General features: G+C 57.4%; 5 protein-coding genes across 17 annotated transcripts; 4 read left to right on the top strand and 1 right to left on the bottom strand.

Moving 5' to 3' along the window:
- The first annotated feature begins 44,391 nt into the window (after nucleotides 1-44,391).
- SYT8 (synaptotagmin 8) lies at nucleotides 44,392-49,363 on the top strand. Its single transcript, XM_004278143.2, is given in 10 exon segments — nucleotides 44,392-44,485; nucleotides 44,604-44,769; nucleotides 45,143-45,242; nucleotides 45,367-45,534; nucleotides 45,603-45,770; nucleotides 45,855-45,960; nucleotides 46,055-46,188; nucleotides 46,290-46,428; nucleotides 46,431-48,082; nucleotides 48,660-49,363. Coding segments are annotated over 9 exon segments (1,158 nt in total). The 3' UTR covers nucleotides 46,514-48,082; nucleotides 48,660-49,363.
- On the top strand, nucleotides 49,361-50,454 carry TNNI2 (troponin I2, fast skeletal type; the record flags this gene model as incomplete). The annotated part of the gene is made up of 5 exons (XM_033402241.2): nucleotides 49,361-49,420; nucleotides 49,518-49,646; nucleotides 49,785-49,874; nucleotides 49,973-50,149; nucleotides 50,282-50,454. Coding segments are annotated over 5 exons (552 nt in total), but the record flags the coding sequence as incomplete, so codon positions are not given.
- Nucleotides 50,455-58,514: 8,060 nt separating this feature from the next.
- Nucleotides 58,515-94,535, top strand: LSP1 (lymphocyte specific protein 1). Of its 7 annotated transcripts, none has more exons than XM_012536126.3 (11): nucleotides 58,515-58,665; nucleotides 84,331-84,468; nucleotides 85,492-85,659; nucleotides 87,360-87,558; nucleotides 87,888-87,977; nucleotides 88,223-88,266; nucleotides 88,436-88,517; nucleotides 89,288-89,422; nucleotides 89,761-89,838; nucleotides 89,989-90,091; nucleotides 94,101-94,535. In XM_012536126.3, exons 1-10 carry the CDS (start codon nucleotides 58,601-58,603, stop codon nucleotides 90,076-90,078), a joined length of 1,089 nt encoding a protein of 362 aa, XP_012391580.1. In that variant the 5' UTR covers nucleotides 58,515-58,600; the 3' UTR covers nucleotides 90,079-90,091; nucleotides 94,101-94,535. The 7 variants fall into 7 exon arrangements, with proteins under 7 accessions (XP_012391580.1, XP_049569983.1, XP_033258449.1 ...); XM_033402558.2 differs by lacking the exon at nucleotides 58,515-58,665 and adding an exon at nucleotides 71,337-71,481; XM_049714020.1 differs by lacking the exon at nucleotides 58,515-58,665 and adding an exon at nucleotides 74,285-74,793.
- PRR33 (proline rich 33) lies at nucleotides 91,611-92,966 on the bottom strand. Its single transcript, XM_012536046.1, has one exon. It carries the CDS (start codon nucleotides 92,964-92,966, stop codon nucleotides 91,611-91,613), a length of 1,356 nt encoding a protein of 451 aa, XP_012391500.1.
- Nucleotides 94,536-98,807: 4,272 nt separating the features above from the next.
- Nucleotides 98,808-115,857, top strand: TNNT3 (troponin T3, fast skeletal type). 7 transcript variants are annotated; one of them, XM_049714055.1, is made up of 16 exons: nucleotides 98,808-98,945; nucleotides 102,069-102,101; nucleotides 102,216-102,229; nucleotides 103,919-103,936; nucleotides 104,091-104,132; nucleotides 105,074-105,094; nucleotides 105,313-105,327; nucleotides 107,996-108,014; nucleotides 110,662-110,707; nucleotides 111,589-111,705; nucleotides 111,783-111,860; nucleotides 112,092-112,205; nucleotides 112,289-112,398; nucleotides 112,489-112,579; nucleotides 113,584-113,624; nucleotides 115,656-115,857. In XM_049714055.1, the coding sequence occupies exons 2-16, from the start codon at nucleotides 102,085-102,087 to the stop codon at nucleotides 115,708-115,710; spliced, it is 798 nt and encodes a 265-aa protein (XP_049570012.1). In that variant the 5' UTR covers nucleotides 98,808-98,945; nucleotides 102,069-102,084; the 3' UTR covers nucleotides 115,711-115,857. The 7 variants fall into 7 exon arrangements, with proteins under 7 accessions (XP_049570012.1, XP_049570011.1, XP_033258447.2 ...); XM_049714054.1 differs by lacking the exon at nucleotides 113,584-113,624 and adding an exon at nucleotides 114,236-114,276; XM_033402556.2 differs by lacking the exons at nucleotides 105,313-105,327; nucleotides 113,584-113,624 and adding an exon at nucleotides 114,236-114,276.
- The last annotated feature ends 22,765 nt before the right edge of the window (nucleotides 115,858-138,622 follow it).

Here is a 138,622-nt window from a genome sequence, read left to right on the forward strand (position 1 = left end):
CCACCAACCGTGTAGGAGGGTTCCTAGTTTTTATTGACGTGTACTGTCCCATAATGCACGTGTGCCACTACTTGTCTATTCATTTGCATGTTGATGGACATTTGGGTGGGCTCCAGCTTTGAGCCATTCCGCCTACAGCCGGCTGGAATGTTCGTGTGCAAGTCTTTGTGGGGATGTGCACTTTTGATCCTCCTGTGTAAATATCTAGGAGTGGGATTGCTGGGTCATATGGTAGAGGGGTGGGTATGTTTTAAGGATGTATCCAAACGGTGTTTGCAAAGTGCTTGTTTCATTTTCCACTCCCACTGGCAGTGCCTGAGGAGTCCCATGGCTCCATGCCCTCACCAGCACTTACTATGGTTGGCAGTCTTCATTTTAGCCATTCAAATAGGTGTTTGTGTTTTCTCACGTGGTTCTAATTTGCATTTCCCTGATGACTTAGGAACTAGGGCATCTTTTCATGTGCTCATTGACCATTTCTTCTCTGTGAGGTATTCATTCAAATCTTTTCCCTACGGGCTTCCCTGGTGGCGCAGTGGTTGAGAGTCCGCCTGCCGATGCAGGGGACACGGGTTCGTGCCCCGGTCCGGGAAGATCCCACATGCCGCGGAGCGGCTAGGCCCATAAGCCATGGCCGCTGAGCCAGCGCGTCCGGAGCCTGTGCTCCGCAACGGGAGAGGCCACGACAGTGAGAGGCCCACGTACCGCAAAAAAAAAAAAAAAAAAAAAAAAAAAAAAAAAAAACTTTTCCCCTTTTCTCTATTAGTTTGTCTTATTACTGAGTGGAAAGACTTCTTTATATATTCTAGATACAAGTCCTTTGTGTTTTTGCAAAAAACACATGCTTTGCAAATATTTTTTTCCCTGCCTGTGGCTTGTCTTTTCATTTTTGGACAATGTCTTTCAAAGAGAAGTTTAAAAAACATTGATGAAGTCAAATTTATTGATTTTCTGTTTTTTAAAAGCTCTATTTAGGGCTTCCCTGGTGGCGCAGTGGTTGAGAGCCCGCCTGCCGATGCAGGCGACGCGGGTTCGTGACCTGGTCCCGGAAGATCCCACATGCCGTGGAGCGGCTGGGCCCGTGAGCCATGGCCGCTGAGCCTGTGCGTCCGGAGCCTGTGCTCTGCAACAGGAGAGACCACAGCAGTGAGAGGCCCGCGTACCGCAAAAAAAAAAAAAAAAAAAAAAAAAAAGCTCTATTTACTAAATCTTTGCTAACCTCAAGGTCAGTAAGGTTTTCACCTATGCTTTTTTCCTACAAGTTTTACCATTTTCTCTCTTATTTTAGGTCTGTGACCCCTTTTGGATTAATTTTTGTTTACGATGTGAGGTAAGGTCGATGTCCATCTTTAGGGTTATTCAGTTGTTCCAATACCTTTTGTTTACAAGAGAATCCATTCTCCATAGAATTGCCTTGTTGGCCATGTGTGTTTGGGTTTGGTTCTGGACATTATTCTGACCCATCTATCTGTCTATTTTTACACCAATACCACACAAGCTTGGTCTTTACTGCAGCTTTATAGTAAGTCAGGTGGGGTAAGCTGTTCATCAACATTCTTCTTTTTCAGAGTTATTTTAGTTATCTTTGGTCCTTTGCATTTTCATCTAAATTTTGGAATCGGCTTGTCATTTTCTACAAAAAAATTCTCCTGGAGTTTTGACTCAGATTGTGTTGAATCTATAGGCCACTTGGGGAACAACATAGATTTTTTTTTTTTCTATCCATGAACACTGTATATCTCTCCATTTGTTCATTTTGTACTTTCTCTTAGTAATATTTTACAGTTTCAGAGTTCAAGTCTTAGGCATCTTTTGTCAAATTATATCTAAATAATTCCCATTTTTATTCCCTTGTAAATGGTGTTTTAAAAACTTTGGTTTCCAAGTGTTCACTACTAGAGAATGGAAATACAGTTGACTTTTGTCTAGTGACTTTCTGTCCTATGACCCTGCTAAATTCTCACATTAGTTCCAGTAACTCTTCTATAAGTTTTGTAGGATTTCCACAAGGATGGTCATGTCTTCCCCAGATAAAGCCAGTTTTATTTCCTTTCCAATCTGGATGCATTTTTCTCCTCTCCCTAACTGCACTGGCTGAAACCAGTGGTGATCAGCAGTGGTGAGAGCAGGCATCCTCACCTTCCTCCTGACCTCAGGAGAAAAGCATCCTCACCTTCCTCCTGACCTCAGGAGAAAAGCATTCAGTTTACATTTTTGGGCCACGCAGCTTGCGGGATCTTAGTCCCTGACCAGGGATTGAACCCAGCCACCGCAGTGAAAGAGCTAAGTCCTAGCCACTGGACCGCTAGGGGATTCCCTGTAAGTTTTTCATAGATGCCTTGGATGGAAATTCCATAACTCTGTGGTGGAAATTCCCTTTTATTCTGTTTTCTGGAAGCGTTTTATCAGGAATGGAAGTTGGATTTTGTGAAATGCCTCTTCTGCACTTTTGGAGACGGTTGTGTGATTTTTCCTGTTAGTCTGTTAATATGGTGAGTTAAACCCATTGATTTTCAAATGTTTAAAGAACCTGGCATTCCTGGGATATACCTGACTTGGTCATAATATATTATCCTTTTTATATATTTTGGGATTTGATTTGCTAAACTTCTGTTAAGAATTTTTGCTGTCATGTTCACGATCTGTTGTTTTCTTTTCTTCTAAAATCTTTGCCGGGTTTATGGTGTCAGGGCAACGCTGGCCTCAGAGGATGAGCCAGGAAGTGCTTTCTTCTCTTCAGTTCTCGTGTATAGTTGGTGTAGTATTATTTCTTCTTTTAAGGTTTGGTAGAACCCACCAGTGAAGACATCTGGTTCCAGAACTTTCTTTGAGGGAAGGTTTTAAACTACAGTTTCAATTTCTTTGACAGATAAGGGGCCATGAGGCATATCTGTCTCCTTCAGCGAGCTTTGGTGGTTGGTTCATTTCATCTTAGTGGCTGAACATATTGGCATAAAGTTGTTTGTTGTGTCCCCTTGTAAACAGATAGGGTAGGGGGTCCCTCAAGGAAAAGAACCAGATAGAGCTTTTTGACATAAGAGAAGCCATTTTTGGCCTTAGCCTGGCCACAGTGCTTGCCCCTGAACAGGTCTCAGTAATACTTAATGGTCTTAAGGGAACAAAAGAACAAACTGTAATCAGAGAATAGAAGTAGCAACAGCAAAGATAGTGTACCAGTTGCAAAGACTGCCGGTTCTGTTTCAATGGTGACAATTAGCCTGCAACCACCAGACCTACCGGAATCTAAGGGGTGAAGATGAATGACCTTTTCTGACCCTCCTGACTTCAATCAAATGAACCCTGGACTCTGTGGGGAGACACTGCTTTGGAGAAGGTCACCAGTGTTCCCCTTACTTGCAGCAAGAAATAAACCCTTCCTTTCCGGATCTGTGGCTTGGCTGTGTCTTTTGGCTCAACCCTCACCAACAGGCAAACACAGTTTTTCAGGTACTTATTATTCTTTTCATTTGTGGAGGATCCCTTGTAATCACTGCTCATTCCTGATATTCCTGATAATTTGTATCTTCTCTCCTTTTCTGGATCAATATGTCTAGATAGAATTTTATCCATTTTTTTAAAAATCTTCTAAAAATATCAGCTTGGGTCTCATTGATTTTCTGTTTCGTATTTCATAGATTTCTGCTCTTTTTTTTTGTTCTTCTTTTCTTCTGCTTACTTTAAATTTAACATGTTTTTCTTTTTCTATTTTTTTTTTTTTTTTTTTTTTTGCAGTACACGGGCCTCTCACTGTTGTGGCCTCTCCCATTGCAGAGCACAGGCTCCGGACGCGCAGGCTCAGTGGCCATGGCTCACGGGCCTAGCCGCTCCACGGCATGTGGGATCTTCCCAGACCGGGGCATGAACCCACGTCCCCTGCATCAGCAGGCGGACTCTCAACCACTGCGCCACCAGGGAAGCCTTCTTTTCTTTCTTTCTTTTTTTTTAAAATTAAATTAAATTTATTTTTTTAAACAGCAGGGTCTTATTAGTTATCTACTTTATACATATTAGTGTATATATGTCAACCCCAATCTCCCAATTCATCATGCCATCCCCCCAACCACCACCACTTGTTTTCTTCTGATAACTGTTAACATGGTGTATACTTTCCCAGTCATTTACTTTTAACCTACTAGTGTCTTTATGTTTTAAACAAGTTTCTTATATGTAGTATATAGTTGAGTCTTGCTTTTCTTTTTTTAACCAGTCTGACAATGTCTACCTTTTAATTAAGATTTTTAGGTCATTTACATTTAATGTGATTATTGATATGGTTGAATTTAAGTCTATCATCTTGCTATTGGTTTCCTATTTGTCCCGTATGTTCTTTGTTCTTTCTCTCTCTCTCTCTTTTTTTTTTTCAGTTGATTCCATTTTATTTCCTTCAATGGTTTCTTAGTTATAACTCTTTGTTTTGTTATTTTGCTGGTGAATTCAGGACTTATAGTGCATATCTTTAACTTTTCTCTGTCTACCTGCAAGTAACATTATGCTACTTCATGTAGAGTGTAAGAGCTTCACAATAGTATACTTCTCCTTGCCCCTCCCAGCTTTAGTGCTACTGTTACACATTTTACTTAGATCACATTATAGACCTTACAATACATTGTTCCAGCTTTTGCTTTGAACAACCAATTCCCTTTTAAAGACAGTTTTCAATAGAATTTTTTCTTTTTTGTTTATCTCCATGTATATCATCTCTGGTACACGTCATTGCTTTGTGTAGATCCAGATTTCCATCTGGTGTTACATTCTTCCTGCCTGAAGGATGTCCTTTAAGAATTTCTTAATGTGCAGGTCTCTGCTTAGTAATCCTTTCAGCTCTTTGATGTCTGAAAATGTTTTTCCTTTGCCTTCATTTTAAAATATATTCTTGCTGAATATAGAAATTCAGGTTTACAGCTTCTTTCAGAACTCGCTCTCTTGTATTCTAAACTGAATTGTCTCTGATAATGTCTACTGTCATTCTTATTTTATTCCTCTATAGGCAACATGCCTTTTTTTTTTTTTAACAGATGCTTTAAAAAATTTCCCTCTATTGCTGATTGCTGGCTTTAAGCAATTTAAGCATGATGTATCTTGGTGCAGTTTGTTTGTGTTTATTTGCTTGGGGGTCATTAAAATGTTTGAATCTGTGGATTTATGAAATTTGGAAACATTCCAGTCAGTGTTTCTTCAGATAATCTTTGTGTCTTCCCTCCTTGGTGGATTCTGGTTCTGTGCTCGTTGTCCTGCTCGGAGTTTTCTCGCAGCTCAGGGACGCTGTGCCTTTTTTTATTTTTCAGTCTTTTCTCTCTCTGACTTTCATTTGGATACTTAGTTCACTAATCTGCCGTTGATCCTATTCAGTGTGATTTTTGTCTCGGACATTGTCATTTCATCTCTAGACATCTTTGGACCTTTTCCACGTCTCCCCGTCTCTCTTTAATGTGCTTGTGCTTCGCTTTATACCTTCTCGAACGTATGGAATACGATTATAATAGCTGTTTTACTCTCCTACCTACAAATTCTTCCATTTTGTCATTGACGAGTCTGTATCTCTGGACTGATTTTTCTCCTCACTATGGACAACAGTTTCCTGCTTATTTGCACTCTGGTCATTTCTGATTGGATGCCGGGCATTGTGACTCTTACCTCGTTGAGCGACGGATACTTTGTATTCCTACAAGGATTTTTGAGCTTCCTTCTGGGAACCGGTTGTGTTTGATTCTCTTGGGTCTTGGTGGAAAGCCTTGTTAGGCAGAGCCAAAGCAGCATTTAGTCTAGAGCTAATTTTGCCCACTATTGAAGTAAGACCTCTCTGGGCACTACTGGATTCCCTTAATTCTTAATTCCTTAATTCTTCATTCTGGGCAGTACTGTGAATTATGGGGTGTCTCCACTCTGGCTGGGGTGAACAACACCTCTGCCTGGCATTGTGTGAGCTCTGAGGTTTGTTCCATTTCCTTTGGGGTGGTTCTTCCCCCATTTGGGGGTGGTTTCCCCAAATGCATGCACCGATCATAGCTAAAAACTTGAGAGAGATCCTTGCCGGCCTCTGGGGCTCTCCCCACGCTGCTGTCTCCTCTCTGGTACTTTGCTGTATGAACTTCAGCTGTTCTGACTCCCCTGACTCCACACGCATCTCCTCAGTGAGGTTGCCAGGCTCCACCCGGGTCCCATCACCACTGCAGCCTGGAAACTCTCTGCAGACGTTTGGCTGTTGCAACTCTTAGATCATCTGTCCGCCCCCATCAAGGACCCCAGCCCTGCACTGACAGATGCCCAACATCTGAAAAGATTTTGTTTCATATATTGTTTTCTATTTTTGTGTGTTTCAGATTGGAGGGTAATCTGGTGCCTGCTACTCCATCGTGACAGGAAGCAGTAGTCTCCCAGATGGGGGGCTGTTCTGTTTCTCTTTCCATTCTTTCTATTTCCTTAGAAAGTTTTGAAGTTCAGGCCAGAACTCTTTCCAGAGCAGGGAAGCCAGTTTTTGCTTCCTTTTGTCTTGGGATCTAATTGAGATGAGAAATGGAATATTGCCAGCCATATCGGTAAACAACGGGTGTCACAGTCATCAGCGATTGCAGCCCTCCAACGTGGGCTGCTGAGCCCTGAGGAAACTCAGGATGTGAAAACATAGGATACTGGCCCCAGGTAGCTGAGGTACATATCGAAGGAGTGATTTCAGTGGGCCCAGACTCTTGCGCCTTCCCTTACATAGAAAAGCACTAAAGTCCTTAACTTGGGATATCTGGTTTTCTTTAATTAACAATAACCTTCTGATGTTCAGACTACCTGCCCTTTGTTGCAAAACTTCTATATAACCTACCCTCACCCCCACCCCATCACCTCCTTGGACAAGTTCTTTCAGGGTTACCTTTTTTTTCTTTTGGCCGCACCTGCACTGCAGGATCTTAGTTCCCTGACCAGGGATCAAACCTGTGCCCCCCGCAGTGGAAGTGCAGAGTCTTAACCCCTGGACCGCTAAGTTAGTCCCTTTTCAGCGTTCCTTGAGATGCTGCCTCCTGGGCTTGAAGTCCTAAAAATTCCCGCTGAATAAAACGTAACTCTCAACTTTTAGGCTGTGAGTTATTTTTTAGTTGACAGAGATTTATAGCAAAACAACACAGAGAGATGAGTTTTTATAGATTAAAGAGAAGGAAAATGGTTCCAACAGATGGACATCGTGTTTCTGAGCAACAGGAGGAAGTTTGCCCGTGGCTTTCCTTGTGTTTGGAGAGGATTTCAACCTGCCAGTGGGCAGCCCCAGTTGTACATGCTGCCTCCTCAGGACCTCAGCTCACCTGACTTGTCCTGCATGGGGTCATCCCCCCAACACACACGCCAGGACACGCCTGAGCCTCGGGGAAGATGACAGTCGGGGAGTCACACCCTGCCCTTGAGCACTAGATCTGAACTAGTTTGAAAGCCCCAGAACCAGAGCAGGATTTCCAGGGCCCCTGGTACCTGCAGCAGCTTGGCTGGGCTGGGCATCTGCTTCCAATACAGGTGGCCTGGAGATGTAGGCAACCTCACCTGGGTCAAAGCCCCCCCCCCCCCCCCCCCGCCCCAGCTGTGTCTGGAAAATCGTTAAGTATGGACATAGGCTGAATGGAAAAATAGAGCAAGGGCATCAACTCACCTGGCCTGCAGGTGCTGAGGGTCCGCATTCCTCCCAGATCTCACTTAGGGATCTGGGGGAAGTGATGGAACAAACAGCCCCTGCTGGGAGCGGTCATACTCTGGATCTATTTTGTGTGTTTTGAGTGAGACCTGCTGAGGGACTAGGAGTGGGTCTGAGGGGAGGAAGGGTCAAGGTATGCTGGCCTGTACACCTGAAATAGTGGGACTTCCATCTGCTGAGCCGGGAGATCTGGGGGTCGAGGGAGGAAAGGTTTGGTGGTTGCGCGCACTTCGGGCTTGGAGGGGGGCATCCGAGGGGAGGTGTTGAGCAGAGAACTGGATTCGTGGGTCCAGTTCAGGAAAGAGATCTGAGCTGGACTTCCCAGTTTGGGAGCTGGTGTATTCGTGAAATTTGAATTAGCTCCCTGCGGACTGAGGCTTGTTGACTTTAAAAATAGGCACAACCTAAAAGTTGAGAGTTATATTTTATTAGGCAGGAATTTTTAGGACTTCAAGCCCAGGAGGCAGCATCCCAAGTAACCCTGAGAGAACTGCTCCCAGGAAGTGAGGCGGGGAGCTAGGTTATACAGAAGGTTTGCAACTAAGGGCAGGTAATTGGAATGTCAAAAGATTACTGTTCATTAAAGAAAACCAGATATCCCAAGTTAAGGAATGTAGCGCTTTTCTATGTATGGGAAGATACAAGAGTCTGGGCTCACTGAAATCATTCCTTTGATGTGCACGTCAGCTCCCTGGGGCCAGTGTCCTGGGCTTTCTCATCCTGAGTCCCCTCAGGGTGCCCCGTGGGGAGTGGCTGCAGTCTGATAGCTGCTAGATGACAGGTATTCTTTCTTTCCTGAGTTCCCTCAGGGCTCACTGGCTCAGACATCCCTTGTTTACTGATATGGCAGGAAATATTCCATGTCTCAGGGTGCCCAGAGCAGAGGTGGAGGCCGAGTTAAGGTGGAACTTCAAAGCAGGGGAGACGGAGTGTTGGAGAAAATGGCGAGGGTACCATTAGTTCACAGCTTGCGGGGGCCGGGGGCAGGAATGAGGGTGTATCTCACCCCCCCAATTAAATTCCAGACGGATCCATGATTTAACAATAAAAAGTGGAACTGTTACCAAGTCCAAGCTCGCTCTGCTCGCCACACGACAGGCCCATCAATCAGGAGACGAGGTGTTGAGCGAGGAGTACATTATTCAGAAAGCTGGCAGACCGAGACCATGGCAGAATAATGTCCTAGAGACCATCTTACTGGGGTCTGGCTGCTAGTTTCTCTTATAGAACAGAAAGGAGGTGGAGGTGAGGAAGTAAAGTAAAAAGGTCATCCGTCTTGCAAAGCATCTGGTTTGGCCAGCGTCGGAGAGGGGATGCGTTACTTTCTTCCTTCTTGCAGCCATCCACAAGTGGGCGGGGTCAGGGTGTTTCCCTGTGAGCTGAACAGAGGCACTTTCGTTTAACATCCAGGCAGAGGGGCAGGGTTCCCCGAGGCAGGCCATTATGGGTGAGTACAGCTGTAGACAGATACTAACAAAGGCAAAGGAGAAAGAAGGCTAAAGCCAAAGAAACAGTTCCAGCACGGGGTCCGACTGCGTTCTTCCCTGTCACGGAACTACAGAAGCACACAGCCGATGAGGCGTGACAGCGGAACAGAGTGGATGAGAGGCTCTGAAGCCACGTAGTCCAGATGCCCATCCTGGCTCACACAGGTGTGACCTCTGTGACCTCCGTCCCTCCTTTCCTCATCTATAAGGTGCAGTAAGGCAGAGCCACCTTGTAGAATAATGAGCTAATAGGTGTTAAGCCCTTACAATGGCCCAGCACTTATGACTCACTAGGTGGGAGTGAGCTGTCATTATTAACATTCTTGTCTTTGGTTATTGTTGTTTTAGCATCTTAGAGTGGGGAAGGCCTTTCTAAGCATGACACTAAACCCAGAAGCCAAAACCCTGAAGGACGGATGAATTTGGTTACCTACATTAAAAAATATATATTTTTTTAATTAGTTAAAAATTTTTTTTGATTAGTTAAAAATGTTTTTGAATGTTTAATGAGGTAAAACGCCAATAGGCAAAGTCAAAAGTCCCCTGACGAACTGAATAAGTAACAATCACAGAGAAAGACTCATTTCTCTAACATATGAGGAGCTCCTGTAAATAATAATTTTAAAAAAGAACACAATAGAGGCACAGGCAACTGAGAGCAGGAGAAATTCAGAGGAGAGGAAGTACAGTTGACCCTTGAACAATGAGGGAGTTGGGGTGCTGACCCCCGTGCAGTGGAAAATCCATGCATCGTATTTTATTCCCCTAATGAGTAGAATTAACTACTAATAACCTAATGTTGACCGGAAGCCTTACCGATAACATGGTCAGTCCCATACGGTAGGGATGGGGCGAAGAGTTTTCATTGTGTGCCCTTTTTAATTTACACCCATGTGAACATATTACTTAGTCAAAAACAATAAATTAAAATCTAAGTAAGTTTCAAGAAACTCCATTAACAGCTACTATGGAAAACAGTATGGAGATGTCTCTAAAAATAGAGCTACTGTGTAATCCAGCAATTCCACTCCTGGGTATTTATCTGAAGAAAATGAAAACATTAATTTGAAAAGGTATATGCACCCCTAAGTTCACTGCAGCATTATTTAGTGTCCATTGATAGATGAATGGATGAAGATGTGGCATGCATACACACACACACACACACACACACACGATAGAATACTATTCAGCCATAAAAAGAATGAAATCTTGCCATTTTCAACCACATGGATGGACTTGGAGGGCATTATGCTAAGTTAAATAAGTCAGACAGAAAAAGACAAATACTGTAGGATTGCACTTATATGTGTGTTACCAAGTCCAAGCTCGCTCTGCTTGCCCCACGACAGGACCATGAATCGGGAGATGAGGTGTTGAGACAAGGAATACGACTTTATTCGGAAAGCCGGCAGACGGAGGAGATAGTGGACTAAAGTCTCCAAATAACCATTTTATCCGGGGTCTGGATGCCAGTTTCTTTCACAGAACAGAGAGGGGGAGGAGGTGAGGAAGTAAAGTAAAAAGGCCACTTATCTTGCAAAACATCTCCTGTGGCCAGCATCAGGGAGGGGATGTGTTCATTTCTTCCTCTTTGCAGCCATTCACAGGTGGGCGGGGTCAGATTGTCTCCCTGTGAGCTGAACAGAGGCACTTTAGCTTAACATTTGGGCAGAGGGGCAGAGTTCCCCGAGGCAGGCCATTATGGACGATTGTAATAATAAAAGCAACGAAAAGCAAGGGTTAAAGTAAAAGAAAGAGATCCAAAGAGAAGTCAGATTTTGCCCTTCCCTGTTACAAGTGGGCTCTAAAAAACAAGACAAACGAACAAACCAGAGACAGAGCCATAGATACAGAGAACAAACAGGTGGTAGCCAGAGGGGGTGGGGCGGGGGCAGGAGAGAAATAGGTGGGAGATTAAAAGGCACGAACTTTCAGTTACAAAATAAGTGAGTCGAGGGTAGGGCTTTGTCCCACCAGACAGCAAGTTTACCCTGAAACTGCAAAGGTAGATACCATGTAACAGGTATCTTTTATTTTTATTCAAAGCAGACACCACACACAGCTGGTATCTTAATACCTGCTGGTTCTATTTGCTGTCTCCCCGACTAGAATGGAGTCGGCATTTTGTTTGGGTTTATTCACTGCTGAATCCCAGAGCCTCAGAGAGCTCACCTAGAAGATGCTACCAAGTATCACCTTGAATGAGGCATCGTCCCAAACTCCGTTGCACATATGACCTTACTTTTTAATAGAGCTTCTAATACGTCATCCTTACACTGTTGCTTTAAACGTGAGTTGGTCAGGAAAATTTGTCACATGTTTTAGGATGTGATTTGCTAACATGTTTATTTAGAATTTTTGCATTCAAATACGATTGGCCTGTAATTTCTTTTTCTCGACTGTCATCTGATTTAGGTATTGAAGTTACACTAGTCTCATAAAATAAACTTTAAAACCAACTTACTTTCATAGTCACATGTGTGTAAGGTTGGAACAGTTTGGTCTTTTATTCCCCACCTCTCACCTTCTTAGGGTTAAGTTATAACTTATTCTTTTTTTTTTTTTTTGCGGTACGCGGGCCTCTCACTGTTGTGGCCTCTCCCGTTGCGGAGCACAGGCTCCGGACGCGCAGGCTCAGCGGCCATGGCTCACGGGCCCAGCCGCTCCGCGGCATGTGGGATCCTCCCGGACCGGGGCACGAACCCGTGTCCCCTGCATCGGCAGGCGGACTTTCAACCATTGCGCCACCAGGGAAGCCCATACGTTATAACTTCTGATTTAACTGCTTCAGTGCTGTCAAGACAGATTTTCTTCTTCTTCTTGAGTCAGATTTGAGGCAGGAGATAGATGGGCCCCAGGCTGGGCAGCTGGAGTTTGTCCCCTGTGGACAGATAATGCAAGATGAAGAGGAGGCGGAGCTGAGTCCTGCCCGGATAAGAGATAAAAGACCACATGTTCCTCATTCTCAAGGTCAAGGAGACCTTCCCGACTACACATGCGCAGAGAGGCTCCTCGGAGGTCAAAAAGAGAGTGATGTCAACCTACCCACAGGCCTCTGCGCTAGAATCGTCTTGGCCAGGAGATGTGCACGGACACGTGGGAGGACCCTGAGATAAACCAAATACGGGCTCAGAACCAGACAAAGCAAGATGATTGGCCAGAGGAAACCCGGAAGAAATGGCCCATAAGCGTGATTCAAACCACCACAAGGGTGCGACGCTCTCTCTGAGCCTGCCCTCGTGTCTAGCCTCGTGTCTAGCCACATGCACTCTTTCTAATCCTAATAAACACTTTACTTATTTCACGACTTTCCGCCTCTCTGTAGAGATTCATTTTCTGCAAAGCTGACGGGCCAGGGCCTTGTCACTGGCCGCTGGTCCCTGGCGGTCTAGTGGCCCGGATTCAGCGATCCCACTGCCGTGGCCTGACTTCAGTCTCTGGCCGGGAAACCGAAACCCTGCTTCAAGCCGCTGCAGGCCGAGGCCACCCGAGATGAGTTTGACGTGATCTTTTCCTATGAATTTGATCATTTCAAATACAATTTCAAATGACTTGGCCTGCAGTTGTTTGTAGCATTCTCATATTATTTCTGAAACTTTGGGTGCATTTGTATTTGGTATCGTAGATTTCATGACCGGTATTGTAGATTTATTCTCTCTTTCTGTCTTCCTCTCTCTGATCTTGTGAGCACTTCTAACACATCTTTGTTTTCAATTTCATTAATTTCTACGGTATTTTTAGAATTTCTTTTCCTTCAAATTTAGGGGAGGGTCACCGTGCTCTTCCTCCTGACTTCATAAATTACATGATTACCTCCTGGATTTCAGTCTCGGTTCCTTTCCAATTGAGAGCTTTTGGTTTTCTTATAAGCACTGCTTTAGCAGCAATGCCGTCCTCAAACTCTGGCCTGTGGTGTTTTCTGTTTTCATCATTGCTCAGTTCCAAATTCTATCTAATTTCTATTATGACTTATTCTCAGGCCTCCAGCTAGTTTAGAATGTCTTTTATCTTTTAGGCTTAAAAACGCATGTTAGGTTATCTTGGTGGTGTTGTGGTTTTTAACCTACTTGCAGTACGGTCAGAGAGTGGGGTCAGTATGACACAAATTCATCCTTTACGGACTTAAACGCAGTCAGGTGTCACAGGCGTGAGCCTGAGGAAAAGGATGATTCTCTGACTATCAGATACAGGGAACTACGTCATTCTGTTGCATCAGACTTCTAACCTGTCTTTAAATCATCTGTAGTTTGGGTTTCAGAAATTGCATGTAGCTCTCTGCCGAAAGCAATGGTAATTCTGGACAAAATATTTTTAAAAACTCTGTGGAGGGACTTGGGAACAGTCACAAGCAAGCAGAAGCGTGGTGGGGTTCGAGGTATGGGGCAGACACAGCGGCGGGGGGCTTGGTCCCGCGGGTCCGCCAGTCAGTGCCAAGCAGGGAAGCTGGGGTGCAAGGAGAAAGTTCAAATCTTGGTGGATTCAGGTGTCAGAGGCTGGTTTGGGGGTGAAGGGGGAGACCGCAGATAGGAGGGAGCCCCAGAGAGGGGACCCCAAAATTCACACAAAACTCACCCCGACCCCTAAACCAGGCAGGAGAAAATCCAGGTGACTGGTTGAAGCTGGAAGGTGAGAGTTGAGCAGAGCTTTCAAAGGTTGATCCCAAAGAGATGGCGGAGCTTAGACTTCGAATCTCACTGCAGGAGAGAAGCTTGGATACCCCGTGGGGCTTCCATCAAAACCCCAGAAGGACCATGGCTTCAGAGCAGACTGTGCCCCCAGAATAGGGATTTGCCCTAAGATGGAGGCCCGGGATGAAATGAACAGTTCTAACGAAGTGTGAGGTGAGTCTCTGCAAGTTCAAGGTGACCACCTAGCGATTAACGGCCCTGCTAGCGGGAAAGTCAATGCCGGGTACGAAGGACATCTTTACACTCACAAATCTGACAAATTGAAAGAAGTGGACCAGGGCTTCCCTGGTGGCACAGTGGTTAAGAATCCACCTGCCAATGCAGGGGACGTGGGTTCGAGCCCTGGTCTGGGAAGATCCCACATGCCGCGGAGCAACTAAGCCCGTGCGCCACAACTGCTGAGCCTGCGCTCTGGAGCTTGCGTGCCACAACTACTGAGCCCACATGCTGCAACTACTGAAGCCCTCGCGCCTAGACCCCGTGCTCCGCAACAAGAGAAGACACCGCCATGAGAAGCCCGCGCACCACAACGAAGAGTAGCCCCTGCTCGCCACAACCAGAGAAAGCCCGCGTGCAGCAATGAAGACACAGCCAAAAATATAAATAAATAAATTTATTAAAAAAACCCCAAAAACGTTAAGAAGTGGACCAGTGCCTAAAAGCTAACTCAGACTCAACTGAGCTGACACAGGTCATCCGAAAACCCCCATAACTATTAAAGAAAATGAATTTGCAATTTAAGAGCTCCCAACAAAGAAACCTCCGTGCCAGAAGGATTAGCCTCAATGTTACATAAGCTCTTCCACAATATTGAAGAGGGCGGGACACTTCCCACTCATTTTGTGAAGCCAGCCCATCCCAATACAAAAACCAAGGACAGTGCATGTAAGTCCCCAAACTCTCCAAAGATTTGTCTCACAGAGTATATCATCTGAACCCAGGGGAAATTAGAAATCAACTTTTAAAAGATATTCAGAGAAGCCCCCAAAATATTTGGCAAAAAAAAAAAAAAAAAAGAAAGAAAGAAAAGAAACCACAAGAGAAATTTGAAAGCATTTGATCTGAATAAAGATGAAAACTCAGCACACCAAAAATCTGTGGAAGGCAGTAAATGCTGTGCTTAGAAGGAGATGTGCAGCTTCAAAGGATTATATTAATAAAGAAGAGCGACTTCCCTGGCGGTCCAGTGGTTAGGACTCCGTGCTTTCACTGCCGAGGGCCCAGGTTCGATCCCTAGTCGGGGAACTAAGATCCCACAAGCTGCACGGCCAAGTCGAAAAAAAAGGAAAAAAAAAAAAAAAGAGAGAAAGAAAGGTTTAATATTAGGTATTTAGGGTTCCACCTAACGAAGTTGAAAAAAAGAACCAATGAAGCTAAGTTTAGTAGAAGAACTAAAACTAAGGGCGGAAATCGATAAAACAAAAGGCAGAAAAATAAGAGGGAGTAATTGAGAAATGGATAAAACTGCAGCTAAATTAATCAAGAAAAGAACGAGAGAGTACACGATACCAGGAGCTGGGATCTGGGAGGGGGCGTTGAGAGACCACCCTACATGGGTCTTCCCTCCTTTTTTTTTTTCCTTTTTCTTCTTCTTATCTTTTGGCTGCACAGCGAGAACGTGGAGTCCTGACCACTGGACCACCAGGGAATTCCCACAGGCCCTCCCTCCTCGGCACACTTGGTTCCAGACCATCTTTCTAAGAGCATCTGTAAAGCAAACAGCCTTGGAAGACAGTGCCTCCCTGTGGGGCAGGTGGCAGATCGTCCAGAATGACACAGATAACGTCTCCTGGCCACAGAGGGCTGGGCTTGCTAGCAGCCCCGTACAAAACACTGGGGTTTCCTAAGCTTAGGGGCCTCAGCTGGGACACACACCCTCTGGGTGTATGAAACAGTGGCAGGCAGGAAGGTGAAATCTGCCGGAGGAAATTAAAAACCTAAATGAGTGGAGAGAGAGACCATCTATCATGTTCAGTAGCTAAAAGTGTCGGTGTTGTTCAGATGTTCTCTTCAAACTCATCTACAGATTTAAGACAATTCCAATAAAAATAGCAGCAGGATTCCAAAACACGTGGAGAAAAACAGGAGTTAGAAGAGCCAAAATCACTTTGGAAAAGATCAGGGTCGGAGGGGTCTTACCACCCGGTGCCCAGACCCGCTCTGCAGCCCCAGCGATTGAGGCCACATGGAGTTAGTTGGTGGACACGCCGGCTCCAGGGTCAGTGGGTTGGGAGGGTACGTCCAGAACAGACCTGCTCGGAGATGGTCGACTGAGTTCTGACAAAGACACAGAGTAAAGTCAGTGGAGAAAGGATCGTCTTTTCAACTAATGGTACTGGAAACACCAGACATCACCTTCTTTTTTTTGGCCACACGGCTTTCGGGATCTTAGATTCCTGACCAGGGATCGAACCCCAGGGCCCCTGAAGTGGAAGCACTGAGTCCTAACCACTGGACCACCAGGGACGTCCCCAGACATCACCTTCAATCGAAGCAAATCAACAGCCTGGAGCCGTACCTCAACGTACACAACAATTAACTCAAAGTGATCATGGACCGAAATGTAAAATGTGGCAAATGAAACTTTTCAAAGACAGCACAGGAGGGAGACCCTCATGAACTGGAGTTAGGCAGAGCTCTTAGATCTGAGAGTCAAAGCGTACTTTGTAAATGAAAGAATGGTTGTGCTGGACGTCAGTACGATGAAAACTTTGCTCTTCAAAAGACAGGGTTAAGAAAAAGAACCAACCAGCTGTGGACTTGGAGAAACTTTGCAGATCACGTATCCGACAGCGGATTTGTATCTAGAGTCCCTGAAAGCGCTCACGACTAAATAAGAAAAAAACCCTGCTTCACCAAAGATACACGGGCCCGAGGACGCTCAACACCATTCCTGTCCTGAAGACCCAAGTTAAACCCCAGTGAGTTACCCCTGCACACCTGTGAGAGCAGGTGGAATAAAGCAATTATAAAACAGACAATGCCAAGTGCACTGGGAGCTCTCCCACGTTGCCAACAAGCCTGGACGCTCCGAGGCATCTGGAGTGAGATGAAAGCTCAGGTTCCCACAACAACCTGGACGGGAATGTTTACAGCAGCGTTTGTCATGTCATGGCCGTGAAATACTGTAAACCACCCAAATGTCCTTCAACATGTGAACGGATACTGAGATAAGCCCACAATGGGACCATCCACGGCACACAAGGAACCAGCTAGCGATCCGTAGATGAACCTCGGATGCATCGGGCTGAGTGAGCAAACAGACGCAAAAGCCTACATGTGCTGCACGATTCCATGAAAAGAACATTCTGGAAGCGACAAACTCTGGGCCCGAAACCAGATCAGTGGTTGCCAGGGGTTAGGGGTGGAGGGTTGATGACACACAGGACGCTGGTGAGAGAATTGTTCTGTCTCTTGATTTTGGTGGTGGTTACATAACTCTTGGCAAAACTCATAGAACTGTACACAAAAAAGTGCAATTGGCTGTCTGTAAAATGTTAAATGCATTAAAATATAATATGTGTTCTTTACAATGTTTCCTGTTAGTCGATCTCTCAACGGCCTTAAACCCCAATCTCTCTCTCCTACATGATGTGTTATCAGCAAATATTCTACTTCTACTTTGTTCATTTATCCCTACAGATTAGTTATTTATTATTTTGAGATTTGCTTAGTTGTACCCCAATGTTCACCAGTTAAGTCACTCACCGTTTCTTCTTGCATTTCCTCATTCCCGTGCGTCTCCACTGCGTTGCCCTCGTCACCGCGTCCATCTCGCGTGGACATCTGTCTCATTCCTGATCTGGGACCGTTATGAACACTGCCTCAATGGCCATTCACGAACTCAGGTGGTGTGATGCATGTTTACGTGAACCACCCAGGCCCTTGTACTCAGGAGTGGAATTGCTAGATGGCCACGAGAAACATGGAAGTTCACTTTTCCCAGATAACGTCGAACTGGTTCTCAGGTGTCATGCCAGTTTCCATGGGAACGGCAGAGCAGGAGGGCTCTGATCTGCAGCCCCGGCAAAGCTGGGTTCAGTCAGGCATCTAAATGCTAATAGCCTCTCCGGGACGTTGAAAGGGCAAGTCGGTGGGATTTTCTAACACAACTTGATCGAGGTACGATCCACATACCATACAATGCGCACTTCAGTGGCGCTTAATGTATTGACAGCGTTGGGTGGCTGTCACACGGCTCCAGGTGCGTCCGGAATGCTGTCCTCCCCAGATCCCTTAGCTGTGGCCCCCGCGCCCCATCCCGCAGCCCCCGCCAAGCACTAATTTTGGACTCTACACATTGGCCTACTCTGGACATTTCACATAAATGGACTCACACGAGACAAAGTCCTTGGTGACTGGTTCCTTTCACTGAGCGTGATGTTTCCAAGGTACATCCGCGTTGTTGTGTGTGGCAGTACTTAGTTATTTTGGTTACCATTGTCGGGATATGACACGTCTTGTTTATACATTCATCAGTTGGTGGACACTTAGGTTGTTTTCACCCTGCGGTTATTACGAGTTACACCTGCTATGAACACTTGTGTGCGCTTTTTGTGTGTGGACGTACGTTTTCATGTCTTGGGAATAGACCTAGGAGTAGAATTACTGGGTCATAAGGTCATTCTATGCTTAATCTTTTGAGGAATATTCCCACCAGCAGTCCAAGAACATCCCAGTTCCTTCCCAGCCTCGCTAACGCTTGTTATTGTCTGACTTTGATTCTAGGCACCCTCGTAGGTGTGATGTCATATCTGTCTGTGGTTTTGGTTTGTGTTTGCCCGATGGCTGATGGGGTTGACCATCTTTTCATGTGCTTGTTGGCCATGTGTACGTCTTCTTTGGAGAACTGTCTACCCATCCCTGCAGTTTTAATTTGCATTCCTTGGTTATATATGAGGTAGAATATCTTTTTCACACGTCTACTGGCCATTTGCATGTCCACGCTGGTGAAATGGCTGTTTAAATATTTCGCCAATTTTTCTGTTGCATCGTCTGTTTTATTTTCTCAGTGATTTGCAGGCATGGATCATTTATTCTATATACAACACCTTGGTATTTCATATGTCTTCCAAACGTATTCTCCCAATTTGTGACTTTTCCTTGAACTTTTTATGGTGTCTTTTGATGAACAGAACTTCGAGAGTTAACTATTGAACACATTTAAATGTAGTCAAATATGTTGATTCTATTTTCCTTTCAGATATGGTTTAAGATGCCTTTTCCTACCTTAGGTCATGAGAATATTCTCCTAGTGTTTCTTCTAAATGTCTTAGGATCGGTCCACATAACTAACGTTGTGTGTTTCTTTTCATCCACACGGGTGCCCTGTTGCTCCAGCATCGAATTCTAAGGGACTGACCTTTGGTGCCAGCATTGCCACGTGCCAGTGGTCCAGACCCATCCGGATTGCTCCCTGGGGTTTGCATTCCATTCTATTCTTACTAGTTATCACTTAGCACACGCAGTGAATACCATCCTCTCTCAATTGTTACAGTTCTGTGCTGCCCTGATGGCTGGTTGGGGAACTCTCCCGACTTCTTATTCTTCCAGAGTGTCTTACTCTTCTTGGCCCTTTGCATTTTTGTCACAAATGTTAGTGTCAGTTTATCCATTTCCACAAAACACCAGTGAAAATTTTGATCAAGATTGCATTTAATCTATAGACCATCTGGGGGTGATGGACATCTTTAGAACGTTAAGGATGTAAAACAAATAGATGTACCTTCATTCAGTCATTCATTTATTATTGTGAAATATGCAGAAGAACGCATAAACACATATGTACAGTTTAATAAATTACTGGAAAGCAAACATCCATGTAACCCCTGTGCAGGTCAAGAGACAGAATATTATTCCCTCTCCAGAGAGCTCTCACGTGTCCCTCCTCAATCCTAATCTCTCCTGCTCACCTAGGAACCACTAGCTATGGATGTGTTATCAGTTTTGATGTCATTCCAACACTGTATTTGCCGAAATCTTGGTAAATACCCAAGTATCCCTCAATAGCGAAATGGATAAATAAATGTGGACATTCGTACAATGGATACAACATGGCAATGAAAATGGATGGATTACAGACGCAAACGGCATTACGGAAGATGCAAACAGGCATACGTGGGTGCAGGACGTGTGATCTGTGTAGACGATGTATGCACACGCACACACATGTATGCATATGTGCGCATATGACGCGTGCACGTGCACGCACATGGTTATCTATTCAGTGTATACATGGACCCAGATGTGCACGTGCACATATAGGCATTCATGTATTTTGTACACATGCATGTGCATTTACACACGGGTGTATGTGTGTATATCTGTGCGCAGAGAGGTACATGTGTCTCGTGTGCCTGCATGCACATGTATGAATGCGTGCGCGCACACACGCACATGTGTGCATTCATGTGTGTACACGTGTGTATGTGCACTGCATTGTGTATGTGTCTCTATTGATGGACATGTAGCTTGTGTGAATGTACATGCGTGTACACATGCATGCATGCGTTTGTGTGCCTAATGCATGCCTGTGCGTGCATAGTGTATGCATGCGTGTGTGTGTAGTATACATGTATGTACACACCCATAAATGCACGCATATATGAAATAATCAATACTTGACAAAGTCTGATGTACACAGATGGTAATTTTTTTAAAAAATTATTTGGCCCCAGCCTCCACCTTCTGCGATTCCAATGACACATATTTTTTAAAAATTAATTTATTTATTTTGGCTGCGCCGGCTCTTAGTTTTGGCATGTGGGATGTCGTTCCCCGACCAGGGATTGAACTTGGGCCCCTGCATTGGGAGCATGGAGTCTTACCCAATGGACCACCAGGGAAGTCCCCCCACAGATGGTAATTTAACAACGCCCCCCCGGCTTTCCCAAGTGGATGCATGAACTAACACACTCGCAGCCACGTGTGAGCATTTCTGAGTTTCCACACCCTTCCCAACACGTGGCGTTTTCAGACTTAAATGATCGCCAGTCTGATGAGTGTGTAATAATTTATTACTGTAGTTGACATTTGCATTTCCCCCACTGTCGATTAGCACCTTTTCACGTGTTTTTTGGGAATGTGGATGTGCTATTTTGTGAAGTCAACAGTCTTTTTCAGAGTTACACGTGTGGAAAATACCTTCTCCAGCTGCATGCATTCTTTTTTCAGTGTCTATGGGAAATTATTGTATCAACTTCATTGAGATAGAATTAAAGACAATAAAATGAACATATTTTAAGTGTACAGTACAGTTAGTTTTAGAAATGTATACACTCGTTGAACCCTGACTGCATTAGGACATAAAACATTCCCATTTCTCTGTAAAATTCTTTATCTATTCATCTGTTGATGGACACCAAGGTTGCTTCTACGTCTTGGCTATCGTGGTTAAAGCTGCTGTCAACATGGGGTGCAGACGGCCTTTTGATGTCCTGTTTTCATTTCCTTTGGATATATACTCAGAAGTGGACTTGCTGGGCCATATGGCTCTTTTATTCTTAATTTTTGGAGGGACATCTGTACTGTTTTTCCTAGTGGCTGCATCCATCTACATTCCCATATACATTGGGAATGTATAAAGCTCTTATGTTCCTTTCTTTTAAATATTTTATCTTCCATTTTACTAACTCTCTTTTAAGCTGTGCCTAATGTATAGCGCATCCATCTAACTACCACTGAGGTCTTTGTATTTCTAATTCTAGAATTTCCGTTCCATGCTTTTTTGCAATTTTTCTGCCAAATTCCTCTATCTGGTTGTTTGATTTCTTAAAAATCATAATCAAGTTTCTATTAAAGAGATGCCTGACAATTCCAGCATCTGAATCTTCTGCTGGTCTGTTCTTCTTGTCTATTTTTCGCCCCGTTTTGGTTCTCATGCTTCTCTAGGCTTGCTTGCTCCTGATTTAGGACCAGACCTGTTATATAAAAATCCCAGGAGATGATCAGAAGCTCTGAAGGATGTTATCACCCTCCAGAGAGGGTTTCCTTCGTCATCTATCAGGTGGTGGGGCTAAGAGGATGGTCGTAATTCACTCTAGAACCGAGTTGACCTAAAGTGGGTCTCAGTCGTTACGAGGTAGGTGGCTTTCGGCTCCCCTTTCCCCATGCGTGTGGCGCTCCGGGGTCCCAGCTCTGACCCGCGTGGTGCACTCAGTCCCTCCAGCCGTGGGAGACACAAAACTCCCCTCCCTTCCTCCAACTCTCAGCTGCCGAGATTGCTTTAGGAACTGTAATCTCCCGAAGATTCTGGCCCCAGCACTCTTATCTTCTCTCTGAATCTTACACAAATAAATCCCAGCAGCCCTGTTAAACCTCCATTGTCTTCAAAAACTCTGTTTTGCTCTTTTGATGTTTTCTCTGGTTGTTGTCATCAGGAGAGGTCAAGCGGTGTAGTCCGTCATTCCCAGAAGCTGGATTCCTCCTCCCTTTTTTATGATCTGGGAACTACTGTTATTTTCTAGAAAGCTCAGCACACTGTTTTAAAGGCTCATTGTTGAGCACGTCTGGCTGCTTTTACGGGGCAGATAGCGAGGTTTTCTATTCTCCGTGCTGCTGTAAATTACGTCTCCGCTTACTTTCTTAACCGCTTCCTGGAAGAATGTAGAAAAGATGTTTACACAGTGCCACATCCTTCAGGAAAAGAGCAGTCACGGAGACGTGCCGTCGCGAGGGGTGTGGGTCTGTCTCGGTGAAGGATGGCATGTGTGCCAGGTGCCCCTGGGGCCATTAAAAGTAAAATTCTCCCTTTTCACGTTGGCCGGACTGAGTCTGAACACAGCCCCGCCCTCTGCATGGGGTCTCCGAGGACACGTGTCCCCCACCTGGGGATCTTCTCCAGCCTGGAAACTGGGGGACACGAGCCTGCCGGCTGTGAGTGGCACCCGAGTGGGAGGGGCAGGGGTCCCGGGTGCGGAGTGAGGAACCCTGACAGCTGAGCACGGGGCCTGCAGACCCTGTGATGCTGACGTGTCAGCTAAGGGCAAACACACGACGTGGAGCTCGTGGGAAGCGTCAGTGGGGACTCACGAGGCAAGCTCCCGGGACCGTGGAGCGAGGCCGTGCTGCCTGCCGCCCAGAGCTACATGCCTTTGGGTCAACAGCTCCCGCACACACCTGGGCCCTGCCCGCCATCCGTGCCCACGATGAGCTCAGTTCTGTGCATAACAACTTGGAGGTGGTTCTCCGAGACCAAGCCCAAGCGGGACCAAGGTGCGCACATACGGTAAGTGACCAGCTAGTCCAGAGCCCTGAGTCCCTGTCCACAGGGCCCTGCCCCGCCGCGCCTATGGCCACAGGAGTGTCCCTCGGGACCAGGTGCGGAAGGAAGAAGGCTCTGCGCTTAGTGTCCCGACAGGCTGTTCCACACGCAGGTGCGAGTCAAGAAGGATGGTGGCTGCGTTGCACCCGGTCTCAGGCGGCCTTGAAAGATGTTGGAGAAGGAAAGTCACCCCGATGGGTGGGGCTGAGCGCCATGCACCTGACTGCCCACCTGTGTGGAAGGGGAAGTGGCCCAAGCTGAGAAAATACAGACTTCTGGGCAGGGACCAGTGGCTGGGCTCTCTGGTTGGGGGCCTGTAGGAAACGCACTGAAGGTGGGAGATGGGGAGAGTCTCACGTAGCAGAGCCTCCAGCCGGGGAGCCCCAAGGGGAGGATGCGGGGCAGGGCCCGTGAGCACGGGGTCCACCGGCCATGTCCACACCATGCCACACGGAGCACGGGGATGGTCCTCTGAAGGCATCACGGAAGCACCACATGGAGACGACGTGACGGAGGAAAGGGGTGTCATCCTTCGGCATTAGTGACGCACACCCAGTCCACCTCTACACTGCTCCCCGCAAAGAAGGACGCTTGGGTCCAGGAGAAAGGGTGGGAGCGTGGCTTAGTCAGGGGCCTCTAGAGAAGCAGACCCAGTAGCTATAGAGAGCCCCGAGGAGATTTATGATAGGCATTGACTCAGGCCATCGTGGAGCCCCATGTGCAGGAAGGGGAGCTAGGGCAGCTGGTGGTGGCACTTGGTCCACGTCCGAAGGCCTGAGAATGAGAAGGGCCAGTGTCCTAGGGCAGAAGACGACGGAGGCTGCCACTCTAGCAAGGAGCACATCCCCTTGTCCTATTCAGGCTCTCCTGGGCTGGATGATGACCTCCTGCATCGAGAAGGGCATGTACGCGGCCACCCGTCAAACGCCAATCTGGGAACGCCCTCACAGACCCCCGAACACCGTGTGGTACCAGCAATCTGGGCCTCCCTCGGCCAGTCGAGCTGACGTGTGAAGCTGACTGTCACAGAGCAGAGGCAGCCACTGGCCGTCACCCCCCAGGACACCCTGGGGGCCGTGTGCTTCCTGGCCCCACTGCCATGAGCCCAGCACAGATGGAGGTTCCGGTCCCCGAAGGAGGCAGGCTCTCCCGGGCACGTCATTTGACCTCGCTGTGTGACCTTCCCGTGCCGCCCGCCATGCCCAGCCCCACCTCCCACCCTCTGCAGCTGATGTGGTAAGGTGACTCAGTTCTGGCCAGCGGTTGCAAGCCCGTGTCCAGCAGCTTCTGGAACCTTCCCTGAGAGACAGAAGTTGTTTGGCCTTTGTCCTCTTCTTCCTTCCTCCATTCATCTGATGCTCCCTTCATCCGGAGCACGGCAACGGGCATCCTTGCCCACGATGTGAGGGCCACGGGCTGGGGACGATGGAGCGGTGAGCTGGGCGGATGCTGCCGTGTCTTAAGGAGAAACTCACTCCTAGTGCCAGCCGGAGACCCACCCACCCACACCTGACCCTAACCGGTACCTGTGCCCTGGACTCAGGATGGGTGCCACAGCCTGCCAGAGGCCCAGTGACATCGGCCAATGGAGCCCATATCCCGCCTGAATGCTTTCACGCTTGCGTTAGTGAACTCAGGTGGCCAGAACAAAGTCCCACAGCCTGAAGCTTTAACCGCATTCACTGTCACCCAGTCCTGGAGCAAAACCTCCTCTCCTTACAAGGACCCCAGTCACACTAGGTTAGGCCCCACCCTGGTGGCCTCACTTTTACCTTAATAACCTCTTTAAGGGCCCGGCTCCAAAGGGTCACGATCTGGGAAGCTGGGGGTCGGGACTGCAGTGTGTGACTGTGGGGGACATGGACCAGCCCATCACATGGTGCACAGCACACAGGCAGGTCCTCTACAACCCGGGGCACGTGCAGAAGGATGCAGTGGGAAGGCTCGGCCAGGCCGGCCTACTGGAGGGCTGCAGCCGGCAGGAGGACGTCAGGGAGGGGTCCGGGTCTAAGCCTCGGGCGGCCCCCGCCCCTGTCCGCCCCCCAGCACTGGCCCGGCTGCAGGAAGAGGAGACCACAGAGCAGAAAAGGTGCTGAGTGGAACCGGGGAGGCGTGGAGGTGGCCCGCGGGTGGCAACCATGCGAGGTGGCCAGGGGAGCCTCTGGGCACCTGCACTAGCACCCCGCCCCAGCTTCTGGGAACAGAGACCTCCTTTCCCTGCAAGAAACAACCCCTCCTCCTCCGCTGCAGCCATCTCGGTGGGCCTGCGGAGCTCCCCCTACACGGGCCTTGAAGGAAGGATGGCAGGAAGGCCCCGGCGGGAGTGTCCACTTGTCCCCTAGCCAGGAATCCGCGTCCCCCGTCCAGCCTGGGCCTGGTCCTTCGGCTCCTTCTTGGCTTCTGCCCGCTACCCCTGCTCCTCCCCTGAAAACTCCTTTCCTTGTTTTCGGCTCCGGGTGGCCAGGGACCGCCTGTTATTTGTCACTGGAGAGCCTCACCCGATGCCCGGGTCCTGCGATGATTACGCTGGAATTTCCTGAGGGCAGTGGGGCAGGGAAGGCGCTGACGCCTGTGGCTGCGGGCCAGTGGCCAGGCTGGGAGGTGTGGGCACAGGTGGCCTGGGCCTCAGCGAGCCCTGTCACCTCCTGGACGGCCAGCGCTTGGGGCAGCCCAGGACAGCCTTCCTCGTCGTGCGCGGTGCGGTGTCCCAGGAGAGAGGCCCAAACCCCACCGCGTGCGCTGCCTTCGGCGGGAAGGGCCCCGCAGTCCGCAGCAGTGTCTCCATCCGTGAGCGGATCCGGAGTGTGTACCGTCCGGGCGCACTGAGGACCCGGGGCCTTCCAGAGGATAAGCCATCATCTGAAACGGCTGAGCTGCCCAAGCCACGAGCGCGTTACTCCGTTATCAGTGACCTTTGTGCCACGCGGCCCTTGTTCCCCTGGGTGGGGACCAGCCGCTGATCTCCGGGTCCGGGCACCGAAAGGGAGCAGCTGCAGAGCCACGTGGGTGCTTCCAGGACAGAGCTGCCTGGACAGGAGTTTCAGGAGGCAGCGGAGGACAACCCCAAACTGCCTGGACATGTACAAGGTGGCGCGTGTCAGCCCACGCTCGACGCCCTCCCTGTGGGAGCAGGAAACTGGAGGTGCCCCACGGGTCCCCAAGTGGGGTCTGGTGGGACAAACCCTGGGTGGCCGCTGGATGGTACGGGGTCCTGCGCAGGGGAGGAGGGGGCCCACAGGGCGAGGCTGGTCTGCAGGGCCGGAGTCGGGGGAAATGCAGGGGCAGACGGGGTGAGGACCTGGGTCGATTTTTTCAGAAAGGGTCTGGACGTGAATAAAGACATTTTAAACAGGTGGGAGAGTAAATCTAAGCTAACAAAAAAGGTAACCCAAGGGCACAGAGGAGACCACCCTGCGGAGCCTCCCGTGCCCTACAGCTGGGACTTCAAAATCACAGAAATGAGCCATGGAGTGTGAAACCCAGTGGGGTCAAAATGAAGAAACCAGCCCGAAAGGGGAGAAGATGAAACAGAGAACTGACCGCATATGCGGAGGCGGTGACTTAAGGACTCGGAAGGACTTTATTTCAATCCACTTTAAAGGACAGTAATCTGAAGACAACTGTCAAATGTGGTGGACTGTGTGTGTGTGTTTACATTTATATGCTGTGTGTGTGTGTGTATGTGTGTAATTGTGTAAAATGCCCTTAGGAAACAGATTTTCAAGTTGGCAGATATAAATATACAATTGAAGGAGTCAAGAAAAAGGCTTGAAATTCTGCACTGGAATTGGAAATATCGGTCAGGGTATTCTTTATTTTTAAAAATTCCTATTTCCTAAGTCAGACACAGAAGGACAAATCCTGCACCATTTCACCTGAATAAGGTTCCTAGTGTAGTTCAATCCATAGAGACAGACAGTAACAGACAGTAGGATGGTGGGGCCTGGAGCTGGGGAGGGGGATGGGGGGTGAGTGTTTAATGGGGACAGAGTGTCAGTTTGGGAAACGGAAAGTTCTGGAAGTGGATGGTGTGATGGTTGCACAACAGTGGGAAGACACTTAAGGCCGCTGAACTGCATACTTAAGCATGGCCAAGGCTCTGAATTTTCTATGTATTTTATTACAATAAAAATAATTGAAAAAATATGAATGTCCTAATTCTGTCCTCTGAAAAGCCTGGAAGCAATGACCACACCAGCAGCAATGAGCACCCCAGAACCCAAAGTGGGATCCCTGAATACCCACTAACGTCCCTCCAGGAAGGAGCCCAGGATTGCTGGAGAAAAGGCTGGCACGGGGGCTTATATAAGGTGAATGGAGAACTTGGGTCCTGCCTGAATGCATGGAAACGATCAAATCCTGCCGCATCGTTGCAAAATGACGCACTGGCGAACTTGGTCCAAGATTTGACCCCTTGGGCACTGGTCAGGATGATAGGTACGATGAGCTGCAATGCATCTCAGCCCGCACACCTGGCGTGACCCCCATGAGTCCTGCTGTGACACAACCGACTCCCTCCCCTCAGTGTGGGTGGGGGTCTGTGACTAGCTTCTGACCTGCAGGCGAGGGCAAAGGTGCAGGGTTTTCGGAAGTGACGGGTCCTTTGAGTTAGTCAAGGGCAGCTTCTCCGGGTGGGTCTGACCTGATCAGGAAGGCCCTTTCTAAGAAGGTGGGGGCCTTCCCTGGAGTTAGAGGCTCAAGGGCGCAGACATGGGAATGAACCCTGCTACGACCTGAGTGGGGCCTTCTCCAGCCTAGCCTCTGGATAAGCGCACCGCCCAGCACACGCCTCGGCCCGGTGAGGCCCCAGGCAGAGGACCTGGCCCAGTCACGAGTTACGCCAGGACTGCTGACCACAGAAATGCGAGGTCATAATGGCGTGCGATTTAAAACCTTTAAGCTTCTGGTGATGTCACTCAGCAATAAAAACTACTACATGCATGAAATGTATTTAAATATGTTCAAATTCATGAGTTCATAGGATATATATGCATGTATGTATCTATATGTGTATGTATATATATAATAATCAGTATCTCTGGACCTTTTCTGCCTTCCCTGTTTCAAATATGTGATGTGGGGAAATGTATCTTTATAGAAGAATTCTTACAAATAGTTGCTGAAGAAACGCTGGGCTTAGAAAACGGCCACTTTGCAGCCCCTGATGAAATAATGGATCCAGGCTTTCGATACTCAGGCTGGGGAGATTTTATCCCCCAGAGCACAGTTGGCAGCGCCTGGAGACAGTTTTGATCGAGATGGACGGGGTACCACTGGCATTTGGCGGGGCGGGGGTACTGATGGACGTCAAGGGAACAGCAAAGATGTGTCTGTGGTGGGCTGACCCTTCCTGCCCCTGCCCCCTGTTGTTCATGCCTTCATGCAACCCCACGACCTCACCTGAAGGGGACCCACGCCTTCTTCTTACAGAGAGTGGCTAAGGGGCGGGGTGTTACTCCTGGGACCGGGGCTCGCCACTGAAGATGCTGGGGTTACTCCCTCCTGCTGGCCTTGCAGAAGCACCATGTGGGAACAGCCTGTGGCGGGGCCCATGTGACGGGGACCCTGGGTGCCCAGAGGAGGTGAGGACCTCCTTCTATAACCACGGAGAAGTGAATTCTGCTCACCTGAGCGAGCTTGGAGGCGCACCCTCCCCAGTCGGATCTTCAGATGAGAGTGCAGAACCCACACCCAGGTCGAGCTGAACCACAGCACCTGTGAGAGAATAACAACTGTGTGTTCTTTTCAGTCTGTGGTGATTTGTTTCAGCACAGAAAATGCACACACTGGCCCCAAAGGCCAACACTGCCAAGACTGAGCAGCTGATCTCAATTATTTTTTTCTGTAAAGGGCCAGGTAGTAAATATTTTTGGCTTTTCTATCATCACACAACAAATGACTATGGACTTAGCAGCCGAAACAATACCCATCGACCAGCTTGTGGTTCTGAAGGACTGAGGTTCGGTTGGGTTCTGCCAGTTCTCTGCTTAGGGCCTCATAGGCTGAGCTCAAGGAGGGCTCCCTCCTGCGGGCTGTGGGGGTGAATCCACCTCAGGGCGCATCCCAGTGGTTGGCAGAGTTGCTCCTTGTGGCTGCAGGACTGAGGTCCCGTTTTCTGACCGAGTGTCAGCCAGGGGTCCTTTCAGCTTCTTCCACGGAGCCCCCTCTGTCTCAGCCGCGGAGAAACCTCCTTCCTGTCAACCTCTTGCTTTGACTTTCTCCGAATTCCCCTCTGATACCAGCTGACACACATGGGATTAAATTAGGTCCACTTGGGTCATCTCTCTATTTTAAAGTCAAATGATAAGACCCTTAATTACATCCTCAAAAGTCCTTTTTGCCAGTAACATTACACAAGCGCAGGAGGGGTCTCTTATGTTATTCACAGTTCCTGGAATTAGGGCAGAAAATCTGGCCAGGAGTGGGATTCCTTAGACTCTAGCCCACCATGGCCAACATGAAAGAAGCCATGGACAGTCTGTGAACAAAGGGTCGTGGCTGTGTTTCTGTAAAACTTTATTTACAAAAACAGATGGCAGACTGGATTCCACCTGTGGCTACCGTTGTTTGCCAGCCCCAGTCTAGCAAAGGTCACCAGTGGCTGCTAAGACCATGGGAACAGCTGACGGGGAGATGGACGGAGCTCTGGCTCACCACACGCCGCCCCCCGATCAGTTTCACAGAGGAGACACGCCGGCCACCGCACGCCTCCAGCGCTGGTGTAGCAGGATGTACCATTGCTACCTTCGAAGTGGCCTTGCCCGAAGATTTGACCTCAAACGGATCAGGGCTAACAAGAAATACAGAGCGTGGAAAAACACTACGGTGTGATCCATGAAATCCGGAATATTGGAAATTCCCTAAAACAGACGGCCTTGCTCCTTCACAAGTAACTGCAAGAATGAAGGAAGGGATACTTCTGGATGAAAGGGGGGCTTTGGAGACACGGCAATAATGCCTGTGTGAGTTCTGTGTGGATTTTGACTTGAAGAAATCACCTGTAAAATCCGTTTATGAGACTATTGGGAAAATTTGGACTTGTCCGCAGATTTGATGATATGAAAGAGTTACCGATGTGTTTTTAAGTGTGATGACGGCATGGGGCCTTTTTTAGAAAAGAGTTCTTACCTTTCAGAGATGTGAGAAGGGATAGGGGCCCACAGACATCGAAGGATGAAGTGTTTATGGGTGAAATAATATGGTGTCTGAGGTTTGCTTAAAAGTATCCGGAGAGTGAGGTAGGTGGGCGTCAAAGACATAAGACTGGCCGTTGGTGGTCACTGTCAGGTCCGGGCAAGCGTTATAATGTTCTCTATGCTTTCGTACATGTGTGGAATTCTCCCAACAAAGGCTTCTGATTGCAGCACAAGGTTTCCTAATGGACAGGCTGGTGGGTGGTGGGGAGCTCCTCGGAGCCGTGGGGGAGCCGGGACCCCTCTTGTCAAGGGACCCCAGGGGAAGGGGCCTTGATGCGGGAGTCAAGGGACCCCAAGGATTTGCTGCGGGGGCCAGGCGCCAGGCGGCGGCCAGAGCTCCCCAGACACTTGCGGTGTAGCTGAGTGTTTACGAGTGTTTATGAGCATGTGTCTCGGGACCTTCGGCAGCCGTGAGATCCTTCCCCTCCGTGTGACCCCGAGGGGCACTGTCCATGTTCCCAGAGGCCCAGTGGGCCCTGAAGCTTGCCAGTAACCCGGGACACGGGGGCTCAGAGCAGGGCTGAGAGCGAGACCATGCCTACACCAGGGGCAGCTTGAGGGAATGAGAGCAGACCGGGCAAGCCAGGACAAGAATTGGTGAGCAGTGCTTACCGTGGGGGCCTGCGGTCAGTGTCTACCTCCCTCACTGGCCTCCACCCGAGTACCATGTAGCAGGACCTGCCTCTGCTTCCTGGTGGGGTCAGAGGCGGGGTCGCCCACCGACCACATCCCGGCTTGCAGGTGGCTCCGGCATCCTCTGCTCTCCCAGGGGCTTGCCTGCACACTCAAGAGATCTTGTCAGCTCCCAGCTGGGTCCCCTTTGGTGCAGAGCCCTCACCCAGCTCAGGCTGAGAGCCTGGACTGTGGGCAGAGCTGCCGTGGCCCGTAGATGCCAAGTCCCACATCTCCTGTCTCGTGCTGTCCCCTCCAGGGACGGGGACTTGGTATTTCCTCTACCTTGTCCCTTGCTGAGCAGGCCAGGGTCCCAGGCTGGTCAGTAGTGCTCCCAAACCTCCTGGCTGGACCTCAGAGCCCCACATCCTGCATTCCCAGCCCTGCACACTCTCTGGAGGCTCTTCCTCCTCCAGCCTCAGTCCTCTAGAGGGTCTTGGCGAGTCCTGCAGCTGTGGCTAGGCTGACCTCCGTGTTCCCCAGTGTTGGACACCTTCAGCTGATGAGGCCCAGATATCTTTACCCAACAAACTTGTGGGGGATCTGGGGCTTGAGGGGCCCCATTCCAGGTGTTGGAAGGCTCCTGGGAGAATTGCTTGTCAATGGCTACTTACATATGGACACCCCTGCCCCAGACCATCAGAATCCTTGTGCACAAGCTCCCATGCCCCACCCTCAAGATGGACTCAGTGAGAAGGAAGGAGGGAGGGAAGGAGGAAAGGAGGAAAGGGAAGAATGGCAAAATGGATGGATGGATGGAGGATGGATAGATGGAGGATGGATGGAGGATGGATGGAGGATGGATGAAGGATGGATGGATGGAGGATGGATGGATGGATGAAGGATGGATGGAGGATGGATGGATGGAGGATGGATAGATGGAGGATGGATGGAGGATGGATGGAGGATGGATGAAGGATGGATGGATGGATGAAGGATGGATGGAGGATGGATGGATGGAGGATGGATGGAGGATGGATGGATGGATGGAGGATGGATGGATGGATGGGTGGATGGATGGAGGATGGATGGATGGATGGAGGGATGGATGGATGGAGGATGGATGGAGGATGGATGGATGGATGGATGGATGAAGGATGGATGGAGGATGGATGGATGGAGGATGGATGGATGGATGAAGGATGGATGGAGGATGGATGGATGGAGGATGGATGGAGGATGGATGGATGGAGGATGGATGGAGGATGGATGGAGGATGGATGGATGTGTGGATGATGGATGGATGGAGGAATGGGTGAATGCATGGATGGATGGGTGAATGGCGGGATGGGTCGGTGGATGGATGAATAGATAGATGGGAAGGTGGGTAGGTGGGTGGGCGGATGGATAGATGGAAGATGGTTGGAGGGATAGATACACACATGCATACAGAGAGTGTGGGGTGGGTGACTGATTGTTAAGGACCCACAGAGGATGGAGGAGATAACAGACATGAATACATAGGCAGACACAGCCCAGGGGTGTGGTGAATATGCACCGGTAGGAAGAGGCACTAAAGCTCCCACGACCATTCTCAGTTCTTCCCATGTGGTAACTCGTTTAATTCCCAGCAGCCCTCAGAGGGGGCTTCTGCTATTCTTCCCAGTTACAGAGGAGGAAAGCGGGATGTGGAATGGCTACCCAGCTAGCTCAGGGTCACAGGCTACAGGGTGAGGAACCCGTACCAAGTGCTTCCAGGTGCCGAGCTGAGACCCACAGAAGCACAGGGGTCACGCAGGCCCCCCGAGGTCAGACGGAGCCACAGACACGGGGATGGGGTCAGCCTGGGACAGACCCACAGCGCACAGAAGTAACCCAACACACGTGGGAGCAGTCGGGGAGCCCAGGAGCCGGGCAGACCCACAGAGGGGCCCTCAAAATCAGGGCCCCCAGTGGGGGGCCCACACATGCAGACCATAGACCCCAGGTAGGTCAGTTCCCAGGATCCCAGGGCAGTGACTGAGCGGGTCTGTGGAGGTGCTCATTGGGGAACCTTTCCGGCCCCACGGCCCCTTGTCGTCTAGCTCTGCCCACACCTAGGCCAGTGGGAGGTGGCCGAGAATGACCAGGGCTTCTGGTCCCCAAGAGCCGACTGAGCTGACCAGCAGCAGGTAACAAGTCTCACCTGAAAACCTCTGAAGCTAGCAGCCCCCAGCCCCCACTCCCACCCTCCCAGGTCTAGGAGCCACGGCCCTGGGCCCCTGCAGGGCGGGCGGGGTCTGAGGTCGGGCCCAGCCCCTCTCGGAGGGTCGGGCCTGAGCCGCGGGGCGGGGCGGGGCGGGGCGGGGGGGGGGGGGGTGGGGGTGGGGGTGCGCCTGTGTTCCTGTACTTAGGTACCCTGTTTCCCAAACCTGCAGCCTCACCAGGAACCATCCCTGCTTCAGCTAATGCCACACCACTCCGTCCCGGGGCCACAGCCCTGCTGGATTTGCACTTCCTGCCTCTGTGCTGAGCATGTGAGGGTCCTTCTGCCAGGAATGCCTACCCCCCTCCCTAGGATGCCCACCAACTCCACCCCCAACTCCTTTCCCCCGGCACAGGGTAGGCCTCTCCTCCCTCCCGTGGGCAATCGGCACCCCTAGCCCAGCGCCCCTGACCCCACCTCTATCTGTGCCCCCAGGAGAGGACAAGCTGCCCTGTGGGGTGGGTCTGCTTAGATCCTGGGAGGCCCTTTCCCCAAGGTCAGGGTCAGCGTGGAGGCCCTTTTCCCTGTCTAGGAGAGGGCAGCGAGGAGGGAGAGGCCCAAGGGGCGGGCATGGAAGGCTGCCCTGGAGGGGGCAGCACCCCTCCCCAGGCCAGGGACGCTCCAGGCCCTCAGCCTTCAGTGCAGTGGGCACAGGCCCTGTGGTCAGAGGCAGTGAGCTAGGCCGCTGGGCCGGGTGGGGCTGGGCAGAGGGTGCCCAGCGGAGAAGCGTGCCCAGCCTCTGCCCCGTGCTGCTGGGCAAGGCTGGCTCTGGACCAGGTGCTGGCCGCATCGGGCCCCACGTGCCCTGCTTGGGGCCCAGGGCCGTGGCCCAGTGGTTGGTTAAGAGCAGAGAGGGAGGCAGCCAGCCCCCAGCCCCCAGCCTGAGCCCTGCAGGGAAATGCTGGGCAGCCCGGCCAGTGTCCACTCGTGCCCAGGGCTGGGGCAGCACCTGCGGAGGACCCTGTGTGTGACTGCCCAGCAGGGCAGTGAGGGGGCTTGGGAGCCGGTGGCCACTGTGGAACAAGACTCCCTCCCCCCATGGCAGGTGTGGCTGATACAGTGCGGGGGCAGAGGGACACGCTGCCCCAGGCTTGCGGGGTCCCCACGGGTGCTGACGTGGCCTCCTGAGAGCTCCCGGAGAGAGGGAGCGTGCATGTGTGTGCATGCGTGTGTTACGTGCATGCACGTGTGTACATGCATGTGCATGTGTGCCGGCGTGTGCACTCGCCCGCGCCCGCAGGTGCGGGGAGTCACCCTCACAGCCCGCCGGGAACCTGCAGGCTCCGAGGGCCCCGCCTGGGTGTGTGACGGCAGCTTCATGACCAGGGGAAGGGGGACCGTTCCGCCCCCCCAGGCCTGGTCCACAGGCAGCCCAAGGCCCACGCTCCCCTCCCACCCGGCGCCCACCTCTCTGCCTTCGCCCCCACCCGCACCTTTGTCCTCACAGCTCCTCCAGCCCCACACATTGCTCTACCTCAGCCCTGACCCCGCGTCCCCAGGGCTGTGGGCTGATGGCCTTTGTACCCTGTTGGAAGGTCCTGGCTGCTCCCCAGCCTGTCCTGGGGCCCAGGTGCCGGGTGATGTCCTTGTGCATCCCCGGTTCCCTTCTCCTCTGTCCCGGCCACACAGCGACTCCACTGGTGGCCTTTGAGGCCTTGGTGTGACCCTCTGAGTGAGCGTCTGGGGTACGATCTGAGGTCAGGGAGCTAAAGCTCTTTCCCAGGTGATTGTGGGTCTCCCGGGGCCCCAGCAAGCCCTGGCCAGAGCTTGTCTGGGGAGGCGGGGGCCCCAGGGTGGAGAGCTGCTCGCAACGGGCCTCAGTTCGGGGGCTTCTGCGCAGACCAGGCCCTCAGGGTGGGGGGCCTTTTAGCCAGTAAGAGGGTCGCATCCTGGCGATTCTGTGGGGAGGGGCCCAGGATGGAGGGCCTTGAGCAGTTGGGGTCCCAGGACTGGCCTCTGGGAGAAGGGGGGTCAGACCTTGGACCGCGCGTGGAGGGGGCCCAACACGAGGCCTGTGTACGGAAGGGGGCGCCCAAACGCCTGTCAGGGCGGCTGGCAAGGGGCTGGGCAGGAGGCAGGCGGGTGGAGCCAGGCGGCGGGAGGGAGCCCGGGGTCCCCGGAGCAGGAGGTCAGGCCTCCTCCAGGAGCGGCCAGCGGACAGCAGGGGGAGCTTGGGACCGGCTGATCTTGGCTCTGCCGGACCACCCGGCCACCTCGGCCCGGGCCTGCCACTCTGGCCTCCCAGGCGAAGTCGCTGATGGGCCGTTCAGTCCTCTCAGGCCACTCGTGGCCCTGGGGGTGACCGCCTAGAAGGCCGAGAAAGGCCCACGAGAGGGCACCTGCAGGGAACGGATCCTAGGTGGTCCAGGGCGTAACTCAGTCACCTGTAGAAGGACAGGGGGCCTGGTCAGGGCCCTGCAGAGACCAGCTGCACTCGGGAAGAGAGGGCAGGGACCTCACAGCAGCCTCACGGGCCCCTCAAACCCAAGTGGGGACGGGAGGGGCGTGCAGCAGGCTTCCGGGTGGCCGCGAGCCCCCAGACCTGGATCGGATGGCCTCTCTGGAGCTGCGGGGGGACTGGGGTGGGAGCAGGGGACCGCTGGGCGGCCCAGCTGTGCCCTAATTCTCTGTTGTGAGTCATCATGACATGGTGGGGTCCCCACAGAGAGATGTCCAGTCACCTCAGGCTCGGGGTCCCCTAGCCGCCGTGCCCATGTGGCAGGTGCCTCCCAGCGGCCCAGGGACCCGAGACGTGACCAAGAAGAGGGCCACTGGCTACAGAGCTGTCCCTGGCAGTGACGCATCCGCACACCCTCCTGGGCCCCATCTGCACTCACAGACCACGGCCCAGGCCCTGGTGTCCGGGCCTGTGGTGCCCACCAGGCCGGGTTCAGTGTGGCCCTCCCGCCAGCCAACATGCAGGGAAGCCTCGGATGCCCCCACCAACCCCCCAGGCCTGCTTGAAAGGGGCTCCCGTGCATCTTGCCCGAAAGCCCGGTGGGCCCAGGGCAGCCCTGGGGAGCCTGCGGAGGGGCGGGGTTGGAGGGCTGGCAGCCGGTCCCTGAGCTCCAAGTGAGCGGCCCCACGGAGAGCAGAACTGGCCTGGACGGCAGGGATCGGGGGAGCCAGGGGCCCTTCAACCCGGGGGGACGCCCGGACCTCTGGATCCTGAGAGAGGGGACCCTGCCCGGAAGGCCCTCCCAGAGAATACACCAGCCCCCCACCTGGAGAGCCTGGACAGCCCCCCTCACAGGCGGAGAGCCTGCATAGCCTTCCATCCCACCCTCGAGAGCCTGGACTGGGCCCCTCGCACAGGGCCCTAGAGGGCAGGGCTCAGGTCCTGGCACCCACAGGGACTTCTGGGAAGCTGCGGTGCTCCCTGACCCCCAGGAACCCCCTGGGCAGGAAGTGGTCACATTCGCACAACCTCACATCCTGATACGAGGTGGGGGACAATGGAGCCAGCCCCAGCCACAGTCTGACGGGGAAGGGGCGCTGGAGCCAGGGGCCCTTCCCCCGGGGCTTTCATAGAACCGAGGTGGCGAGGTAGTCAGCCAGCCCCCGGCGGGGGTCATGGCAGGGGGACAGGGGTCTGCAGCCACCAGAGGTGGCATTGCCCTCTGCCCGCCTCTGCTCCCCACTCTGGCCTGGGACCCTGGGACCCTGCCCCAAGCTGATGTGGACTGTCTCTCAGCCAGGATGCCCCCACCCTTCCTGGCCGGGCAGCCGGCGGGTGGGCTGCAGGGCCGCCTGGGCAGGAGCCGCCAGGCGCGGTGGAGGGGTCTGGAATGTGCACTCAGCCGTTGGCAGCCTGTCCGGGACACGCACCGTGTAGGGAAGGCTTTGATCGCCGGCTCCCAAACCGAGGGTCCCCAGTCTCCCCTCTACATGTGCGACCCCGCCCCGGGTCGCTCCCCAGCCCTGCCCCCACTTGCCGCTAGTGCCAGCAATCCCGGGGTTTGCGTTGGCTTTCAGCCAAACCCCGGAATGTGCCTCCTGGCTGCACGGCAGCTGTTCCTGGAACTGGGGTGACAAAGCGCAGACTGTCTTGGAGACGTGGGCAGACAGGGTTCAGCCTGCCCAGAGCCACGCATGAATAGGGCACAGAGACGCCGGGGCGAGGATGGATGGGGTCGCAGAGGCCCAGACACCCGTGAATGGGCACCGGGAGTCCAAAGACGCAGTGGAACTTGGAACTGGCCACGGGGGGCCTGAGACCTGGGACGCGGGCCTACGTGAGGTGTGGGATGTAAACCACCAAGGGTCTCTACTGCTAAGATCCCCAATGAATGGAGAACAGAGCCCCAAAACTCAGACTCGAGGGCACACATGACTCAGGCACTCAGGAGTGGGGTGCAGGCTGCAAGGCCCAGAAAACCAGGTGAGCGCTGACATTCACAGCCAAAGGGCATCCCGGGGACTTGGAAGCGGGGGCACGAGGCATCGGCTATCCATCGTCACAGGTGTGCGAGGACCCAGAGCCTTCCACGAACGGGGTTCACATCCTTCAGAGGCTCCAGGGATCGGGGAGACTTCAGACGCCCAAGGAAGGGGTCTAGGACCCTTGGACGCTTGCCTGCCTGGAGCCCCACGTGAGCCCAGTGGAGACGCCGGGGCGAGGACGGAGAGACTCACAGAGGCCCAGACACCCATGAACGGGCACCGCGCATCCAAAGATGCGGTGGAACTGGGAACCGGCCACCAGGGGCCCGAGACCTGCGATGTGGGCCTACGTGAGAGGCAGGCGGTGGGGTTCAGGCAGCTCAAGACCGTGATGAATGGGATTCAGGCAACTAGAGAAGAGAACGTGGGAACCGGAGGGTGCCCGTAGCCCGACACTCTGAAGGGTGGGGTACGCCGATGCCTGGAGGATGGGGGGTGGACCGCACAGAGGCCCTGGAAACTGGGGGGCAGGGTACCCGTCAGGTTGACAGCTGGAGTCCTTGTTACCGTGGTGACCAGAGGAGCGGGGTACAGGCTGCCCAGATACTCAGAAAACCGTGGACCAGGACCTTACAACGGAGCCACGGGTTCCTGGGGCCTGAGGCTTTACGGGGAAAGGGTACAGACTGCAGCTAGACCCAGAGGGTGGGGGGCGAGCGGTCTGGACTCAAAACAGACGAAAGCGGGGACTCCAGAGCTGAGGGTGGTGGGTGCCTGGCCCCGTCTATTCAGATGAATGAGGTTAGATTCGTCGGCCTCAGGGGAGCTGGGTGCAGAGACAGGGAGTTACCAGCCCCCCTGAGGATCTGCATACACAGAATTTGGGGGGTGGGGTACCAGCGGCACCAGCTGAGATTCCGAGACTGGGCCCCCAGACCCTCACGTGGAGGAGTGGGACTCAGCTCGTCTCATGGGGCTGGGCTGTCTCGGCCAGGGTTCCAGTGCCTGGGACCCCTGGCCCCCAGAAACTCAGATGCTGTGTCCACGTTGCCCTGATGCCCAGACAAGTGGGGGGCCAGGCCCCCAGTTTCTCAGTCAGATGGGCATAGATCATCAGGGTGACAGAAGGCAAAGACTGGATGACGAGGAAGCCACCCTCATTCTCCAGGGAATGGGGTACACGCCCCAGGGCCCCACGAGCAGAGCCTGCAAGGACTCGGTCACTGAGGTGCCCCTAGGCATCTTAAGGGGTTGTGGACTGGGCAATTCAACCCCCGAGCAGAGTGGGGTATGGGGCCTCAGACACTCCACTAGTGGGTTAGAGGACCCTGACACTCCAAATATTGGGGTCCAGGATCCAGACATTCACACTAATGGGTATAGAACCCAGACACTCCAACTATTGGGGTACTGGACCCAGGCACTTAGACTAATGTGGGTACAGGACACAGTCGAATTATTGGGGTATAGGACCCAGACACTTAGACTAATGGGAGGTATAGGACCTAGACACACTAATGGGTATAGGACCCAGACACTCCAATTAATGGGGTACAGGACTCAGACACTCCAACTATTGGGGTACAGGACCCAGATACTCCACTAGTGGGGTACAGGACCCACACACCCAGACTCATCGGGTAGGACCCATACATGTGTTGGGTGGGGGTCCAGCTCTTGGGAAGCATAGGTACAGCCCCAGACACCTGGCCGTAGGGCTGTAGGCTCCCAGCTTGGGAATGAATAGCACATAGAGCCAGAGACACACACGGGGCACACACGGGGGTGGGGGGGGCGGGGAGGGGTGGATGGGGCACAGGACCTCCAAAACCACAGCAGCGAGGCCGCGGGCCCTGACCTGGCACTCAGGCCTATGTGAGACGTGTCGGGGGCATTCAGCACCCAGGAGCCCCACAAATGGGTACAGACTTTCCAGGAACCAGGCGACCACAGAACAGAGTCCTGGTGTCCAGACTAGCGGGGAGCATGCCCCCGGCACCTGGGGTACGAGGCGAGAGGCTGCCGGAAGTTCAGATGGTCAGGTGTGTCTCCAGGTATCCGCAGGAGTGGGGAAGAGATGCTCTGACAGCAGGGGTGCCCCGATGAATAGATACCCCAAGAGAAGGTGAATGGGGCCCCAAAGGTGCAGAGGAACCAGGTCCCGGCCAGCAGGGTCCCAGAGGCCCTTGGGAGAGGCAGTCAAAGCGGGAAGGGTGCAAGCGGCCCCAGGAGGGACCCTGAGGCCTGGGTCACGGAGAACCCCAGGTCTCTGACGTGAGTGCTGGTGAATGGATTACACACTACACGTGCAGCCAGACGATGGGGAATGTGTTCCCCCAGTCTCCAGGCGAATGGGGTATAATTCACACAGATACTCCGAGAAGAGGGAATTGCATCCCATGGAGATCCAGACTCACAGCCGCCAGGCAGACCTTCGGAAGATGGAGAGAAGCTCAGGGAACCAGCACTGCGATGCCGACACGCAGAGGAGGGTGCTCACGTGGGTGACAGGGCGCAGGCTCCTCAGAGGTTCACATGATGCGTACAGGTCCCCCAGCACGCCAACAATGGGGCACAGGTGCTCGGATGAAGAGGGTGCGGTGAGCCTGAACCAAGGATGACTGGGGCACGCACAGGCTGGGACCCGGTGAGCGGGCATGGGGTGCCCCAGTCCTCGGAGACTGGCAAGCCGAGCGCCCGCTCCCGTCCTTGGCCCGGGCCCCGCTGCACGGGGCGCCCCAGCTGAGCGGGATGCGGCAGCCGGGTCAGCGTGGGCAGGGTGCACGCGTGCCGTCCCAGCACGTCTCACGGTTCCTTGCCAGCAGCTCCCGGCTCCCCCAAGTCGGCGACTGCCATGAGTTCCAACCTCAAACATTCCCCAAGCAACCTCAAAGGAAGCCTCCCTGTCCAGGAGCCCCGCCAGGGTCTCCATGTGGCTCTTGGCTGCCAAGCCGCCGTCTCGGGGGCCGCAGGGCTGGCCTGGGGCTGCCAGCTCTGTTTGGTTTTCCCCTTCCTGCCCTGGAACCTCAGACGCCCGTCTCGCCACGGAGGCGCCCGGATCTGGGGAAAGGCACAAAGGCCCTACACAGTCAGGCTGGGGAGAGTCGCATGCAGGGCAAACGCGCTGCGGGCTGGATCCCGCCGCCCGTGCGCCCCCATCACGCCCACCCACGCACCTCGCTCCCGCAGCACGGGAGCCTGCATGCCCGCTGCCCTGCCACAGGCCTCCTCTGCGCCCCAGAACTGTTTAGCTGCCTCTTCTAAACCCCCACCTCTGGGTGGGATGAGCAGAGGGACCCAGGCCCTTTTTAGGGGAACACGTGTCCCCAGAGCCACGCGTGACCAGCATGCACGCACGTCCCACCTGTCACGTCCCCAAAGCAGCCTCAACCTGGGCTGAGTCTCCCGGAGTCCTGCCCGACGAGCCCTGCGGGCTGGGTAAGCGTTAACCCTCTCCTCGGCGGGCCGTCCGTTGATAGTGGGTTTGGAGAGACACCCTGACCTGGGTGGGCCACTCAGAGCTGGGCCCCTCCAAACCCAGATGTCCCTGTGGCTCGGAACACCCCGCCTTGGGGTGTAGAACCTTCACGAACCGAGTCCAGCCCCACCTCCCTCCCTCTGCTTCACCCAAAGGTCAGCTCAGATGGGCCGGTACCTCCTCTGCTAAGGCCTCTAGGAGGGCTCCAGACGCCCCAGTCCCAGGGGACCCCTACAGGGGGCCCCGGGCCGAGACGCCGGGGGCTTCGGTCTCGGGAGGGGCCCTCCTCCCAAGGGAGTTCCCCGACTCCTGATGGCCCGAAGCCCTGCCCCCCCTCCCCCCACCAAGGAGAGTTTCTCGGGTCACTAGAGGCCAAGCAAAGCCACAGGCTCCGAGCATGGGATCCAGTGCCCAGTGTCCAAGAGGAAGGCCTGGAGGCCAGGGTGGGGGCACAGGAAGTGCAGGCATCAGGTGAGAGTGTGTGACACCTGCGGGGGGCTGCCACCCCCAACACTTGGGGGCATCTTGCTCTTTCAGAGGGAGGCCCCAAGAAACTTGGTCCTATCAAAGCATAAAAAATTCCAGTTAGACCAAAGGCGGAAGGGGTCAGTCAGCACAGCTTTGATAGGTGCCCAGCTGACAGGGAAGGCCCTCCCCCTGGGAGAGCTGGCATTCCTGACTGGGGAGGGTGCAGGGTGGAATCCAGCATAACCCCGGCAGGTCGGTCGGAGGGCCAGGGCCCGGAGTGAGCAGGGAGGGCTTCCTGGAGAGGTGGAGCTCACTCAGGTCTCCAAGGCCAAGTAGGATGGGCAGGGGGTGGGAGGGGGTGAGAAGGAGGCCGTCCTGCCCAAAGCAGAGAGTGGAGCAGCTGGGAGGGAGCCCCGGAGGAGGTGGCTGGGGACTGGGGCTCCATTTAGGAAGGATGCCTGTCCCCCTTTCCTGGGAAAAGCAGCCTTAGCACCTGGAGGTTTTTCCCCAGCTGGCCCACAGAAAGTAGACCCCAGGAGGGACCTCCTGCCTTCTGAGGGGTGGCCCAGGCCAGGAGAGCTTCCAGAGGCATGGCACGGGGACAGGGAGAACCGGTCAGCCCTCACAGGACCTGGAGGGCTGCCCCTGGGGCACCTGCCTGCCGGGGGCGGGGGCAGGGTGGGGGGCTCCTGCAAGTTTCCCCCAGGAGCCGGGGCCTGGAGGCTGGACGGTGGCGTAGCTGGGGCCAGTGGAGCAGACGGCGCCACCTGGTGGCTGTGTGCCTGCCGGAACCCTCACCACCACGGGGACAGGGCAGTCCTGAGGGACCCCGCACCTCCCCAGGCTTCAGGGCCCCCCACTGCTTGTGGCTGGTGTGCCTAGGGATCCAGGGTCCTCTCGGGTCAGCTCCCAGGCACCCCGTGTTTCTGGGGCTCAACCTTCACCAGGCTGGCCTGGGAATCCCGCCAAGCCAGCAGCACCAAATTCCTGTGACCCGATGCCCACCGCACCCCGGCCAAGGCCAAGAACAGGACACTAACCGAGCAGGGGTGCGGGGAGAGGCACACACATGCCCACAGAGGCGTGCGCACGCAGCCGCACGCAGGTGCAGGTGTGCACACGTGCGTGCACACACAGATGGAAGTTCTGTGAAGACAAATGACAACTGACCCCACATTCTCAACCGTAAGAACCTCGACTGAAGCTGTTTTCATTCCAGAGCACACCTAGACTGACATTTCAACAAATGAAGATGGGCTTCCAATCCCACAAGGGCAGCCGGGCCTCTCTGCCCTGACCACTGGGCTGCTCCAGGGACCCCTGCGCACCGTCGGTTCTCAGGCCAGCCCATGCCACCAGCCACCACCAGGGGCGCTCTACCCGCTGACCTGGGAGTGTCCTTGGGAGGAGGGTGGGCAGTGGCCAGAGGGGCGGCTGAGACGCCTGTGAGTCCCCTGAGTGCACCCCACCGCACCACAGGGGCCTCGCCTCTGGCCCCCCAGCCAGAACCCGCTCCATAACTTGTGGGGCCCCGGCAGGAAACGTACAGCCTCTAGCTCCAAATGGTTAGAACTGTAAGTCGGCTGCAGCAGGCAGTAGAGCAAGCCGGGCCCTCCTTCCGAGCCAGGGCCGGTGCACAGGCCGCCTGCCGTCCCTTCACTGCGTGTGTGGACGCCCCCGGCCTGGCCTCTGCCCTGCTGCGAGCCTCAGATGGCTTTTCCTCCAAAGACCTCACGGGGACAAGACACGCGCGTTTGCGAGGGAAGGGGAGGCCAAGCTGGGGCCTGGGCCCCCCGCTTTGAGCTGTGGTCCCTCCTGCAGACAGGTTGGCTTGGTGCTGGCAGTGGGGCATTGATGCTGTGCGCATGGGGGCTGGGGTGGGGTCTCTGAGATCACGGTCCCTCCCCACGCTGGCATGCGGGTGGGCAGGGAGCGCAGAGGGGCAGGAATCGGGCTCCGGTGCCTGGTTATTCCTGGACTGGGGCCCGGGCTTGGTCCTTGTGACCTGGCTGCCCGCGCTCCTGGGAGGAAGGGCGGCTGGGGGAGGCTGAGTCACGGAGACTAGCCGTGGGCCCGGGGTCCCAGCATGCAGGCCGAGCGGGTCCTTGCCAGGCGCGCTCCTCCGGGGGCCCCGGGGTGCAGCGGAGCCGGCCCACCCTCCTTCCCACCCCGAGCAGGCAGGCGGAGCTCTGAAGGGCAGCAGGGCAGGTAGTAGGCAGGAATGTTCTGGCCGCTCCCAGCTACACCCGGCCCTGCCTGCCCCCACCTCACCGTCCTCCCCTGGCGCCAGGAATGCACCTTCAGCCCGGACTGGCTTGCACGGAGTTCCCGCAGGCAGCCGACCCCCACTCCTCAACCCTCCCGTCCCCCATGACCCTAGCAGAGCCCCTACCCCTCAGGGCCTCCATCCCCAGGCTCCCAGTTGCTCCAGGGCCGGGACCCCACATGTAAACACTCTCCACCTATGTCAGTGGCAAACCATGGGGGGCCCGAGGTCGGGGTGGGGGTGCCGGGATGGGACCCCAGCGGCGACCCCCAGGAGGGCCCGGGGCCCAGGGAGAGAGGTCAGGAGGGAGGGGGCTTCCTGGAGGGAGAGGCCCTGCGGGAAGGAGTCGGAGGTCTCCTCCGCGAGGCCTGGCCCGCCTGGCTGGGCTCTAGGGGACGTGGTAGGAGGCCAGGCCTGCAGCAGCTCAGCCCGCACCTTGGCCAAGGCCCAGCGCCCCCCTACCGTCGGTGCCGTTCGGAGCCCTCGCCCTGGCCGCCCCGGGCTGCCTCCTTGCCCAGGCAGACTGAGCTGGCCTCTGCTGGGCAGATGGGACGGTAGGCAGGGGCCCAAGGGGCCACCCTCACAAGTGACCTGGCTGCCCCGGCCGTTTGCTCCAGGCCAGCAGTGAGAGGAGATGAGTCGCCCCCCAGGCCCCCACAGCGCCCGGGCCCCGGCGGGTTCCACGGCTCTCCCCGGGCGCATTCCGGACCTGGTCGCCCAGATCCCCTGTGAGTTTTGGGACCTCTGGAAGGGGAGTGGGGATGGCCTGGCTGGGCGGGGGGCAGCCGCTGTCCATGGATGCCCCTCAGGCCCATCTCTGTGCTCCCCCCCCCCCCCCGCCCCCAGGGCTCCGCTGGGCCCTCATAGCCGCTGCGGTCGTGGCTGGCGTCCTCGTTGTTTCCTGCCTGCTCTGTGCCATCTGCTGCTGCTGCCGCGGCCGCCACAGGAAGGAGCCCAGAGACGAGGAGGCCGTGGGCCTGGGCAGTGCCCGCAGCACCATCAACACGCACCTGGTGAGAAGCGGGCACCCAGCTGGACCAGTGCCGGCAGGCAGCCCAAGGTCCAGGCTCGGGGGCGAGCTCAGCCCCCAGCATGGTCTGGTCTGCCCAGAGCGGAGGCGGGGGGGCGCCTGGCTGGCGAGGCGATGAACAAGGTGAGGGAGGGCATGGGCTGCGAGAGCCACAGCAGTTCTGGAGGAGGGCAGTGGCAGAGAGGTGGACTCGGGGCAGTTTCGGCCGGTCCCGCGGAGCTGAGCTGGGATGTGAGCCCTTCTGGTGCCCTGGCCTGGAAGTTTGACCCATCATGGACCCGCTGCCTGGGACGCCGGGGCTCTGATGGGGGCACGGTCCCAGAGCACCTGTCGCCAGCCCCTGTGATACCACCCGGGTGCAGCCAGATGTGGATAAGGAGGAGCCTGGCCCTGGGGGGCCCCAGCAGTGGGAGTGCCTGCAGCTGTCCGTGGAGTACGACTTTGGAAGCCAGGAGGTGAGGGGCCCCGAGGACGTGCGGGATTTTGGAGGGGCGATGGGGGAAGGGTTGGCACTGGGTGCTGGGTGGTGCGGAGCTGACCAGGAAGGGGGCCCTGGCTGAAACACCCCCTGGCTCCTAGATCAAGGTGGGCCTCAGGCAGGCAGCGGACCTGAGGCCCCGGGGCCCAGGCGGCACGGCGGACCCCTACGCCCGCGTCAGCCTGTCCCCTGAGGCCGGGTGCAGGCACGAGACGAAGGTGCACCGTGGTACCCTCTGCCCCACGTTCGAAGAGACCTGCTCCTTCCACGTGAGTCGGGGCTGGGTGGCCAGGGGCCTGGGCCGGGCAGTGGGGGCCGCTCACACCCCTCCCCGCAGGTCGCCCCCGTGGAGCTGCCCCGGACCGCCCTGCGGGTGCAGGTTCTAGACTACAAGCTCTTCTCCCAGCACGGGCTGCTGGGCGCGCTCAGCCTGCCGCTGGGCACCTTGGATCCGCAGCCCGTCCTGGAGCTCTGGCACCCTCTGGGCCCGCCCAGCACTGCCGAGGTGAGCCTGCTGACCCCCGGGCTCCAGTCCCGCCCTGCCCGGTGTGCCCGGCAGGGAAGCTGAGGCCCTTCTTGCTGCCCGCAGCCCGAGCAGTTGGGGGAGGTGTGCTTCTCGCTCCAGTACGTGCCCGGCTCAGGCCGGCTGACCGTGGTCGTGCTGGAGGCCCGAGGCCTGAGCCCGGTTCTGGCAGGCAAGTGCCGGACCTGCCCCTCCACATGGATGGAGGGAACCCTGTGCTCAGCCCTCAGACCTGGGACGCCCTATGACTCCTTTCACTTGCCCAGAGCCCTACGTGAAGGTCCAGCTTGTGCTGAGCCAGAGGAAGTGGAAGAAGAGAAAGACATCTGCCAGGAAGGGCATGGCCACCCCTTACTTCAACAAGACCTTCACCTTCCTTGTGCCTTTCAGCCAGATCCAGGTGGGCTGCCTGGAGGAGGGGGCGGGTGGAACCTCGCTCAGGGCCAAACTGACGTCTATCTTTCTCCCCCTCCCACTGCACCTCTGCCTGCCTCTACCCAGAGCGTGGCTCTGGTGCTGGCCGTCTGGACCTGGGGCCCTCAGTTCCAGGCCAAGCCCGTGAGCAAGGTTCTGCTGGGCGCCCGGGCCTCTGGTCAACCCCCACAGCACTGGGCAGACATGCTGGCCCATGCCCGTCGGCCCAGCACCGCCTGCAGCCGGCCAGGGAGGTGGACCAGGCCCTGGCCTTGCAGCCCCACCTGCGCCTGCCCTTGCCTGGCTCCTGAAAGCAGCCCCGGCCCTTGGTCTCCCTGGGCTGGGCCACGGGCCCCGTGCAGGCTGCCCTGGGGACCCACCATAATAAACGCCTTCTCCCCCATGGCTGTGCGTCCTTCCCGAGCCCCGTGGACACAGCAGGGTCAGGGGCTCCACCGACATCACCAAGGACAAGGAGAGGGTCTCCTCTCCAGGCTCAGCCAGGCCCTGAGGGCTCTGACCCATGCCTGACCCCTGAGTGAGGGTGAAGGGGCCCTTCCTGGCCCAAGGGGGACGATACTGGGAGATGCGAAGCCCTCCCCATTGGTAGCAGCTGAAGAGTGAGGGATGGGCCCCTGGGGACACAGTGGGCAAGTGGGAGATATCTGGGGGACGGTGACAGTGGACAGAGGGGAACCCAATCCCAGGGACCGCCCCAGCACCCGAGGGGCCCCAAACCCTCCAGATGGTGACTGCAGGGCGTCCCGTTTGCGAGCAGCAGGGGGCAGTAGATGCCTTCAGAAGCCGCCCCAGGCCTTTGGGGGCTCAGCCTGGCCCGGAAAGCAGCTCTAATCCCCGCACATCTGGACGGCTTTAGCTCTCCCTGACCCTCCCCATGGCCCGAGAAGCCGGCAGGGCTGAGGCCATGCACCCCCAGCTCAGAGGGTGCCAAGTCATGGTTATCCGGATGCCTCTGCTGGGTGGGGGCCCGGGCAGGGGGTGCAGGCCTGGACCGGGGTGAGAAGGGCAGTGCCGGGCCTGCCTGGGGCAGCCAGGCGGGCCCCAGGCCCCCTCGGGTCAGGGAGAGGTTCCCAGGGGGGTGGCGCCGAAATCCTGGGTTTGAAGGATGTGTTCCGAGCTGTGCAGGGAGCTGGCCCGCGGGCAGGGCGGCCCAGGCAAGGCTGCACGTCCGTCCAGGCACCCCCCCATCCTGCTCCTGGGTGGGAAGCTGGGATCACGCCCATGGAGGGAAGCCCTGCCCCAGAGACCCTGGCCACTGCCGCAGGCCCCAGAGGCCGTGTTTGGGGGTCCGGCCTTGCCCCGGGCCAGCTTGGGGACAGGAGGACATGGCCAGCTCATGCCCGAGACGCCTGCTGGGTTGGGGGGGGCAATAAGGAGCAGAGTGCGAGGCTGCTGCTGTTCCCCGGGGGGCCCAGAGCCCTGGGGAAGCCGAGGAAAGCAGTGTGGATCCGGATTCAGAACAGGTGGGGCTGGGCCGGAGTGACGCCTTGGCTGACCCCTGAGCTGTGCGCCACGGCTGGCGAGGCCGTCGTCCTGTCCTCAGGCTCCTTGTAAGATACAAGGGAGGCATCTCGAAGTCATCACTGAGCCCTAAATAGACCAACCCAACCTCAGCACCGCCCCGCCCCCCACAACCAAGACTTCTTGGCCTGGATGGCAGCACGAGGCTGGGCCGGGCCAGGCAGCCTGGGCAGGTGGGGAGGTTCCTGTGCCCCCATTGGTCTGAGGAGGGCTCCATGCCCTTTCTGAGCAGGGGCCCAGCCTGGGGGAGGCCATTTATACCCCTCCCCCTGGGCCCACCAGCCCAACTCGCCGCTGCCGGCCTGACCCCACTCCCAGCGCTGCTGTCCGGACGCGAGGTGAGGCCGGCCTGGAGGCCGGGACAGGCACTGCTGGAGCTCGCTTGCAGGAAGACTTCCCGGGGCGGGGGCCTGGGGGCCAGGGCCGCCGCCAGCAGCCTCTCTGGGGGTCTTCCACGGAGCAGGGGGCGAGAGGGAGATGCCTCCGGAGGCAGGCTGGGGTGGCGAAGGGGCCCCGGGCAGCACCCCGACGGCCAGGCCTCACTGCTGGGACACAGGAAGGGGTTTTACGGATTGAGGGACCCCAGGCCCAACTGGCGGGTCGTTTCTTATATGCACTTGGGGCAGAAGCTGAAAGAGCAGAGCTAAAAATAACTGGTCGCTCCCGCGGCACCTGCGATGGCCGGACCGCCCCTCCCTGGGGACAGCTGCAGCGACTCCAGGCCCGCCTGGGACATTTTGGGAACACTTTCCTCTTACTCCTCCCCTCCCCCGGGGAATTCCAAGAAGCGTCCCCCAAGGAGGTGGGGGTTGGGCGGTGCTGCGGGGGGGGTTAGTGTGTGGGGCGAGGCGCTGCACCCCCAGAGCTGGGGTCCTGGGCCGGGGCCCTAACACCCCTCCCCTTTCCCTCCCACAGGCTCTAAGCCCAGGACCTCAAGATGGGCGAGTAAGTGTAGCCCCCCAAGCCCGGTGCCCCTGCTGCCCACCCCACTCCCCACTGGGCGAGGGTCTCTGCATCTCTCCGCCAGGCCACCTCCCGCCCGCCCCCATCACACAGCCCCATGGCAGGGCCCTAACCTCTCTTCTCTCTCCCTCCCCCCACCTGCCCCCCTGGGACAGTGAAGAGGTGAGTACCTGCTTGGGGGTGAAACACGGAGGGGGTGGGACCCCCCAACTCAGGAGAGGGCAGAGGTCGGAGTTCCAAGGCCCAGGGAGGCCGCCCAGCCCTCCCCCTTCTGTGAAAATGCCTCACCGCACCCCCACCTCCCCCAACGGAGACACTGACAAATAGAGGAAGTGGCTGCCTGGTGCCCCAATGCTCCCGGAGCAGGGGAAGTGCGGCTGTGGCCTGCTCACCGGGGACTCACTTCTTCTTTCTGATGGCTGCATCCCCTCCCCCGCCTCCTGGGCCCCGCCAGCATCCCCCTGCCTCAGAAGCACAGCCCCTTCTCCCGACCCCAGTCCTCCCAACCCGAAGGGCCACCGGGGCAAAGGGTCACCGTGCAGCGCCGTGTCCTGGGCCCAGCCTCCCCACCAGGCCCAGGCCCAGCCGCCCCTCGGGCAGGACCCCCTGGCTGGACGGCTGAGCCCCGCCGACCCTGACTCTCCCTCCTGCATCTTCTCCCTGCCCTGCAGAAGCGCAACAGAGCCATCACGGCCCGCAGACAGCACCTGAAGGTAGGTGCGGGCCTGGGGAGGGCCGCCCGGGCGTCTGCAGGCTGGCGTGCCGCAGCCCCTCACCACCGCCTACCCCCCGCCCCTCCAAACCCCCCAGAGCATCATGCTCCAGATCGCGGCCACGGAGCTGGAGAAGGAGGAGAGCCGCCGGGAGACGGAGAAGCAGAGCTACCTGACCGAGCACTGCCCGCCGCTGCACATTCCCGGCTCCATGGCCGAGGTGCAGGTACCCAGCCCCCACCCCGCCCACCCGCCCGCCCAGCATACCTGCCCACCGCCCCGTCTCCCCCTCGGTCCAGAGGGCAAGCAGGGTGGTTAGGGCGGGCGGAGGCCACCCACCCACCCACGGCGCCCGCCCCCCCAGGAGCTCTGCCAACAGCTGCACGCCAAGATCAACGTGGCCGAGGAGGAGAAGTACGACATGGAGGTGAAGGTGCAGAAGAGCACCAAGGAGGTGAGAGGCCGGGGAGGCGGGCACGGTGCGGGGGGCGCCCCGACCGCGAGGTCTCGGCCCCCGCCGCCTCCCGCCCAGCCTTGCTGCCCGCCCCGCAGCTGGAGGACATGAACCAGAAGCTGTTCGACCTGCGAGGCAAGTTCAAGCGGCCCCCGCTGAGAAGGGTGCGCATGTCGGCCGACGCCATGCTCAAGGCGCTGCTGGGCTCCAAGCACAAGGTGTGCATGGACCTCAGGGCCAACCTCAAGCAGGTCAAGAAGGAGGAAACCGAGAAGGTAGGAGGGTCCCCACCGCGCGCCCCGCCTGCCGGGCCGGCTCAGACCCCGGACGGGTCTGCCAGGAGGGGACTGGGAGGGGAAGTGAGGCTGGAGGCGGTGGGCCTGAGCCCTCTCCCGGTGCCCCTGCAGGAGCGGGACCTGCGTGACGTGGGAGACTGGAGGAAGAACATCGAGGAAAAGTCGGGCATGGAGGGCCGCAAGAAGATGTTCGAGTCCGAGTCCTAGGCCGCCGCCGCCCGCTCCCGCCCGAGGCCCTCCGAGCCGGGCTCAGCTCCTGTCAATAAAGGATTCCAATCCCCCGACTGCTCTGCTGTGCTCGGGTCCGGCCCTGCCCCAGCCTCTCTGCCCACGGGCCGCCGTGCGAAGGCCTCTGAGACCGGGGACCCTGGGCTGGGGGTGGAAGAGCCGCACACGGGCTTCGGGGGACTTCGGCTGGGCTGGGAGGGCCACTGCCGGGGCAGGGACCCCACCCGCCCGCCTGCCGCCTGCGGCTGCTTGGTGATGTTGGTGTCAGACCCTGTAAGCTTGGACACAGGTGCCCGGGGCCATGGCAGAGCCAGTTCCCTAGATGACCATTGGTCCATTGTCACTGTCACCATGAAGGTCCCCACAGGGCCCAGAGACCCGGTCCCTGTGGCACAAGTCCAGGCAGGGGCCTCGTGGGCCTGTGTCCCGTGCCCTGTGGGCAGCCCCTTCCTCCCAGGCTGCTCCTCCCCAGACCCCCGCCCCCGCCACCAGGGGGCACGCGGGGCAGTCCTGGATCAGCTGGCCCTCCGGGGAGTCTTGAGCTCATGGGGCAGGGGTACGCCGGGTAGGGTCCGTGCTCCCACTGGAGACTGATGACAGGCCCAGCTGGCCTGACACCGGACCCAGTGAGAGGGCTAGCTTCTCCCTTCTGCACAGCCCCCGGCCCTGGCCCACGCCACACATCAAGGGACGATGTGGCCGACAGGCCCAGACACAAATGTCACAGCAAGGCCGCCGTCAGCCTCCTCTGTGAGGGATGGTGCCGTGGCCCGCCAAGGTCCTGCGCTCAGATCCTTGGTGGGGAGCCCGGGGAGGCCAGGCTGCCGCCACTGATGGAGCGGCCGTCCACCCTGCCCTTGCCCTCAGAGGCCCCAGCGATTGATGTGCCGGGGCCGGAGCCTTGAGCCTCAAGGGACAGACGTCAGCCTGCCCCGCCGGCCTTGGCCAGTGTACCGTTCCCCGGACCCACGGCAGCCCAGGGCTCAGCTCCGTACTGCAAGCAGCTCCCCACAGGCCCTGGCTGGGCTCGTCAGGCCCTCGGGCCCAGGCCTGGTGCCTTGGCTGCCTTTCCCGCTCATGGATGTGGGGTAGAGGGGACCCCTCGACGTTCCAGGCGAGGCTCAGCCCGTGCGGAGTCCAGAGCAGGCAGGGCAGCCAGTGAATTCAAGGAGCGAGTGGGTTTTGGCAGCGAGAGCTGCCGGTGATAGAGGCAGTACCTGCCTCGCACCCGGCAAAGTGAACCGGGCAGCTGCGCAGTGGCCGCGCCCGCCGGGAAAGGGAGCGCGAATCTATGCCCAGGGCCACGGCGGGTGCAGAGATCCCAGGGATGCGGTTCCCACAGGCAGGACCCAACTCGGTCAGATGTGGAAAATGGTCTTCTTTTCAAAAGGCAAGGGAATGTCAAACACAGAAGTCCAGACAGTGATCCCCCGGGGTGGGGGCCAAGCCGGGGACAGGTGGGGTGGAAACACGGAAGCAGAAGTAGGTTTGGGGGATGATGTTGTAATTCTTGGGCAGAACAGTGGATTTATGGGTGCTTGTTCCATTTTCCAATGAATGAGTGAAGTGAAAGAGGGCCGTGAAGAATGAGTGAATGAGTGAAGTGAAAGAGGGCCGTGCAGAGCAAACCAAGGCAGTAAGCACCTGGCCAGCGCCGCTCGGCCTGGCTCCACGCCCCTCTGCGCCCCTCTGCCACTGCCCTTGCTGGGTGACCTCGGTGTCCCTGCAGCCGTGTGGACGTGGGGCTGAATGGAGCAATTCTGGGCAAGTGCATAGCCCAGCACCTTCTAGAAAGATCTCTGCAGGGTGGAGAACGGTGGAGGCTGGCGGTGGGAGAGGGGAGAGGGGCCACTGTCACCTCCTGGGGTGGGTGGAAGGTGGTGGTGGATGGAGAGAGATTCGAGAGGCGGAGCCCCCAGGACTTGGTGGACGAGGGAGAAGGGGCACCCAGGCCTGTGCTGAAGGGGAGAGGGCGGAGGGCTGTTCTCCAGGACAGGAGCCTGGGGCAGGTGAGGGGCTGGCTTTGGGCTGAGACTTTGGGGGGCTGGGGAATGTGGCAGTTCCCAGGCACAAACAGCTGGGTGCAGGGGTCCGGGCTGGAGATGGGGTCTGGGCGTCCTCAGACGTGAGTACTGGGTGACATCCCTGACAATGGACGGAGCGAGACAGCAACCCCTGGAGGGCGCGAGCTGGACGCAGGGCAGCAGAAGGAGGGCAGCAAAGGTGCAGGGGACACGGCCCGCTCCGTGGGTGATGCTGGAGGTCAGGGAGGGAACGCAGACACAGGAAGCCCCGGGGCACGTGGCTCGGCTGGACAGCGGTGGCAGGCGACGCTGGCGGGCATGCTCCTGCGTGGTGCGGGGCATATGCGGGACTGTGCCCTCAGCTCTCCCCCCGGCCTGCCCCTGTGAGTGCGCCCGGGCCCCCGGGCCTTGGTCCCTACACTGTCCTCCAGGAAGGGACCAGGTCTCCGGGAGGAATGGCTGACCACAGGGACAGCCGGTGCACAGAGAGCCTGCACCCTCTCGGTGAGCCAGAAAGGAAGTGGGCAGAACAAACAAAAAACAAAGTCACCGAGGGGAGCCGGTCACAAGGACACAGACTGGCCGGTGAGACGACCGTGGTGTTTCACATCTGCTAGACTGAGGTTGGTGTCTGCACTGTGGTCAGGGGAGAGGGCGGCTCCAGTTTCAGAAAACAGGCCACGAGGGCCTTAGGAGTAGAGGAGGGGAGAGAGTGAGAGGCAGCGACAGCAGGTGACGGAGTTAAAGATGCTCTTTGCGTTCATCTTGAAACTTTTCTGTCAGTTTGAAATCATTTCCCCAGATTAAACTTTTCTTTAAACGTCAAAACAAGAACACTTTTTAAAAAAAATTAATTAAACTTTGGCTGCGTTGGGTCTTTGTTGCTGTGCACGGGCTTTCTCTAGTTGTTTTGAGCGGGGGCTACTCTTCGATGCGGTGCGCAGGCTTCTCATTGCGGTGGCTTCTCGTGTTGTAGAGCACGGGCTCTAGGCGCACGGGCTTCAGTAGTTGTGGCTCGCGGGCTCTAGAGCGCAGGCTCAGTAGTTGTGGCGCACGGGCTTAGTTGCTCCACGGCATGTGGGATCTTCCTGGACCAGGGCTCGAACCCGTGTCCCCTGCATTGGCAGGTGGATTCTTAACCACTGCGCCACTAGGGAAGCCCCTAAACAAGAACACTCTTAAGCAACCGCAAAATAGATGAAGCAAAATCAACAAAGATGAATCGCCCAGACTTCTGAAGATGGAGATGTGGGCGGACGAGCCCAGAAAGCTTCGGAGACCGGGCGGGGCCCGTGGGCTGATGACAGGGCAGCGGGCTTGATGGACGTGGGAGACCCAGACAGGGGTCTCGGGAGGGCTCTGCACACGCCCTTCTTCAGCAGGTTGGGTGAGTGCAGTGGGCCAGAGAGACAGGGCAGGGTGGGCGGTGCCAGCCTGGGGGGGGGGGTTGGGCGGAGCCGAGGGTCCACTTGGAAGTGGGTGGAGCCGTAAGGACTAGTATGGGTTGCGGTCCCCCTGGGTTTCCTGCACCTGTGGGACAGGCCTCCCCTCCCCCCTCACCTGTACCCCCACCTGGCCAGGGGGAAGCCAGCGTGGCCTGGAGGACACAGAGCTTCTCCGTGGGCATCCACCTGCAGGGCTTCATGGCGCCCCACCCTCTCTCCAGCTTCGCCCGTGACCACCTGTCCACACCTGTCCCCTTTGGTCCCCAAGCACCAGCTCCATCCAGGCCCAGATCTGCTCCCTCTGCCCCTTAACCAGCAAGCCACAGGCCTCGCTGTCACCCTCCTCCTCACAGCAGCTGGACCTTGGTTTACCTGACAACAAAATGGGTGTGCATGTGAGTATACCCGGCTCACAGGATGGACAGGTGAGGAGGGAGCTCTGGCCCCTTCTGGGAGTCCTCCAGCTGCCCCCAACCTCTCTGCCATGCCACACCCGCCTCAGCGCCAGTTCTGGAAGCGTCTCCTGGGCTCTCCCTCGGCTGCCCCCTCCCCACCTCCTCAAAGAAGCCTTCTGTGAGCCCTCAGCCCCGAGAGCCTGGCACATGGTCCAGGCCATGGTAACCCTGTGTAGAGGGCAGGTAGCCCTCAGGTGGGGCAGGAGTTTGCGTGCCCACTGTCCACGTTGGGTCCCAGGGCTCCTCTCACATCTGGCCCTACCTCCTGACCACCCCCATCACCAAAGTCCTTGCTGGACTCCCAGCTTTCATCTTCTGTCGTCCTTGGTGGGGGGGGTGGTGCCCGTAGGAAGACCCTTTGGACAGCTTCTCCCTGCTGTGCCCACGGGGGTCATCGTGGACCCTCCACCTGGGCCCCCTCCTCATGGTTTCTCCTGCTTCCGGAGCCCACTCCCTGACTCCCTGGGGAATTTCTGGCAATTCCAGGCTCACTGCAGCTGCCCGCTTCCAGGGAGACCCGGCCCGTGCGGGGGGTCTCAGCCGCGCCCCTCTGCCTGACCCCCAGACCCCATCAGGTGACACGAGTGTGCACAGACACCTTTATCTGCTCCCCTGTCTCTTCCGCTGTCCCTGTCCCCGGTGGCTCCTGTAACCCACCTGCCGCCCCGGACTCTCACCTTACCTCGTCTCAGTGAATCTGCTCAGCACAGCCACTCCTGTCTGCCTGTCCTCGTCCTCCCGGGCCTCCCTCCGACCTGTCTGTCCCCCGCCCACCCCGCAGACTCCCTGCCCTGTCCCTGTCTGTCCCCAGGCACCTCCGGCTCCAGGACCCAGCTTGCCTGATGGGGAGCGTGGAGGGAGCTGCACCAGCAAACCCTGCAGCTCCCCCCCAGGGCACACACGCAGCACGTGTGCACACGCGCACTGGCTGACCGGCCTGGGAAGCCTGAGCGCAGGAATGAGGGCCAAGCCCCAGCGGGAGACCCTGGGCCTCCCTGCAGCCTGCGGACCCGCTGGCCGTCTCCCTCCCCGCGTCTCTGCTCTCTGCCCACACCCACACGAACGGCCCTGGCCACCTCTGCTTGGGTTTCCACAGCACCTCAGCCCCGGGCGTCCGTGTCCTCATCCTCTCGTGCCCCTGACCTTCTTCTGCTTCGCACCTGTGCTTAGTGATGGCGCCCCGGCTGGACCCCTAGCACTTCTGGGCACCCCATCTTCTCGCTCCCTGGCCTCTGTACCTCGTGGTGGCAGGAGCTGGCTGGCTGCCCACCACACTGCCCACCTTTTCCTACTGGGCACACACTTTGAGGACAGATGAGGCCATAGACCCACCCCCCAGCCTCCCTCATGGTCTCCCCGCCCCTCCCCTGCCAGCTGGGACTCTGAGGTCCTCGGAGGGAGGAGCCTGGGGTCACAGCACGAATGTGGACCACCTTCCCGCCCACCGTGGCCTGGACTGGGCTGGTGCTAAGCCCCCGAGGTGTAAGATTGTTTGTTACAACAGCTTCTTCCTTCCCTGACTAGCACATCCCTGTATCAGTGTCCGGGGCACCCATAAAACAGCACCACAGCCGGGGCGGCTCTAACAGCAGCGTTCACTGTCCCCAGTCCTGAGGCTGGAATTCCAGATCCAGGTGTGGGCAGGGCTGTTTCCTCCTGAGGCCTCTCTCCTCGGCGTGTAGACGGCCGTCTCCTCCCTGTGTCCTGTGTCTGTGTCCTGACCTCGTCTTCCTATAAGGACCCCAGTCCTGTGGGACTAGGGCCCCACCCTGGTGACCTCATGTAACCTGATCATCTGCAAAGACCTTATTTTGTAATAAGCTCACGGGTCCTGGGGGTCAGGACCGGAACATGTGAAATTTTAGGGGCCACAATTCAGCTCACAGACCTCCCAGGCCCCCTCTCTCTCCAGTCGCACCCCCCACCCTGGTGTTTTCAGAGCCTCAACATTTCTCTCCTGGATCAAGACGCCCTTCTCCTCATCCATCCTGCTTCTCCCACTGTCCCCCCTCCAACCCACGGAGCCCCCAGTGGGCTCCTAAACGGTGCTCCTGTGGCCTCTGCCACCCCTCGGCCCTGGAAGGCCACTTTCCGACCCTCGGCGACATGCCCTCCTCCCACTGGCAGCCGGCCTCAGACCCGTGCTGGCCGACTTGTGCCCTCAGCGCTCCAGATAGACCAGACTGACCACTTCTCCCATCCCATCCCCAGCATCTAGTCACCCAGTGTCACTTTGTCACTTGAGCGTGTGGTCCTGACACTGGTCTCCCTGGGGACCCGTCCCACCTGGGCCTTGGAGGCCACCTGGTCCATGGACCCAGCCGCCCCTGGACGTTCCTCCTTGATGTCCCACAGGCAAGGCAGAGTCAGTGCGTCCCGTGTCTCTCTGTCCCCGTCTGCCTCGCCCAGACCTCCTCGGGGTCTGGGCTCAGCATCTCCGGGGCCAGAAGCCTGCCTGGCGCCCACCCCACCCTCCTGCAGAGCCTGTTGCGTCCAGGCTTCGGACTAGCTCGCTGTTTGCCTCCGTCATTCACTGTGTCGCTGGACACTGCACCGGGCTTGGGAGTGAGAGGGGGGACTACGAGGGGTCTCTGCCCTCCCAACAGCCCCTCTAGTTTGAGTGAACGATGCCAATGGAACAGATGATGGCGTGTCTGCTTCTTGGGTGGACTCTTAGTTCTTCCGAGGAAGTCCGGCTCTGCTTAACCTGCCAGCAGGGCACAAAGGCCCCCAAACCTGGACACTGGGTCCCCAGGGATGCCTCTTGCTGACCTTGGAGGGAGGAGTGAGAAGGGCGGGTCCAGGGCGCTTTTGTTTGAAGGTGTGAGAGCTTCTAGCTACACACACACAAATGGGATCAGTGGGGGCGCAGAGGCTGGAGGGACGGGAAGAGGCCCTGGGATCTGGAGAGGAGCCGAGTGCTGGGGGGAGCAGAGCCTCAGAGCTGGAGCTTGAGAGGGGAGGGGACGGGGCCCGGATGGCAAGACGGGAGATGAGGGCAAGGGGGGAGGCCTGGATGACCATGGAGGGCCCCCAGATCACCAGAGCATCCTCGGGCATGGCCGCCATGCGCTCCCACCTCCCACGCGTGGAGAACGGCGTGTCTCCCGCTCTTAGGCCCCAGGAAGTGTCGGATGGGGCGGCTCCAACGTCTCCCAGTCTTGGAGGTGCCACGGGAGCTCCTCCTGGGCTCTGAGGGAGAACCTGCTCTGGGCCCCTCCCCCAGCCTCTGGTGGTTTCCTGGGGACCTTTGGTTTGTAGACGCGCCACCCCCATCTCGCTTTCGTCTTCACGTGGCGTCTCCCGGTGGGCAAGCCTGCCTGCAAATTTCCCCTTTTTATGAGGACGCCAGCCACCTTGGGTGAGGACCCACCCTAAGGACCTCATCCTAACTGATTATATCTGCAATGACCCTATTTCCAAATAAAGTCCCATTCTGAGGTGCTGGCCATGAGGACTCCAACCTATGAATTTGGCGGACACAGTTCAGCCCTTAACAGGAGGGATGAGTCGTTTCTGGGCCTTCGAGGGTGGGGATGGGCAGAGCGGAGAGAGGGCATGCTTTGGAGGACCCCGGGGTCTGGTGAATGCTTGGCAGGCGAGGGCCAGTTCCGAGCCCCCTGAGCGCAGGAGGTGGCAGAGTCCAGGGGCAGCAGAGAGACTGGGGACCCCAACAGTTCAGGAAAGTAAAGAAAACGGCAAGAGAAGACGTGGGGCCTGCAGACGGGGCAGCTCATGCTGGGCCCCAGAAATCGCCTGGAGAGCACAGACCAGTGAGGGGTGAGCCAGGCGATGGCCCGAGGCTCTGGGGTAAGTGTCCGAGCTCTGGGCACACACCCAGAGCATCTCCCTCCAGAGAGGTCACCATGCCTAACGTGGAGGCTCGGGGACCAGGACGGCGCCCTGTGCTTGGGGCCACCAGCCACGCACAGGCGGGCTTCGGGGCCAGGGCTGCCGGGGGCCCAGGGAGTCCCAGCCCCTGCACCCCTGCACCCACGTCTGCCTCCACCCGGTCCCTCTGTGCCCTCCAGGCCCCTGCAACTTGCTTAACGTTTCCTGACGGCTGTTTTTTTTTTCTCCTCTCCTCTTACAGCAACAGATTAAAAAACAACACCCCAACCCAAGCTCCGATATGCTCCAAACCTCAACCTGCCGCCAGAAGGGGGAAGTGAAACCCGGCTGGGGGTGAGGGGAGGCTCCGGGGCAGCCGCCCCAGGAAGCGCTGAGAGCTGCAGCACACACGCACAGCAGGGACCAGCCAGAAGCCAGCCCCAGCCCATGGCCATGGAGGAAGCTCCCAGCCACCCTGGCTCCGAGGAGCTGCTGGTGGAGGAAGGCACAGGGTAAGGCCCGGGCCGGGCCGCGTGAGTGCTGTGCGCCCAAGAAACCTTGCCCGGTACACGTTGCCGGTGGGGGGCGGGGGGGGATGCTTAACTCGGAGGTCAATGGCACCCTTGGGGCTCAGGGGAGGCACACAGGCTGCAGGGGACCCCGTCTCACCCAGGGCAGGAAGACGCCTCTTCTGTCTGCCTCTGCAGCTGGGCTTCACTGGGAGAGTCTGGGTTCCCCACCAGCTAGTGGGATGCTGACCCAGGACCAGGAAGCCTGGACGCCTGGTACAGGTCCAGGATACAGCCTGGACACCCGGGGAAGAAACCAGGCCGCGGGCGGGCAGTGCCGAAGCCGTGTGGGCAGGAGGTGGGGAGGCCCCAGGCCCGGAAGCCTGGCCTCGGGATCCTCAAAGCCTGTGCCGGAGGCCTGGCCGGGCCCCCTGCCCCAGGCTGCCCCCTCCCGGTGCTGTTGGAGGCCGAGGTTGCCGCAGGTTCTGAGCGCCAGGCAGGTGCCGTTGGTCGGTGGTGGGATGTGAGGGGACACGAGCCGAGGCTGTGCGGCTTGCCAGCGAGAAGGCCCAGACGTGTGGCCGCAGCCAGAGCTGGGCAGAGGAGCTATGTGACCCAGGCTCCCTCAGGAGGCGCACTCCCTGCGGCCCCCCACCCCCACCCGGGCCTGTGCAGGGGCAGAGGAGGAGGGTCCCTGGCTGGGGGAGGGCTGCTGAGGGCAGGCATCCACGCTGAGCCACACCGTGGGGGTCCGACTGCCCCAGGGGGCAGGTGCCAGAGAGATGGGAGTGGTCAGGGCTTCGGGAGGGACACGTGTTCTGACAGTCAGGGGTGGGAGCTGTGTGGAGAGAGACCACCAGCCCAGGAGGAAGGGGGCAGGGGCTGCGGCTTCTGCCCCCGCGAGCCGAAGGGAAGGAGCAGGGGCTCCAGGCTGGGGGACACGAGCAGCCACAGCACGGGGCTGGAGCCGCCCAGGGCCGGCCCCCGCTTGCCCCAGAGCTGCTGCTGGCGGAGGGGGTCCCACTAGGACCCCCGCTGAGCCCCCGAAGGCAGGGCTCCCCACAGCCTCAGGGTTGACTTGCAAAGTGGATCCAAGCCCAGCTCTTCTGCGTGATTCTGTGATGCTGCCTCTATCGATAACGAGAGGACAGAAATGTGTGCAGGGCGTGCGTGCGTGCGTGTGTGTGTGTGTGTGCGTGCGTGCGTGTGTGTGGAGGAAGACTGTCTTCTCCATGCTGAATACCACGGGGACCTGGTGCGGGGGCTTCAGGGGGCCGAGCCCTGGGGGAGTGGAGAGGCTGGGCAGCTGGGATCCGGCGGGGGGCTGTTGTTGTGGGGGAAGGGCATGCTAGACGGGACCCATTGCTCGCTTGCCGCCAAGGAGGGGAGGGGGGCACGGCCCAGGCTCTGTGCCCTGAAGACAGCCCCATCCTTCTAGGGAGGCAGGTCGCTCCACACACAGCAGGTGACTGGGGAACAGCTGTGTCCCCGCTCAGAAACGGCTCCGTATGTCAGCGCTGTCCGGCCCTGGGCGCCTCCAGCCACCTCATGCCCATAGAAGGGCACGGCTTGAGCGGCCTGGCAGGGCCTGGCCCTCCTTGGCCCCCTCCTTGACCCCCTTCCCAGCTGTCGTGCATGCCGAGGAGAGGGAGGCGGCGGTGGAGGGCACGGCCGCCAGCCCAGGTCGCGGCGGCGCGCTGGTGCCTGTCCCCGGGCCTCGGGCTGCACCTGTGCGGGGTCCATCGGGGGCTCGGTTGGAGAACCGGCTGGACGCACCCCCAGGCCCTTGGAGCCTGGGCGCCCCAGCGACATCACCCCCACGGGGGTGGGTGTGCCGCTGACATTTCAGAGTGAAACTGAGACCCAGGGTGGGTGGGGTTCTCGTTTCACAAGGTGACTAAGGGAAGCAGGGATTTTCCTGTCCGAGGTGAGGGAGAAAGTCCCCGACGCCTAGGCAGGGGACTGAGGCTGGGAAGCCCCGCCCAGGGGCCCCCAGGACAGCCAGGGTCTGCTGGGGTCGGAGCCGAGCAGGTGAGACCTGCCCCCCTGCCCCCCTGCCCCCCATGTGCTGCCCATGGGGGCTTTCAGGTCTGTGGATCCAGGGCAGGCCGTGCCCCTCCAACTGGCCAACTTGGGCCATCCCCTCAGACTGCCCCAGACCCCTCGGGGGCCCCATGTGCACCCCAACCCTCCCCAAGGCCGGACGGAACCACGCTGGGCCCTTCCCCTGTCTGCACCCAGGCAGGACTCCTGCTGCCGCCGGGAGATAGGCTTGTAAGCCCCCTGGGCCGCCCCCTGCCGCAGCCCAGCCCCTCCCTGGTTGGCCCGGATGACAGGGTGGTCTCCAGGCCCCTGCCCCTGCCACGTGCTCTTTCTCTGAAAAGCCATCAGGCCACGTTTTCCCATGCGTGGAACCACTCACCATGGAGCGCTGAAAATCCGTGCCCCAGGGCGGCCACTGCAGCCTGCCCTGGCCACCCTGACCTCACCTCCCCCGCCACCTGGCCTTCCCAGCTCGACCCAGCTCTGGAAGGTGCCGGTATCATCGCAGACTTTGCACAGGCCCTTCCTCAACCTACCTGGCCGCCCCACCCCCTCTGCAGACTTCCCTCCCCTCCCCCGGGGTGGTCGCTACCCCAGGCTCCCTTCGCATCTGCCACTGCCCGTGGTGGGGGCCGGCGTGGAGCATGGTCTGTCCTCTCCAGCACCCGCCCCGGGTAGGCTGGGCTGCTCTGGCCCTGGATGACCCTGAGTGGGGCGGGATGGGGGGAGCAGGTGTCTCCCTGCCCCAATCGCTGCCTGTCGCTGCCTCAATCACTCCTCTGTGTGCTGAACTAAGGGGGCAGGCAGGGTGGGGACAACTTGCAGGGCCACCCTGGGCAGGGTCCCTTTCCCGGCCATCTGTCCCTGCAGACCCTCTCGGCCTTGCCCTCTGGGCTGCAGGGTCTTCAGGAGAGAGGCCACAGGTCCCCACGGGGCTGCGGGCAGCTGGCAGCTGGAGGGAGGGGCTGAGCCAGCCGGGAGGCCTTGCTTGCCTCAGTCCCCCTGAGGGAGCTGGCGGTGGGAGGAGCCTGTGGCATGTGAGGGTCAGAAACCCACGGGTGGGAACCCCTCCACTCAGCCAGGTACCTGGTGGCCCTCCCTCCCTCTTGCCCTCTCCGCAGGACCGGCACCACCTGGTATAGCCGGGCACACGGCCCTGGAGGAGCGGGCAGTGCCAAAAGCCACTCAGGAGGATGGTGGAGCCGGGCGGCATGAGGCCCCGGCCCCGGCAGCGGGCTGATGGGGTGGAGGGATTGGGGGCCGCACGCTGGGGCTCCTTCCCCAGCCCTGCCCAGGGCCCAGACCCAGAGGCAGCAGTCAGAGCTTGGTCAGGCCTTGGGACCCCTGGGTGGACCTGGTCTCCTCCGCCCCACGTCAGGGGTCTCGGGCGCCTGGAAATTTCCCAGGACGGGGGGAGGCCTAGGTCAGCCCAGATGATGGATGCCTTCCTCCTGCGCCCACCTCCTGCCTCCATCTGGACACTTCCCATTCCCTCCTTGGGTGGGGAAGAGGGAGAGGACCTTGACACACATTTGGGGAAGTCGCTGCACGGCCCACCCTGCTGATCTGGGAAGCCGGAAACCCTTCCCTGCATGCCCGCCCCCTTCCTGGTCCCCAGTTCTCTCCTCATAAACAACCCCGGAGCCACCGGGGCAGAGCCAGGAGGGTCTCCGGTCCAGAACGGGCGGGCCCCCCAGGGTGGCATTGTGGGTTTGGGCATTGCTGCCCTCCCTCCGCGACCCCCCCTCCCCCGCCTGCCTCTGCCTCAGTATCCCTCAGAGGGTGCCAGAGCAATGGGCCAGCCCTCAGTGGGGAAGATGAGGGTCCTGACAGCAGCAAGAGGCCCCTGGAGCTGGCAGGCGTGGGGCCGTGAGTGTTGCCTTTGCTCTCCTGGGCTCTGAGTTCCAGGTGCAGGCGGTAGGAGGCGGGTGGGCACAGAGCCCCAGGGCACACGGCACCGGCTGCTGCACCTGGCCTAGTACTTTCTGGGGCGACTGCGCCTTGGCCCTTAGGCCTCAGTTTCCCCATGTACACGGTCAGAGTCACAGTACTCAGCAGTCACTCAGCCACGCCAGCCTCGCCAAGCTCTGCAAGCCAAGGTCCTCACTGTACAGCCAGTGAGGCAGGTGCTAGGGCCTCCCTTTCCAGGGGCAGAAGCTGAGGCTTAAGGGTTGAGCCTGCTGCTAGCATGTGTTTCCTAACGCGGCTTCCCTGCAGCGGCTCCTGGGGGAGCCCAGGCCCCCTGCGACCCGGCTAGGACTCAGGGTGACCCAGGGGTGTCTGGGCTGCCCCTCGTAGGTGCTCAATAACCCCACCACTGCTGGTCCCTGAGGTTCCCATGAAGACGAGGGCCACCCCAAATAGGGCACAGCTCAGAAGACACCCCTAGGGACCTCCTCCAAAGCAGAAAGGGGACTTAGCTTGGCCATAATGAGCTGGTCCTCTCCAGAGCCACCTGGAAAGGAGCCCTCAGCTTCTCTCTCAGGCCCCAGCCCTGAGCCCTTTGCATCTGGGGATCCTCTTTCTAGGGGGGCCCTGGGCCATAAGACAACCAGTGAGGGGAGTCCCCAAAACTCCCCAAACCCTGAGTGCAACTGAGGCAGACAGAGTCAGACCCTCTCTGCCGATGATGAATTGAGACTTAGAGGGGAAAGCACAGGCTGGGGGTGCAGGGCCAGGGGATGTTCAGCCAAACGGGAATCCAGGCCCGTGGTTGGGAAGCCAGCCCAGCCCCTGCCCCTTCCCCCATACCCATGAGCCTGAAGGGAGGGGGCTGGGGCCTGTGCGGGTGTGGAGTTTATAGGAGATAAGAGGATTGAGAAAATCAGGCCTCCTAACACTGCCCAGCCAGCACAGCCCTGCAGTGCCAGACACAGGCAGATAAGGGGGGGTGGGGGTGGGCGGTGTCGGTGGCGGGAGAGGAAAGCCCCGGCCCTTTCCCGGGGTCAGGCCAGTCTGTCCAAACTCCATCAGCTAACTGTCTCCAAGCCGGGAAGGTGGGAGTTGGTGGGTTAGCAGGGGGAGCACTGTCTGGTCTCACTGGCTGGCAGGGAGGGGCTGTCTGGGAACCTAGGAACTGAGTCCACCTCACCCCGTAGGAGTGGGAGGACCTCGGGGCTGTGGCCTCAGAGCCTGGAGCAGGGCCAGCTCTGGGGGTGGGCATTTGCAGAGGTCAGCAAGGACAGCCGGCAGAGGGTGGGGGTGACAGTTACTGGGGGGTAGTAGTGGTGGGTACAGCCTCAGCTTCCCCACTACCCCAGGAGCTGTTGGTGAGGACAAGAGGCTCACTGCCCTGCTCTATGCCTGGCAGGTGGCATCACAGATGCTGTTCCTTCCTGCTCCCAGGGAAAAGCACAAACCCCTCACTCTGAAGGTGTCTGTACCCCCTCCTCCCTAGGGAGAGGAAACTGCTTTGTTGATGGTTTCCCTTCTGAGGTCCCAAGGCTGCCAGCTCACCCTCTCCTCCTCTCTCAGTTGCCTCCCTTCGAAAGATAAATGGGACATGGGACAGATGCACCTAGCTAGTTGATTCTAGAGGAATCTGGAAAGAAGCCTTCAGCCCTTCCCCAAATCCCAGCTTCATCTCTATACCCACCACTACACCACCCTGGCTCCTCTCCCTTTGCTGGACCTAGGCACATATAAGACAGATGAGTACTCAGAAACACCACTCTACTTGGAGTCACCCAGGAGCCACTGAAACCACCAGCCCTGACCCCTCTTCTGCACCCCACCCCCCATGGGCTCTCACTGCTTAATGCACCTTTCTTTGGGATACAGCTCTATAAGCGTGGACTCGTGTGTGTGTGTGTGTGTGTGTGTGTTGAGAACATCTGAACAAGAGGGCAGATCCCTCCCTCTCCAGCCTCTATTTAAGTTCTATTGTGGTACTCAGCCTACTGGGGAGAGGGTATGCTCTCTTATGTTCTTCAGCCACAAGCTTATGAGCCATGTCTTAGTCACAGAAGAAAGAAAAAAGGCTCAACAAGAGAGAAAAGTGTGAATGAAAGAAAAGGTAGATGAAGAAAGGTAGGAAGCAGGAACAACTGGATGATGGATGGATGAATGGATGGATAATAGGTGGATGGAGGGATGGATGGATGGGTGGATTGATGAGTGAGTAGATGGATGGATGATGGGTAGAGGGACAGATGGGTGGATGAATGGGTGGATGGATGGATGGTTGGATAGATGGGTGAATGGATGGGTGGATGGATGAATGGATGGTTGGACAGACTAATAATGGCTGAATTGATGAGTGATTGCATAGATAAATTGTTAGTAGATGGATGGGTGGATGGATGAGTGGGTGGATGGATGAGTGACTGGATGGATAGATGGAAGAGGGAATAGATGCATGGAAGGATGAAGGGTAGAGGGATAGGTGGATGGATGGAGAGGTGGATGGGTGGATGAATGGATGAGTGGATGGATGGAAGGATGAAGCATGGATGGATAGGTAGATGGATGGATGGAGGGATTGATGGATGAGTAAATGGGTGAATGAGTGAATGGATGGAGGGACGGATGGGTGAGTGAATGGATGGGTAGATGGATGGATGAATGAATGGTGGGAAGATGGATGCATGGGTGGGAGGGTGGATGTTTGAACAGATGGGTGGATGGATGGATAGGTGGATGGATGAGTAGATGGAGGGAAGGATGGATGGATGCATGGTGGGCAAATGGATGAATAGGTGGGTGGATAGATGAGTGGATGGATGAATAGGTGGATGGATGAGTGAATGGATGGATGGATGGATGGATGGGTGATGGGACAGATGAGTGGTGGGTAGATGGATGGGTGGATGAATGGATATAGGTTGGTGGATGGATGGATGGATGATGGACGGATGGATAGGTAGATGGATGAGTGAATTAATGGATGGAAGGATGAAGGGTGGATGAATAGATGGATGATGGGTAGATGGTTGGATGAATGAATGGATGGATGGAAGGATGGACGGACAGATGGATGGATGGATGGATGAGTGAATGAACGGGTGAATGGATGGGTGGGTGGATGAGTGGATAGATGAGTGTATAGATGAATGTTGGGTAGAATAATGGGTACAGAATGAAGGGATGGTTGGATGGATAGATGATGGGTGGATGGATGAGAAGACAGGTGAATGGATGGATGAATGAATGGATGGATGGATGGATTATGGATGAATGAATGTGTGGATGGACGGGTGAATATATGGATGATGGATGGATGGATGGATGAGGGGTGGATTAGTGGATGGCTGAATGGGTGGATGAATGGATGAGTGAATGGTTGGATGGATGGATGGGTGGATGGACGGGTGATTGGATAGATGAATTTTGGGTAAATGGATGGGTGGATGGATAGGTGAGTGGATGGATGGATGTATAACGGGCAGATGGATGGATAGACGGATGGGTGATGTATGCATGGATGAGTGAATGAATGGATTGATAAATGTATGAATGGAGGGATGTTTGGATGGATAATGTGTGAATTGATTGGTGGATGGATTGATGGACGGATGGATGGATTGGTGGTTGGATGGATGAGTGAATGGATGAGTGGATGGATGGGTGGATGGATGGATAATGGGTAGATAGAAGGGTGGATGGGTGGATGGATGGGTAGATGGATGGATGGATGTGTAATGGGTGGATGGATGGATTGATGGATGGATGGGTGGATGAATGAAGGGATGGGTAGATGGAGAATTATGGGTGGATGGATGGGTAGATGAGTGGATAGATGGATGGACGAGTGAACGGTTGGATGGGTGGATGGATGGATAGATGGAGGGATGAGTGAATAGATGGACTGATGAATGATGGGTGGCTGAATGGGTGGATCGATGAGTGGATGGATGACTGTATGGGTGGGTGGATGCATGAATGAGTGAATAAAGGAATGAATGGATGGATGGATGATGGATGAGTGGATGAGTGGATGGCTGGATGGGTGGATGGATGGATGGGTGGATGGATGGTTGGGTGGATGGACGGGTGATTGGATAGATGAATTTTGGGTAAATGGATGGGTTGATGGATAGGTGAATGGATGGATGGATGTGTAATGGGCAGATGGGTGGGTGATGTATGTGTGTATGTATGTATGGATGGGTGAATGAATGGATTGATAAATGTATGAATGGAGAGATGTTTGGATGGATAATGTGTGAATTGATTGGTGGATGGGTGGATGGATGGATGGATGGATGGATGGATTGGTGGTTGGATGGACGGATGGATGAGTGAATGGATGGATGGATGGATGGATGGATGGATAATGAGTGGATAGATGGGGGGATGGGTGGTTGGATGGGTGGGTGGGTGGATGGATGGATGGATATGTAGTGGGTGGATGGATGGATGGGTGGATGGATGGATGAATGAATAGTTGGATAGATGGAGGTTGAGTGAATGAACAGATGGATGATGGGTGGATAAATGGGTGGATATATGGGTAGATGAGTGAATAGATGGATAGATGGATGGATAGATGAATGATGGGTGGATGAATGGGTGGATGGATGCGTGAATGAATGAACGGGTAGATGGATAGATGGATGGATGAATTGGTGTATGGACACACGGAGTGGAATTATGAATTGGTGGATGGGTAGATAAATGTAATGTTACAGATAAACGACTGGACAGATGAATATAGATGTAATTGGATAATGGGTAGAGTTTTAGATGAACAGATAGGCAAATATAGAAAGAGACAGAAGAATAAGAAGACAGATACTGAGTAAATAGATGTATGGCTTGGTGCTGGATGAACTATTGAAGAGATAAATTGGTGAAGAGTCAGACCTAAATCAGGGATTTTTCACTCACTGTTCTCTTTTCCTAGAACACTTTCTTCCATCGATGTGTGGAGCTACTCCACTCAAGTGTCTTTACAAGTAAGGAAAGGCTTATTCCTCCCCATGAGGCTTTCTTTGACTCTCATATATAAAATGTCACCCCCCCTCCATAACTCCATATCCTCTTACCCTGAATTCCATCTTCTATAGCATTTACCGCCATCTGATACATTGCAATATATATTTCCTTGTTTATTTATTTTTTATTCCCACTAAATGTCATTTTGTGAGAACAGGAACTTTGCTAATTCTAAACAACTCCAGCACCTAAAAAGTGAATACAGTCAGCATTCAATAAGTTTGTGGAAAAATATATGGATAAGTGGAAAAATATATAAAGATAAATTTAGAGATGAATGACTAGGTGGTTGTTTGGATGAGATGTGGATGAATGAATAGATGAATGAAAATAACCGTAACTAACATTTATTGGCAATTTACTATGTTCCAACTACTGTTTTAAGTATTAACTCATTTGGATGGCCTTATGGGCAAAATAATGGACAACTATGTATATGGCAGGACAAACATATACGTATTCATGCACAATTGGATGTCTGACTTGCTAGGTGGCAAGACGGTTAGACATATGGATGGATGAATAGGCAGATATACGAATGGATCTATGAAAGGGAAGGATAAATAGTAAAATATTTAGATAAATGGGAGGACAGTAGAATATTTGGAGAGATAGAAGAATATATTAAATAATGAACAAATAGTTCACCAGTTGCATATATGGGCAGATAGATATACAAATTGATGAATACATAGATAATAGTAATTAACATATTGAGTAGATATTATGTTCAGGATAGGTGGATGACTAGCTAAATGCTTCTTTTAAGTGTTTTACATGTTTTACATGTATTAAGGCATTTAAATAAATGGATGGATGGATGGGTATGTACATGGATGGATGAATGGAGGGATAGATGAGTGGGTGGGTGGGTGGACACTTGCTCAATGAAGAAATGTAAAGAAATAGGGATGGACGTGAGTATATACGCATTGAATGGATTGAATGAATTGATGGAAGAATATATTGCTTACATGGACAATTGAATGGATAGATATATTGAGAAATTGATGGATTCATAGATGATACAAGGAAAAACAGATAGCTGTATAGAGAGGACAGATGGAGAGCATGGATGGAGGATGGATGGACAGATGGAGGATGGACTGATGATGGATGGAGGATGAATGGATGGGTGGATGGATGGATGGATGGACTTATGGAGTATGGATGGATGGACGATGGATAGAGGATGGATCAATAGGTGATGGGTGGAGGATGGATGGATGGAGGATGGATGGAGGATGGGTGGATGGTGGATAAATGGATGGATGGATGGATGGATGGACAAATAATGGTACAGTTGACATCAAATACTCTGCCCTATTGCTCGCGTTGGGACATGCCCTAATTGGGAAACTGAGTCCTGACCACCGCATTTAAAGATCTTTTCTTGCTACCTCCCACCCATCAGTCTGATGAATAATCGTGCAACACTATTTAAGTTCTAGTGACAGGAAACTCCTGCCACCCCAAGGCAGCCCTCTACCCTGTGGAAATATTTTTCCTTCTTTTGAACCAAAATATACTTTGGCACGTTTCATGCCTGGCTGTCTGTGACTGGGATTCCAGCAGTAAGAGCAGGAGGCAGGAGGAGACGCGCAGGTTGAGATGGAAGGGAAACACACGCTTACTTTCCCTGGGTGATCTGGCCCCGTCGCCCTCCCTCCTCCCACCAGAATCCTGAGGTCTCCGCAGCTCCAGCTGGAGGCTGGGGATGGGCAGTGGGCACAGCTGTTCTCTGCGGCACACCCCACATTCTCTGGCTCCTCTGGGTTGTGCGGGGGGAAGGGCAGGCTGTGGGCCACGGGACACGGCCTGTTACGTGGGGGGGCGTCTGAGCCGGACGTCCCGACCCCCACAAAGTCTTCACCAGACAGCCACCACCTGAGCCACTGGGACCTATGGGCCACGTGGAATTCTTCTGACGCCGCTGCCCCCTCCAACACCCAGGGATTCACCCACGTGTCCACCTGCTTGCCGGTCCGAGCCTAACCTGACCCTTTGTCCACTCACACACATGCAGGTGCTCACTGGCCCTGACCGCCTGGCACAGCCAGAGGGCAGACTAGCTGGGGAAGCAAGAGGGCCATTGCTCTGCGTGCGGCCGTGGGGTGGAGGGAGGTGGCCGGGCCAGTGCTGTGGTGGCCAGCTGTCGGTAGACGGGCTTGGTTCCGGCTGTGCCGGGCCCCTGCTCTCCGACCTCGGGTACTAGTCTGAGCCTCGGTTTCCCCATCTGGGACACAGGTACGGTGGCGTCTGCCTGTCAGGGTGGTCGTGGGCGTTGGCGAGCCTGGTGAGCTCCTGGATGTGAGATGGCTCGGCCTGGAGCTGGCCCTCGGCGAGTCCCGGCAAGTCCCAGCGAGCGAGCCCGAGTCTGGTCCCTCCCTGGTCCGGCCACTCGCCTGGCGTGTGCTCCAGTGAGTCACGGCGACTCAGCCCAACCGGAGAAACAGTGGGCTGGGCTGCTCCTCCTGGGGCCTTGGCCAGAGCCCGGGGGCAAGGGGGGCCGCTGGCCAGGCCACCACACCGACCTCGTGCCACTGGCCACTTCTGGGGAGCATGGCTCTCCCATCCCGACGGGAGAGGCTGTGTTGGCCTCTGCCTTGTGGGGTGTCGCTGCTCCGACCTTCCAGTGCCGTCTGGCAGGGGACGGGGGAGGGCAGCAGCCTCCCCACTGGGGAGCAGACAGGATTCCTGGGGTGCCCCGGCCTCCCCCGTGAGGTGATAACAGGAGCAGAGGGCTGGAAAGAAACAAAGGGAAAATGGAGAACGGGAGGGAGGGGAGAGGAGGGAGGGGGAGGAGGGAGAAGAGGAAGGGAGGGGAGAGGAAGGGAGGGGGAGGGAAGGAGGGAGACAGAGATAGAGACAGAGAGACACCAGAGGGAAAAGAAAGGAGAGAGGGGCTGAGTGTGGGACCAGGGAGGCCGGGGGGCAACGGAGGAAGGAGCACGGGCCCCGGGCCGGGCTGGGCAGGGCCGTGGAGAGGGCCAGAGGGCAGCTAGGCCAGGGCTGGGCAAGGGGAGAGGCGGGCAGGGATGGGGAAGCAGATGTGGGGGACCAGGCACCAGTGAGCGATGGAGATGGGATGCAGGAGGGAGGAGCCTGCAAGGCAGGGAGCAGCCGCCAAGGTGGCCAGGGCAGGGGAGGGGGGAGGCGGGAGAGGAGGAGGGAGGGAGGCTGCCGCCTGCCCATCACAGGCCTCTGAGGTCCTGCTAAGCCCCCAGGCTGCTGGGCTGCGAGGGTTTTCTCTCTGACATTTTTACTAGTCTCAGAAGGAGGGGGAGGTGGAGGTGGAGAAGACCGAGGGGGGCGGGGGAGGGGGCTGGGGGGAACCAACGGGAAGCAGCTGCTAGGCGTCCTGGAGCGGGAGAGGGGCCGCGAGACCCAGAGTCCGCGAGGCCGCAGAGGCAGGGACAGAGGGGCACTCGGACAGCCCGGGGGCAGCCAGTGGGGAGCTGGCCCAGGGGACCCCCAGGGGCCAGAGGGGCCAGGACAGACAGGCGGAGGGTCACAGACCAACAGACACAGAGAGGAGGCAGGGGAGGGGGTGTCAGAGCCAGAGACCAGCCAGCCAGCCAGAGGGAGAGACAGAGCAAGAAGGAGGGAAAGGGGGAAGGAGAGAGAGAGGGGGGAGAGGGTCCCAGTGGCAGGGGGAGTGGAGGGGGCAGGGCAGCCGCAGAGGGCCGCAGGCAGGAGCCTTTGAAGAAGCAGCCGCAGCGTCCCGTCCCCAGGGCTGGGGTCAGGCCAGGTCGCCGGCCAGGCGGGCGGCCGCATCATGAGCAGCTCTGCGCTCCTGAGAAGGAATTCTAGCAAACAGGGCCTGGAGAGCCTCCTGAGGTAGGTCCCTCCGCCCAGGCTGGGGCGCGGAGGGCAGGGCAGGGTGCCCGCGCTGGTGCCACCCACGGAGGACTGGCACCGCGGAGCCTGGGCCGCCCGGGCGTGGGGCTCCCCAGCCTCCCCCAGGAGCCTGGCCCCAGCCCGGCAGCTCTGCGGCCCCTGTGCCGCGGGCAGGGTGTGGGGTGCACCAGGCTGTGGGCCTGGCGTGCGCACGTGCGTGTGGGTGCGTGCGCGCGGGCCCGTCCCTTCCTCTGCGCCCCCAACATCGCGTCCTCTTCTCCCAACTGCACCACCGGGCCTCAGGCAGTGGCCACTCTCTGCTCGAAGACCCTTCCCCGGGCCCTGGGTCTCCGCGCAGGCCCTGCACTCCCCGGCTGAAGAGCGTGGCCCCAGCGTGGCCTCCGAGGCCTCCTCTGGTCCTGCAGGCCCTCGGGGACTGTCCAGTCACCCTTACTTTACAGATGATGAAACTGGACTTAGTACCACATTCACCACCCCGGCCCTTCGGGCACCAGCCCAGCGCGGAAGGGGCCACGGGCCACGTGAGTTCTTGGGCCTCAGAGCCGGATCTTCCCGAGCTGGAATCCTGGCTCCTGCATCCTCGGGCCATGGGCCAGTGCCCAGTCCTCTCTGGGCCTCAGTTTCCTCCTCTGTAAGGTCGGGGTGTGGTGGCCCTGCCTCGCAGAGTCCTGGAAAGAGAGCAGAAGCAAAGTGCCGCAGGTGGGCTCAGAGCCGCTGCGCACTGTAGGCGGCTCCCTGCCTCCCTCTGAGCCGCCTGCAATGCCCTTCCTCCTCCTCCACCCTTCCAGGCATCTAAGGCCCAGCGGAAATGCTGCCTCCTGCGTGCAGCCCGCCTCGGCTTCTCCTGAGCTTGGAGGACTGCCCTCTTCCGCCAGGCCTGCGGGCCTGCTCCCTGCCCCCTTGGACGGCATGGCACAGGCTGGGCAGGCTGCCAGCTCCTGGAGGGCACCGGCATCCCTCAGCATTCCCAGTCCACCCCAGCTCTGACTCTGGGATGAGGGGGTCAAGGTGTGCAGGTGGGCTTAGCAGCCTCTGAGGGGAGTTGAGAACAGCCCCGGGCCCCGTCAGCAGGGTCTCTGCAGTCACGGAGGGATGGCTCTCTCCCTGCCCCACCCTGGCCTGACCTTAGGGCTGCGACCCCAGGGTGGGGCCCAGAGAGAGGGTTGGAGGGGGCCCTGCTGGGCGTGCTCCCTTGGGGCCCCGCTCTGCCCGTGGAGAAGGCAGGCCCCCCTGGGTCTCCTGGGCTTCACACCTGCCCAATCCACGTGTCTCAGGCGGGACCTCCCGTTCCTGTCAGTTGGGATGTGTCCTCCCAGGAGTCACTGCTGTCCCCCTGTCCCCAGCCTGTGGTCCAGGAACAGAGGAGTGCCTGCTGGGTCAGTCCCCGGGGCTCCCCAGCGCCACGTAACAAATGGGGAAACTGAAGCCATGGGGGCGCGTTGCCCAGCCCACTGTGGGGGGTGGTGGTGCAGGGAGAGCCCCAGGGCCTGGCTGTGTGCACAAGCATCTGTTGTCACAAGCATCCGTCCAGGTATGGCTTTGGCTCAGTTCCCAGACCTGGTGCCAGGTTGCTGACCTGGGTGAGCGGGGGGCGAGCTGGAGGTGCCAGCGGGGCTCAGAGGGTGCAGCTGGACTGAGGGTGGGGGCAGGTGGGCACGAGCCCCGAGGACCCAGGCAGGTGGCCAGCCAGGGCAGGGACGGGAGGAAACCTCCCTCTGAGCTCCCCGGGGACTCCCGCTGTGGAGGGTGGGGCGGGGGGGGGGGAGCACGCAAGGGTCCCTCGTGAAGAGTCGTGGAGTGCGTCCGTCCGTCCGGCCACGCTGAGCAAGCCCCCTGCACGTGGTCATGCTCCCGACGACGTGCACAGACCCGCACACGCTCCAGGCCCCTGACCCAGCGGCCGGCGGGGCTACACATCACACACCACACACAGATGTGACTTCCTGCCACCCTCTCCCGAATCTAATGGGCCTGCCGGCCGACAGGCCCCTTGTCCCCGATGGGCAACAGAAAACAAGACTCGGAGAGGCTATGAGTCGCCCCGGGTCCCCTTGGGAGTGGGGAAGCCGTCCCCCTCGCCCCCTGCCTCACCCCAGTCCCTCACCTCGAACGCCTGGGCGCAGGGGAAGGGGGCCAGCAGAGGGGGCGCCGTCCCCTCCGTGACAAGCGCCGCGAGGGTTTGCTGACACCAGCAGTGGCTGGGGTGTAGACTGAATCCAGTTTAAGTGGATTAAAAGCGACCCTATGGGCCCGTAGGGAAATCGCCTCCCTGCCCCGCCCGCACCCCTCACCCAAGCGGCTCACGCTGGGCTGCGGCGTGTGGCCACCGGGTGCTGAGCGGAGCCGGTAGGCGGGCAGGGTCGGAGCCCAGGGCTGACCCCCTCCCCAGCCCCCGTGCCCCCAAGCCCAGCTCTGGCTGGGAGTCACTCCCGGACCCCTCCAGCCACCCTGGGGGATCCAAGCCTCTCCCCAGGCCCCCCCCCAGCGTTAGGGGCCGTCGGAGGGCAGCGAGGGGACCCTGGGTCCATTCACTCCCAGAGGACGCTGGACTCGGGGCCACCTGCCGGGTCACACGGTCCTCAAGGGCCTGGCTTTTTAAGGTAGGGGCTGAGCTGGCACAGTGCAAGGGGCTCCTGGTCCCCCAGGGGAAGCTCGGGGCGCCAGAGGAGCCCCCAGCCCCCGGCTCCCAGCACACATCCACCTCGGACACGTTGGTGATCTCCATGCCTGGCTCTCCCACCCTGGCCAGCCTGTCCCAGGAGGCCTCTAGGGAGCCCAAGTGGCAAGAGGGCGAGGGATGGGGCCGGCTGCGTTCTGGGCTGGCCCACGGGGACTGGGGGAAGCCAGGCCAGAAACTACGGTGTCAGAGGGGCGTGGCTGCTTTGGGCCCACCCAAGGGCCCGCATCCGGGGGTGGGGTGGCTCCTGCCCTGGTCAGGCCAGGCGCCCGGTGGGCGGTGCTGCCACGGGTCCGGGTGGTCTGTCGTTCAGAGCGGGTACTGCCCTGGGAGCCCGGGCGAGCCAGCAGCAGGGGGTACAGGGACCAAGTGGCCCAGCCCCTTGGGCAGGGTGTCAGGGCCGGAGCCCAGAGCGCTGAGGTTCAGGCCAGGCTCCAGCCCCGACCCGCAAACCAGAGTGGGAGAGAGCGGCAAGTGAGTGGCGGCCAGCGCGCACCGGGCACCTGGGGGCTGGCGCCCCTGTCCCTGCCAGAGCCTCGAGACGGCGCCCCACGGCTCCTGGGCCCTGAGGGACAGCTGGACAGGGTGTGGGCCCCAGGAGCGGCTCAGCACAGGTGGGTGGCCAGGGGCTGACCCACTGCAGGTGGGCGCTGGGTGGCACCAGACCCCGGCCCACCCCAGGAGGCGAGGGTGCCGGGCACATGAGGGACGGCTGCTGCCCATGACGGGCGGGGAGGTCCTGAGGCTTGTGGAGGTGAGGCTGCGGCTGGGGTGTGCCCTGTGGACCCTGAGGCTCTCCCGCCGGGATGTGTCCTTCCCGGTGGTGGGTGGAAGAAGTGGGGGGAAGACAGAGTGGAGAGGGCAAGGGGCAGCGGGGCCCCTGTGAAGACAGAAAGGGGACGTGTGGGGACAGGACGGGATGAGGGCAGGGGACAGGACAGTGGTCAAAAGGAGGGAGAGGCAGCAAAGGAGGGGCTGGACGAGGCAGGAGATGGGGATGCTCGAGGGGTCCTGGGATGAAGGAAGGGGCCCCCGGGGGCCGGGTGGAGTGGGCACCCAGTACGGGGGGATGGGGAGGGCAGCAGTGACCACCGCCTGTGGTGACCCTCCCGGGAAGGTGGGTGAGGGCAGGCAGGTGAGAGAAGGGAAGGCGGGGAGAAAAGGGAAGAGAAGGAGAGGAAAACCCAGTGAGGAGAGGGGAGGAGGCAGGGGGGCCCGGAGGCGGCACCCCATTCCTGGGCTGGGCCCTCCTGGATGGTGACCCAGGGGCTGCGGGGTTGGGACCCTGCCTGTGCCTCCTTGGGGTGGGGGGCCCCCAGTGAGACGCTGCATCTCTGAGCCTCAGTTTCCTTGCCCGTGGAGGGTCACTTTGTCCCTTTAATGGGGTCGTTCCGGCCGAGCCCCTAGCTCTTGGCCAAGACTTTGGGGACAGAGGACCGGGGTCTGGTGGGACATCCAGAAGCGTGGCGCCCCACAAAGCTGCTGAGGCTGAGCCCACGCCCCCACCTGTGCGGGCGGGGAGGCCGGGGTGTTGGCCCCGCCCTGGGGGACAGGCAACAGGGTCTGCAGAATCACAAGACACACAGCCAGGGGTGGCATGACAGAGTGAATTAGGGCCGGTCCAATGGCAAAGCCCCTGCACCCCCAGAATGATCGCTCCCAAGGGGTCAGGGATGAAGGAGCACCTTGAAGGAAGGGCTGGGGGCTGCGTGTTGGGGGCTCCGGTGGCACAAATGGTGTGGAGGCATCAGGGAGAGGGTCCCGCTGCTCCGTGCACGTGGGGACCCAGGGATCTCGGGGAGGGCGGAGCCAGGAGCAGACGGACAGGTGGTCAGATGCCAGGCTGCACCTCCTGCCCAGGTGGGCAGACAGGTTTGGACGACGTGCAGACCCCGGGACTCGGCGGAGGAAGAGAACCCCTTTGGTGCCGACCGCGGGGAGAGCCACGTGTGGGGCCTTGGGGAGTGGGAGATGGACCCGGGGCTCCTCACAGGAGGAGGGGGAGGGGGTGGCAGAGGCTCCAGCCAGTGCCAGCCACCGGTCGCGTGTCCTGAAGCGTGCCAGGGCCTGGCCCCGTGAGCGCTCTGAGGGCTGTGCCAGGCAGTCCCAGCTGGGCTCGGCAGCGTCCGGCTCTCCTGGAGGGCCGTCCGGCGCCAGGAGGAGACTGGGCCGGGCCCGGGGATGCGGCTGGAGCTGGTGCTGTGCGGTCAGCCCCCGGGTCCCATCCCCCGGAGGTCGGCCCGGGTGATGCAGTGTGTAGGCGTAGGGGTGGGCAGGGCGACTCACTGGTGTGAGGATGGGGCGGGGGTGCCTAGGGAGGTCTCCTGGGCTGCCGCGGCATTTGGCCCAGGCCCCCGCGGCGCTGTGGTCAGTGACTCGGAGGGGAAAGGAAAGACCCGTGTGCGTGGGGCACAGGGCAGAGGGGGGAGCAGCGAGCGCAGGGCCAGCGCCGGCCACAAGCACGCCGGCCACCCCCAGCCCAGATGGGCAGGCTGGTCTGAGCAAATGGGGGCAGAGATGTAGAAGAGCCAATGCCAGGAGGCCGACCATGGAGCCCATCACAAGAGGTAGGCCATCCAGCCAGAGGGAGGTGACAGGCTGGGCAGCGGGACATTCAGCTCTGCTGTGGACCCCACGCTGGGGACCGAGCCTTGACGACCTGGGGGAAGCCTGAGGTAGAGGGGCTCAGGGGCCGCGTGCCCACTTTCCAGGCTCGGCGGGTCTTCGGGGCCCAAGGCGTGGGGCTCTGTAGGGCTGAGCTGTGAGAGGGGGTAAAGCCCCACGAGGAGGGTCACAGACTCCTTAGGCAGGGCCGCTTGCCAGTGCGTGGGCGCCTGGGTGGCAGTGAACTCTGGCTGGGCACCTTTCCCATCTGGCTGTTTGCGGGGGGGCGGGGTGCTGGGGGGTCCACCCGACCAGCCTGGACGACTTTGGGGCCAGTGGTGTGACGGGCAGGCCTGCCCTGCTGTCGCCCCCACCAGCATCAGAGCCTGGTCCCCGGGGGCCGCGTGGGTCCCGAGGCGGCCGCTGCGTCCCAGGTCTGGGGAGGAGGCAGCAAGAACCCAGGCGTCCGGCACTGCACAGTGGGCAGCAGCGACTGAAGCAGGGATGGGGGCCCAGCCAGAGGGCAGGGTGGGGTCTTGCATGGGGCGTGCAGCGAGTGGGCCGCACCGGGGAACGGGGCTGGCACGGGTCTGGGACCGGGCAGGTCTGCGGCAGGATGTAGAGCCGGAGTCCATGGGAACAGAGGCCCCTCCCACACCACCCTGTCCTGCAGGTGGGGAGGCAGGAGACGGGCGCACCGGTCTGGGAGGTACCGGGACTGTGGGTCACACAGTAGAGGGTGGGCTTCACCTCTGGACCCCGGGGGAGGATGGGAAGAGAGAGGCGGGGCTGTGGTGGGGGTCCCGGCTCTGTGTGCTGTGCCCCGTCCATGCCCGCCTCCCTTGGCCGCGATGCCCCTCGTCGTGTCTTCTAGCGGCCACCTTCCTCTCTCCCAGGGCCTCCTCCCACTGTGGCCCCTTGTCCCTCCAGGCTGGGTGCAGGCACAGGGGCCCCCTCACCTGAGAGGGCCTCTTGCCAGTGACTGCCCCCAAAATAAAGCTTGCTATAGGGGTCCTCTTCTGGGGCCCTTGAGCCACAGTGTGGGGTCAGCACTGGTTTTCCTGGCGGCCTCTAAGATCTGTAAGGGCAGAGGAAATGGCACCCATCTCTGGGTCCCTAGCACCTGGCAAAGCAAAGTGCTGGCAAAGAAAGGGAGGGGGAGGGAACGGGGTGGGGAGAGGGAAGGGCATGGGGAGACAGAGGCCCTGGGGATGGAGGAACGCGAGAACACAGGTCATCCCAGGCAGGCTGAGGGGAGCTGTCTGCGCTGGCTGGGAGGCTGTGGAGCAGGTGTCGGGTGTCGGGGTGTCGTCCGGGGTAGCCCGGCCCAGGGAGGGAGGCTGGGGCGGTGACGGTGGGGGGCTGTGGTCCCCCGTCTCCCCTTACCAGGGGAGACCTCAGGCCCTGCAGCATCATCTCCCACTTTCTTGTCAGCTCTAAGGTGGGGTGCCAGCCGGCCGAGAACCGGGCAGTGGAACTGCCCCAGCTGAGTGGGGTCTGGAGCCGGCAGACGTGGCCCCCAGGGGCCAGTGGGGTGAAGGCCCAGAGGAGACGGGGACGGGGGCTTGGCCCGAGGGTCCCTGGTGGCTGGAGGGCCGAGGCAGAGGCAGCCTCCCCAGTTTGCCCCGGGGCTGGCTGGAAAGTCGTGCAGGAGGGGGTCGTCGCCTTTGGGGGCTCTGGGCAGGGCAGTTGGGGTTCCCCCGAATGAGACGCCCCCCAAGAATTGCCCCACTGGGAGAAGACGAAGGGGTGTTGGGCATGGAGGCCACACTGTGATGCGCAGGTTCGGCCCATCTGCTGTGAGACGGGGCGGTGCCCCCTAGGGGCGGGAGGCAGTGCCGGCGGCGGGGTGGGGTCTGGGCTGACGCACTGCTGATGAACAGGCCCCACCCACAGGCTGCTCTGGCCGCTGCCCCAGGGCCACCGGCCCAGGTCCCAGAGCCCTCCCCTCCCTCGGGGCTGGGGAGCAGCTGCGGTCCTGGGGGGGCAGGACGCTCTGCCCTTCATCTCTGGGCCGCCCTAGGGTGCTGTAGCCTCGGGGCGCGTGAACCCCTGCAGGGCTGGCCTCTCTCCTGCTAGCTTCCGGCTCCCAGAGGCCGTGGCGGTGCCACCTCCCCCGAGCTCCGCCCGGTGCCCTGGAGACACAGCCGCCCTGGCCCACGCCCTTCGGGGTGCCGTCCTCTCTGCGGTTGTGGGGAAAGCCAGCTTTGCAGGTAGATGTCCCCTCATCCAGGGAGGCTTCCCGCACGTGACCTGCTCACGTGGCCAAGAGGGACATGGGGCGGGGTGCGGGCCGGGCCTCCCCTGCTGGGACTGCAGCCTCCTTCTTGGGGACACAGGTCTGCCGGCAGTGCCAGCCGTGGGGAAGCGGGAGCTGGGCCCCCCTCGGGGGGTGGTCTCAGTTTTACTCCCTGCCCAGTGGGTCAGCACCCCTTTTAATGGCCGGGGAGCTTGAGGCTGGGCCTGAGGTCTCCCCCTGCAGAGGAGGGTCAGGGAGACAGTACAGAGCCACAGCCTGGCTCGCCCGGCCTCTCCTCCCTGGAGCGCCTGGACTGCTTCCCAGGCCCAGCAGCGGCCCCTCCCCGGGCAGCCTGGGCCCTCCCTCCTGCCGGGGTGACTGACAGCCATCCCTCCTGCCCCTCCACGCCCCGTCCCTGCGGGCCTCATCGGGTCACCCCGAGGATGGCAACGGGCTCCCCACCTCAGGTCCCCTCCAATCACCCTCCCCCCTGCTCAGAAACTTTGGTCTCCCCCAGACCCACAGCTTAGCCTCTGCACCCCATCTTCCCGGGTCCTTCTCTGCCCCTGAGTCCTGCCCCACAGGACTCTGGAAGAGCTGGCACTCCCACACCCCCAGCAGAGGGGGACCCCGAGGCCCCCAGTGGAGGCTGACCCTGTGACCGCCCCCCTGGACAGCAGGCCCTGGGGGTGCCCTGCAGGGCGGGGAGGGGCCGGAGCAAGGGAAACTAGAGGGAACCTCTGGCCTAGAGCCCCTAGGGGCTTGGTGCCCCCCAGCCTTTCCCTCTCGGGGTCCCCATGGCTCCCTTAGAGGTTATTCATCCCCAGGTGAGCCGGGCCCCTCCCCACCTGCCGTTCCTTCCTACTGACTATCTCCCCGAGGTCTCCACGCACCCCGCACGTCCAAGCTCAACTCAGTGACCGCCCCCCCACAAGGCGGACCCCTCCCAGGTGCCCACCTCTCCCCTCCTGTCCCTTTGCCCCTGCAGCACCCAGGCTGCAGCTTCCCCCCCTAACTGCCCCCCGCCCCCAGCCGGCATCTCCCCCTTCTCCACGTCCCAGCTGGGCCTCCCTCCCAAATGCTGATCTGACGGCACCTGTGCTGGCATGGGCTCGCCCGGGGACACCCCACGGGGGAGGCGGGGCACCACTGGGAGCTCTCCCGCCCGCTGGCCCTGCCTCTGCTCTTGCCCTCAGCCTCTGAGGCTCATCTTTCAGACTCAAGTTCAAGTTCGATTCCTGAGCTTCCCTGGACAGTGGGGTGGGGCTTGCCCTGTGGGGTGTCTCCCTGGCATAAGACACCCAGTGGGGTACAGACACGCCCAGGAAGGCACTGCTGAAGGGGGGTGGGCCGAGAGGGGGGCTGGACCAGTGCCAGGGCAGTCGGGAGGGCAGGGGGGCGGTGGCCAGGTTCCCAGCAGCCGCGGCTCCCGTGCCCACACCCTCTGCCACCCCGCCCGCTGCCCACCTGCTCGCTCGGGGCGATCTCTGTGCCTGGCTCACCCCTCACAGCTGCCTCACTGCACAGATGAGTGACAGCCAGCATCCCGGTGCCCGCCGTGGACCCTCCCCCGGGCTGCCTGGGCGGGACCCATGCTGCCCACCAGTGAGGGGCACCCCTTGAGTTGTGGGGTGCGGGTGCTGCCCAGGCACCACTGCCCTCTCCTGAGCTCCCGGCGGGGCCCAGTCTCTGCGCTCGGGGGCTGCTCTAAGCTGAGGTGGTGGGGGGTGCGTGCTGTCCCCCAGCCCCGGCAGCCAGGCTGGGTGGCCTCTCTGGGGCTCGGGTCCCCCCACACCCCGTCCCTTCACGCGTGGGCTCTGTGGTCACTTGAGGCGCCGGTTGCTCTGCAGATGTCCACCTTGGCGTACAAGACCCCAGGGCGGGGGCACGGGAGGGGACTGGACACCTTGATGGTCACAAGGAGACAGGGGCCCCCTGCTCCGGCTGGGTGACCAGCCCAGCTCCCCAGGCCTCCCAGCCAGCTCCTGCCCGTGGTATCCAGGGGACAATGGCCAGGAGGGTGCCCTGCAGGTCTCAAGGGGAAGTTCCCCACTTCTGGCCTGGCCCGCAGGCCGGTCCTCCCTTGGGCTCCGGCCCCCCAGCTGAGCCCCGAAGCTCTTTCCAGAAGGCTGAAAAGCTTTCAGCGTCGAGAAGCAGGTGGGGTGGCCGTGAGCTGCCTGCAGGGGGCAGAGTCGAGACGGGACCGAGGCCTGATGCCCCCTCTGGAACCGCCACAGGGCAGGGGAGGAAGGAGGTTGGGACCGCGGGGAGGGCCAGACCGGGCCCAGGACTGGCACCATCGAAGCCTTGGTGGAGACTGGGGGGCTGCGGAGGAAGGAGAGGAGGGGCCCAGTAGGCGGTAGACGCGTTCAGCAGGGCTAGCCCCTGAGCTTGGGGAGCCCAACTGAGGACGGGGGGCCATAGCCGGCCCGTTGGGGTCTGTGCGCACTCGTGTACCTGGTGGGGCGAGGCGCCACGCTGGAGCGTGACGGGGGGGGCTGCAGAGCCCATTCAGCAGCCCCTGGGGCTGAACCCTGGGCGCGCCCGGAGCCAGAGCAGACGCAGGAAAGAGATAATTGCATTTGTGCAGGAACACCAAATCCCTCGCAGCTGCGCACGGGCTGAGCCAGGGCCACGGGCGGGCCGGCCAGCCGACGCCAGCATCCTGACAGCTCCGCCGATCGTGCCAAGGGGTCTGGGCCGCCGGCCGGGGGCGCCTTTCCCAGGCCAGAGGCCCCCACCCCACCCCAGGAGAGCCGCCCCCCTCTCAGTTCCCAGAACGAAACCCAGCTGTGGAACAGTGAGGGGGTGAGGTCATGGGAGGGGCCAGGAGGGGCCGCATTACTCACATCCTGGGGCAGGCGGGCGGGAAGGGAGGAGGCCCAGAGGAAAGGGGCTGAGCCGGCTCCGTCCTTGGGCCGCCGGGTCAGGGGCTGGGGGCCAGCGCAGCCTCTCCCAGTGTGGGGCTGTGGCGAGACCCCTACCCTGCTACCCTGCTCCGGCCCCCCTGAGCTCCCTGCCCCGAGGGCTCGGGGGTCACATGCAGACGGCGGGGAGCAGGGGTGGCCCTCGGAGGGGCCAGCTCCTCAGGAGCAATGTTCTCAGAAAACATGCCTTGGCCTCTGGCCAGGCGCGTTGTCAGGACGACGGCAGGAAAACACTAAACAGTGCTGGGGCCCCCTGGACGGCCCGGGGCCTGGGCTGCCACCTTGCCCTCACCTTGCTCCCCTGCCCGACTCTGTCAGCACATGGACGTCCGTGTGCACACGTGTGTGCACAAGTGTGCCTGGTGGGGGGCATTGGGACCCGTGCGTGGAGTGTGGGTGTGTGCGCCCACGTGGGCCTGAGTGGGGCTCAGGAGAAAGTGCGTACGTACACGTGTGCATTCCTGCCACGTGTGCGTGTGTGTGTGTTGGTGTGTGTGTGTGCGTGTGTGTGTGTGTGCCAGGCCCACTGTGCATTGCGCGGTTGAGTGCAGGCCTGCGTGGGGCTTTGCTGGCCGGGACACATCGCCCTACCGGTGGGCTGACCAGGCCGTGTGGCCTCTGCACTCAGCTGTGCCAGGGAAGGGTCCCCGGGGCTTGGGGGAGGGGCCTGGGGGGCAGGAGCTATCGTCCTGAGAGAGGCCCCACTTGGCCCACCACACATCCCACTGGGGCCCGTGTACACACCCCCACATGTTGGCTAAAAAAATCCCGAATGCCCAACACAGCCATCGGCGTGTGCAGCTTGGACATGGCAGTGAAAGGGGTGCAGTGCTGGTCTCACCCCTTGGAGGAATCCCCCCGGGCGCCCCCAGGAGAGGCTGTGGGCACCTTCTGTCCCCCCACTGCCCTGCTAGGCTTCTGCCCTCCGTCTGGAGGGGCTGTTGGTGCTCATGTGGGGAGGAGCCCTGGACCCTAGGTCCCCAACATCCCCGAGATCACCCCAGCCTCTTCCTCCCCAGACAGGACGTGGCCCCCAGCCCCCAGCCGAGGGCCTGGAGCAGGACGCTGATGGGAGCCAGGTGTGGGGGATTAAGTGGCTCCCTGGGGCCCGGGTGGGGAGGGGGTGGGAGTCAAAGTCGCTTCTGAGGAGCGGCACGGGGCGGGGGGCGGACTGGGGGTGCCGAGGGCTGAGCAGGCGGTTCGGTTTGCGTGGCTGGGGTCCCGTGTGGCTGCCGCGGGGGGAGTAGGCCTCGAGCTGGGGCTATGGAGGGGCCTGGCTTTTGTCTGGGAGGCTCCGAGGAGACCTAGGAGAGATTAGATCATGTGCTGGCACGGCTGCCGAGACCACAGAGCCGGCCCACCCTGGCCAGGGGACGGGGGCCCTGAAGGAGCGGGCTGCGGGGTCAGGCGGGGGACACGGCAGGAAGGGGCTGAGACCCCAGCTCGGGGCAGTGAGTGCTGTAGACGGAGACCCAGGACCCAGCTCCCGGGCTCTGGGGGAGCTGGGGTGGCAGGCCGTGCCAGCTGGCCGAGGCCTGCGGTGCCCACCAGGTGCCAACAGCCTGAGATCTGCTGGGCCGGGGCTAGGGTCGTCTGGCCCCGGACCCCCGGTCTCAGGCCGACCTGTGTGGACCCGAGGGAGGAACCCCAGGAAGTGTGGGAGTGAGGTCCCCTGTGCCTGCCTCTGCGTGGGCCTGTTTCCCCATTGACAGCACAGCCCGGAGAGACGCTGCACGGGGGCCGGGGGCGGGGGCGGTGTTGGGTGAGCTGAGAGCCCTTTTCGGGTCCTCCAGCAGGGCCGCCGTCTCCCACAGCACGGTGCTCCTGTGGGGCAGGAAGGATCGCCCCTGCTGGGATGGTCGCGTTAGGGGTGTGGCTGCCTAGCTGGGCCGCCTGGGCCTGACCTCAGCCCAGGCCACCAGCGCCCAAGTGGCCGAGGCTACAGCCGCTTGACTCAGGTAGAACAAACGAGTGACCCCAGCTGTCCAGCGGCCACAGCCAGCTCTCCGCACCTCAGCCGGCTCTTCCTGTAGCCTCCGGGCCCTGCCTGGGGCCAAAGCTACACTAGCCAGTGTCCTGGCTCCCATGAGGTCCAGGGATCCAGCCTGCTGGAAGGGGATGGAGGGTCTGGTCCCATCCTTGGGGTTTCCCCAGGCCTGTCTGACCCAGGGGCCCCCACATCACCGGGAGGCACGTGGGCGCCCAGAGACCAACAGCACCCTGGGACCTCCCCCAACCCAAGCACCCCTTCCCGACCACCCTTCAAGATCTCTGTTCTAAAGATGGGGAAACTGAGGCCTAGAGAGGCCTTGCTGGGGCCTGCTCGGACGGGGGAAGTGGGGTACGGGCCCCGGTGTTGACTCTTTCTCCGTGTCCCTCAGGCTCGCCACTCAGTGGAGCGTGGAAGGAGAGGAGGGTGCCGCCCGGGGGCAGCGCGAGCAGGAGAGGGCCTGGCAGCTTCGGGCCCAGGATGAGGGCGAAGGAGGCCAGTCCCTGGAGCAGCTAGAGCAGGAGAAGCTGTAAGCCGACACTGCCAGCTCACTTGTCCTGCGCCCCTGGGCAGAGGGCTGCCGCGGGGTCAGGCCCTGGGCTGGCGGCCCCAGAGCAGCTGAGACAAGGAGGGAGGGGCCCAGCCCTGGAACCCGGGCCGGGGGTGGGGGTGCCCTTAGGGTGTCGGTCGTCACAGCCCCAGGTGCCAGCGGAGTCTGCCGGACACCTGGCCGGAGACGTGTGGAGCCGCCCCCTACCGGCCAGCCTCCCGGGGTCCCGACTCCGGCCCTGGTCACCCTGCGTGGTCCCCCTTGCTTGGACCGACTCCGAGCGCAGCTGTGGGGCCCTGGCCCCCGAGCCCCTTGCCCTAGTCCTTGCCGTCTGTGACTCACTGAGGCCACATCCAACTTGGCGGGCCGAGGGCCGGCTTGTTCCCTCGCGGGCCCGGGAGGCCTCTGTAGCTGGGCTGGGCTGTTTTTCCAATAACGCTCCCCCTCCCCCAGGCCCTGTTTTGTTCCATTTTCTCCGAGTCAGCAGCTCTGGGTGGAGTGGGGTGCTGTAGCGGTCAAGGCCCCTTGGGCCAGGTCCCCAGCCTAGCAGGCAGGGACTGGGGGCAGGCAGGGACCACCGGAGCACAGGCCCGCCGTGGGGGACAGGGTGCAGGGCTCAGGCGGGACAGCAGAGGGAAACTCGGCACCCACCCGCGGGGGCCGTAGGTAGCGGGGGAGACACAGCCCAGCATTCGGGGAGCCCCAGGCTGAGCGGGGAGACGTGGCCCTGTTCTTGGGGAGCCCTGGCTTAATAGGGCGTGGCCCAGTCTTGGCCTCAGGTAGCTGCAGTCTGTGGGGGAGGCACAGTCCTGCCCTCAGGGATTCTCTGACAATGGGGGGGCCTCGGCCCGGCCGTGGGGTGCTGCCCCTGGGGCAGATGGGGTCTCCCACACTTGGAGCCCAGGGTGTGAGAGAGGGAGGCGCTGTGGACGGGGTGGGGGTGGGGGGTCGGCCCCCTGCCCCGCATCTGGCCCAGCCCTGAGAACGTGCCTGCTCTTCCAGCCTCAGCCCGAAGCCCTCGGAGGGCCCTGAACTGGACGAGGACGAGGGTTTCGGCGACTGGTCCCAGAAGCCGGAGGAGCGGCGGCAGCACCGCGGGGCTGGGGAGACCGTGGACGGTGGGGCCCCCCCTCAGGGCGAGAGTCCGGAGGGGGGGCAGGAGGAGGACAGGCAAGTGGGGGTCAGAGCGTGGAGGAGGGGTGCTCTGTCCAAGCCCCCAACGTGTGTCCGAGCGACTCCCTCCGCTCCCGCCACCCCAGTGGCCCCCCAAAATGCCCCCGTGGCCGTAGGGGGGGAAGGAGGAAGAGAACGAGACAGGAGGGCGGCGGCGGGGGTGCTGGTGCCGCGGGTGGGACGGGAGGAATCTCGTTGCTGGGCTCCCCAGGGCCCCGGCCCGTCCAGACCAGCTGTGGCCGCCGGGCGGTTACTCCATCAGCACATCTGCAGCCCACTGACGTCAGGGAGGCCCTGCGCCCCCGCCGCCGCCCCTTCCTCCCCCGGGGCAGCGAGCTCCATTCCCACGGAGGGGAGCAGGTATTTCCAGATGTGCGGCCGCCAGTCGGCCTGGGGGGACAAGCTTTCCAGATGTGCAGGCGCTCTGAACCAGGGCAGGCAGGGGGAGGGGCCCTGGGCTGGGGTCTGCTCTGGGGCCTCACCCGCCCCCACCCCGGGGGTCTGAGCCGCTCTCAGCACCCCACAGGCCGGGGTCAGGGGCCCAGCTCCGCTCGGGAGCTCCAGGCTAGGGGCCCTGTGGCCTCAAGGGTCGCCAGAGCCCCTCTTGGCCACCTCCCGTCCCCTCCAAGGCCCCTGAAGCAGCCCCGAGCTCTCGCTAAGACCCCTCCCGTCACTCCACCACCCCTTCCCATCCGCGCTCAGAGCCAGCTGCCTGGCCGGGGCCCTGCTCCTGGCGTGGCCCTCTGCCCACGGCCGCCCTCCAGGCCTCAGTTTCCCCCATCTGTCTCTGGGGGTCAGAGCACACTCTGCGTTTCTGAGCTTGGGGCGGGGGGCGGGGGCAGCAGGGTGGCCCATCCACTGGCGCTGGGATGGCTGCAGCCCTGCCGGTCCTGTTCCCTTTGTCCCCAACTGGCCGCCCAACAGCAGGGGGCACTCTAGCTCTTCTGTGGACCCTCCTGCTCTCACCAGGCCTCCCTGCCCCCCGCACCTGCCTGGCCTCCTGTAGCCCAGCTGAACGGGCCCTCTGTGAGCCTGCCGCTGGCTCGGACCCCGGCCCACCTTGGGCGGTGGTCTGCGTCTTGGCTGGCACGAACACCGAGGGGCCTGAAATCATGGAAAATGCGAGAATTTCCCATCTTCTTCTCCAGGGTCAGTCCCGCTCCAATGCAGAGTCGCGCAGGCTGCCAGCGGCTGGCCTCCCCCGCCCCGCACAGCCAGCCTGGTCTGCCCTGCTCCTCGCGGCTGCGGCCCTCTCTGTGACCCCAGCCCTTGCCTTGTCCCTCAGTTGACCAGCCCCCAGACAAGCCTCAGACCCCACCTAGCTCCCACCTGCCGCCCAGGCCCGCTCGCCTCAACCCGGAGCAGGCCGGGAGCAGGGGGCCCAGGCGGCCCCGGCGCCAGGAGGCCAGCCAGCAGGGACACCAACAGGCGAGACACGGGCCAGGGCTGGTCCTGAGGGCCTGGAGCCCGGGCCTAGCCTCAGTGGGCACTGGTCGCATGGCCCTGGCGACAGAGGGCAGGCTCTGAGGCCTTGGGCTCACCTCCCCAAAGAGGCCGGGGTCTTGAGATTCCTGGGCGCTTAACTGGTCTGACTGCCCATCTTACAGATGGGGAAACTGAGGCTTGGAAACGGGAAGGGACTCGAAGTGATCAAGTGACCTTCGACCTGTTGGATTGCCTCCCCCTCCCCGCCACAGGCCCCGCCAGCACGCCTTTGGGAGCCAGGGTGGCGACGAGCTGACCCCAGCCGGGGTCTGTCTGGAGGAGCTGCGTCTGAGCCCCGACTCAGAGCCCCAGGAGGGGCCGGGAACAGAGGACACAGAGCCCAACGGCCCCGAGGGAGCCGTCCAGGGAAGCCCAGGGCTGGCAGAGACCGAGGAGGCAGAGGATGAGCAGGTGCCGGTGGCTTCCCAAAGGGTCTGGGCACACCCCGGCCCCCGGGCTGCATCTGTCTCTGCTACCTGCATGCTCTGCGGGCTTCGTGGGATGGGCCCGGAGGGAGCCAGCACCCCCGCAGTCTCAGAGGGCGGTGGGGTTGGTAACCCTGCCTGATGGAACGCCAGCTCCTGCTGCCGAGAACTCCAGAACCAGAGAATGGCAGGGCGGGAAAGGACCTGAGGCCCAGGGAGGGGAAGGTGTTTCCTTCAACCAGTCCTGGGTGGGGCAGGAGGGGTGCAAAGGGGGCAATCATTCAGACCCCGTAACCGCAGACGTTCTGTTCCCAGCACCAGAGATGCCAGCAGCGCAGGACGCCCAGCCCCTTGGTCTTGGAGGGGACGGACCCGGGCTCGCCTCCCCTGAGCCCCAGCACCAAAGTAGGTTAAGCCCCAAAGCCTAGTCCTCTGTCCCGGACTCATGACCAATGACAGTCCCAGAGAGGCAGCCACAGGGCAGCTCCAGGACAGGAGCACGGCCTCCTTCTCTGCCAGGCTGGCTCTCAGCAGAGCCTTGTGAAACGCATAAACTGGGCAATGGGACTGGCGGGTGGGAGCAGCTGGGAGGGGTGGGCTGGGGGCCTTGCTCTGGCTTCGGAGGCTCAGTCTCCTCCCGCCCTCCACAGCTCAGCGACAGAACTGAGTCCCTGCACCGCTCCATTCAGAAGAGGTACGTCTGGTTGCTTCCCAGGCAGGACTCGGGGATCTCCAAGGGAGGGTTGAAGAGGGGACCCAGTAGGTGGAGATCTGGGGGCCCGAGAAAGCTCTGGTAGGAGCTCAGGGTGGGCATAGAAGCTGAGTGAGGGGGCCTGGGCCATGACCCTTCTCCTCTCCTCCAGTAACAGCATGAAGAAGTCCCAGCCAGCCCTGCCCATCTCCACGATTGAAGAGAGGCTGGAGCAGTACACGCAGGCCATCGAGGTGCGCACAGGCCCCTCCGCTTCTGCAGGGCCTCCTCCATTCATGCACCCATTTCTCCAGCCAACCAGTGTCTCTCCATCCAACCAACTCCTGTCCTTTCACCTGCACTCTTCCATCCAGCCAACACCCCTTTATCCAACCAACCCACTCCATCCAACCAGGGTCCCTCCATTGATCCTACACGCCCCCACATCCAACAACTAACACCCTTTTATTCAACTAACACTCTTCCATCCAATCTACACCCCTCCATCCAGTCAACACTACTCCATCCAACCAACACCCCTCCATCCTAGCAATGTTTTTCCATTCAGTCAATGTCCTTTCATCCAACCACTATTTTTTGTTTGACCAATGTTCCTCTACACAACCAACACCACTCCCTCCAACCAACACCCCTCCATCCACTTTCATCCAATTAGCTCCCCTCCATCCAGCCATCATTCCATCCAACCAACACCCTTCCGTTCAACCCCTGCTCCTCCGACCCTGTGCCAGGGGCAGCACGAGGACAGCCCCACATTTGTCTCGTATCTCACCCATCACCTGTGCTCTGCAGAGCAAGGGCGGTGTCTCACAAGTACACCGAGGGGAGGAAGACACGTTTTTGCAGAGCGCCTTCTTCCAGCCCTGCGTTGGATAAGCAGTCCTGGGGGAATGCAGCCATACAGAGGACGTCATCTGTGTGCCGGAGCGGCTCACACAGGCCTCTCTGATGTGTTCCATGTGGCTGTCCAGTAAAGTGGTCCTGGGCTCTGTCTCCTCTGCAGACCTCTGGCCGGACCCCAAAGCTAGCCCGCCAGCCGTCCATCGAGCTGCCCAGCATGGCCGTGGCGAGCACCAAGAGTCGCTGGGAGACGGGAGAGGTGCAGGCTCAGTCCTCCGCCAAGTCCCCCACCTGTAAGGTAGGCTCCCGTCCTGGGGCATGGCTGGGCTCCCTCTGGAAGGCTAGCGTGAGACTGTCCAGGCTGAAGTGTGGGCAGAGGGCACTGTGGTGCATGGGGGACGGGGTCTCCGCCAGGCTGGCTCCTGTGGAGGGCTGGGTGGGAAGGCTGCTGGGCCAGGTGAAGATGGACCGGGTCACCTTCCCTTCCCGGCCTCTTCCCCTGGGCTGTCACCCAAGGAGGCAGGTGTGCGGGCCCCGGGGCCTTGGCCCTGCGAGGCCAGGCAGGAGAAGTGACCAGGGCTCCAAGCCCCCAAGTCAGGGTTCTGCCCCTGTGACGTGGCCGCCTTCTGCCCGCAGGATATTGTCGCTGGAGACCTGAGCAAGAGGAACCTCTGGGAGCAGAAAGGAGGCCCCAAGGCTTCGCCGATGCTCAAGGTAGAGTCGGAATGTGACTGATGCGGGAGGGCAGGTCCAGCGGGCGAGGGGAAGGGGAGCTGCCCTCAGCGCACCTGGGGAGGCTTCCAAGAGGCAGCGCCACCTCCCCCTGCGCCTCTCACCTTTGCTCTCCACCTCCTTCCCCGACAGAGCACCCCGTCTGCCAAGAGGTACAAGTTTGTGGCCACTGGACACGGGAAGTACGAGAAAGTGCTCGTGGACGAGGGCTCGGCGCCCTAGGCCGTCCTTCTCGGTGAGTCGGGGGCGGTGGCCAGAGCGCGACGTGTCGTGGGCAGAATTCGCCGCTCTGGGTGCACGGTGGCAGGGACTGCGAGGTGACATGTGAGGGCTGAATGCCCGGCCTCAGAGCTGGCCACAGCCCGTCTCTGCTGGTCCTCCAGTCCACAGACCCGTGCCCCCTCCCACCCCACCATCCCCTGGTTCCTGCCCCGCTCCTGTAGCCCACAGGGAAGCGCAGGCTCCCTGCTGGGAGGAGGCCCCCATCTCCCAGCCAGGCTCCTCGGGCAGGTGAGCCCGGCCCGGCCACCACAGGGTGAGCGTGGCAGGAGGGGGTTGACACGGATCCCAGGAGCTCAGGTTCCCACCTGGCAGTGGGCTGTGAGGGTTTCAAAGGAGCCAGAACCTTGTCCTCGCCCTCCTGCCCCAGTGAGGAGCCGCTCCCACCCCGGCACCTGGTGAGGAGTCAGAAAGGTGACCCGCTGCCATGGTTACGGTTACGCACACTTTTATTAGCGGCCTGGGTCCCGGGATCCGTTTACAACATCCATCATGTCCCCTCCTGATGGCTTCCTCCCTTCTGAGTCCTGCTCCGGGGGCTGCGGCTGGAGCTTCCCCCCAGCACCTCCGTGTCCGCCTCGTAGCACGGCTGCCCTGTCTGGGCCCCAGCGCTTGTCCCGAGTCAGACCCAGCTGAGTGCAGACTGGGGGTCCCCATCGCTGCCCCCTCCGGGCCACAGCCCCCCCCCACCCCCGCCACCTGGCCAGGCTGACTTCGGACCTCCCTCCTCATCCAGCATCTAGGCTGAGACCCCAGCCCTCTGTCTCCCATCAGCGAGTCCCCCTCAAGCTCTGCACCCAGGCGGGGGGAGCAGAGGTGGCAGTGAAGGGGCAAGGGTGTGGGGCCAGCTCCCCCCCGGGCCTGGACCTGGCTCCCCGCACCTGTCAGGCCTCCGTCCTTGGGAGGCGCGGCTGTCAAGCCGCCGATGCAGCTAACGGAGCCCAGGGTGCCTGCGACTGAGTCACCCCGACCACTCCCACTCGGCACGACAGCATAGCTCGTCCCCCCAACCTTTCTCGGCAGAAGGGCCGGGGCCCCAGAATCCTGCTCATCCTGTCAATCATCAGGGCTCATCACCCAGAGCGTGTGGGGCTCCGCTGGGCCCTGATCCCCGCCTGCAGCTTCCCTGGACCCAGGCAGGGTCTCGCTGGTGACCACCTCCTGCACCCCCACCCCAAGCCCTGTGCGCACACTCAGGCCGGCCTTGCCCTGCAGGGTCACGCATGCAGCCCCAGCCTCAGAGCAGACTTGGGTACGGTCTGTCTCCCCAGAAGTTCACCCCAGAAGTCCTCACCCCCCACCCCAGTGCAGAGCCCTCCCCGCCCCTCCACACCGTCCAAACCCGCCGCCTCCTTAATCCCAGCTGCTCCCGGCCGCGTCCACCTCCCACCACGGTCCTTTGTGGCTGTGGCTTTCCAGCTGGACCCTCAGCCCCTCTTCTGTCCCCCCACGGTCCTGGGGTCCCCCCCGGCCATTCACTGGGGCCTCCAGCCAGCTGCCGAACGATTGAAGTTCTGGGGCTGGGGGCTCAGGGCCGGGATGGGGTAGCGCATGGGAGGGGGCTGGGCGGCCACCTCCTGCAGTTTCCGGGCGTTGAAGCGAGGCCAGCAAAGGAAGGGCAGGCGGCTGAGGCCAGGCGGGGCGCGCACCCCATCCCGGGGCCCCACCTGGCTGCCACGGGACTCTGCCACTGACATGCGGCACAGCACTGCGTCCCACATCCTGGAGGACCGTGAGGCGGGGGCCGGCCGGGGCGCCGAGTCAGTGGGGGCTGCCCCTCCCAGCCCCGCGTGCCCCGGGCTCGGCTCTGGCCCCGGGAAGGGGGCCTCTTCCAGCAGCTGCTTCTTGAGGCGTGTCCAGCCGCTGAGCTGGGGCTTGGGCGCGACTTTGGGGACAGGGCACGGGTGGGTGCCTGACGGTGGGGCAGGGGATGAGGCCTCTCGGGGGCTGGAGACCTGCTCAGCCTCAGCGGCGGGGCCGGCCGGGGCGGGGTCCTCCCGGTGCCCGGCTTCGGGGGCTACAGAGGCCGGCCTGCAAGGCGAGGGTCCTGGTGAGCGGTAGGTGGGGGCAATGGACACCACCACCCGGCTGCTGGCCTCTCTGGGCCCTGAGGCCTGGAAGCCGGGGGCCGGCCTGGGCACAGAGGGCTCGCCGTGCCGAGGGCTGGCAGCCTGGGCCCTGGCGGGCAGTGAGTGGATGCGGACCACAGGCAGCAGGGGCTGAGCCCTGGGAGGGCGGATGGCTGTGCCCTGGGCCCGGTCGCCAGGCCCACCATCCGGGGCCATTGGGGAGGGCGCAGGGGTCCCGGCCTGCGGGGACGGTGCCCGGCGGAAGTGCACCTGGCTGTTGTGGGTGCCCCTCACGGTGGGGCCTGAGACCTGGGCAAAGCCGCAGGGGAACTGGGCGGGTTCTGGCACCGGGGCTGCGAGCCGGGGCCCCGTGGGCTTGGAGCGTGAAGCCAGGCTCCTGAGCTGGGTGAGGCTGATGGAGAACGTGGACCTCTGCAAGGGGGACGCCACGTGGTGGATGACGCGGGTGTGGGGGGAGCAGGGCAGGGTGGCCACCGCCCGCGGCGCCTCCGCGGGCCGCGGGGCCGGGGTCTCCTGGTCATGGCCGGCCTCGCTCACGGGGGATAAGGACATGCGGAAAGGCCCGGGCGGGGCAGGCGGCCCGGCCCTGCTCGTCCTCTTCCGGGCTGCCTTCCTCAGGAGCTTCTGCAGACGCAGGTTGTCCTTCCCGGGCTTGGGCAGCAGCGGTGGGGGGGGTCCCGGGGGCCCCGGGGGGCGCCGGCCAGCCATCTCAGGGGCCACGGAGGCAGCCGAGGTGAGCATCGCTGCACCCTAGGGCGGGCGGGAGGGACAGCCGTGGGCCCAACCCTCCTCCCCACAGGCCGCCTCCCTGCGGGAGGGCACACAGCCCCTAGTCACGCAGAGGACCCAGGCCCAGAGGGCCTGCAGCCTGACCGTCAGAAGCTCTGCTCCCTCAGCACGTGGCCCCTGCCACGCGCGCTCCAGGCATGAGCGTTTGCACGCCCATGGGGCGGCCCCACCATCATTCCGCTTTAGAAACGAGCCCACGGAGGCCCGAGGTGCTCTGTGGGTGACGGAGGAGGGCTGGGACCTGGCTCCGGGTGCCGCCCGTGTGCACAGTGGGGGCCGGGAGACGCACAGGCGGGCGCCAAGCGGGAGGCACGTGCTGGGCCAGCCGCCTGCGAGGGCAGGAAGAGTGCCCGCCCGCAAGCGTGAGGGCCGCCTTGCTGTCGCCGGCCTGACCACAGGCGCGTCCGCTGCGAGCCAGCGGAGAGGTGGCGGCCAGAGGCTCGGGAGGGCTGCGGCTGCATCATCAGAGGTAGACGGGGTGGGAGGTGGGAGCGGTTTTCGCTGAGCTACGCTAAACGGGATGTTCCCGCAGACGTCCCGGCGGGGTGGTCCTGGCCAAGCCGCCCGCCCTGGTTTCTGGGCGCCACGTGCTCCCGAGGACGTTGACAAATGGCGGCTGGGCCGAGCCAGGGCCGCCGGCCTGGGGGAGGAGGGAGGCCTGGGGGCTGCTGCCATGAGGCCGGCTCTGTCAGGCAGGAGTGCGTCGTCTGCTCAGGGAGGGGCCCGAGGGGTCTGCTGGGGCTCGCTCTGGGCTGCTGCCCACCTCAGTGAGGGGGGGCCGGGACCCCAGGGTTAGCCTGGGGGCTGTCAGGCCAGCTGGCAAACAGGCAGTAGGCAGCGTCCCTCCACCCTGAATCCCGAGCAGGGCCCAGGCACCAGAGCGTGGTATCAGGAAGCAGGCTTCCAGGCCGGAGGTGGACACAGGGTCTCGGGGGCTGTCGCAGGGAGGCTGCTCCTCCAGGGCTGGGGGGAGCGGGGTGGGATGGGCAGGCCAGGGACCCCCAGAGAGAGGCTGCAGGCCCGGACAGGCAGAGCCACGGCCCCTCCTCGGACTGCAGCCTGATGCTCCCCCGACCTGTGTTTCAGCTTTCCCAAGACTGCAGCACCGCCAGCGGCACCTCCTGGCTCCCGACCCACGTGCCCAGGGGAGAGGCCGGCCAGATGAACACCCCCCCCCCCCACTGGCCCCGCCGAAGAAGCTGCTTCTTATGGTCTGCCTGGCCCGCGTGCACCCCCGGCATCCGTCACCTCTTGCTCCTGGACCCTCCAACCTTTCCCTCTGACCCCCAGCTCTGCCCCTCACAGTTCCGGGAGGAAAGGAACTCTGGCTGTTGGTTGGCAGAAGGACCACCTCCAGAGAAGCTGCGAGCTCCCAGGGAAGGCGCAGCCGGTGCAGAGAGAGGCCACGTGCTGGGGCCTCTGTGTCCAAAGCCACCAACACCCACAACAGCACTGGGCCCCCCCGCCCCGCCCCGCTTGCAGCCCTCCACTTTGTGCAGTAAACTCCCTTTGGTGTCTCCACGTGCTGGCTCTCTGGGGCTCACTGACGGGGGAGGGGCAGGGAGCAGGGCACATTGGAAAGGCCATCCGCCCTGCACCGTGGTAGGGCCCAGGCCTCTGGCCTTCAGATTTGGACACTGTCCTGTCCAGTGGCCTTCTGTGTGCTAGGCTCTGGGGTCTCTGAGGGTAGTCAGGGTGAATGTGATGGGTGGGGGCTCAGTTGTCCTCTTCCACTGTGGTACTTGCCCTTGACTGGCCCCTTATAAACTCTGCAGCCCCTGAAACACCGTGCACTTCTGGTCTGTGCCCCTAGACTGTGCACCCTTTGAGTACAAGCCCCACCTTGGGGTCATCCCTTCCCAGCACCCAGGAGGTGCTCAGTGAAGACCTGGTGGATGGACGGATGAGTGGATGATGGAGGATGGCTGGATGCAGGGATGGAGGAAAGGATGGATGGGAAGGTGATTGGCTGGCTGGCTGGATGGGTGGATGGTCAGGTGGTTGGATAGATGGATGGATGACGGGATGGAGGCATGGATGGGTGGATGGATGGATGGGTGGATGGTGGGATGGGTGGAAGGATGGATTGGTGTATAAATAGAAAGAGAGGTGTTGAATCCTTGGGTGATGGGTGGATAGTTAAAGAACAGGTGGATGGGTGGGTCTGCAGAAGGGATGAGAGGTCAATGGGCAGAAAAGTAGTTGTGCAGAGAGTAGACAGGAGAAGAGATGGAGAGGCAGTCAGATCAACGCCTGCTTCACGGAACGGTGGGTGGATGGCTGGTGGGCGGGTGGACACTTGGTGGGGGTGGATGGATGGGCGATGGACGGGGGGAAGGCAGGAGGGAAGGAGGGAGGGAGGGAAACAGACAGTGACGGCGAGGATGTACCTGTGAAAATGGAGGTGCAGTGGGTGGACACGCGTGTGAAGGCGGGGACAGGGTGGGGCTGCCCTCCCGAGCCCACCCCCACGCCCGGCCTGTGCACAGGGCTAACATGAGGCCCTGCTGCCCTCGGAGTCAGGGCAGCCCCTTCGAAGAGCTGCCCTCTAGACCTTCGGCATTCGAGGCCTGGGTCTGCTCAGAACCTGTTTTCCAAAGTCTTCGTGGTCAAACTCTTGCTGCCTCCCAAGGGGCAGCTCTTGGGAACATGGACAGCCCGGAGGTGTTAGGAATCAGCTATGTCACACCTTTGCTGCCCGTGGCCCACTTCTGAGGGTGCATCAGGCCTGTGCTCTGCCAGCTGGGGAGCTTCTCCCAGGGGACGCGCCCCTCCTGTCCACCTGGCTGGGTGGGACGTTAGCCGAGGGCAGCAGGCAGAGGCAGCCACATGGCCCACTGGACGGCCGGAGGGGACCAGAGTGGACGGCACTGAGGGGCGAGTGGCGGGTAGGGTGGGCAGTGCCAGGAGAGCAGCCAGCCACTCAGCCCCTCTCGGGCTCCTTGGCACTCGGCCCGGCCTCGGGGACAAGGACCCAGGGTCTGTCTCCTCTGCGGTGGTGATGACCGGCCCCTGCCTTGCAGAACCTGGGGGTCAGGGCCTGCCCACCGCAGAGGTGGAGAGGCTCAGGGGAGCCATTGCCCGGGTGCTGGCCCTCTGCCCTCCGTTCTGACTGCCTGAGAGGCCCCGCCAGGCACCCTTCTGCTCCCCTGCTGCAGGCACTGGGTGCCAGCCCCGCACAGAGCAAAGCTATTACAACTCCCGCAGAAGCCCCCAGGGCGTGTGGGCGGCAGCAGCGCAGGCTGGGAAAGGCTCATCCCCGAAGTGGTGTGTCAGCGGCTTCTATCTGGGGCCTGGCAGCGCCCGAGCCCGTGGGCCAGGCCGACTGGGAGCTTGGCTGGCACTGGTGCGGGCACCCGGGTCAGCTCAGGGCTACCAGGCGAGGTTCGAGGTTCAAGGTCCCTGGGCCTCGCCACCCTCAACCGTGCACACTGCGGGCCAGGACCAAGATTGAGGGACCCCTGCCCTTCCCCACCACCCTGAGGGTGGTTGAGGTGACCCCTGCAGAAACCTAGAGGCAAATCTTTGGGGGGGCCGGGCCCCCACGGCCTCCCCACTGCTCCCTGGCTCAGCTCGGCTTTGCAGAATTGAGAAGCCCACCCCACTCCTACCGTCCCCGGCGGAGGCTCTGTCCCAGCAGCCCTCATCCTTCCTGGGGTTGAGACCAGCCCCGTGCTTCCACCCCAGGTCTCCAGCCCCCTCCAGCCCCTCGGGGCGGCCCTGCCCTGCCCTGCCCCCTCTCCTCCCACCCTAGCCCGGCCTGGCCAGGTGGACCGGGGTGTGGATTACCTGTCGCAGGCCCTCGGCGGCCGGCAGCCCGTCCAGCAGTGCCCGCTCAAGGCTGTCCTGCGGCACCACGGGCCTGGCACCCCGAGGGGTAGGTTGCCGATACCCGAAATAAGATCTGCCCCATCCCTCTGACCTCAGCGCCCTCTCTCTGGCTCAGCTCGCTCATGGGAGAGCGCCGGCCAGAGCCCGAGGCCACTGAGCAGACAGCCACCTTCCTCTGCTGGCCGAGTGGGGCCACTGCAGGGCCATGGAGCGCCCACCTGTGGGTGCAGCCCCCAAGAGCACCCCAGGCCCGTGGGAGGTGTGGCCGGCAGCTCCCAGGACCGTCGGCGGGGCCGGGTGCACACGGGGCTTCCCAGACTCAGCGCTGCCTGCTGTGCCTTCCCCACGCGCGCACCTGCCCCTCGGGGGGCGGGGGTGGTGTGTGACTCTAGCAGAGTGAGGGGCCCCAGCCTGAGAAGGGCTGTCAGCTCCCCCCGTGAGGACGAGCTGGGCCGGGGCGGCCCCAGCAGCCGCTCGGGGGCCTTTTGCAGAAGAGGCTCTACAGCTGACCCCACTGGACAGAAAGTTGGTCAGGGTCAGCCGAGGGCCGGGCACGCGTGTGGCCCGTCAAACGCTCTCCCATCCGAGGCTGGACAGGAGGAGGAATTCAGAGTTCCGACAGGGAGGCGGGAAGGGCCCCAGCAGCTCTGGCCTTGGGGGGCTTCCCGCCCCCAGGAGCTCTGGGGAGGGGCTCTGTCCTGCCCACTGGGGGCCCAGGACTCTGGCTCCCCTTGCTGTGGCCGGTGGGCCCACCCTGCCTATCTCGGGTCCCCGTAGCCTTGTCTCCAATGTGTAGAAATTGGATGAGGTGCTGAGAGAAACCTTCCAGAAGGCTCTGGGGACCCAGAGTGGGGCGCAGAGCCAGGGGCAGCCCGGGCTGGGCTGTGAGAGCCAGTCGTCCAGATGCCCCTAAGCCTCCAGAAGGCAGGTGCTTCATCTGAGTGTCCTTGGGGCCGAGCCCTGTCCCGCGCTCCAGCCCACCAGCCGTTGCTCCGGATCAGGCCAGCATCCATGGCCCCCGTCATCCGTGACCGACCAGCCCCTCGCCTGGAGCCTTCCACGTCCGGAAGGAGGCTTGGGGCTGCTCTTTCCTACACTGTGTCTCAGTTTCCCTGATTCGGGGGGGGGGGGGTGCGTAGGAGCTCGTGGCCTCACTGGCCAGCGTGGGGACCATGGAAAGCCCTGGGTGAGGTGTCTGCCGGTTGGATGGTGCCACCTGGAGTCCCGAGCAAAGAAAGACTGGGCTCCACGGGCGAACGGTGGAGCCCGCTGTGGGGAGCACCCTGAGCCTGGCCCGTGGCGAGAGAGAGGCCTGCAGGGTCAGGACCCCCACACGGTGAGCTCCCGGGCAGACCTCAGAGGTGTGGCCCCTAGCGTTGGGAGGCACCAGCCACTGGGGAGATGCCAGACCCTCCAGTCAGACTTGAGTTAATATTTCTGTTGCCCATTTATGCTGTATGTCCTAACGCCATCACGCAGAGAACCACTCGGTGGGGCTCGGACCTGCCGAGGGCCTGGCCGAAGGCTCACAGGGTCTTCTATCCTTGGGGGTCTCGGGGACCTCCTGCTGCTGCCTCTGATGGGGAGGCGGAGGGGCCTGGGGCCTGCGTAATGCAGCCTGGCCGGGCAGATGCCTTTCCTGGGCAGACACCTCGGAGGGAGGGGCAGCTCCCCCGGGGAAGATGGGGCCCCAGCTCTGGGGACCCCACACCAGCCTGGCCCAAGGAGAGCCCTCAGCTTCCTCCCTAGGGCCACCCAATGCCCTCCTTCACCCTCCTCCGCCCGTGAAGAATGTGCCCACTGTCAGAGAGTAAAAATAGAAGCTGACACTTCCTGGGGGAGGGGGGCGGCCCTCGTCTCCTTCCCCCCCTCCTCGCCTCCTTGCGCCCCCTCCTCTGTTCTTGCTATACTTGGTAAGGGGCCTCAAGGCACAGCCCCTTCCCGCCCGTCCCACGCACCCGGGCCACACAGCCCCTGGCCAATGGGCTGCCGGGAAAGATCGAATGTCACTATAACATGAGAGCATGCAGCGAGCGGGCAGTGCCTGAGCCGGTCCTGTCCGCAGGGAGCTCCTGCCCATCTCTCCAGACCCAGCCGCAGGTCAGTATGTCTGAGGGCAGCCCCGGGACCGGGCCGGCCTGCTGTGTGCCGGTGGGCCTGGGTGCGTCCTGGGGTCCCGGGTGCAGGACGCTGTGCCTCCCTAGCCTTTTGCCACTTTAAGCATGGCGTCCTGGAGACCCAGGAAGCCACCGCAGGGTCCCAACGGACTGGGGTGCTGGCATCGCGGGGTGACGTTCTCTGAACATCAGAGGCAGAGGAAGCCCTTCCAGACCAGAGTACAGGGGCAGGGGAGGCCCAAGAAGGAGGAAGGAGGGGGCTCCCTGGAAGGCCCGGGGGTGAGCGGGTGGTCCCAAGGCAGATGGCTAGACAACGGTGACGATTCGAGGTGAAGAAGCCGGGAAGGGGCGCTGCCCAGGGCTTCGAGGCCACCTGCTGCGGTGCGGCCGCCCTCCCCGCCCCAGCCTTTCCACAGGGCTCTGCTAAGCTGAGGGGCGCCTCGGCCAGCTTCTCCCAGGAGGCTGGAGCCCTCGGCCCAGCGGCCACCGCCTCTAACGCCGCCGTCTGTAAAGACGACAGCTACGACGGTGGCTGGTGGGGTTCACCGCAGGAGTGGGTCTGGGGGACGGGTGGCGGGGACCCCAGCAGCCCAGAGGCCAAGGCCTGGAGTGGATGGGGCCTGGGCTGGGGGGGGACAGAGGGAGGGGTGGGGAGCTGGGCGTCTGTCCTGTCTGCCCAAGGAAGACGTGTCCCACCTCAGCCTGGACGCGAGGAGCACGAACTCCCAGGAGGCCCCTCCTGTCCTTCCTGTGCCCCCTCGAACCAGGGCTCAGCTGACCCTCCTGACGTCATGGGATGGGGCGCCTTCACCGGGCAGCAGCCTCTCTGGTGCCCTCAGTCATTCTGAGAGGAGATGGGATGTCGGGGGTGGGGGGTGAGGGTCAGGGAACAGGGTCAGGGCCCACAGCAAGCGAGCAGCAGGGCCTCCTGCCTCCCCGCCCCCATCTTGTCACTTGGGAAGGAAGGAAGGAGAGGGTGTCCCCAAGGAGCGGTGACCTCAGAGGCTGTTTTCACAATGGCCCCTCTGGGGGCAGGACATTAAATGGACAACTGGTTTCCTTCTCAGCTGTCGAAATGCCACCCTGCCCCCAAGCACACCGCACCCTGGGCCCCTCTCAGGGGGAGGGCGGGTGGGACAGAGCAGCCCGTGGTGTCAGCCCCAGGGCTTTGCTGGGAAGAAAAGGAGCCCAGAGCGGCCTCAGTTTCCCTCTTTAGAGGGTAGGACACCCTGCCTGGGTATGCGGGAGCCCGCCTGCACGGCCCCTGGGACTCTGGCCCAGAAGACAAGAGGCCCAGCCCCGGGGACAGGCGGGGGGTTGGCGGGGGCGGGGACGCAGGCCGAGACCTGAGCGGGGGCTGCCTTCCCAGTCCCCCCTCCCATCGTCTTGGGTTTCTGGGCAGAGGTGTCTTGGCTAATTCGGGTGCCTATTTCTGGACGTCTCAGCTGCCACTGGCTCCTTAAAAATAACCCACCCCTGGACTCAGGCCACGACCACCCCTTGTCAAGGCGGCTGACAGGTGTCGGGCCCTGCCAGGGGGAGAGGTGGGCACAGTAGGGCGAGGACAGTGGCCTGGGCGGGGCGGGGGCCTGACACCCAGGGGCAGGGCCCACCAGGAGGGTTTGGGCCGAGGGACCGTGAGACCCCAGCTGTAGACCGAGCGAGAGGCTGTAACCTGAGGGGGCAGCAGAGCCCCGGGAAGGGACCTCAGGATGCGAGAAAACGGCTCGGCTTCCTGGAGGGCTTAGCAGAGACCCATCCGTTGGTTAATTTTGCATGGAGCTTAAATTGCTCTGGGAAAATGAACATTCTTGACAGAGGCTTCGGAAAACTGTTCCCACCTTAGCAATGCGATGTAAACGCATTTTTAGATGATGAACTTGTGTTTTTCTTATACAAATCTCCCGGGGCGGGGGGCCATAACTATTGTCTTCAAGCTGTAGCAAGTTGTCATGAACTCTGTTTTTCGAAACCCGGGGCCAACATTCTGATGCAGCTGCTCCGAGCGTTCCCAGGCCCGGCTGCCTCAGGTCTGTGTGGTGGCCAGCTCACGGATAGACGGTCCCCGAGAGCGCTGGCCCGGCGCCGCCCACACCTGGACACATGCAGCCAGGCCCGGGTACAGGCTTCCCCGCAGACGTTGACACGTTCAAGGGCATCCACAGGGCCTGGGAAAGCAGGCTGAGGGAGGGACGGGGCCGTCCACTCAGTTCTTGGAGGCCATGTGCGCCTGGCACGGGCACCAGGCTGAGGGGCCCCCACAGAGAAACAGCCCAGACCCCGTCCTCACGAGCCGGGGCTCAGTCTGCTGTCTGCTGGGGCAAGGGGGAGACGGGGGTGCGTGTGGGGGAACAGAATGTCTCGTGCACGCTTGTGATTCTGGAAGAGGGCTCTGCAGAGGGCCACGGGAGACCCCAGGGGATCCCTGGGCACCCCCATAAGAGGACACGGGGTCCTAACGGGAAAGCGTCAGTCAGAGAAGGGAGCCTGGGCTCACACCTGAGGAGGGGGCCTTGTGGGGATGGCGGGCGGAAAGGCCAGGGAAGGTCCAAGGTTCCCACTCGGAGGTGCCAAGCTCTGTAATTTGGGGGCTCCCTGGGAGCCCCCCCCATCTAGGCCCGAGAGCAGAGACCACCAAGAGGGAGGTTTTGAGGCCGCAGCAGCAGCACGGCTCCGCGGTGCAGAGCAGCCCGCGGGCCCCCGCCCCCGCCCCCCGCCGGCCTGGACGAGCTGCGTGCATCCTGGATGACCCTCCTCGGGGAATGCTATAGAGAGGATGTCTGCCCTGCCACGACCTTCCAGCATCCCGTCCAGCTCCGGGAGTCCAAGCTCCAGGCTGGAGCCAGGGCAGGAAGGGGGGCGGAATGGGATCAGATCAGGGGCGAAGAGGGCTGGGGGGCCTGGAGCCCTGGAGGAAGCCAGGCGGCCTGCTGGGGAGGCTCCGAGCGCAGGAGCCGCCCGCCCAAGGCCGGAGAGTTGGCCCAAGACCCCTGTTGATGGGCGTCCCCTTGCAGCCCCACGCCAAGGGCCCATCCCCCACCCATTCCAGCCCCTCTAGGTCAAGGCAATTCGTAATCCTCACCCCGGTCTCCCTCCACCCCTGCAGAAACCACCCACCCACCATGTCTGACGAGGAAGTGTGAGTACCCGCCCTGCCTCGGGACCCCTGGACCTCGGCTGTGCTCAGAGGTCAGAGGACCCCCTGCCGAGAGCTCCCACCCCCCTCACCCCCCTCCCCCTCTCTCCCCCACAGTGAACACGTCGAGGGTAAGTGTGGAAGCCAGACTGTCTCTGCATCGGCCTCTAGACAGAAAGTCCAGGTGGGGAGGGCCAGCCGCTGCTGGAGCCTCTCCCGGGGAGCCCCCGTTGGAAGCCGCGTCCGATCGCCCCCTCTGTGAATGGGCTCCCACTCCTGCCCCTACACCTCTTCTCAAAGGCCAGGGCCCTGGGCCCAGTCCCTGAGCCACCCGGCCTGCACTGCAGGCTCGTCTGGGCAGCGGGGCCGCCCTCCCAGGATAGGACCTGGGCCTCCGCAGCCCAGACCCCTCCCCGGGAGCCACAGTCACCGCCAGAGCCTCTTCCTCCTCCTGGGCCCCTCTCTGGCCAGCCGGAGTGGCGTGGCAGTGGGCGACGGGGCAGGCGGGCGCCACCCTCCTCGCCTCCCAGGCTGGGCCCCAGCGCACCCTCTAGCTGGCCCCTCTCCTTTGCTCTAACCCTGGCAGAGGAGTAGAGAGGGACGGTAACCGAGGCAGCCCCGGAAGTCCCCCCGCCCCACATGTCCACTCTTGTCCCCAGGGGGCCTCCAGTCCCCCCCCACAGACTCACCAAGTAACTGTCCACCTTCCTCATCCTTAATCCCCACTTGCCACCACCCCTAACTGCCCACCTCGTTACTCGATTAACAGGAAGCACTCACTGACCCCTCAATAATACTTTTTGCATTGTTATGTGTTACTTATACGTAATAACCTCATGCACGGTGTCCATGGTGTGTGGAGTTACCTGGGATTTGGTTGTGAAGACACTCACCCCGTTAATAGCAAGGCTGGGTGTGTGGGCCCTGCCTGCCTCTCCACAGCTCTGCCTCTCTGTCTCTGCCTGTGTCTCTGTCTCTGTGTCTCTCTCTGTTTCTCCCAGCATCCTCCCCCTCCCCCCTCCCTCTGGGAGCAGGAACCTCCAGGCGGATCTGGAGACCCCTCCCTAGCCCAAGTCTGTGGGAGCCTCCTGGTGGGCCGTGCCCAGGCAGGCGTGGGAGCGGAGCCACGGCCCCTGGGAAGGGCGCGCACGGGTGGTTCTCAGGCCCGACGGGCGCTCGTGCGCGGCCGCTGGCACCCGCTCAACCGCGGGAAGGCTTTCCCGAGCTCCACCAGGCAGGCTTCTCCTGTGGGGCGTTCTGGGCGCTAGGTTTTGAAAATATTTTGAAAACACTTGGCTGCCCTAACAACGTGAGCAAAACATTTCTTTTTCTGCTGAAAAGGTAGAAAGACTCCTTCTGAGAGGGAGCCGTGGTCCCGGGAGCCGCCCTTCGCCAGGGAAGGCGACGGGGCCGGGGGCACAGGTCCCCCGAGCTGGGTCCTCTAAGACCTGCCTTGGCCGCCCGCGTTCAGGCCCACGTCTCCTGGGCTTGTCCCATAACACCTTCAGAGTCAGACTTAGCGAGACCCTCCGGTGCATAGGCACCGCAGTCCGGAGCAGGCTCCCCGCGGATGCGGAAGGGGCTCGGAGACCCCCAGGGCCGGGAGGAGGTCACACTGCAGAGGCGAGGCCGAGGCCTGAGCTCTCTGAGGTCCTGCAGGCCCTCGAAGCAGGGCCAGCCTCCCCCGGTCCCTGGAGCGCCGGCTGCCCACCACCCTCCCCCGCACCTGGGACTGCCTCCCTTCCTCGCCCCCACCACGTGGCCCCTAACAGCTGTCCTGTTCCCTCTCTCCCTCCTGCACCCTCTGGCTCCCTCCTCAGAAGAGGCCCAGGAGGAAGGTAAGTGGGGTCCAGGACCCCAGCCCCCCGCCCACCCTCCAGCCCTCTGCCCCCCGACCTCAGTGACCCTGTGTGCCCCCCCCCCCCCGCCTAAGGACGTGCAGTGTGCTCCTGGCCTAACCTCTCCTCTCTCCTCCTGCCACCGCACACCCAGCGCCCCCCTCGCCTGCAGAAGCCCATGAGGTCCACGAGGAAGGTACGAGGACACAGGGCTTCTGGCCACATGGGGCGCCTGGGGCTGGCTGGGGCACGCAGCGGGGGGCGGGGGGGAACAGTCAGGCGCCAGCCAGCCAAGGGGCCCCCACATGTGGCCCCAGCGTAACCCATTAACCACGGCCAGTGCTTGACCAGATAGGGGGCCCCGAGGGCCCGCACCCCCAAACATGGGCAGGGTGGCAGACGGGGTCCTCCACCCCCTGGCCCAGGGAGGGCTGGTCAGTGGGGGGACTGCTGGACCAGATGTAGACCTAGCTGCCCCGGAGACAGCCCTGAAGCCAGCCTTCCACCCCAGGGTGGGTACCTCAGAGCCCCGCAGCGCCTGACCCCTCGGCAGGGCCGGGGACCCGGCCTGGATCTCGGTGAGCACAGGGCGATGGCGGGGCAGGCCCCGCGGTCAGCGCCCTGAGCCGGGCCCGTCAGCCCCCTGCCGGAGCCCTTGTCACTCCCTAGCCGTGCTTGGGTCCTTGGTCAGAGCAGCTGAGGGCTGGCGCCTGCTGCCCAAGCGCCCTGGCAGGCGTGTCCCCCACTCTCAGGCTGGTAGGAAACTTCCTGGGCTACAGGCCCCCAGCCCCTGGTCCCACCCCGCCAGGTCACAGCCCTGTCCCTGCACGGAAGTCTTCTGGGGGCCTGAAGAAGGCGGGAAGAGGGGAGGCAGCAGAGGCAGGCAGGGCCCCGACAGCCCCGTGCCCAGCAGCGAAGTCCTGACAGGAGCAGAGAGCGGGGCGGGAAACTCCGAGGAGAGGCAGGGACGGGACCTGGGGGGACGCTGCCCCGGGCCAGCACTGCCCTTGTCTCGCTCACTCCTCGCACCCTCCCCACCCCTCGGCCTCGGCCACTGACCCTCCCATGGCCACCGGCTGTCTCCATTAACCTTGGATCCTTTCTCCTTTGACCTCTGACCCACGCATGGCTCCTTAGTCCATGAAGTTCATGAACCAGGTAGGTGCCATGACTTCAGTCTCGTGTGGGCGCATGTGCACACGTGGCCGTGGGCGGGTGTGAGCTGCCTCCCGGCCGCGAAGAACGAGAGGGGCCGCGTAACCTACTCACCGTGTGTTCCGCTCGCCCGCGGCTCCCCTCCCCTCAGCCTCTGCCCCAAGGTTCACAGCTGGTTCTCTCTCTTCCCCCCCTTTCCCCCCACGGTGCCGCTTTTGCAGAGGAAGTCCAGGAAGGTAGGTTCGCCCCCGACCCCAGTCCCCGTACCGGGGCCTGAGCCCCCACCACTTCTTCCTCCTTCCCTGCATGACTCTCGCTGCCATTCCTGCTGGGGACAGGGTGGGGACAGTCAGGCCTGGGGCGCTGGCTCAGGCGGGACTCGCTGCCGGGAAGCAGGCAGAGGGCCTTCAGGGCTGGGGGCACGAGGCCGTTCCCGGGTCGCCGGCAGGCAGATGGAGGCGGTCAGCCTCGAGGTAAGAGCAGAGCCGAGTGTAGGGCCTGAGAGGGGTGTGGGCCTCGAGAGGGTTGTGCTGGGGTCCACTGGGACCCTCGGGATCCACCAGGGCTGGGTGGGGAAGAGCAGAGGAGGAGAGGCAGGGCAGGTGGCCTCCGCCCTGCCCCAGATAGCAGGGCAGAGAGGGGAAGTAAGGCGGGGGCTAAAGGAAGGGTGGAGAGGCAAGTGGGGTGAAGCAGAAAGTCAGGCTGAGGCTGAGGTGGGGATGTCGGGGACCCGGAACAGCTGGGGGCCTTGCGTGCAAACGAGCAATCAGTCAGGTCCCAGCATCCCACCCATCGCCTGGGCTGGAGCCAGACACACCCAGGCGCGAGGAGGCCCCCTGGGTGGGCCTGCCCTACCCGGGGTGGAGGTGACGGCGGTGCGGGCTCAAGTCAGCGCCCTAGTCGGGCAGCCCCTGCCTTCACACAATGTCTCAGGGGGCCACGGGGGGCCTCCCGGCTGGGCCAGAACCCGGAGCACAGCCCCCGAAGCGAGGCCACCTGTAAGAGAAAGAGACGTGCCGGCCCTGAAGGTCGGGCAGCGAATGCTGAGCCTTGCAGGAACCGGGGTGCAGGCAAGGGCTGTGGTGGTCACAAGGTCACCAGGTCACCCTGGAACCGGCCCTGAGGCCAACAGACAGACGGGGCTGGGGATGCCGGGCCGCTGCCCGCTCGCCTGCTGCCTGGGGAGCTTTGCTGCGTGGTACCTGGCCTCCCCCACACCCTCCCCTGGTGTCTGCTCCCAAAGCGCCGTCTCCCTCAGTCTCCCCAAGCTCATAGTCCCCCACCAGGTGCGGGCGGAAGTGACGTCAGGCCCGCCTGAAAACTGAGTTGTGCCAGGGGGCTGGGGGCGCTCTTTGTGGGAGTGGGGTTGGGTGCTAAGGAACCGTGCGATCTGTGAGCCGAGGGGGATGTGAGGGGAGACCCTGCCAAAGGCCCTCCCACCCCCAACAGGCCTGGGGCCAGACCAAGTGCAGGGGCGCGTTGGCGGTTCAGACAGGCTGACGGCCAGGCGTCATTGCCACCAAAGGGCCCAGGGCAGGGACTGAAGGATGGGGCTAGGGTGCTGCCAGGCCCCCTGCAGATCCCGGGCTGCATCCAGGCTGGCCAGGACCTCCCCAGGGCCCGGGGAGGCAGGGAGGGTCAAATGAAGCAGCCCCCGACGTGAGGGCGGCTGGGTTAGCCCAGCCAGGTGGGGTCTCAGGTCTGAGGGCTGCAGCCCGGACAGGCCACCTGTCATAAGGCCAGTCCTGTGAGATGGCCCAGCCGGGCTCTGGAAGAGAAGCCTCTTAAGGGGCTGGGACAGGCTCCCTTGCGAGTCAGGAGCCCCCGCCTTGGGGCCGAGCTGACGCAGGGCCCTTCGGGGCTCTGCGTGAGCACCCTCGTCTCCTTGGGCTGGGACTGGAACCAGGTCTGAGGCCCCAAGAAGCTTTATTAACCGAGTTGTTCCAGACCCCCTCGGGCTTCAGCCCAACCAAACCCAGGCGTTCGGTCCCCAGAACCGCTCACCCCTGGTGGAAAGACTCAAAGAAGCCAGCACCCAGCACCCACAGGCCGTCAGCGGCCTCTCCAGCCACGGCCTCCTGGGGTGGGGCCGGGTCTCTCCTGGGGCATCCTGGCCGCACAGCTCCTCCAGCCCCTACCCAGACGCAAGTTCTCTGGCCTTCAGCTGGGGTCACAAACAGGGTCCAGGCCAACGCACACCCAGGGGAAGAGGGGTCGGGGTGTGCCCCCTGGCTGGCGTCTGCCCTGGGCCCTCACCCGTGCCCCTGCTCGCACCCCGACTCACCCCTGCTGCCCTGCCGCTTCCTCTTGTGTGTGCACTTTCCTGACGATGCCGAGGAAGGGTGGGAGGGTGAGGCAGGTAAGGCCCCTGGCCGCACGCAGCTCGTCCGCACAGACCCGCAGACGCGCCTGCCCGCCTGTGTGTCCTCTTCTCCCAGCACCGGGGCCTCCAAAGGCCAGGCCTTGCCGCTTCGCTCTGCGTCTGCCTCGGGACTTAGTACTGCCTGACACCACGATGGGGCGGTCAGTGGGGAACGGCCAGCAGACCGGAGCCTGGGCAGGGGAATGCTCCCCCCACCCCCGGTCTTTGCCCCCCCTCCGCCCCTCACCCCCACCGCCATCTCTGGTCTTTCTCTCCTGCCTCTGCCCCCTGAGGATGCTCTATGTCTGGGCTCCGTTTTCGCTTCTCCCGCCAGTGTCCTGGGCCCCGCACCCGAGCTCCCCTCCTCAGACCCCACAGGGACCTCCGTGGGCCCAGAGTGGGGGCAAGACCCCCTTTGCTCCTGGTGGGGTCTTTGCCCCCAGCCTGAGGCCCCCAGGGACCCGGTGGCCGGAGTGTGCTGTCCATCTCACTTGGTCTCTCTCCCCTCTCCCCTCTCCCCACGCCGGTGCCCTGCTGACCAGAGGAGAAGCCAAGACTCAAGTGAGTGTGGGGTGGGCAGGGATGGACGTCGGGCGGGCGGGGCGGGCAGGGTGAGGCCTGGAGCCCAGGCTTGGAGGAGAAGCCCGGGCGGGCAGGCTGGACGGGGCCCGAGGCCACCTGGGGAACCAGGTGCCCCAGGGCTGGGCTCCGGGCCCCCGAGGAAGCAGCAAAGTGCATCAGGCTCTGGAGACCCCACCCCTGAGAGCAGCAGCTGCTTCTTTGCTCCTTGGTTTGGTGTTGAAGGTTCCAGATTTCTGCTGAGGCATCATGGGAATGGGGTCACTGGGGACAGCCCCCCACACACACACAGGTGGGGGTCAGACCTCCCAGAGACGGGCAGAGACAGACTCTGGAAGTCCAGTCGGGCGTGGTTCTGCCCCGGATCATCCAGTGTTGGCAAGGAGGGCTTCCTGCAGGAGGAGACAATGGACGGAGGGAGGAAGGGGTGTAGGAAGTTGGGGAAGACAGGGCAGAGAGAGGGAGGCCCCACAGAGCTCCCTGTGCCCTCTCCGGCCCCCCTGTACCGGCCTGCTGCCCTCCATCTCCCAGGGCCCTAGATGTGAAATAGGCGTGAAAGTGGGGTGGTGGGAAGGAGGGTCTCACCCCTGAAATCCACTTGGGAACAAAACCTTGACCGCAGCCACGATCCCTCCCTTCACGGGGGCCTCGACCCTCTCTGGGGAACCATCTTCCTTGCTCGAAGGGACTTTCTTTCCCTCGTTTTGCCCACATGTCAGTGAGTGGTTCAGAGATGTTTTGTTTTAATCCGACTTTCCTGACTTTTCTGTTTCTGATAAGTACGTACGAAGCCACGGCACTTTGCACATGCTTCACCCCCTTATCCTTCAGAGGATTCATGCCTGCCTTTGCTCTGCACGGGATGGAATGTCAGAGCGTATGAGCGCACGCCAAGTGTTCACTCCCACTTAGGGGAGCCTTACGGACTCTCCAAAGAAGACTGGAAATATGTGAACGTATAGCCAGCACATTTCCGTCCGTTACACTTTATTTTTCAGCAGTTTTAAAGAAAGCTGCCGGGTCACAAGATATTTTCTAGTTTTAAAAAAATGTTTGTGTTTTCATTATGAAAATAAAACACCTCATTAAAGAAAATTTGGAAAATACGTAAAAGTCCAATGAAAAAAAATCATCTATAACTCTCCCACCCCGCCTGCCAGACTGCGGAAAAGAGTAGAAAGGAATAAAAAGGCCTTATTTCTTCCTACTCTTTTGCCATGCATCGGGCTCGGAAAAAAAGACTGAAACTGAGCTGTTTTTCAAACATCGTCCTGTCTATACAGCCTTGAATTCTGCTTTTTTTAAAATGCAGCGCTGTTTCTAAGTATTTTTCCATGTTTTTACATAGTCTTCTTAAATATTTTGAATGGCCACATAATATTCCATCAATTGGACAAACCATAATTTTCCTAACCATTCCTCTATTGCAGGATATTAAGGCTTTCCCCAATATTTTACTATCATAAATAACGCTGGGTGGAAAGCATTTTCTGTCTTTCGGGTTATTTCCCTAGGCCTCATTCCCAGAATGGAATTACTGGGTCAAAGAGTAGGAACGTTCTTAAGGCTTTTGATATCGTCTGCCAAACGGCTTCCACGAGGGCCGCCAGCGCGGTCTCCACGCCGCATGCCCGGGGACCGCGACGTGCCTGCACACGGAGCCTCTGACGGATGGATGAGAAACGGCCTCTCTGGGTTGTTTTCCTTCGCATTCCTTTGATGGCCTTTCCCTCGTGTGTTGACTGGTGGTCTTTCTTCTTGGGGAGCTGCTAGCTTACGCTCTCTGCCCATTTATCTAACGGCGGGGGTGTCTCTGTGTTTTCTTAATCATCCGTTTGCATAAGGATATAAGTCTTCTCTGTATTTGCTGAAAAGATTTTTCTAGTCTGGTTTTTCTTTCCCCCCTTTTGCGCTGTGTCTTTTTCCATGTCCATAAGTTTTTCATTTGCATGGAGTTCCCGAGCAGGACCTTCCGAGCTTAGAAAATCCTTTCCTGCGCCAGCATCCCGGTCCATATTCAGTTCCACTTTCTTCTTTTTTGAAGAAATTGTTGTTGTTCTTGTTGATTTAACTCTTTGCTCCATCTGAAAGGTATTCAGGGGAGAGTGGAGAGCATGGCTGTTACAGCCGGCCGGATTCAGGGAGAGGTCTCATTTCTTCTTCGCACTGCTTTCTGCCTAGCCCCCCTTCCTCTGGGTCCCCAGAAAGAAAGATCAAAGAGAGGCCAGAGAAACGCAAAGGGTCATCCAAGACAGCCGTTCCTGACCGCAGAGGCCAAAGGCCCTGGGAGGGTGTGCGGTGACCACCCTGCCCTCTGGTCTGACCTCGCCACATTTGTTTATTTGTTTGAGAAAGAAAGCTAGGCTACCCTTCCTGGACAGAGGGGGGTGAGACAGCTCTTGCGAGGTCCAGAAGTTGGCAAAACAGAGGGATGCTTGAAACCTCCTCGAAGGGTCAAGCCATTCTGGGGACAGTAGGTTATATGTGTGATAAGAGCAAAGGTCAGGCAGTGCGTCCCCGGCCAGGTGCCAGGCTGAAAGGCGGGAGGGCCAGGCCGGGTTGGGTCAGGCCAGCTGTCCTGGTGGGGTCCCCACTCGTCTCCACTCATGAGCCTCTCTCTCTTCTTCAGACTCACGGCTCCTAAGATCCCGGAAGGGGAGAAAGTAGACTTCGATGTAAGTTTCCGGACCCAGATCAACACACCCTCCCCGCAGCCCCCAGCTTCCAGGCTGCAGGCTAAGCCTGAGGAGGTCACCTCCTCTAGAGCAGCCAGAGCTCAGGCTCCCTGGTTCCACGCCATTCTGCTTTGATTCATTCCTGGACCGGAAGAAACTCCTCCAGTAATAGATACTTTTCTTCCCTCCTCCCCCACCCATCCATCCATCTGTGCGTCCATCCATCTGTCCTTTTCTCCATCCGTCTGTATCCTTCATCCCTCCATTCATCAGTCCGTCCATCCGTCACTCACCCATCCATCTATCCACCCATCGTCCATCCACTCAACCAGATACTCACCCACCGATCTACACATCCATGCTTTCCTCCACCCACCCACCCACCCACCTATCCATCCATCCTCCGCCCACCCAACCATCTATCCATCCATCCATCCGTCTGTGCATCCACCCATCTGTCCTTTCCTCCAACCATCTATAGCCTTCATCCATCTATTCATCTCTCCGTCCATCCATTTATCTACCCATCGTCCATCCACTCATCTACCCACTCATCCACGTACCCACCCACCCACCCATCCACTCACCCATCCACTCACCCACCCATCCATCTGTGTATCCAACAGGCTACCTCACTCCCCAATTTCCTCTCTTCCCGATCCATGCAGGGCACCTCTGGGCACGACAACGGGGCCACGTCAGGGCCAGTCCGTCCCGGGGGTGCTGACTGACCTCAGGGCCGCGCCCGGCCTGGACTCACCACGGGGAGGGCACCGCTCCTACCCTGTGGCTAAGGGAGCAGGCAGCCGCCGGCCCCCAGGAGGGCCAGGGAGCCCGGAGTTCCGGAGGAGGGCTGGGGGTGACGGGCCTGTTCCACACAGGACATCCAGAAGAAGCGGCAGAACAAAGACCTCATGGAGTTGCAGGCTCTCATCGACAGCCACTTCGAGGCCCGGAAGAAGGAGGAAGAGGAGCTGGTCGCGCTCAAGGAGAGAATCGTGAGTGCCGGCAGCCGTGGGCGGGCGTGGGCCCGGGGTGGCCAGGCCGCAGTGACCCGGCCCTCGTCCGGCTGCAGGAGAAGCGCCGTGCGGAGAGAGCTGAACAGCAGAGGATCCGGGCCGAGAAGGAGAGGGAGCGTCAGAACAGGCTGGCGGTGAGGCACCCCCCCAGCCCCCGGCCCCAGAAACGCCGGGCTCCCAGACCCCCCTTCTCCCGACGTTCCCCTTGACACCGGCCAAGGACCCGGGCCGGTGGCTAAGGTCCCCACGCCCTGCAGGACCCCCGCGAGAGGGCTGACCCGACCAGGACCTGGACCTTCCAGAAGGTTCCAAGCCCAGGCAGTCCTCGATGCCTGCCCTGAGGTCTTGGGGTGGGGTCTCCGCAGGAGGAGAAAGCCCGGCGGGAGGAAGAGGACGCCAAGAGGAAGGCCGAGGACGACCTGAAGAAGAAGAAGGCCCTGTCCTCCATGGGCGTCAACTACAGCAGCTACCTGGCCAAGGTGAGCACGGGGCCTGTGGCCCGGGGGTCCCCGCCACGCCCTCAGGCCGGCCGCGCCACGTCCCCACTGTCGTGTCCCCTCAGGCTGACCAGAAGAGAGGCAAGAAGCAGACGGCCCGGGAGATGAAGAAGAAAGTCCTGGCCGAGCGGCGGAAGCCCCTCAACATCGACCACCTCAGCGAGGAGAAGCTCACGTGAGGACGCCCCTCGGGGTGTGGGGGGGCCCGGGCCCAGCCTCCCGGGGCTGACCTGCCAGCCCTCCCTCTCTGCCACTCCCTCCCCAGGGACAAGGCCAAGGAGCTCTGGGAAACCCTGTACCAGCTGGAGACCAACAAGTTTGAGTACGCGGAGAAGCTGAAGCGGCAGAAATACGAAGTGAGCTAAGCTCCTGTGCCCTCGTCTGCCGGCGGGCACCCCTGGGCACCCCGAGTCCCCTCGGACCCCGCCGAGGCCCCTGCCCTGCGGGGGGCCCTGCCTGGGTGTCCTCCAGGCCAGTCTCCCCACATCGTTCTGGCTCCCAGGGCTGGCGGGAGGGAGCATTGGGGCAGAGTGCCCTCGGGGGGCTGGGGGGAGACCGTGGAAAGCCAGCAGTGTCCCAAGCCCACCAGGTTGGCACCAAGCTCCTCTGTGGTGGGGGTCCTCCCCAGTCCCCTCCCAGGCCCCCAAGCTCAGAGCTGGGGAGGGGGCTGGGACAGTGCCCCTCCCCCGGGGGTTGGGCGCCAGGAGTTGCCTGAGAGGGGCTCACGACTCAGGACGGCAGCCCTGGGTGGACACCGTCCCTCGGAGTCTGGGCCTGGGGGTGGGGCTGGGGGCACCAGTCCTGGGGAAGGAAGCACAGACCCTTCTGGCCTCCAGGGTCCTGGGGAGAGGACCTTCCACTCTCAGGGCACCTCTCCCAGCTTCCTCTACTGGCCCCTGAGATGGAGGGTGTGGGAGACCAGTACTGACAGACAGGCAAGTCCTGCCTCCTTCTCAGGATCCCGGTGCCCTTGGGCGAGTTGCCTGGTCTTCCTGCGCCTCGGTTTCCCCACCTCTAACTGGAGCAGGACCACGCCCCTCCCAGGCCACCCCCAGGGGCCTGTGTATCGCTGCCGGCCTGCAGGCAGGACCAGGCGTGGGGGCATCACGGCTCTCTGCTGATACTCCCCTGGGAGGGCCTGCCTCGGAAATGGGCTTCAGAGAGAGCCCAGAGCGGCCCTACTCCTGTCCAGGAGGCTGAGCCAGGGCCGAACTGCTGCCTGACAGACTGTGCATGGCCCACGATGGGTCCCCGGGCGCTAAAAGAAACACACGAGCCCTGGCCCAGAATAGCCCAGCGCACGGTGGGTGCCGGAGCCTCAACCGCCCACCCAGCCCTCTAACCGTCTCGGTCTTTCTAGATCATGAACGTCCGGGCCAGAGTGGAGATGCTGGCCAAGTTGTAAGTAGCCGGGGTCCACCCTGGACCGGGCTCTGAGTGTTCATGCACGGTGGGCCTCTCGCATGGCGAAAACCTGGGTCGTTGCAGGTGTCGGCGGCAGGGGGCACGGAGACCCCGGAGGCCTTCCTCTTCTCCTCCCGCCTTCCTCCTCCCCCCTGCCTGCCACCTGGGGGCTGCTGAGGCTGACCTGCTGTCTCGGCTGGCAGCGGGGGCCGGGCCTTGCCTTCCCCCAGCCTCCCCCCGGGCAGTCGGCAGGAGAGAGCAGCTGGGCGGAGGACTGAGAGGCCGCAGGGCTCTGAGCTCGGGCCCACCAGGTAGGGGCTCTGCTTGCAAGCCTCGCCTCCGCCCCATGCCCCCTGCCCCACACCCCGCAGAGTCTGGAAGGTAAGTGGCAGCTCCTGGGCTGCTGTGTGTCATAGCCCAGGTCTCCAGCTCGGGCCATCAAGAGTAGGTCGGAGGCACAAGCCCAAGTGTCCTCCAACCAAAGGAGCTGGGACGCAGTAAGAGCGCCGAGACCTGCCAGGGCCGCCGAGGGGCCCATAGGGCAGGAGGCCACTCCCTAGCCTGGCCCTGCTTGGACGCGGCAGGTAAGTCGCCTGTGTTGTTTGCAGATTACCAACCTCAGGAGCCGCATCGACCAGGCCCAGAAGCAGTGAGTAGCTCTGCCTGTCCCTTGCTCTGCACGGGACACACGGCCCCACGGGTCAGCTGCCACGGGCGCGCCAGGGCCCTGGCGATTTCAGCCTGTGTCGGTGGCAGCTGGCCTTCAGCAGGGTAGTAACAGGACTAGCCAGACGGCCACTTGGGCCAGCATGTCGGGACCCTGCACCCCTGGACCCACAGCCTCCTCTCAGCCCTAACCCCAGAGCCCAGAAGGATGGCAGCTTGGGGGAGGGCTGGCAGGAGCCCCCTGGGCAGCCTTCAGAGTGGCCTGGCGAAGCCAGACTGGGCTCCTGGACGTACCAGCAGCGTGTCACTTCAAAGGTGACCTGGGACGGAATCAGGGGGCCTGGGCTTTGTCACCAGCTCCTCCGTGGCCCTGGGTGAAATCACTGGTTCCTCAGGACGGTGAACCCTCGGGGTCCATGGGACCCTTTACAATAACTGCTGGGTAAGGCCCGGAGAGGGATTTTGTCCCGGAGCCTGGTGGCCGAGATGGGGCACGCCCCAAGGTGGGCAGTGGGGCTGGTGAAGGAGACGTGCCCTCCTCCCTGCCTCCGTGCAGGGCAGGGGTTTTTGCAGGTCCCTTTGAGAGGGGGCCGTTTGGCCAGGTATGTGCATGAGCACGTGTGTGTGCGTGCGTGTGCATGGCTGGGAGGGTTCTCAGGCTGTGGGCACAGCCCCAGCGCCGGGCCTTCTCCTGAAGCCTTGGGAGCTGCAGGGCCCATTCCAGCCCGAAGCCCAAAAAAGAGCTCTGATCACCAGCCCATCCTAACTCGCCCCCAGCTCGCTCCCGGCTCACTGGCGTGCAGAGGGCTCAGCCAGATGCAGCGGGTTCCTAGGACCACCGTCCCTTGGGGTGGGACCTCCCGACCCCAGGGTCCAGTTCTAGCCAGTGGCTGATTCTGGAACAAGACCCTCCCTGCTGCCGAGTCCACCAGGCTGGGACTGCTGGCCTGGAGTGCAGGACCAGAATAGCCCACTGCCCCAGGAGGCTGTGACTCAGGGCGCAGAGACTCTTTTCAGGACAAAGTAGCTGGGAAGGTGGCAGCTTCCCACGCGGTCTGCTTGACGTAGGGCCCCAGAGTCTCCCTGCCGCCTGTGTCTCGAGCCCCTCGGGTGGGGGAGGGAGGGAGGGGGAGGGGGACCAGGCTCTCGCCAGCCCCCACTTAGCCTCACTGACTCCCTCTGCGCAAAGCCGCCCGAGCCTGGCTAGGCAGGTACAGGTGAGTCACTGCTGCTGGATTGGAGCTGGGGGACGCGCTGGGGCTTCCAGAGCCGGGCCGGGCAGAGCTGCCAGGGGCCAGGGGAGGGGTTGGCCAGGGTCCCGGATACCCTCATGCTCAAGACCACCTTGCTTCCCATTTGTAGCAGCAAGAAGGCCGGGACCACGGCCAAGGGCAAAGTCGGCGGGCGCTGGAAGTAAAGCAGCTGAAGAAGTTCCCAGAGGCAGAGACCCTCAGCCTGTGGGGCCCACGTGGAGGCATCCAGCTCCCGGGCACCTCCTGTGTCTCTGTCCACGCTGCCCCCAACCTCTGGGGTCTGTAAATAAAGCTAGCAGACTCCCCTCGGACAGGTGTGCCCTGGCTCATGGATGGGGCCCTGGGGGGCGGTGGCCATTCTGCAGCTAGGGTGCCCGCAGGACCCTGGGCAGTCATCTCAGGGGTCAGCTCAGGAGACCGCGGGGCCATGGCTCTACTGTGCCATGAACGCTATGCCCCGGACACCCACCGGCTCTGCCAGTGGCTTCCACTTCTGTCAATGGGTTTTCACCCCTAGAACCTTCTGTCTCCATTCCGAGAGCCCACACACTGCTCAGTTCTCCACCCCAGCGCCCAGCCCCCCAGGTCAGCTCTGAAGCTGGTTTGGGGCGGTAGAGCTTGGCTTTTGCAGGGGGTCTGGGAGGCAGGCCCAGGGCACAGTGGGAAACTTCACAAACGTCCCCCAGAGATGGGGCGGAAGGAGAGTCCAGAGCACGAGAGGTGCACACAGCCCCAGGAAAGGAGTGGAAAAGCACATTTCAGGGAGCAGACACAGCAAACACAGACCGTTCTTTCTATATTATCTGAGAATACAGTGCTCACTGTGTAATAAGTCTGAAAGTCCTGACCAAATAGAATTACGGAAAATATAAATCACAAAAATTGGATCAAGACACAGGAGCTCGCACAGCCAAGTATCCACAGAGGAAGTTGCCGGAGTCTGGACCCGCCCCCTAGGAAGGCTCTGCAGAGCGGTGGAAAGTAGGGAGCATCTCCGATCAGCCCGCCGTGGGGGCCGGGACCCCGACAACGAGGTCGCCCGCCCAGATGGCACATGGCACGCAACCCAACGCACACATCCGTGACCCCTCACGTGCCCTCCCCCGCATATACATCCATAGATATGCGTGGACTGCGCCCCTCCCCACCCCCATGACAGGGCAGTTTGCAGTCGGTGTAAATACCCTGAGCACAGCCACTGTGCTTTCCTGCAGGGATTCGAAGATGAACACCTTCATGTAGTAAATGGTGGGGTCCGTTGACCCCCAGCACTGTCCCTCCACTCGCACAGAACTAACGGGACTCAAGCTGCCCTGGGGAGAGGTGGTCAGCACATGCGAGAAGCAGATTCAGCTCACCGAGATTGTACAGATTCAGAGCAACGTGCGCTGAGTCACACATGGCGGAAGCCCAGGGAATGAACAAGTCCGGGATCTGAGTGGGAGATTTTCAAGCACGTCTCATAGTCACAGAGAGGTCAGGAGGATCTAAGTTGAGGGGGCAGGCATGTGAGGTTCAAAGAAAACAGTTAGACTCAACCGATGGAGGTTGACGGACCACGGTTCCTCCAATCTAGAGCGGCGTGTGAAACATTTCAGAAGCAGATTATAGAGGAGGATTCAGAGCAAGTCTCAGGCTCTAATGGGAATGTCCCAGCCAACGATCTGCGGCCCAGTCAGAACCAAGGGCAGGTAGCTTATTAGCGGACGTTTAGAAATGCAAAAACACACTGAATAGATGAGGAGTCACAGGGGAAATTGGGATGGGACTTGGGAAGCACCTTGGAGCTGAGCGATAATGCGGGACCAGAGCAGAACTCGGTGCTGCTGACTCCAGACCTGCAGGGAAATGTCAGGGCCTGAAGGTTGGGGTTGGGGGAGACCCATATTTTTAATAAGTTACACATCACATTCAAGAAGTTAGAAAAGGAACAAAAAACTAAAACAGTAAGAGACGCATGGAAATGAGTAAGGAAAAGAGAAGAAGACAGTAAAATAAAGAAACAAAATTGGCAGGGAAGGTCAACAGAGAAAAAAATTGGCTCTTCAAAAGGACTGATAAAACAGTCCAACATCTGGCATGAAAATCAGGTAGGAAGGGGAGAAGACATAAAGCACGTTGAAATGAAGAGAGAGCATGTGACAAAGGTGGCAGAGACTGAATTAGCAGTAAGAGCAGAGCATAGACAACTCTGTGACCATATATATGAAACCTAGATAAAGTGGCCAGTTTCCAGGGGAAACAGACTTTACCGCATTGAAGCATGAAACTCGAATACACTGACTTCATCTTAAAGATGTTGAACCAACAATTAAACAACTCCCCACCAAAAAATATGAAGATTTTGAAAATTACATCATGACCAAGGGGGTCCTCTCTAGTGCAAAAAGAGTTTTATATTAGACAACTGAATAATATGACGATTTATGACACATAAAGAGTTTAAAGGCTGGGGAAAAAAATTGGATGACACAGAACACAGTTTACGAATTCTTAGTCAATTAGGAATAAAAGGCAATTTCCGCAACCTGAGGAAGACATCTTCCAAAATCCTGCAGCAAATCATCTTAATAGTAAAAGGTTAGAAGGTTTTCTTGCCTACTAGTCCCTTAAAAGAAACTACCATTATTCACAATCAAATAACTGTCTATAGGGAAACCCAGGAAAATCTGCAATTCTAAGTTTTTAGAATTAAGAAGAGTGAGGATGTGTGCATGTGAGCACAAGAGAGAAAAATTGAAAGGTAGGAGGCAATGTTCAAAGATGTCATTTACAAGAGAAACGTAAAAAAACAGGATAAGAACAAATCTAACAAAAGATGTGAAAGATAGTTAGAGTGATAATAAAATCCCTTTATTGAAAAGTATTACAGAAGAGCTACGTCACTGGTGATGTCACCATGTTCCACAAGATCTTTAAAATGTTTTTTCTCCCTAAACTAATCTGTGAATTCAGGGCAACTCACCCACATTCCAATATGGATTCCCATGTAAATTGACACTGATTCTAAAATTCCTGTGGAAGGAAATGGGGTCTGAATATCAGAAGACTGAGGTTGGGGAATCTGACCTACCAGCCACCCTCCCATGTGAAGCTGGGTTCCCTAAGCCGCTGGAATGTCTGCTCCCAGATGGACACAGAAAAGAGAGTGAAGCCTCCCACACAGGGGAACTTGATGGGGGGAGGGGTGGCGGGCAGACATGGTGCCAGGAATAACCGGGGAAAGGATGGGATATGTTGACTGAAATAAAAACGTACAATGGGAGAGCTGTGCGTTTCAGTTTCATTTGGGGTCTTACTAAAGACTATAGCCTGGGAAACAGCATCGCAGTAGCTCTGAGGAACTGTTCCAAAGATGTAGGAGAGGGCAATCAGTATATACGTGATTTTGGTAAAGGGGTACATACCATCAAGAGCACATCTTGGTAGAAGGTTGCTGCTGGTCACAAGGAACAGGTATCTCAGTTAATGATTTTAGTGTTTTTCTAAGTATGAGAAGATGCAAGAATCTGGGTTCATAAATTTTCTCCTGAAAATATCAAACTACCTGAGGGCCTGTTCTGCCTGTTTTCCCAGAGCACAGAGTGTCTCATTCCTGATCTTTGCCTTGAATTCCTTTCAGGGTGTGTTGTAGGTGGAACTGGGTGGTGGGCAACATTCTTTTACAGCTGAAACAGCTGCATATCCACTGAGAACAAAATAAAATAAGTGCTGTCCTCCTTCATACCATCCGCCAAAAATCCACTCCTGGTCATTGAAAGACTTAAGTCTGAAAAAGAAAACCTTCAAAATTTTAAGAAAAAACTATAGGAGAGTAATCAGAAAGCTCTCCTACCAGGGAAAATTTCTTAAATAAGGCATAAACCCCCCAAATCATAAAACATAAGATTGATAAATTCAACAAGAATAAAGTTTAAAAAATAAACTTCTCTGCATCGGAAGACACCATGAGTGAAAATGCAAGGCATCTCTCGGGAGGAGATATTTGTAACACACGTCAGTGACGAAGAATTAGTATTCAGCGTATACTGTAGGCCCTATGCGTCCATGGAGTCAACCAACCTCAGACTGAAAGTGCTCAGAAAGGAAAATTCCAGAAAGTTCTCAAAAGCAAAACTAGTGTCTGCCACATGCCAGCAACTATTTATGTAGTATTTACAACTAGTTACACAGCATTTATATTGTATTAGATGTTATAGATAGTGTAGAGATGGTTTGAAGTACACAGGAGGATGTGCTTAGGTTGCAAACACATCACTCTTTTATATAAGGGACTTAACCATCCCTGGATTTTGGTGTCTGTGGAGTCCTGGGACCAATCCCCCTCAGACACGGAGGATGGATGTATAAGGAACTTTAGGATACCATTAGAAAGGCAAGCAATTGTGTAGAAAAATGGGCCAAGTTGGGAGTAATCAGCTCACAGAAAAGAGAACCTGAGCGATCACAGCAAATGGGAAATCAAATGTAAACTACCGCTGTTGCCAGTTCAGACCAACTAGGTGAACAGAACACAGATGTCAGTGAGGGGAAGGAAAGAATGCAGCTAATAAATGCAGAAGGAGGGATAGAACGAGAAAGTCTTCATTAATGTGATGCTTGACTCAGGCAAGGGTCATCACTGACATGACCGGATGAAAAATTAGTGGAGTACAGAATTTTTCGGTCTCCAAGTAACACCCCTCTGATGACTTATGTTGACAGAAATACTCAAACAGTCTACAATAGGAATAGAAAAGAATTTTATGTGAGCCAAACTGAGGACTATAGCCCAGAAGATAGCCTCTCAGATAACGCTGAGGGACTGCTCCCAAGAAGCACGGTTTTCAGCACAGTTTTATGTCTTTTTGGAACAAAGAACATCAAACAAGTCAGGGGTACATTCCTTCAAGTTTTCGAGAAAAAACAGATCAGCACGTACACAGTGAGTCAGCATGGCCTGGGCGCCTGGGAAGGGAGTCTTATCATCAAAAGAGGGCTAGCATTGGCATCCCAGGAAGGGAGGCATTTATCTTTATTTTTAACGTGGACATTCTTTACTTCTGGTCAATACGCTCTTTCCTTTAATGATTAAAGCAGACGTACAATGCATGTGTGCTAGGCTGTTTTTCTTAGCATAAAATTCGAGTTAAATCATGTATAAGCCAGAATGATTTCCCCAAACCTGAATATGCAAAAATTTCTTTCATTATTTCTCCCCTTTGATCATAAAGTCTCAATAGAAAGCATTGACGATCAACATATTTGTCCCTTGATGCCAGGGTGGTTGCTATCCGCCCTGGGTCCATCATGCCCTTTGGTGTTAGGCCTCCTCTGTTTGTTTATATGTGTGTAGAGATTTAGTTATCCACGTTGGGGGGAAACTAATCAGACATGGTAAACAAGCACAGAAGTACGCTAATGGGGACACGATTTATAGGCTATGCATTTGATCAGTTATGCTGAATGGTCACACAAACATTGTACATGTGCTTTTAGCAGTAGACTTAAAGCAGGCAGTGACACACGTCACAAGTAGGTTGATAGTTAGGAAAAGAGCGACGAATACATGTTGTGAAAATAATAATCATCTGTAAAGCAGAGTGAAAAAATTACTAATGCCTGAAGAGAGCAACTAAACAGCTCATTTAAAGCGTCAGTTCTTCTTACATCTTGTAACCCACTTGCCTTTTGGGAAAGTCTTTCTAGACGAGTCTCAGCTTCTCCGGAGGTAAACACAACAAGTAGTGTGAGCAATAGCGCAAATACCCCCTTGTTCAGCCAGCGGAACATCTAAGGCAGCCCTGTTATCTAATACGACTTGGGCTAAGGAGTTTGGGGATGTGTGTTGTGCCTCAGTGAGTTTTGCAGTCTCCTCAGCTATCTGACCAAGGGTGGCTGATAGATTTCCGATCACCTCTCTGTTTACATACGTTCCTGCATTAGGAATTAGGTTTTCTGAGAGAATTTGTCACCAGGTGTCTTGGTATCCTGCTAACATGGATCTGTTGACTCTGTAATGGGGAGAGAAAGGAGGTTCATTTATTTCCTTGTGTATTAACAATGGGGTAACCTAATGACACAATAAACATAAATCTATTTGCCAGCTGTTAAGTCATTTATGTGCCCATCCTTGGGAAGGTGGATCAGTTCCAATATCACACATGAAGACAAAACCTGGGGGAGTGAAAGTGATCCTCCCAGAGAGCTCTCATTGATAGCCTCATTAATTGGAAGTTTTGTTAACATGGTGTTAAACCATGGGTCATTTCTCTTGCACTCTTTCCAAAAGCCATCTGTACGGTATTTGACATAAGGGAGTTGCTGGCATAATTCACTTGTGCTTTCCCCTTTATGACATTTGTTAATTAAGTAAGGGACAGAGTGGGGTGGGGGTGTCCTAGCATAAGTTGTGCTTGGTCTCTAAGGACAGAGGGTAGTACCAGACAAGAGACGGACACATTCGTATGTTGAAGAATTTGAACCTGAAAGGTTAGGTTTGGTGTAGGTAAGTGGTTACATTAGGAACGTCTGAGAAGTCGGTGACAGGTATTCTGAGGAGCCTGTATCAGTCTTGTATTGACCGAGGAATTTGATGACAGATCTAACAATGGGTTAGATCGCTGCCGGTAGCTATACCTTTTGTGACAACTTGACCAAAGAATTTTTTTTCCATCCTAAACAATGGGGAAAAAGTAGAGTCAAAACAGTAACTTTCTATTTTGATAGGGAGACAAACATTTGAATAACAGTTCAATTGAACTAGTAGGATGGGTCTTACAGGCCTGGCCTGGATTCTTGGGTCGGCTGTGTCTCCACTGTTGTAATCGTCTTCCTGTTCTGTCTTGATGGTTGTTTTAAGGTTACTTTGAGGTCAGCAGTCCTCTCTATAGACGAGTCTGATGCAGAGGCCTTTTTTGAGTGGAAATATGAATTCCAGAGCCAATTCCCTTCAGTTTCACTGTGCATGAGCTAGTTAAGAGCACCTGATAAGGGTCCTTCCATCTAGGTTGGGATAGTCCTTTAAATGATGTCTTTTCCAGTCTGCACAGTCTCCTGGGTGCAGGTCATGCAGCATCTGATATTCACCCAAAGATAATTTACTATGATCAGCTTCAGAAACAAGCTTAGAATATCCTCTTAATAATTCAATTGAACTCTACAATACTGTAACACAGTAACAAGGAGTCATCTAGGAAGTGAGTTTTAGGCAGAAAATACCAAACCTCAAAGACAATAGCACTAGAACTTAATATCCACAAAGGTATATTGTCTGAAACATAATTTTTCTCTCTACAATTATCCTTCTTTGCCTCAAATATAGCCAACTTGCAAAGTCTTGTTTGCAAAAATAAGTCTAGTTTCAATAAATTTGGCCTGATTAGTTACATAAGTGTAATTGAACATATAGGCTCCTTTATTTATTTTTTATTGAGGTATAGTTGATTTACAATATTATATTAGTTTCAGGTATATAACATAGTGATTCATCATTTTTATAGATTATACTCCATTTACAGTTATTACAAAACAGCGGCTGTATTTCCCTGTGCTGTGCAATATACCCTCGCCGCTCATCTACTTTATACATGGTATTTCGTACTTCTGAATCCCATGCCCCTATCTTGCCCCTCCCCCTCCTTTCTCCCCACCTGTAACCACTAGTTTGTTCGCTAGCTCTCTAAGTCTGTTTTTGTTTTGTTATATACAGTCATTTGTTTTATTGTTTGCCTGCCACATTATAAATGATAACATAGGATACTTGTCTTTCTCTGCCTGAATTATTTCACTAACCGTAATGTTCTCTAGGTTCATTTACATGTTGCAAATGGCAGAATTTCATTTTTTTAGGGCTGTAATATAATGGAGTAGTAGTCCATTGTATATATATGCACCACATCTTCTTTATCCATTCATCCATTGGCGAGCACTTGGGTTGTTCCCATGTTGTGGCTTTTGTAAATAATGCTGCTATGAACGTTGGGGTGCATGTATCTTTTCAAATGAGTGTTTTTGTTTTCTTTGGATATATACCCAGAAGTGGAATTGCTGGATCATATGGTAGTTCTATTTTTAGTTTTTTGAGGAACCTCCATACTGTTCTCCATAGTGGCTGCACCAATTGACATTCCCACCAACGGTGTAGGAAGGTTCCCTTTTCTCCACATCCTTGCCCACATTTGTTATGGGCAAATGTTATGCCCACATTTGTTATGGCCACACAAATGTTATGCCCACATTTGTTATGGGCAAATGTTATGCCCACATTTGTTATGGCCTTTTTGATGACAACCATTGTGGCGGGAGTGAGGTGACATCTCACTGTGGGTTTGACTTGCATCTCTCTGTTGATTAACGACGTTGAGCATCTTTTCATGTGCCTGTTGGGCATCAGTATGTCTTCTTTGGAGTTACAGGCTCTTTTAAATTTGGCTGTGCTGTAACTATTCATAAAGAATCTCAAACTGGACTTTTAAAAGTCCTCTCATGGCCAGGAAAGCTATGCCAAGGACTTGCCATCAGATTCTGCCAGCAACGCCTAGAGACTTAGGTGGGTTCCTCCCTTCGCAAGGTCCAAACATCTTGAGGTTCCTGCACCTGCCAGGAAGTGGCCTTCCTTATTCACCTGGAAAGGCTGCTGGGAACGTAAGAGTTTCCAAATTCTGGAGGGATCAGGTAGAGAGAAAAGATAAATGCTTCGATTCTGTTTACAAAGGTGTAATTTACTACATTGTTATAAGTCATAATAAGCCTAAGGGGAAAGGTTCCCTTACATCTGAAAAACAAAGATTAAAAGCTGGTAATATGTCAGACAAAAAGTCATAAAAATTAAAATCATACTTATCAGTTCATTCAACGCCATATTGTTTATTTTTGTTCTGTTTAAGTCCAGGTTTTCCATTAGTTTGGGTGACCTTGCCTGCTGATTGAGGACGTTAGTGACAGTGATAATTCCAAGAAGTTTGTGAGATGTTTTTGTTAAGACTCATGTGATTTGCCCAGTGAAGTGGGTGCCTTGATTATTGGAGATTGTGGAAGGTAAATCTCAAGTGGAAAACACACTTTTTAACCATTTCTTTGTCACCATGAGGGCATAAGCCTTGCAGCAAGGGAAGGCTTTGATCCATCCCATAAAAAACGTGGTTTGCCAGGGAGACGGGAAGAACCAAGTGGCCTTCCCGGGCTTCCCACAGCCCTGGCTGTTCATTTAATTTACAGCCATTGTTTACCCATCTTAACTTCTCTGATTCAGGAGCAGACTGTTGCCATGTTACTAGGACATCAGGATGGGAAAATCTGACGCCGAGGGATTAATTTTGTAGAAGCACAATGGACTTTATCTACATGTGCCATAAACTTTACAGATTCTGTTGTTCCCTTTGCAGGAAAGGGCATTTCCCTAATACTCGGGCTCAGCCTCTAGTGTGAGGCTCAGTTTTGATGTCAGCTAACACTTTATGTCAGGACATATAAGACTTCCAGGAATTTCATAGAATTTCTGGAACACATAATATATATTTATATAGACATAACATAAAGAAGGCTTAATGTTATCTTTTATTTGATAACACTTCCCATGTAACTTAATGTACCAGATAAGCCTAATTAGTTTAATATCTCTCTCAAATGCTTCACTTCCTTTTCCTGTAACAAAATGTATTTCCATTTTTCATACTTTTTTTTTTTTACTGAAAACATACATCTTATTTTTTTCCTTCTTACTTTCATTGTCTGCTGAAATGTTTCCCTTTTTAAAGTCTCTTTAATTACATATATACTATAATTTTTAACCCTTAAAAAAACCTGAATCTCTAGCAAAAACAGAGAGGCAGCTCTGAACTGTCTGTCATACCAGCATTTCCTGATTGGCAAACTCATGAACATATTCTATAACCTCTAGAAACATACATTTTCTCACAGCATTATTTCCACCCTCATTGTGGTACAAGACATGTCACCAAGAAACCCAAACATCTTTAGTTTTTCTCTAATAAGAAGACAAAGTAGGTAAACTTAGACTTGCTTAGCAATTAAGGTCTTAGTATTTTTACCTTAATTGGAAATGATCTAGATATTCAATGAGTTCCCATCACTTAACTTAATTTAGCAAACGTAAAGTTTCAAGATACCAAAATGTGGAGAAACTGTTTTTAAGTAGACATACCATAAAGCATAATTATTCTTTTTTGTTCAATTAAAAAAATTGAAGTAGAGTTGATTTACAGTGTTGTGCTGTTCTCTGCTGTACAACAAAGTGACTCAGTTATACACATATAGACAGTCTTTTTAAAATATTCTTTTCTATTATGGCTAATGACAGGATACTGAATATAGTTCCCTGTGCTATGCAGTAGGACCTTGTTGTTTATCCATCCTATATATAGTATATAATCTGCTAATCCCAAATTCCCAATCCATCCCTCCCTCACCCCCTCCCCCTTGGCAACCACAAGTCTGTCCTCTATGTCTGTGAGTGTTTCTGTTTTATAGATAAGTTCATTTGTGTCATATTTTAGATTCCACATATAAGTGATATCGTAGGGTATTCGTCTTTCTCTTTCTGACTTACTTCACTTAGTATGATCATCTCTAGGTCCATCCATGTTGCTGCAAATGGCATTATTTCACTCTTTTTTATGGCTGAGTAGTATTCCATTGTATATAAAAACATAATTATTCTTGAAGAGTTTACCTAAAAACATTTATCCCATTGATCTCTATTTCATTACTTATGAAAATATCATCATACCGAGTTAGATTTCTTGTTGACAAATTCTGTAACTGAGATAAAAAAAATGTGTACCATTGGCTTGTAGTAAGCCTGGATACAATAAAAGTATTATACTTAATGTTGATGGCTCTAAAGACATGTCTGTGTTAATCAAACCAACGATTTAAACTTATTTTTATTTATTAAAGATTAATCCTAGATCACGATTCCTTTTTTAAAAATTAGGTTAGCTTTTTGCTGTATTTAAAAATAGTTGATTTGTAAGCACTTACATGTAAGTCAACTAAATAGAGCTCTTTTACAAATTAATTTTGATAATATTATCCACAGGGAGAGACAGATCATATTTATAAATACACAAAGATGTACCTACATCCAGATAGACACAGACAGAGATCTCATAGTTTTCCTGCTTGAGTTTTAAAAGTTTCCCCTTCATTTTTTTCAGTTTTCGTTTCTACTAATTGAGCCCAGGCTGTTGTCTCAGGCAATGCGTGTTGTGCTTGCGCTTCAAGGACGTGATAAGTGTCATAACATCAAGCGTTCTCCTAGGAGTACTTTTGTTCTCTCAGGGTCTGAATTTTGAAAAGATGTTTTACCAAGCTAGCTTTCTTTACCTGAATGTGCAAAGAATCAGCTTTGGAACGTCAAAAGAGTCCCGCCCAGGCCATTTTAGGGCCAGAGACATACTTGCAAGTACTGGATCCATGCCAGTTATAGGAGCCAGCCGGGGCTCCAGTGGGTCGCTGCCCATCTGGGAGCCGATAGGCTTTAGAAGCACAATTTCTCACTTTTAAAAATATTTATTTATTTATTTTTGGCTGCGTTGGGTCTCCGTCGCTGCGTGTGGGATTTCTCTAGTTGCGGCGAGTGGGGGCTACTCTTCCTTGCGGTGCGCGGGCTTCTCATCACGGTGGTTTCTCTTGTTACGGGGCACGGGTTCTAGAGCGCAGGCTTCAGTAGTTGTGGCGTGCAGGCTCAGTAGTTGTGGCACGCGGGCTTAGTTGCTTCGTGGCATGTGGGATCTTCCCAGACCAGGGCTTGAACCAGTGTCCCCTGCATTGGCAGGTGGATTCTTAACCACTGTGCCACCGGGGAAGTTCCTCCCACTTTTTAAAAGTTTCATTTTACTATAAAGTACAAATCTTTCTCATTTTAAGCCACATTTAAAAAATGGTCAGCCAGCCCCGTTCACTTCAAAGTCCCTCCTAGGCCTTTCCTGACTAGAAATGCCCCCCTAGGTTCCTTTGACCTAGGAAGTGTACTGGTACCCCCTTAAGACTCCACGTCTTAAGATAACAGCTAAAATAAAAGTCGTGGACAATCAACTAGTACAAGGAGATCCGGATGTGAGGAAGAGCTCACCGGAGCATCTGGGGGTGCTGGGAAGCTGGGGAGGGGGCTGGGGGGCGGCGTTCGAGGAGCCTGGGCTTGGTCCCGAGCACTGGTCCAAAGTAGATTCCAGGTGACCTCCGGTGGGTTCTTCTAATATCCTGCCAACTACACCGAGCAATGAGAACAGAAATAATCAGTAAACAGTCTATATAATAGGGATAGAGAAGCGTTTTACTTGAGCCAAACCGAGGACTATAGCCTGGAAGCCCGTTTCCCAGATGTCTCTGAGAAACTGCTCCAGAGAAGCAGGGTTTTCAGCACAGGTTTATATCTTGTCAGAACAAAGACCGTCAAGCAAGTCAGGGAGACATTCCTTCAAGGTTTCAGGAAAAAACAAAAAACAAGAGATCGGCACATACACAGCGGGTCAGCACAGTCTTGGCCCCTGGGAAGGGAGTCTTATCTAAGGGGCACCAGCATTGACCTCCCAGGAAGAGAGGCATTTTTCATCTTTTATTTTAACATGTGCACCCTTTTCTCTAATGATTAAAACAGATGATAATGTATGTCTGATAGGTCACAAACAGTCTGTTTTATTTCGCATAAAATTCCAGTTAAATCAGAATGAGTTCCCCACGTTTCTTCCATTATTTCCCAAGCTAAAAGGGTACCATGAAAACAGAGAAAACTGGTGGGTCCCACCTTAACCTGGTGATCAATCCTAGTATCGCCAGCAGAGAGACAAATAGGCACTAGGCCCCTGGCAGTGAGTAGCACTGAGGACCCAGCACCACTGAAGCCATATTCTGGCCCAAAAGTTCAACCTGGGTCTAATCGTCAAGAAACTGTCCAACAAATCTGATTGTGGGAACTTCTTCCAGACAACTGGCCTAGAATCCTTTTTTTTGTTTAAGTCTTTATTGAATTGGTTACAATATCGCTTCTGTTGTATGTTTTGGTGTTTTTGGCCACAAGGCATGTGGGATCTTAGCTCCTTGACCAGGGATCGAACCCATACCCACTGCAATGGAAGGTGAAGTCTTAACCACTGGACCGCCAGGGAAGTTCCTAGCCTAGACTCTTCAAAGCCGTTGCTGACCCTGAAAGCCAAAAAAAAGAAAACAAGTGGTGCCTGTTCCAGATGAAGAGAGATAAAGGGGCAGGACACCTAAGTAGGATGTGTTGCTTGGATTGTGTACCGGACACTCAGAGGCCCTGTAGCCGTGGTGGGATCCTGCAGCGTGGTCCAGGACGGACACTTGTTCTCAGAGGCCTCCTGTGCGCGTCTTCTTCGCAAAGCTCTGAGAGGGAGGAATCTGTCTGCGAGGGTGGCTCTGAAGCGTGCTCTTTTTCTCAGGAGAAGGCACACGGGGTCGAGGGCTGGGAGAGCGATTGGGCCACATCTGGGCAGCTTGGAGAGGCCCATCAGTTTCTGCTGAGTGCAGATCCCTGTCGGTAATTACTGAAAATTAGAGCAGCTCTGAACCTCCACCGAGAAGAGGCATGTTGAGGTATATTTGTGTGTGGAATCGACACGGTTAAAACAATGACCTACAGCTACATGCGTCCCCTGGCAAAGTTTCCCAGACACAGCGCTGGGAGTGGTGAGAAAGTCGCCAAAGGAAAAGCACAGGTTGATGGGACTTCCACAGCAAGGTTCAATATATGGAAATAAGTTACATACGCCTGGATGTGAGGAGCACACATCGCAGAGGAATGGTCCCCTCCAGCGGGGGAGGGGTCCTATTGTGAGGGGTCCCCCAGAGCCCTGGGACCTGTCCTTGTGTCGTGTTTCTTAAGCCAAGTGGTGGGTGGGTCGATGCAGGTTCTTCCTATCTTTATTTATGTTTCTGGTGTGTCTTAAATAGCTTATGATTGTTAAACGTTGGGGGAAGGAGCTTTGCTGAAAGTCAATCCTTATTTCTGAGAACAAAACAAAAGCTCAATAAACTATAGAAAATTATAACTAAGCACTTCCTTTATCTACCCTGGATGGTGGAACACAGAGGCGTTTGCAGCCCAAGACAGGAACCAAAGAAGGATGCCTGCTTTTACCATTACTGTTCAGCCCTGGTCTATAAACTGAAGACAATACAAAAGATGTTAAACGGAAATAAGATGTACAACTTCTGGAAAGGAGGAGACCAAAATACCACATTCCTAGGAGCCCCAAGAGAGTCAGCGGAAGAACTTTCAGAATGAATGAGAGAATTCAGGAAAGTAGCCAGACGCAAGATACATATTTTAAATCAATATTTTTATTATTTTCAAGCAAAACCACCAGTTAGAAAATAAAGTAGAATTTTTAAAGATTTCATTCTCAAACAAAAGGGAAAAAAAAAACAAAGAACATAAAAATACTTAGCAAAAACCCTCTTCAGAAATGTTCAGGGTCTGTAGGAAGAAAATGACAAACTTTAATGAGAAATATAAACATGAAATTTGAAAAAGAAAGAAAGAAAAAACACATCATGTTCTTGGGTAGGAAGTTTACACACATCAGGTCTTCCCAAATTCATGTACGGGTTCACCAGGTTTTCAACCAAAATTCTGATAGGATTTATTTGGGGGTGAGGGGTGAGTCAGGGGTGGGGAGGTAGTTGGCAAGATGAATCTAAAATTCATATACAAGAAAAAATAGGCAGGAATAGCCAAGAAAATTTTGAAAATTAAGAGCAGATTTCAAAAGTGAAGGCAACATATCTGACACATGTGGAGAGCTCCCTGCAGACTAGCAGTCAGGCAGAGCTGCTTTGCCTTTGTCTCCTGAAATCTTCACAGTGGCCCCAGGAGGTAAACACTCTCATCCCTTGCATTTTCCAGAAGAGCAAACTGAAGTTCAGAGAGGGTTAAGCAGAGTCCCAAGGTCACACAGCTACTAAGAAGTGGACCCACATATAGACAATAAATCATAACCCCACATCGTCCACTTTTATAGGTTGTACAAATTATTTCAATTCTACAATGTTTATCATCCTGATACCATGAAAACGTAAGGATCTGGGATTAACTCCGTCAAAGGTGGCAGGGTATTTAATCAGGAGGTTGAGAAAATCAGAAATGTATAGGGGAGGAGAAAAAGGCAATGAGATTTTCACTCAAAGCAAATACCAAACTACATGCCAGGAGAGTTAGAGAGGTCAGTATGTAAAAAAAAAAAAAAAATGTTTACAATAAAACTAGAGAGAAATGTACGTGTGCATTTACCTGCCTTCATGCTAGGGAACAGTTTTCTAAGCTTACAAACAATTAAAGTGTCATGGAAGAAAAGGAAAGGCTCAGTAAACTTCATTACTTAAAATGTTTAAGTTTCTATGTACCAGAAAATGTTCATCAAAATTAAAAGGCAGACATTTGCTCTGGCCAAGATGCAGAAACAGGGACCAGATTTATCCTCCTGCCTGAAACAACCCCCAAAACAAAACAACAACAACAACCATAAAAGTACATGAAACAACATATTTTTCGAGACAGTAGACATCAGGCCGTGAACAGCAGCGGTCCCTAGGAGACGAGAAACATCAGCTTGAGGCTTATAATTGCTCAGCTTGCTTTCTCGAGAGAGGAAGGAGGAATTGAGGGGGAGCCAGACAGAATCCCTGAGCTGATGAGAAAGAGCTGAGGGTCTAGGGAGAGCAAAGCAACAAAAGTTCATAGGACAGATTATCAGAAAGCAAAGCATGCACAGGGAGGGAGCCCTGGAGCCCTGCAGAGGGGACCACTCACGTATTCAGTCAAGTAAAGATAAGCACATGCCTGGGAGGAAATTATTCAAGGCTCAGAAAAGAAGCCCTGGGAGGACTGGAGGGACCAATGCGCACTGCTCATGCAGGGCTAGGAATAGGGTCTGTTCCCACCAAGCAGACTAGGAAAATGGACACTTCCCGGGGTCTCGGGTACTCAGAAAGGTCCTGCCTCAGTCCTGGGAACAGTTCACCCTGAATGGGGCACGGTGCCAGACGCCCTGTTACAAATCAGAAAAACAAGACCAGAAAGGATCAAACCATGACCAGGTAACTTCACTGCACCCCAGAACAAAGCTCCAGAATATTTGTAGAAATACAAAAATAGCCCCTGTACCAACGGAGGGAAAAGCTCCTCACAATGTCTGGCGTCTGCTCAAAAATTATCAAACAGGCAAAGAAGCAGGAAACAGTGAGCCATAAGGAGGAGAAAAATCCATCAATCAAAGCCAACCCTGCAAAGTTAACACTGTAAACTAAACCCTAAGGAGCCGCCACAAAGTGACAGCCCAGAGTTATAGCGAAAGAGCCACAGAGAAGATAAAGTGGAAAACATGAAGCTCTTGACTGTGCAGAAGAAGACAGGAGAAGAGGAAAGATGGAGGAAAGAAAGACGGGACAGATAGAACGTGCGTGAGAGATAACGGACTCACACCTATGGGTGAGCACGTTAAGTGTAAATGGTCTAAACACCCCAATAAGAGGCAGATATGGTCAGACTGGGTTAAAAAGGCAGAGCCCTCCCAGGTACTGCCTACAAGAAACACACTTTAAGTATAAAGACACACACAGGTTAAAAGGAATTACAGACCTTTGAAATATACATAAAGCCAAACATGATATAACTGAAAGGAGAAATAGACAAACCCACAATTACAGTCAGAGATTTCAGTATCCCTCTCTCAATCATTAGACAAGTAGGCAGAAAATCAGCAAGAAGGTGGGCAACTTGGGCATTACTGCCAACCAACTTGACTGACATTTATAGAACAAGCCACTCAAATACACATTCTTTCCAAGTGCACATGGAACATTTGCCAATACAGACCATGTTCTGGGCCATAAAACAAGACTTAATAAGTTGAGAAGGATTCAAGTTACATAAATTATATTCTTTGACCATAATGGAATTAACTTTTAAATCAATAACACAAAAATGCTTGGGAAATTCTCAAATATTTGGAATTTAAATAACACACTTCCAAATAACCCTTGAGTCAAGGTAAAATCAAAAAGGAGATTAGGAAGCATTCTCAACAGAACGAAAATAAAACCACAACACATGGGGACTTATGCAAAACTGCTACAGCAGGGCTCAGGGTGAAATGTCTACCATGAAATGCCTACATTGGACAACTAGAAAGCTCTCAAATCAATGACCTCAGCTCCCATCCTAAGAAAAACAGAAAAAGAAATGCAAATTAAACCTGAAGTAAGCATGAGAGAGGAAACAATAAAGACCAAGTAGAAGTTGATGAAATAGAAAACAGAAGAACAATAGAAAAAAACAGGAAAATCAAACCAAAACTTTGTTCTTTGAGAACGTCGATAAAAACGGATAACCCATGAACAAATCTGACCAGGAAAGGAGACAGATAAAGAGATAGAACTGAAATGACCAATGTCAGGAATGAGGGAGGTGACATCACTACAGATTGTACAGCTATTAAAGGAGTAATCAAGGAATATTATGAACAACTCTATGACAATAAATTTGACAGGTTAGACGAAGGTGTCTTTAAAAACGCAAAATACCAAAGCCCACTCAAAGAAAAATAGATAACCCTTTATCTATTAAAGAACTGAAAGTGTAGTTGAAAACCTTCTCACAAAGAAAACTCCAGGCCCAGACGGCTTCACTGGTGGATTTTACCAAACAGTTAAAGAAAAAATAATAACGATTATATACAAATTCTATTAAAAAATTGACTTGTTCTATGAGGTCAGCATTACCTTGATACCCCAACCAAAGATAATATAAGAAAAGAAAACCACAGACCACTATTCCTCATAAACATAGACACAAAAATCCTACACAAAATTTTGCAGATAGAACTCAACAATGTATAATATGGATAACACATCACGACCAAGTGTGTTTTATCCTGGGAATGTAGGGTTGGTACCACATTTAAAAATTAATCAGAGTAATTCACCACATCAACAAACTCAAAAGGAAGAGCTATATAATCACCTCCATAGGTGCAGAAAAAGCGTCTGACAAAATTCAACACTCATTCCTGATTAAAAAACAAAGCCCAGACTCTCAGCAAACTTAGGAGTAGAGGGAAACTTCGTCAGCCAACAAGGGGCATCTAAGACCGAATGTTTTCTCACTTAAATCAGGAACAAGACAAGAATGTCTGCTCTGACCACTTCCATCCAACATTGCACTGGAGGTTCTTGCAATCTGGCAGGAAAATGTCATACGGATTGAAGAGAAGGAAGGAAAACTCCTTTATTCATAGACAACCTGGTCATCCAGACGTGCAGGGGCAATTCAGTGCGTAAGTGATAGCATTTCCAATAAATCACGCTGGAACAAATCGGATATCCACAAGCAGAAAAGAGAGAGAGAGAGAAGGAGAGGAGGAACTTGGATTTATATCTCATACTACATCCAAAAATTAACTCAAAGTGGATCATAGAACTAAATGTAAAACTAGAACTATTAAAAACATAAGGGAAAATCTCTGTGAATTCGGACAAAGCAAAGATTTCCTACATTCAACATGGAAAGCATGGTCCTTAAAAAAACAAACTGGTGAGTTGAAATTCATCAAAATATTTAAAAAATTGCTCTTCCAAAGACAGTGTACAGAGAATGAAAAGATAAGCCACTGAGAGGGAGAAAAGTTTGGCAAAGCATATATTTCATAAAGGGCTGATCCAGAATATATAAAGAACTCTAAAACTCAATAATAAACCCAGTTTTTGAAAATGGGTAAAAGATTCTTCACTTTGCTAAACAGACACTTCACTAAACAAGATAAATGGATGGCAAATCAGCACATGAAAAGATGCACGACACCATTAGCTATTGGGGAAACGCAAAATAAAATTGCAGGATAGCACTCTATAAGAATAGCTAAAATGAAAAAGACTAACCACCCCAAATGGCCATAATGTGGAGAAGCCCCACATCTCTGTTGGAAATGTAAAGTGATACAGTTTGGCAGTATCTTTTTTCTTTAAAATTTAAGCATAGATGTGACCTCATAATCCTACTTCTAGGCATTTCCCCACGAGAAAAGGAAATGTTTGTCCTTACAAAGACTTTCACATGAATGTAAAAAGCAGCTTTATTTTTAATTGACAAAAACTGGAAACAACCCAAATGTCCATCAACAGATGAATGGATAAACAAATTTTTGTGTATCCATACTACGGCAATCAGAAGGAATGTTCCACTGATACACAGAAAGGCATGGATGAATCTCAAAATAGTTATGTTGAGAGAAAGAGTCAGACAAAAAAGAGTACATGTTATATGCTTCCATTCATAGAAAACTGTAGAAAATGCAAACTAACCAATTCATTTGTTGCTTGAGAACTGGGGGGGTGGGGGTGGGTATGGCATGAAGGATGGGAGGAGGGATCGCAGGGGCCAGAGGACACTTTTAGGGATGATGGATGTGCTCACCATCTTGGTGGTGGTGATAGTTTCATGGGTGTCTACACAGGTCAGAACTTGTCATATTGTGTGCTTAGTGTATTGTGTGTCAAGAATACATCAAAAGAGCTGTTTTTAAAAAATTAAAAGGCAAATGACAAAAGTGGGAAAATATTTTGAGTCAAATATGACAGACAAGGGGGTAACATAATTAATACATAAGGAAAACATGAACACCCTAATTAGTTTGCTAGGTGACCATAACAAAGGCCCACAGCCGGGGCAGCTTAAACAGCAGACATTCACTGTCTCCTGTCCTGGAGGCTGGAATCCCAGATCCAGGTGTGGGCAGGGCTGGGTCCTCCTGAGGCCTCTCTCCTAGGCGTGTAGACGGCCGTCTTCTCCTTGTGTCTTCACAGGGTCGTCCCTCCATGTGTGTCTGTGTCCTGATCTCCTCTTCTCATAAGGACACCAGTCCTATGGGATTAGGACCCACCCTAGTGACCTCATTTTACCTTAATCACCTCTTTAAAGGCTCAGGTCCAAACACAGCCACATTCTGAGGTGTTGGGGGTTAAGACTTCCACATATGAACGTTCGGAGGGACACAAGGCAGCCCATAACACAGCCTTATAGAAAAAAAATGAGCAAAAGGCATAGAAAAGTTACAGAATCAGAAATGCAAATGACTGATAAATACATCAAAACGGTGTGAAACTAAAGTATCAATGAAAACAAATGAGACGCCGTCTCCCCCCTCCCCACTTCTCCCTGCTCCAGTTTGCGAAGGTCCCCCCCAGTGCTGAGGACCCTTGGTTATTGTGTGCCAGACCCCAGCTAGAGGTGGGTCTCATGAAGATGCCAAGAACCCCTGGGGAAAGACCCGCAGGGCTCAGGGGACGTCCTCCAGACAGGCCACGGTGGTGGGGGGCACCCCACAGAGCTCGTTCTGAACATGGACGGCAAACACCTGATGGAAAGGAATTCAAGTTCTAAGGCAGGACAAGAGAAATGTCAACATGAAGTTTCTCCTCTGCCCTTTGGCCTCTCCCCTCCCCTCTGGTGGGCATTATGCATCTGCATTAGGCATTAACCAGACCTCCCCAAGGAAAGAAATACCTGCTCAACCATAAAAATCTATTTTTCTTCTTTTGACGTCAGCCATGTAACTCTTTAGAAGATAACATTCCTTTCTCAGTCCTGCAAGAGGTCACGATGACCCACCACTGGCCTTGTACGTGCAGACATCTTTGGTGGACTTTATGAGACACAGCAATATATCATTTCCCTTAAAGATAGCAACTGGTACAGAACAGACTGGCCAGATGACCGGGGGAGATACCGGGCCACACCTAACAGAAGTTCTTAGCTTAAATGCTTGCTCGTGAGCTTACTAACGTCCTTAGCTATATGACGTGCATCCCACCTATTTTACAAGACGATTGTTTCTTGCACTCCCACATGTGTGATCGACCCTCAGATAACATTAATGATGATTAGGAGACGTGAAATGATTGATCTAATATACAGTTCTATAAGATCAGTGATCGTAATAGTGTAACTCTAGATGTAGGAAGAAGTACAGACAGGGACCCGTTTCCTGGGACCATAACAGACTAGTAGGACAGGGGGTCCAGAGGCTTTGGGTGACTGCTAATAGGGCCTAGTCCAGTAACAGCACCTTGCGTGACCCGTCACGGAAATCCTCGTCTGACTCGGGAATGAGCACTCCTAGCGCCATGGAACAAACTGGTCACGCAATGCCTCCCGAAGCTTGGTTGAAATGAAGACGGAAAGGGAGGGATTGTAAAGTAAAGAATGTTGCCCACCATCCAGTTCTACAAGAATGAAGTCATCAGCCACCACAGTCGCTGACCTACAACACACCCTAAAAGAAGTCCAGGACAAAGGGCAGGATGAGGCACTCTGGGAAAACTGGCACAACTGTGGCCCTCAGATCGTTTTTCAGGAGAAAATGTTATGAACCCAGTTTCCTGCATCTTCCCATTCTTAGAAAAGCACTAAAACCGTTAAAAACATCTTCTACAAGACGTGTGCTTGACTGCACGTACCCCGTTATCAGGATCACGTATTTGCTGGTCTGCCCCCTTCCCTCTTTGGAATTGTCCTCGGAGCTTTCTGAAACGTTTGGAGTCTCCCCAGTTACAAAAACAGGCTGTAATGCCGAGATTTATAAGTAATATATGTCTGGTCTTTGCCCCCGCTCCCTGGCTGCCAGCTTCCTCCCAAGACCCTTGGAATTTCCTGAGCATCATTTATTATAATATTTGGAGTTTTGTCCTCGGTTCCTTAAACCGCTGAGAGCCATGAAGGTGAAATGGGTGTCTCATTATTCATACTCACAGCAAGTCCCTTTGCAGCGCTACTGGGTTTCTTTCTGTTCATGAGGAAGTTTTGGGAAAAGACCCGAGGAAGGGGGCTGATGTCAGGAGAGCCAACCCTGAGCAGAGGAGTAGAGACGGGCTGGAGGTGGAATCCACAATCAGTGGCCAATGATTTAATCAATTGTTTTCTACAGTGAAGCCTCCCCAGGCCCAGGAAGATGGGGTTTGGGCCGCTCCTGGGCCTGTGAACCCGGGGAGATCTGGGGGAGATCCCAGCCCCCTCCCCACACCTCGCCCTCTGCATCCCTCCCATCTGGCTGGGGGCCTTTGCACAAGCTGTCTGCGTGCCCTGGAAATGCTGTCTCCTCTGTGGGGCCTCTCTGACAGCCTCGTTTAAGCCCCCTCCAACCTCTGTTACCCTTCCCCACCCCACGTTTACAAGGGAGTCCAGTGCATCTCACGCTTTTATTTTATTCAGGTGCCCCCATCCTCAGCTGCAGCCCCAAGGCACTTCCAAGCTCATCTTGTCCCTCCCTTGGAGCACTACAGGGATGCCCACTGCTCTCTGAAAGAAGCCCCAGCTCCCCAGTCTCACTTGCAAAGCGCAGCGGGGAAGCTGCCCTCCCAGGAAGGTTCCTGCTCACCATCACCGCCCCCCTCACCTGCCCATGGGGGGTCCTCCTCCCCTGGGCCACTTCTGGGCCTCTCCAGCACCAACGCGTGGTGGGGCCCCAGGTAGGGATGTCAGATCTAGCAAATGAAAATGTATGTTAAAAGAATTAGGGGCTTCCCTGATGGCTCAGTGGTTGAGAGTCCGCCTGCCGATGCAGGGGACGCGGGTTCGTGCCCTGGTCAGGGAAGATCCCACACGCCGCGGAGCGGCTGGGCCCGTGAGCCATGGCCACTGGGCCTGCGCTTCCGGAGCCTGTGCTCCGCAACAGGAGAGGCCACAACAGTGAGAGGCCCGCGTACCGCAAAAATAAAAAATAATAAAAATTAAAAAAAATAAAAATAAACGAATTATATCCCTACATGCCTGTTAGGCCCACATCCAAAACACTGACACCAACAAACACTGGCGAGAATGTGGAGCAACAGAAGCCGCATTGCTGCTGGTGGGGATGCAAAACGGCTCAGCCACTCTTCAAGACAAGCTTGGTGGATTCTTACAGAACTACACACGCTCTCACCGTAAGATCCAGGCATCACGCTCCTTGGTACTTACCCGAAGGAGTTGAAAACTTACGTCCACGTAAAAACCTGCACCTGGAGGTTTATAGCAGCTGATTCATAACTGCCAAAATGTGGAAGCAACCAAGATGCCCGTCG

The sequence above is a fragment of the Orcinus orca genome, chromosome 8 (assembly GCF_937001465.1).
Source record: "Orcinus orca chromosome 8, mOrcOrc1.1, whole genome shotgun sequence".
NCBI lineage: Eukaryota > Metazoa > Chordata > Mammalia > Artiodactyla > Delphinidae > Orcinus > Orcinus orca.

Coding starts and splice junctions, on each gene's coding strand:
- LSP1 (XM_049714020.1), top strand. CDS start 74,300: ATGGGGCCGGCTGCGTTCTGGGCTGGCCCACGGGGACTGGGGGAAGCC. Junction 85,660..87,359: donor GGGGGGCAGGAGGAGGACAG/GCAAGTGGGGGT, acceptor TCCCCGCCACAG/GCCCCGCCAGCACGCCTTTG. Junction 88,267..88,435: donor CACCGCTCCATTCAGAAGAG/GTACGTCTGGTT, acceptor CCTCTCCTCCAG/TAACAGCATGAAGAAGTCCC.
- PRR33 (XM_012536046.1), bottom strand. CDS start 92,966: ATGCTCACCTCGGCTGCCTCCGTGGCCCCTGAGATGGCTGGCCGGCGC.
- TNNT3 (XM_049714055.1), top strand. Junction 110,708..111,588: donor GGGAGAAAGTAGACTTCGAT/GTAAGTTTCCGG, acceptor TGTTCCACACAG/GACATCCAGAAGAAGCGGCA. Junction 113,625..115,655: donor GTGGAGATGCTGGCCAAGTT/GTAAGTAGCCGG, acceptor TCCCATTTGTAG/CAGCAAGAAGGCCGGGACCA.